The sequence below is a fragment of the Ambystoma mexicanum genome, chromosome 7q, assembly GCF_040938575.1.
Source record: "Ambystoma mexicanum isolate Mex_15411 chromosome 7q, UKY_AmexF1_1, whole genome shotgun sequence".
NCBI classification, from domain to species: Eukaryota; Metazoa; Chordata; class Amphibia; order Caudata; family Ambystomatidae; genus Ambystoma; species Ambystoma mexicanum.
The window spans coordinates 403,887,392-404,031,570 of record NC_090941.1 but is presented as its reverse complement, the minus strand read 5'-3'; positions in this window follow the sequence as shown (position 1 = coordinate 404,031,570).

Sequence of the window (144,179 nt, the reverse complement as noted above, 5' to 3'; positions counted from 1 at the left end):
TCATCCACCTCCAACTCCCTCAGGGTTAGTCGCTTCCACAAGCAGCGAGTTGGTGGTAGATCTCTTTCTTGTGCTGGGGAATCCCTCTGGAACAGCCTCCCTGCCTCTCTGAAACTTGAGGAGAACCATCTCCGGTTTCGGAAGCACATCAAGACCTTCCTCTTTGCCTCCGCTTTCTCTCCATCTCTTTTCTGGATGAATCTGAAATTGCACTTGTTACCTGGCTACTCTCTGATCTCGGGCCCAGGTCCCCTCCCCACCAGTTGCACACCTGCACTGCCCCTTTGGCAACCCTTGCATTCGGGGGCTGTTTCTGTATCCGTACAGCCCCTACTAGCACTTGACACCTAATGTCTGCACTTACCCTTGCACTTGCCACCAGCTGGCCACACTTTTATTTATTGTGTTATTACTTTACTGTTATCCTATGTACTGCACTGCCCCCTCCCCTTCCCCCCTGCACTTTTCCCCTTCCACCCTCCCCTGCACTTGCGCGATCTCAATGTCACCTGGCCTAGTAGGATCGTTGTCTCTGTCTTCCCTCTATTTCCTCTCCCTTGCCTCGTTGCGCCTTGAAACACTTTTGTATAGGTGTGATATACATGCCATATCAGATCATGTCAATCTGACCAGACGCTGCATCTTTCAACTGACATGGTGAGAGTAGACGAGTGATACTCCCCACACCTCCACAAGGGCCAGTGTCAGCAGGCGTTTGGTGCTTCCTTGGCAAATTGACTGTTCACCAATAAGGTTTTGCAGGGGGACTTTGTAACAGATCTTATCCCAGACTGCTTCAACTTTGCTATCATTGTTCAGTCGATAGATATTCGACTTTATGAATTTCTGCTAACCTGTAATTCATTGTTTAATAGAGTTCCAGCAATTGTAAAATCTCTAACCATCTAGCTGTATACCTCCATGTATTATTTTATTTTCTAGAACTACTGTGCAACCCGTTTCTCTTGTTTTGTGCATTATTAGTGCACTGGACCCACTTGTGCCAGTTACGACTTCTGATAGCACCTAGTCCTTAAATACTGCGAGCTCAATCAGTTCAAGACAGTTTCCCAAGTGTTTCATCCTTTGCAAGGAAAATGTCTGTCTATTCCTTAACTTAAGACGTACACTAATTTATCAAATAGTTACTAACCAGATTATTGGTCTTGAATAATTGGAAAACAGCTGTCACTGGCTTCTTAAACCTAGTGCCACTAACTTCTTGAGATTACTTATAAACAAAGCATATTATTAACACAACATATGTTTTGAATTCATAACTTCCAAACTGGATGCATTTGAAGCATGATCATTCCTCAGGAAATAATTTTTTTATTGAGAGTTTGAGAGTTTTAAAGCAGAAAGGAACAGCAAAAGACGTTCCCTGTATTCAATATTGAGGCTTTTCGACCACCTTCCATTTGTCATGACATGTTCTAAAAAAAACTCATAAAAGGCTCTTAAAATTTCTATAAATCTATCACTAAATCAGATTGCAATGAAAACATGATAGATGTATGCCAAGTCTAAATTGTCAAATGTGCTTGATTATCTGAACTGAGAAGTGATTTAAACTCTATGACCACACAATTTTATGATATCTCGCAGTTGACAAATGTTGTCAACCTCTTATAAAACCAATCTTTTTCTTATCAGTTAACTTTATGATAAACTATTCAAAGTGCATGTTCTATATTTTGGTCTACATCTTAGGATGGACATTGATTAGTGAAACAGGATGGCTATCCCATTTCTTTGGGTATGTTTCATTTTTGTGCTACACCGTGATAACTGATAGGTTAATTTTCATTGGTAGTGGCTTCTTTTTTTCTACACTGTTGTGTGCCTTCAGTAGAATCACCAAGAGACTAGATTCAATTGTTCTGTGGAACTCACCAACTAAACTACCTGACCTGGTGCTTTGTCTTTTCTGAAATCATTTCAGTGGTCCTCTAATATCCATGAGAGAGGGATCGCTATGCATGACATTTGCCACATATTGCCTCACCATAGATATTGCCGGAAACTTGAAGAATTCTCTAATTGTGACAGCATTTCTTTTTTTTTTTACCATTATAGTCTTTTTTGTTTTTCTGAAATGCACAATAATGTGATGTTTAAAATGTCTAATATGTAAACATTGGCAAAACAAGTAGAATAGCAGTGGATTTGAATTGAAGTATAATTTCTTCTTAAATAATTGTTGAGTTTATTTTCATTTAGAGCGCTGGGGATTACCAACAGTTTTTTTGCTGTTAATTTACTGATTTTTTCACTTCATCACACATTTTCACTTCATCACACAGCCCATCCCTTGTGGTTTTGCAAGAGTACAACAGGTCCACAAATTCACGTGTGCCTTCTTTATACTTAATGTATGCCCCTGAAAATAGCCATATTTCTTGATAATTCTTTTAGACTGTGAAATGTCTCCAACAATTTTAATAGTGAACTGCAAAAAATTATTAGGAATTGTACCAAATTAGTCAAAGGTAATGTTGGCAGTATGGTGTGACAGAAGAAAGATTCAGACATGAAAACATACTTTATTACAAGAATTTTATTTAAAACAAACTAAACACCTTATTGACCATATTGCTAATATGGAAGTTCCCTACGTAAACTTATGGTGCTTGTCAATATTAATCAAAATAATAAATCTTATTACCTGTCCAAATCCTGCCTTCTAAACTGCCCCTACGACTTAAAGAAAACAACTTAAAAGAGAAAGTGGGCATATTGGTTTGCCTTCAATGTTTTTTATTCTGCTGTCTCCCAGCATTCCCAGGAATCTCTCCTAGTTTCAGGTTCTACAATTATTTACAAGTCACCTGACTCCATCAGTTTGTGTACATCTTGGCTAAGTTCCAAGTGAAGAAAAGGTTTTCCTCATAGATATGTCATAAAATCGCAAGTTCCAACAAAAGTTAATCATCTTAGTAATGATAAATGCAGTGATATTTCTTTAATCCTCTTCCACCAACTATGTTGGTCTTTCCCTACAAGAATCCACTCTTGTTTGGTTCTGGTTTCTCCTTGGGATGATTCCTTAGTTGTTTTATAGGGCCCTCCTGGATCCCTTGGTTGTCATGTTCCTAGTTTCTCCCTTGTTTCATAGGGGTTTGGATATCCCCCGCTTATATCTCTTGGTTCTTATGTGTGGTGTTGAGCCGTTTGTCTGCTTTCAAGACTCAGGTTTATAAGGCTCCCATAACCCCTTTGTTTATATATGTCTATCTCCCTCTCTGGACCTGGTTGCCCCTTATATGATATGATATGATGATATGATTGGTTATTTATAATGCACTTAATACCAAGAGGTTTCTAAGCGCGAACCCGGGGATCGAAACTGTGTTGCTCCGTGTCATCTTGTTCCCAAGGCGAACACGTTGCCACTGAGCTATCCTCCCAAGACTACCTCCAGATTCATCACAACAGGTGATTTTGAATATGATGGGTGACTTCCAGTTCTCTGATGTTCTACAGTGGTCTATAGTGATTATGGACAACATTTCAGATCTTTAAAAAAACAGGTTCTGGATTGTTATTGTAATTTATATTCAATCAAAATAATTTTTTATTAGGATATACTCCACAGATGACCTTTATATACTAACAAATGCTGCACTACAAAGAGCAGCTCAATTGCAGAGTTCCAATTTAGAAAATCTTACCCTTCTTAATTTATAACTGAGTTAAAGTCTACTCCATGAATCACAATTCCCAATTATGCAACATTGATTATGCTCATTAGTAGTTTATTTTAATGCAACTTTGTACTTGCTAGGGTTTCCACTGAATGCAAAAGAATGTAGGCTGATAGTGCTTAGCAGTCAGGTTCTTGCCACAAGTTTGAAAAAGCGCATACAGCACAAGGCATTGCCTCTGAAGGTAGTAAACAGTGTTCATTTCTGACTCAAAGGTGTCTTCAAACACACATTAAATGGAACTCTATCTTACATTTCTATCAAACACAGGAATATCCTATGGGGGTCATTACAGGTTTGCTGGTAATTCTGTGACCTGATATCCTTGTATTACCAGTGTTCGTAGATTCTGATACAGTTGAACATGTTTGAATCTCATTTTTGGATTCTATCTCTGAGCAGGATTGGATAGCTTAGAGAGCACAAAACAGAAACAGAAAAAATACACACAAATGTATTCCAATCTCAAAGAATACCAAGATGAGATTAAACTCAGAAAGTTCAGGAAATACTTTAGAGACGACCAAGATTACAGAGAAAATAGGGTATTCACCTTACAGAGTAAATATAATGATAAAGACAAAGGGTCGTCTAGAGTAACCACAACAGTATCCTCACCTGGCAGCTCAGAGATAGAATCCGAAAATGAGACTCAAACATGTTCAACTGTATCAGAATCTATTCCAGTGAACACCAATGAAATGTCTATCAGGCATAGGAAAGGTTTTTTAGAATAAGTAAAAAGATACAAGAGAGGCCATCAACAAACCAATTCCAAACAAGTAAGATGTTGAATACCACTCGTACACGGTAAATCAATACCAACAACATCATCAGAGGAAGAAGAGGAGGAAGACAGGGTAAGAAACGTAGATCCAAATCTAACACAAAGAATGACAAGATCAGGCTCTCAAAAACAACCATTAAAAAAACCCAAACAGAACTTAATAATAAACCCTTTCGGACAAAGTTCTAACAACAGCTGAGGAATCCAATCTTAACAGAGGTTTCTCCTTTGCCCCTAATATCAAAGCCAATCTAATTGATTTTCAAATCGACCTTTACAAGTTTATCAGAAAACTAAAATAAAATAAAATCCATCACAAAGTTCCAATATTTATAACACCAAAGCATATCACACCAGCTAGTAATCTACCAATATCAGATGTAGAAAGCACACACCTTTTCTTATCTCTAGAAAATGATGGTGAGAAAACACAGGATCAAATTTGTAAGGAATTAATTTTACATCACAGCAATATTTAAATGGAGGAACTTAATCCCAGGTCCAAATTAAGTCCCCAAGTGATCACAGAAAGTGTTATAGAGACCTTTCATAAAGACCTCATTGGAGACATCCATCGCTACATGGACAAAACTAAATCTAAATTTGACTACAGAAGACACAATCTTGATTATGAAGAATGCTTAGCTTTAAAGACTTTAGCAAATACTGAGACTATAGTGATAAAAAAGGCAGACAAAGGGGGCGCGGTCGTGATTCTCAACAGAGATGATTATATTCAAATGGGCAATGTACATCTAGCCACACCATGATGTTACAAAAAATGTACATCTAATCCTACTAAGACAGTGCTGAAATAAATGACAACACTGTTTTCCAAATGGCATAATAAATTATTGATAATGGATGAAGAGAGAGCATTCTTTAACATAACGGAACCCATCATGCCAACAATATTCTTCCTTCCTAAAATTCACAAAACATTTCACAGATTACCAGAAGTTAGATCGATAGTCAGCGGTATTGGCTCGGCCACTGAAGGCTTGTCAACCTACATTGACACTCTAATAAACCAACAAGTAAGATTTTAGCTTCTTACATCAGAGATTTGACTCATGTTTTGAAAATTCTAACATCTATCATTTGGCAACCAGATTATGTACTAGCTACCTTAGATGTGAAATAATGTTATACTTCAATAGATCATATGTTGGCCATACAAGTGATTGGTTTCACACATTCACATTTCTCGGCATCCAACAGACATCACAGCCTGCATTTCAAAAACAAATATTGGATGTATGTTAGGGAATTTGAAAAATAAATAAGAACATCCTCTACAGGATTAATCAACAAACATATTAACAGTATACAAATCTTCATAAACATTATTCACCTCCTGAGGATCCACGTATAGTGGTGAAACACGTGTAGAGGTTTCTCTTGACAAATTTACAGAATGTTCCTGCTGAACAATGTACACTTTGATTTTGGATGAACACTAGAGGTTTCTCTTGATACATTTACAGAATTTTCTGTTGAACAAATTACACTTTGACTTTGGATGAAAACTATGCATTGATTACCATGAAATACAGCAAGAAATAAACAAAAATTGAAAATTAAAATGTTCATCCTTCCTTAGCGCATGAAACCTAAAGATCAACTTGCTATCCAACAGACATCATATTGAAATCGTAAAAGAATTTCTTTGGTTTACTTTGAATAACAACTATTTTCGATTTGATCAAAACTATTACCTTCAAACCAAGGGTGTAGCGATGGGTGGGGAATATGCCCAATCACTAGCCAATATTTTAATAGAATGGTATGAGCAGATTCATGCCTTATCTAATTCGGAGTTTACATATCAAATTATTATGTGAAAAAGAATTCACAGGACACAGTGATCCAGCACACATAGAATTTCTAGACCTAAAATTATACATCAAAGATGACAAAATAGCGAGTAGGGCATTAAGGAAACCAAATGAAGTCAACTCCACCCTTTTTGCCTCTAGTTGTCACAAAAAATCAATTATCCATAAGATCCCCACAGGGAATTTTTTTCTTGTGCCCACAGAAATTGCAGTGACAACAAAGATTTGGATTCAGAATGTAACTTTCTCAGCAAGAGGTTTCAGGAGAGAGGATACAGCAACGAATGTATCACCAAAGTGTACAGCAAAATCAAAAATATTAACAGAAATTATATGTTGAAACATAAAACTTCAGAGAAGTATAAAGTACAACGCACGGTGATTCTAGTAACCAAATTTGCAGAACATACTAATCAGGCATTCAAAATTGTTAACAAGCATTGGCATGTTTGAAAGATGTACAATGATTTAAATGAGTGCATAGAAAAAAAACCTTCATTCATATATACTTGGGCATTTACTATTAAGAGTAAATTGAGCCTTTCTTTTCTCAAACCCATAGGCACGCAGATTTTGGGAACCTGCACATGGATGAGGCCACATACTGAAGGGTTTTACAAATATGGCAATTGCAGCATGTGTAAGCATGCACATCTGGACACAAATAAATATATACATTATGATGGTACAGAAGTTCAAATTACAGACCTTATCAATTGCAGATCAAAATATGTTGTTTATGCAATTATTTGTGTATGTCACCATATTTATGTGGGCAGTACAATACGCGAGTTGCATATTCGTGTTAGAGAACACTTATATAGCCTTAATTCACAAGAAATAAGTCAGTTTATTGCCAAGAACAGCATCACATGGACAATAAAGATAACATGTGTTATTGTATTATGCAAAATGCAAACTGGGGAGATCAGAAACTCATGTTAAGACAAGTAGAATCCAAGATGATATGTCAATTACGCTGCTAAAGAAATGGATTAAATCGGGAACATGAGTTGAATTATTTTTTATTATAATGTATGACTTAGTTTTTGAACTATGAGCTGTGGAAGCACATAGGAACACTTAAGAGAAGATGTACATGAGGAGAGCAAGTTTATGAGACTTTTGTTAAATATGATCATATGTACCAAGTCTAATTTGAGATCAGGTGCTCACCCAGACCGAGTCACTGATAATCAACAGAAATTTTGATTGGTCTAATTATCGGACATAACAGAATGTTTGACACGTAAATCCAGAAATTGGATCACCTTACACAATTGATGCTCATACATACATATCTCAATAATAGCAACAGAAACATATCTAAAATTGTAGAATTGTAAAGTAACCCTATGAAAAAAGGTATTAAACAGAAAGGGCATGATGGATACAATAAATCGAAGATATGGCTTATATGTGCGTAAACAAAACAAGAACTAGGCCTATAGCAATATTAACTAGAATACTTAAAGGACAACAACATTAATTAAGACAGGCTAAAGGAGCTGAGGGATAATAATGACATCCCTTTGACTTAGCTGGGTCAGATGATACCATAAGGCCAATTTTAATAAAGCGTATTCTAAAATGGTACACTGCAAGGTGATTGTACCTTAATCAATCAAATGTAATGCTAATTTATAAAATGTTGTAAATACTATTATTTGTGAGTAAAGATATCCAAGAATATATAATAATAACGCTTATAAATCAATAACATTGCAAATATCATAGCCATGGAAGAAAGACTTGCTGGCATGGATGTTATGTGCATTGTTACTTCAACTAATAGCCTTCAGACTACATAAAGGGATGCATAATGGCGATCATGGAGGATTGCCATGTGGTAACGCTGTAAACCAACCAGGAAAACACTCCGGTTTGGGAGAACTACAATTTAATCTTGTAAGTAGTATATAAATACTTAGATATAGGGATTAGATTATCACAATTCCCTGTACCTATGCTATGCTAAGAGCGATACCATAATGACTAACCAGCTACATTTTGGCCAAATTTAGATGCTGATAACAATCATCAACAAATCTGAGGCTAGCTAGAGAGAATAAGTTACAACAATTGAAGAGCATATATCTAACTTGGAATGAAGGGTGAGATCAAATTAATTTTCAATATAACGAACTGTAAATTGGTCTCATATCTTCACAAACAACTATATTGACTAATTGATTATATATGTTTAGGAACTCGAGAGTCCATTTATAAGAGAGTAGATGAGGAACATATCCTTGGTGAGTTCTAATTAAGAATTATCATAAAATACTAACACACCAGGGCTTAGCTATCACCAATGAGGTGTGGGACTTGATGATCTACATGAAACAATAAATGAATGTGAACATGAACCGCAAAGCATGCGATTTGGTAAGATGCACGAAGGGGAGATTTTCTCATCAAATTCATTCATTACCACATGTATAAAATAGACATTGGTGTGGGTGAGCCACTTATCTTCAATTGATTAATTCAGAAGATTTTATGAAGATAAATTGTTTGGCAAATAGATATTGACTGGTGAAAGTATACAGAGATTGAAATTGATAAGCAAAATGTTCTTGATGAAACACATGATTCTATAGTTGACAATAGAGAAACGATATTAGTTAACTAAACATGTTCTTTATATTTTCTTTTTATTATTTTATTGTATTACTTTACCCTGTTTGCGTTCTTCAAACTCGTCTCAATCAATGTGATTTATCGAAACTGGAATAATTGTATTTATTGATGGTAAATGACTGTATCTTGGAATATTCCCAATTATCAATATGAACTGGGTGTCCCGTCAAAGTTTTGAAAACATTGTTTTGAGATACAATAATTTCAAAACAAAGGATGGAGAAAAAAATGTGATTGCATTTTTTTTAATGTACATGTTTTTTTTGGGTTCGTATGTTAAAATTAGTGGTTTTTCTAAAAAAAACTGGTATTTTGGAAGGGGAACCCCTAAAAAAAATTGCCTTCGAAAATGTTTTTTTCGATCCTTTTGTATTTCGACACTATGGGCCTCATTACGACCCGGGCGGTAAGGGATTACCGGTTAGGGCAGCGGTGCCAGTAATCCTTTAAGGCCCTATTCCGAGGTCCCTTTGCGGGTCCTCCCTTAACGGCTGGTAAAACCAGCAATTAAGGACGGGACCCGCAAAAGGGACTTTAGAGGTAATGACGGTACCGCAATTTGCAGTACCGTTATTACCGACTTCCCCATTCCCATTGAGCCCTATAGGGGCTAAAATGGAATGGGGAAGGGCCATGGTGAATGGGGAATTACTCACCCCGCCGACCTTGGAATGGGGCGGTAATTGCTCCATTCACCATGGCGGAATCGGTAAGGTTTTGGAGGCAACCATGGCGTTAATAGCGCCACGGTTACCTCCAGGGTTGTAATGAGGCCCTATGACGGTCGAACAATTGACTATAAACCTATGAACTGAATTATGTAATCAGATTGTAATACAATGATGCCTTGAACATGATCACAGGTCGAAACACGTGTTGGCAAGGGCAAGAAGCAAGCAATAAATCCTTATTGAAGAACAATGTTGTTTGTTAGTAATCATTGTATGAACTATTTAGTGGATCACTAGTAAGGACAAGCGCAAAACCTGCAACGTGTATTCAATGTACCTATATGTTAAGAGGGGTTAATGCTCTACTTTTCATAGGTTTGCAGCTGTCCCTTTCAGGTATACAGGACTTAAATTTGAAATAGAAACCTAAGCACGTCTACTGTCCAGTTTACCTTATATTACCTTTCCTTCTCAGTAACAGGCTCTTTTTTTCTTTATCTTTGGGCTGCCAACATGGTTTGAGCCCAATACTCATAAAGTGGTACATAAGTAAAAATACATAGGCCAAGGGTTGGCCACAGAGGCACAGCACGGGTATTCCTTTTCATCTATGACACAATACATCAAGTGCACAGTATTTTGCATCTGGCTCAAACTTTTTTCCTGCCCATCCAGTAACTCTACCGGGCACACAAGTTTCTGATGAAGGCATGCATGTATTTCCTGATACAGAGGAGTGATTCTCTTGGCATTTGCAGCTGGCCCTGGTGTATTATTGCATAACAGCACATTCAGAACTGACTCTGAAAAGTATCGCTTTTTAGGCATTGCAAATCTCAAAATGTATTTTGCAAAAATTAGTTAAGTCCTATGTTGTACAAATGTATTGGTGGGGACAGGGGCACCTGATTGGGGTTGCCGCCTGAATGTTGCCACCAAAAGCATTGCTCGTTTATTGATCAAGCACTGCAGTGAGTAGGGGGCTGCTACACATTTTAAGGATCTCAGTGAAATGGCAGTGACAACAGATGAACCTTTGTTGAGAAATGGCGTGCACAGGAACACAGGTACCAATAACACGTGTACAGAGGTACATAACAATAATCCGAGAAAACATTCTCATGCACCACCATCTCATATGTTGTAGACTTCTGAAGGTATGTCACTCATTGCTCACTTACACTCTTGACAAATAATAACTTTTTGGGGAGTTTACCTATCCTGTAACAAATAACAGCAGAGGGTGCGCATGAGGCTGTCTCAGGCAGATGAGCTTTCTGCAAGTGGTGGAGGGAAATATATACTTTCTCCTTGCTCTTGTCTATGTTGTGGACGATGATCAGTTTTGAAAAGCTTCCCATATTTTCATTTCTGTAATGGCATTGTGCTTGAGTAATGCTCAGTTTACACGCTGGCAGATACTCTGCCTGTAGAACCTTTCCCAGTCACAGATTTACTTACTAGGCAATTGCAAGAAGTCCTAGTTTTAGTAAATTAAGGTCACACCAGTGCTTAATTTGTGGGGGTGTTTGCCAGGTCTGAGCCCTGGCACTTATTGTCTCAGACACAGTTTGATTATGATGTGGCGTTTTGTCAACTTTATTATTGTAACTGCCAGTCACAAAATAAACCCGTATAGAATCAGAGCAACGTGTAAATTACGATTGTGTTTAAAGACACAATTACACGTGCCTCATGTCACCACACGAGTATGTTGATTGCATTTGTAAATCACACTTCTGCCGTAGTGAGTACATCCATCAAGCACAATAAGCACTGAGAGTTACAGCTTTAACCCCATATGAGTTGACGCCACGAGGCACAGCTGTGGGTGGTGGCAATAGTGGACGGGGAGCTGCCCATCCTGACGTGTCATGTGCGTGTTTGAAAATATCTCAGCCCCATCACTTTTTTACAAATTAAGCACTGCGTCACACACCCTAGAATTGAATCCAGTGCAGAAGGCACTGCATATTGTACAATATTTATCACAAAAGAATCCACCATTTTTAAAATGCACTTTCCACTGTTCTATGGCCGACTAGCTTATGATTAATTTAGAATAATTGCAAACGACATACTACAAAGTAAGTACACCAGACGTAAAATGTTAATAGGCGTTATGTGGAGTGTTAATATTGTGTAAATGTCTAAGCATTAACAACAAGACAGAAACCACCTTCTAGCAGTTTAAATAGTAATTCCTTCCATCTAGCAAGGCCGACCACATAGGCATGTGTAAAAGCAGGCTTAATAATTGCGCGTTATGTCAGCAAGCCCATCACAGAGGGCCCTGGGGCACTCGAGGCAAGAATAAAACCACAAGGGTTGGAGACCTGTCAAAGACTGTACCACGATTGGCAAAGCAAGCGGGACGTGAATGAACAAAAGCAGTCCTCAGGAGTTTTCTGCTCAATTCATTACTTGCTGTTTTCATCATGCACTCGATTTTTGGATCCGCTATTATTTTTGAACAAACATTGCATTCTAAAAAAAAAGAAAAAGAAATAGCCTCTGCTGTCTCGGGGGCAGCAACAATAAGCTACAAATGCTATACACATTATAAACAAAGTAATGTAACACTGGAAGAGGCACACTGTTAGGCATTCAAATATCTTTCCATAGCAGTGTACACAGGGAAACAATCAAATAGAATGACCAAAACATGAGAACAGACCATGAGTGATGACTGACAGAGGTAAACACACCATTCATTTAGGCAACCTAAGCCACGTGTGCCCAATAGTCGAAATCTGCAGGTGGCCTGTTAAACATCTTTGCATTAGAGTTGTATACAAATTAATTAGCATCAAATATAGATTCCCTTCAATGCAAATCTGTGGGCAAAAATAAGAATGCCCTAAACGAAAGTCTAAGACATGACTACGGCTGGACCAGTTTGCCAGCAACTCTTCCTGATTAATGGAAGTGTTTTATAATGGTTTTATAATGGCGCAATGCCATAAGAAAACGTTCTGTGAATTATGCCCATAGTGTCTCTACTTGCTGAGGGTAAGAAGAAAGAGTTGTGGTAAATGTGGTTGCCCCATTAACAACATTGCCTTTCTACTGGAATTTTATCTTATATTTAGACAATTTACAATGTTCACCTTTCCATGTCCACCTCCAAACTATCTGTAAAAATGTTTATAAAAAATCTTCGGGCTAAAGCTAAATATGGCACTACGGTGAAAAATATTTTGCTATTGAAAAAATACAGTCGCAATAGTGAGGCCATTTTTGGAGGAACTGTAGGATTTCCACCACACAACACATGATAGCATGTAAGAAAAAAAAGAACAATGTTGTTGCTGATTACGTAAAAGTTGCACACAGTCGTTTAAGCCCCAGTTAAAAAGCAGGTGGGTGGTGGGAGGTCATCTGCCAGTTTATACTGATGAAATCTCCACCTCTACCAGCACCAGCAGGGGTCATTAAACCATCATCATGACAGACAAGCTTGTTAGAAGGTGGTAGCATAGTCTGTGATCTCTGACAGTTTGGACTGGCGTGAGCCCCTTCCCAACCATGGCCTTCTTATCGAGGCCAGAGTGAATCTGTGCGCTTCCTCTAGGGGTTTTGAAGGTGGGCATGGGTTTGAGAAACCTTGGTCTACATGGAGAATCCAATGGATTCACCCCAAACTCTTCTGTTCCTCCAGCGATTGCGGGAGATACCACCCTTAACCATTGCCAAACACATTGACAATAATTATGAAAAAGACAAGGCAGCATCAGTTGTCATGTCAACTGTCACGCCTTGAAACACTTGTGTATAGGCTCATTATAAATGCCATATCATGTCATATCATATCATAGCAGCACAATATTTCTTTTTGATTGAGCAGAGAAAATATTTGGCCATTGTAAAACATTTACAAAAACGGACACATTCCAATAGCATAATTGGTGACCTTCAGGCCGGTATCCGTAAGAACAGGGGGCTGTAGACTAGTGTTTCAAGCTCTTCTTCCTGATCCAGAAGTACACTGTGATGCAGAAAATGAAGCTGTAAACTTGTGTTTCTAGATCTAAGGACAGCCTTTGATTGGGTCTCCTGGAACATCCTATGGCGCATATTAATAGCTCGAAATGCCACCCACAGTTGGTTTCGATGATCCAATCATTACATTCAGTGAATCAGGCTGTGGTCTGCTTTGGCCTTGGTGGTGAATTAACGCCCCCTTATGATGTCAACAAGGGCATGAAATAGGTGTGTGTGTGTTGGCTCCCCTGCCTTTTAGTGTGCATGTTTAGGAGATTATCGATGCACTTTGAGGGGGTGCATGGATTGTCCGAGGATGGCTGCAGAGAAATATCCAGCTTTATTTTATGCCGACAATGCGGTTATCCTGGCGAGTTCCCCCCAAATGCCTGAAAACCACCCTGAATGTCTTTCTGAGCAAATGTAATGAATTACAGTTACATTTGAATGCAGATAAGACATTCAGGCCGCAATTTGCTAAACATTGCTCTTTTCAATTTAAAGCAAATGACACGAAATTGGAACAGGTAAAGTATTTTGATTACAGAGGTGTCAGGTTTCAAGAGAATGGGGGGTGGTCTGGCCAGATTGAAAAATCAAGTTTGATCATAGAAACGTGTAGCCCGGCTGCAAAATCATGTTTAAATAGGCATGGTAGTGACTCCATTTACCTTGCTCTTTATTTGTATTAAAAAACAGGCATTCCCTGTATCGCCCTGTGGTGCAGAGATTTGGGGTTGTAGGAACATTGGCTCATTAGACTCCCTGGAACACAAGTTCCTGAAACAACTGTTATTACTCCCTGAGTGTCCCATCTTCATTAGTTCATCTGGGGCTTGATGTTCTCCCTGTGGGTGAGCAGGTCACCCTTTAACCAGCTCTGTATTGGATCTGATAATTGCGAACACAGGGCCTAGGAAAATATCCAGAGGCCCTGATCCATCTCATGAGTTCCGGTGGGTGACAAAAGCAGTAGATGGGTCTCATAGTTTAAGAAACCTTTTTTGCCTTGAAAGAGAGAGGTTTTTGGGAATCCCTCCTAAGACTAGATGTTATGGCACATACCAGGATGAAAAAAGATGCTTCTATTCGATCAAAGGAACACCTGGTGGAGAAAACTATATTACTCAAACTGGGGCCAGATTACCTTCCACATATAATGGGACATGGGTACGAAATTTATCTCGATTTAATTAATCCCCTTTGAAAGGTCATTGTTTGTTCCCTTCAGGCTGGGGATATTGTCCTTAGCATCTTTCACAAGAACATGGAGCAGTATTGGTAAAGGGGAGTGCCTGCTGTGTGGCGCAAAGAGTGAAACAGTGACACATTGTTTTATTGACATGTGCTCTGTCCTTTAATTTAAGACCATTACCTGAGACTGGTTATAAGGGCGGATGGGATTTGCTCTACAGGTGATGCTTTGAATTTTCTTAGATATTCCTTGATGCCCTATGTTGTCTTTGCAATGGCACGTTATATACACAGGGCTTGGATACAAGGAATGAGGGCCCTGAAACAGATGCTCCATGAGAGCGTGGTGTAGGAAGGCACATGCCCTCATGATGTCTGTGCCCCTTTATAGATAACTAGTCCAGATTATGCCAGCTCCTCGAGGCTGCAAGCATGCTCTCCTCGTATCTTGCTTTTGGCACAATTGTAAATATTGAATTCCAGGGTTTCTGTTTGTAATGATGAGATGATGCCCTTTTAGGATTGTGAGTTTGTTTTCTTCCCTCTTATTGATAAATGGGGAAATGAGTTTTAGAAACTGTTGAATAACAGATTTTAGTCTTTGTTCATCTATGTATTTATTTTGACATTAGTATCTATTGGTTATACCTTTACCTTTTGCATGCCCTGTGGAAATGAAAATGTGTTTTTTTAATGTGTTTACACTTGAAGCTTATTATGCCGAATAAAGGTTATTTGACTGACTAATTTCTTTACTAAACTCTGCATATCACGATAAAGGGGTAATTATATCCAGCATAAATCGATGTTATGGTCAGCAAGGGTGTTGCTAGGTCTGGAAAAGATCCAGGGCTACGCTAATGTCGGGACTGCAAGGAATTGGGGCTAGCTAGCCTTTTGGTTGTATCCCCAAAGCTTCTATCCAGGGGTACAACCAAAAGACCCGGGGCTATAGCCCTCTCAGCCCCCCCTAGCAACGCATCACCCACAATCATGCATAACATTAAAGTGATTGGAACTATCACCACAAATGGAGAACGAATGGCTACTCAAATATACATAGGCAAACATGTATGCACATATATGGAAACCTGAAAGGGTAGGCAGAGAGGGCATATTATCAGACCAAACATTGAAGAATGAAGTGTTGCTGTCTATATTTAAAACATTTATAAAACAATTTCACAACCACCCACAAGCACACACCCACTCTCACACACACAAACACACACACACACACCATCATGCATTGATATGCACACTCTTATCCACAGTGAGACTTAAGAGGGCAGTTTAGTCAAACACATGCATTCATGTTAATGTTCCTTTTGGTAGGCCAAGGTAGAGTAAAGCTTGCCTTTGGCAATCATGCCAACTTACATGCTGATATACATGCGTGTAGACTCGTTTGCTCCTTTTCACAGCTCTGCATGTTGATGTTACTTGTAATTTCCCAGTTAGTGCTCACCAGCCTATTGAGGGATTGCTCTAATAATGCACAGCCTGACTTATGTTGTATTGTGTATGGATCGCCAGTGTTTATTCCCGCCAATAATCTCCTACTTTTCTGGAGGAGATTCCGATGGCCCTGACAAATCTCATAGGAATTGGAGTTGAACTTACATTGGGTGAGATGTGGAACATAAGCTGCAGTGATCTTGCTGCAACCTGATCTTGTAGAACAAGGATCCATCTGTGGCATTGTAAGGACCTCCTCTTCAATGTTTACAAACACAATGGTGCTAACTAGTGCTATTTTTCTTATCCTACATATCAGTGGGAGGGAAGGGGCAGGGGGAAATAAGTGATTGTAGAGCCAACAAACGCCCAATCAGCCCACAGCCATTGGTGCAGTTCTGGAGGTGTGTGTAGCATTCATTGCTGCTGAGCGGATTGTGGCACACATGACTGTGGTGGTTGACGCTGCGCACCACTAATTGTCCCATTATAGTTCATGAATGGGATTGTCACTTCTGATCTTGGTGTCACCCTCCAATGTTTCCAACGGAGATATCCATGAGTGCATTTATTTGGCTTCAAATAATTAAACTTTGACACTAGTCTGGCCAGTGAACTTGTGCCTGACTACACATCTGCTGCTTGATTACAACCCCAGTCAAGGCCTCTTCCACTGATCCACCTTTTTCTCACCCAGCGGTGCACAATAGGACTCAGACCCAAGACTTCTTTCCGTATGGGGTCTTAGCCAGCTTTCACTTCATGTGCTCATATTGCGCTTATAAATCGGGATGTTGAACAACGAATATTTGTTCTTATGCCTCAGATAACAGTGGCCAAAGGGTGGTCCTATCATTGACCGTAACACAATCCTCCATTTTCCTCCACTGTTGTAGCTCTAGGCAGAGCAGACATTCTAACTTGCATTTTAGGCCAATCAGAGGCACACCAGCTTCTCCTACATTTAGCAAAATCTTGACACGTCCATTACTAGTCATACAGACAAAGCACACCTATTTAAGCTTCTCCTCACAATTCAGGATTTTCATCCCCATAATATTTTAGGGCCTGACTGAACATTTTCACTTATTCCACAATCGTTTTAATACATGAAGTGAAATACTGATTATCCTATTCATTGGTTAAAGTTACTCACTAGGCATATGTTCCACACCGTAGTCATGAGATTTTCCCCTTCCTTACTTAAGAAACTGTGGATTTGTCAGATATATTATTTACCTGACTCATATAAGTAATGCAAGACTATGCATCATTTCACCAAATTTGCCTCTCCAGAAAGACTATAACAATTTTAAATAAGAGAAACGTAAAAGTAAAATGTGCATATTTTTCTCTGAATGCACCGGATTATTTCAAGGCCACTTAATAATTCGGCTTTATATTTGTTGCTGTATAGTTTCTGAGAATAAGCACAGTCAGCAGATTAACGATGCATTGATTAACATGTTAACTGAAACATTCAAGAAACACATATTAACTAAATGAGGCATTGTTCACCAAAAAATGCCCTGTATAATAGGTGTCCCTAAATATATTTCTGAATAATGTACTATTATCTTGTCTCAGAGTTCTTCTGCATTGTATAGAAACTGTAATATAGGGGCTCCCACTATCTCTGATCATACTGTAGTTAAACTCAGGATAAACAATATTAGTTGTAGCAACAAACAAATAGAGTTCCAATACACAACATCGATTGAGCTATAAATGGAATTGAAATCCTTATTATACATTGAGACTGCAATGATCCAGCTAGAAGCACTAATCTCATTGATTTGTTGCATATATTTATTTCTCAACCAATTGAGATGTGGTTCTGAAGGATGATTGCATGCAAATCATCTGAAAATGACTTCGTTGTTCCGGATCTAAAGAGCTGTATAAAATATAACATAAAAAGGTGATGTCATGTTGTGCGGAATCAATTGCAATCTGATGAAAAATCTAGAAAGTGAAGTTATATGAAGGGGTAAAACGAAGGGCAGAATGTTGGTAACATGATTTAGGAATAAACAAATGACCCATGTATACAATTAAAATATTGTAAAGACTAAAATATCCAACTTTGGATCACATCAATAAAGTAATGATCTTTGACACATGTTTATTACAAGAACCTCAAAACTAATCAATGATTAATTTCAACCATAGTGGGTAGCGAAGAGTTTGGAACAATTGATGGATTGGTGAACATTCAGTTGCTGTGCACATTTTCTCACTTGGACATGAAAGACATTGTCAGTCACCATTTACCTTGTCTCTTGACCAGGAGTAGTCAACCTGTCACTAGCGGTGTTGGTCCCAAAGCCTTCTCAAGCCTACTATGAGGAGGCAGGAATGAGACACAGACACAGAGGATTCATAGTTTTGGCTATAAACTTTAATTTCAAAATCAAAAGGGTTGGGGAAATGTCTTACTATCCCTATCCTGAGAAGTATTTCCCTACCTAAACCAAAATTTAAGGGGTCTGTCCGTTGCTAAAATAGCCAATGTAAAAGTAAGTCCTCTGTCTGAAATCCTATTCTGACCCTCACACCCTAAAAATAAACTCTATGGTGGAAAGGATATTATCTCTGGATCTCAAGGTGCACAAATGTTAAATTCAATGAAAAGATATAACTCCAACCAAAAGTTCCAAGTGGACAATGTTCACAGTGCCTGGAAATGGCTGCCTTCCCCAGGTTCCTGTTACCAATATCCAAGTTTCTTGTAGCCCAAGAGGATGGCTTCTCCCTCTTGGTGCACACCGTTCTCAGGGAATAGTTCCATTCCCCAGGAACATTTTTGCAGCTTTGTTCAAAACAAAGTATACTTTTCACGATTCTAGGGCATGTGACTTCCTAAGGATCCGCCTGTAATTTAACACACTTGATTTGGACTGGAATATTCTTCTGTCAGGACTTCTTTATGGCCTTCTACATATTTATCTTTACCTGGTAAACTCTCTTGCCAGGACTTCTATACCATAACTTTATTATATTTCTCTTCACCTGGTGTACTCTGCTGCCAGGACTTTCATTTGATATCTTTGATACAATTCTCATTTACCCATGAAATAATGCCATCGCATTGTGGGCGTATCATTTCTTGAATTGTTCTCTCCTTCATATAGAGGGTTTTTCAAGTTCATTCACCTTGTGTCGGTTTTTTTCTTTCAGTGTCTTTAAGATGTGGGTTCAATGAACCATTTTTGGAATAGCTTATGGGTCTTTTAACTTCTTCACATACTTCACTTTGCTCACTCGTGGTGTAGCTTTTAGATTTATTAGCTTCTTCACATATTTCACTTTGCTTACGGATAGCTGCTTCGAAGCAGAACACACTTTGAGGCAACCCTGTTACTCTCCCCTCTTCCCTGGGCTTAGTGGGTGTTCCAAGTGTCTCTTGCACCTCTCTGCTTCTGTTTGCATCGGATTGTGGGCTTGCAATGCGACCTGTCATCTGTGGCATCTCTGCTGTGCCGGTCTTCTGTTTCTGTTGCCTTTCCCTCTCGGGCAGCATGTCCTCTGCACTCCAGTTTCTTCTTTTGCTGGGCGGATTAACTTCGGCAGCATTTCCTGCAGAGTCTTCTCTCCCAATGTTTCAGCTGGTGCTCATGCAGGTAACTGCGCAGCTCAGTCTGCAGCTCTCTCTCTCTTTGCTTTCCGGTGTGTGGGTTTTAAACCTCCCCATCTGATTAAAGAGTTTCCAAAGGCTAGACCTCAGTGTAGACTTTCCAGCCTTAGTTATCTTTGCTGCTCTTTTTCTCTTCCTCATCTCAGTAGTTGAGGGATGATTATTTATGTGTTGAGGAATCTGCTATGGGATTCATTCAGAAGTAATCATTATTGCTCACTGTCTCTTCCTCATCTCAGTAATTAATGTTTTGCTCTGGCCATCATGTCAAGGAATATTAATACTGGATTCAGTACATGGATGTGGATGAGTGCCTGAGGAATGGGGGAAACATGACATCCTGCCTTCTACATGAGGGTCACCTCCCCCAGGTGGTCCTCCCTCATATAGCCGCCCCCAGGGTCAAGATCAAGTAGTGGCTGCTGTCTCTTGGCCACATAAGGAGAGACTGTCTCAGGGAAAGGAGCAATGACATCATTAGATTCGTCACATTAGTAAGAGCCAGATGTTTGGCTTGGATCAAGTGTCTTTGTGAAAGAAGAGCCCAAGTGGAGCTGAGCCAAGCATCACCTCATCCTCTGTTACATTCACAAAGTACATTAAAGTGACAATGCTACCAGTGACAGTTAAAACAACTGCATCATGCAGTCCTCTTCTTGCACAGCTTTAGTTATCTCTTGCCAGGAACGGCATGTTGGTGCTCAACTAAAGATGCAATGCGAGAATATTTGGTCTGAAACCTGCAAACTTGCAGACTGTGCAACCAGAAAACCAGGCTTCCGCACTTGACCAATCTATGCAATCTAGGGTAAATCATTCTATTTAATGGTTCATATTTCCTTTGGTAGTCACAATTTGGATCACCTAGTGATTCTGCTAATTGCATACTTCAAAACCTCTAAATAAAACACATTTGCATTGCGTGCATTAAACTACAGTGCTCCATCCAAAGACAATGCAAATATTTTTATGTTATAACAGGCACACAACAAGCGGAAAATCCATTATCTAAAATATCAATTTTCTTGCTCATTGCTCTGTCACTTATGAGCCATGTTTCTCTCTTAATGGAAAAGTGAAACATAGGATCTACTAGACTGTTTGTTGGGCAAGAGAACTTGCCATGGCCATTTTCTTTTACTCCATACAGTGCCGACCAGTGGAATATATTGTATTCTCCCCCAGACAATGGGCAGTGGCCATGGGTTCTCCATGTACTACCCAGTTTATGAATGAGGCAGTGCGAGGTCAGACTGGCCCTTGGCAAAGGGGATATTTGACTGGGCATGAGGCTTTCACCTGCCACAAAGGCAAATGGAAGGTTTTGCCGCAGCATATTTGATCGAAGGAGAACTCATCAAATCACATTTTTTTTAGATCATTTCATAGAAAATGTATGTGGTGGAATCGTTTCAGTAATTCAAATGGTTGGGCGTGCAAAGGGGCAGCTGGATGTGTTCTCCTCCGCATACATTTGCAATGAAATGTCCGATTCAAAAAACAAAATTAGATGAAATCTCACTCGACCAAATAACTGAGCAAACCACATAGAACCCCACAAGCCCTTTCGTTTTTGTCTTAAATCTCTCAGCATCCAGAAAGTGTGGGTGTTGCCTTTTTCTCCCACTTGTGCCTACTAAAAGACCGAAGAGAGCTCCTCTAGGGTTTAAGCCCGATGGAAGCTGTGCACAATAACCAGCTCCAAGTCAGTGTGTAACTGACCTTTTGACACAGTTTTGTTGTTATGTGTTTAAGTCTTGAAAATATATTTGCAGAACAGAAGGGATTGGTTAGGCTGCCATTACTTTGCATTTTGGTATGTGTAGAGTTATATTCTAGAGAGCGAAACAAAAACTTTAATCATTCTTTTTGCTTCCTATAACGTTTTTATATATTTGTCATGTTGATTGGATTTGAGAATTGTGTGATTTTAAGTCATATTTATGAATCAGCATCATTTGACATCCTTAAAACGGTTTACACATTTATATCAGAAAAACAGGGCAGAGCCAGCCTCAACATTTTGTGGAATGGCAGGGGGCGGGAGGAGCTGGAGGACAGTTATAAAATGTGGACCACTAGTGGGGTAATGTGTGAACACCCAAAACCCCTCCAAATGCCTGCTTGCCCACCAACAGGTTGTGGCTTTGCTTTGTGCACTCTGCCCTGTGCAAGCCTGGTACATGAGCTGTCTCTCTGCTTCCAACTGTCCAAAAAACATTGAGGGAAAATAATGAAGCATAGGGGTCAGTGTTGATCAGTTACTTTTGCTAGAAAGAAACACAGCTCCTTCTCGAAGCGATGTGAGGTGATGGCAGACCCCAGCATGGCAAGCAAATCTCACCAGGAGCTGGATGTGTTGCACCTAGCTGCACTAGGTGCATTCATCCTTTGCATTGACTATCTAACCCCTTCCTCTGAGACCAGAGGTATGAATTTCTATTGCCCCTTCCTTCAACCCATTAGATCCATATTTCAGTAATGAGTTTTACAGAGATGCTAATCATTGATATGTTTGAGCCATCCAAAAGATTAGCAGAGCTGTTAAGCCAGCTTTATCATTAGGGGTATTTTGATCTAGGGAGTGTGAAGACATCATCAAGCAAGAAACAGACAACAGATTCAAAATTCAAACAAAAAGAACTTTATTAACTCAAATGTCAGGATGGTGTAAGGCCTAACTTTCCCTATACAAAGGTGGGATTTCCCTCACCTAAATAATCTATGGATAGTCTGAGTCAGTAAGTTCAATTTAAAAGTCTGTCTGTGTCCGAAACATATAATTGCCCTCACAACTAAAGCTAAACAATGTGTAGGGATGTAAGCAAACAATATAACAGTGTTCAAACTAAAGTTTGGAGCTATTTCCAGCTCCGGGCTTCTCTTGGCTCCCTACCCCAAGTTCAAACAGTTCAAAAAAGAAGGGTCTTGGGTTCCCTTCCACAAGTTCAACACAGTTCCACTAAATGGTCTTGGGTGTCCCCTACCTCAGGTTTAACACAGTTCTCACCAAGGTCTCGGGGTTCCCTTCCCCAAGTTCAACACAGTTAACAAAGTGGTGTCGGGGTTCCCTTCCCCAAGTTCAACACAGTTCCACAAAACGGTCTTGGTGTTCCCTACCCCAAGTTCAACAGAGTTCTAAAGGCTTCAAATTCACAGTTAAATCTAATTGTGTAATTTACCTTTTCTTCCCATCACTTGAACAACTTTTAGGCCAACCAGCTTCATCCTCTTGACTCCTCTTGGGTTACTCCAAGGAAGGGTTCCTCTGTCTAGGCACAGTTGTCTGACCACACGGTCCAACCATCACAGGTCACCCAACCAATAGCCCTGGGTGCTTTACCACAGTTCATACTTTCTCATAGGACTACCTTTGCAACACAGATTTCCTTTCTGCATCTGTGTTATAAGTCTACTTATTCTCCTGATGTACTTCAATGGCCTCTTTCCATTATCAAAATAGGACTCTCACACACTTTCCTTTGTAGTAGTTCTTCTAATTACCACCTTGCTTTCACAATATTCAATATGGTTTTGCTTTCTGCACTTTTCACTTTGTCAGTGTTATTTCTTTAACTTCATCTCGTTTGCAAAGGCACATTATGTCCTGTTTCATTCATGGGATCTTATCATATAATTTCTTCAATTCAGCATTCAAACTTATTGCATGCCTATGAGCTTGTTTGGTATTCAATGGTTCCTCTTTGGTATTCTGGACCGCTCCTTATTATTCAAAACCTATTTTGTGCTTGCCAAATTGTTTGGTATTCAATAGTTTAGTTTCGGATCTCCAGACCCCTTTATCGTGCATTCCTTCTTGTCCGGCATTAAGCGTCACCCACACCATGCCCCTGAAGAGCCCTGGCCAGAGTGAACCTTTCCTGTCACTCACTGGTGTGCGGGTGCTCCAATGGGCACACTGGTTTCCTTTGCGGGTTCTTGTTCACCCCAGAGGAGCTCCAGCGAGCAGAGCTTGTTCTCTCTGGATTATCCTGCAGTGGTGAGCGGCTTCTCTGTGTTCCTCACTCCCAACGGGGAACAAACAGCAATGGGCTTCACTCAGCTCCAGACCCTCTCGCTGCCCGCAATGGCCTCAGCATCTGCCTGGCTTCCCTTCTCTCTGAGCTCTTTTCAGCGGCCCATATGTTGCCTGCTCCACCTTGGATGGCTGCTATTTTCGGCCCAGCTGCCTCCCTCCTCTGCTACTTCTCCCTCTTTTTAAACACCTGCAACCATTTAACAGGTTTCAGGTGTGAACACTCAGTTTCACTTGCCTGACCATAGTTATTGGGACATGCCTGACCCTCACAACACTCTTCAGGCCTCTTCCTCGTCCCAGTACCAAAGTAGTGAGATGAGCTGTTAGTGTTCACTGTTCTTAGTCACCTCTTCCTCATCTCAGTTTTATCAAGGTTTAAATGAGGGGAAATGAGGGAAGATGGTTTATAAAAGCCTATAAATGAAGGGGGAGAGTAAAGTTGATTCTCACTAGAAAAGGGGGGATACCATGTATCACCCTTAAACCTCCTCCTCTTCACCCTCTTTCTGATGTTTCATGAATGACAATATCTTCTGGTGTTATCCTTGCCAGAGGGAAAGGGGTAGTAATATCACATGAATGCATCTGCGATTAAGGGTTCATCATGGAATGGAAATGGGGGATACCACATCTCACCTAAGGGCACCCCCTTACCATTCCCCAAATATCCCCTACCAAGGTGATTCTCCCTCACATCTCCATCCACGGGTTGGAATCCAAGAGTGATGGCCCTTTCCATGTCCACCTGAGCAGCGGATAATGTATGCCTCACATACCCTTACCCTATACATTTGGCCTCCCGCACAAGGGACATTTGTTGCTTGTTGTTTAGGGGTTTGGTAATTGTGCCCTTTTCTGGATTTGAAGCCCAGTCCCATACAGGTGTGGTAGGTATAAATGATTCAGCGTGCCAGGTTTTAATTGGGGAACATGATGTTCTGCATGGTTTTCCATCTTACAACAATTCTGGAAAGTTAGGTAAGTCTGTGCCTATAAGTGTTTCTCCTGGAAGACCTCATATTACTGCTGAGGGAAAGGTAGTGGTGGTCTCTTGGACATGGATGGGGACGGCTACCATAGGATATTTTTCTTGGTCTGCATGAACACATGTGATCTTTACTAAGGAAGCGCCAAATAATTTTTCGGAGGGTATATGATATGCCCTTATGGCCATTTGTTTGCTCCCAGAATCTATGATGTCTTTGACCGGGATCCCTTTGACAAGGATAGGTTCATAAATGGATCTGGATAGGGATCCCCTAAAAACAGTAACCCTGAGTCTCTAGCGGTTCATATGAGTGTCGGTCTTCTCACTCTTCACCGAGCGTACACCCAATTTCCATTGGTTCCTCTCTTTTATTCTGAGGAAAATTTCTGGCTAGATTCCCTGGTTCTTTACAGGAAAAACCCATTGGGGTCATAGATTTTGTTGGTTCATTATTTTCCCTCCTTATCTCTTCTTTGGGCTTGATATCTAATCTCCTTTCTAATTTCCCTCTCTCCCCACAAGTGAGCTCTCTGGGTCGATTAGAACATTCGGTTCTTTCTTCTGGGAAGAAATTTGGACAAATAGGCATCTTGTTTTCTTTCTTTCCTTCCGTCCGATGTAACATATGGAAATGTTTGTTAGCATCTGCGAAGTTCCGAGCGGTCTCAATGGCTAGAGAAAGGGTGGGTTTATTTAGTTGTAATACAGCTCTTTGGAGTGTGGGAGGTAGGGAATTAATACATTGTTGCGATACTTAGAGCGTTCAATACTTCCGGCAAGGTCTTCTTTCCCAACCATAATGATAAAGTATTCTTAACTCGCTCTCCTAGTTCTACTTGTGTTTTGCCAGGGTTTCATTTCAGGTTTCTTTATTTTTGTCAGTAGAAGTTGCTAGTTTGATCTACCCATTGCAAGAGCCCTTATTTTATGTCATTAAAAGAGGCTGTCACAGTAAGATTCCATAACTGGTAGGAGGTATTCAATTCCCCTTTAAGTAGGGGATTTAGGTAGTGCAATTTGAGTTCCTCCCCCTATCCGAGCTGATTGGCTAACCTCTCGAAGTTTAAAACAAAAAAAAATCTTCTCCCTCTTTGTATTGTTGAAGTACTCCTTGGGAAATATTTGGTGTTTCTTGAGCGGCAGTCAGCCTTTTTATCCCTGTTTGAGAGAGTTGTTCAGCTTGGATCAGGTGTGGGCTAGTTGGGCTGACACTTCCCCTAAATGTGTTACTCTGCCGGCAGAGGACATGCTTTAACTTTAACTATGTTCAGAATCTGACATGGAGAGAAAATCCAGGTCTTCAGTGGTATCAGATTTGATCTCAGAACCCTCTAGACTGGTATCTATTGGAGCCCTTTTTCTGGATTCCTCCTTTACAGGCTCTAAGAAAGGAAAAAGGAAAGAGGTAGAAGAATATGCCTGTTCCAGTCTTCTGGGACCCAAACCTTCAGGTCAAATAAAGGTTTGGGCTTTTATAAAGATAACAAGATTTGGTCCCCATGCTTCAAGAAGTAGGTGTTCAAGGGAAGGTTATCAAGAAGGATCTCAGAATGATAAAATAAATCCTGACACTTTTTACAGGGATATGTAGTTGGAGGGAAATTAATGTCTTTAGCCTTGAAACTCAATCTTGATCCTGAACCTTTACAATTGTATCCTTCCCAGAGGTTTGTTGAATTACTAACCACATAGGGGTCCCTCAGTTTGTATCAATTGAGTGCATCCAACTACTGACACCATTTGTGAAGGCATCATGAAGCAAGACACAGACAACAGATTCAAGGTCCAAACAAAAAGGACTTTATTAACTCAGATGTCAGGACCAAGGCCCAACTTGCCCTATACTAAGGTGGGATTTCCCTACCTAAATAAACTAAGGATAGTCTGAATCAATAAGCTCAACTTTAAAGTATGTCTGTGTCCAAAACCTATACCTGCCCTACAATGAAAGCTAAACAATGTGTATGGATGTCAGCTACCAAAATAACAGTGTTCAAACTAAAGTTCTGAGCTTCTTCCAGATCTAAGCTTTCTCTTGGCTACCCTCCCCAAGTTCAAACAATTCCAACAAGTAGTGTCTCAGGTGTTCCCTTTCCCAAGTTCAATACAGTTCCACAAAGTCATCTTGGAGTTCCCTTCCCCAAGTTCAACGCAGTTCCTCAAAAATGTCTTGGGGTTCCCTTCCCCAAGGTTAACACAGTTCGAAATAATGGTCTTGGGGTACCCTTCCCAAGTTTAACACAACTAGACAGAATGGTCTTGGGGTTCCCTTCCCCAAGTTCAACACAGTTAAACTGTTCCAACAAAAGGATCTCAGGGTTCCCTTCCCCAAGTTCAACACTTAAGGCTTCAAATTCACAGTTAAGTCCACTTGGGTAATTTGCCTTTTTTTCATCACTTGAACAACTTTTAGGCCAACCAGATTCAACCTATTGACTCCACTTGGGTTACTCCAAGGAAGGGTTCCTCAGTCTCTGCGCAGTTGTCGAACCACACCCATCACAGGTCACACAACCGATAACCCTTGGTGCTTTACCACAGTTCATACTTTCTCATAGGACTTCCTTGGCAACACGTTTCCTTTCTGCATCTGTGTTATACGTCTACTTATTCTCCTGACGTACGCCAATGGCGCATTGCCTTTATCAACATAGGACTCTCACACACTTTCCTTTGTGGTATTTCTTCTAATTACCACCCTGCTTTCAAAATATCCAATATGGTTTTGCTTTCTGCAGTTTTCACTTTGTTTGCCAGTGCTGTTTCTTTAACTATGTATCCTTCGCAAAGGCACAGCATGTTCTGTTTCATTCATGCAATCTTATCATATAATTTCTTCAATTCAGCATTCAAACTTCTGACAGGCTTAAGAGCTTCTTTGGTATTCAATAGTTCTTCTTTGGTCTTCCTACCCATTCCTTTTTATTTAAAACTTGTGTTGTGCTTGGCAAATTGTTCGGTATGTAATAGTATACTTATTCCAGTCTCCAGACCCATTTATCGTGCTTTCCTTCTTGTTTGGCACTGACTGTCACCCACACCATGCCCCTGGAGCACCCCGGCTTGAATCAAACTTCCCCTTCAATCACCGTTGTGCGGCCGCTCCTCTGCATGCACTGGTTTCCTTTGCGGGTTCTCGTCCTCTCCTCTCGCACTCCTGAGGAGCTCCTGTGAGCAGCGCTGACTCTCTCTGTTCTCTCCTGCAGCAGTCGGCGGCTTCTCCGTGTTCCCCACTCCCAACAGGGAACATGCAGAAATGGGCTTCACTCAGCCTCAGACCCTCTTGTGGCCCGCAATGACCTTGGCGTCTGCCTGGCTTCACTTCTCTCTGTGTCCTTTTCACAGGCCCATGTGTTGCCTGCTCCATCTCGGATGGCTGCTCTTTTCAGCTCAGCTACCTCCCTCCCCTACTACATCTCCCTCTTTTTATACACCTGCACCCATTTAATAGGTTGCAGGTGTGAACACTCAGTTTCACTTGCCTGACCATAGTTATTGGTACATGCCAAACCCTCATAACATTTCTCAGGCCTCTTCCTCGTCCCAGTACCAGAGTGGTGAAACGAGCTGTTAGTGCTCACTGTTCTTAGTTGCATCTTCCTAGTTTCAGTACTATTAAGGTTGAAATGAGGGGAAATGAGGAAAGATGGTTTACAACAGCCTATAAAGGCAGGGGGAGGGTAAAGTTGGTTCTCACTAGAAAAGGGGGGATACCATGTCTCACCCTTGAACCTCCTCCTTCTTCACCTTCTTTCGGGTGTTTATCGAATGACAATATCTTCTGGTGTTATCCTGGCCAGAGAGAAAGGGGTAGCAATATCCCATAAATGAGTCTGCAATTAAGGATTCATCATGGAATGGAAATGGGGGATACTGCGTCTCACCTAAGGACTTCCCCCTACAATTCCCTGAATCTCCCCTGAGCAGGTGATCCACCCTTGCATCTGCACCCCCAGGGTTGGGATCCAAGAGTGATGGCACTTCCTTGGCCACCTGAGCAGAGGATAATGGGGAGAAAGAAATGAGGACACCCTCAGGTTCCTCACAGCAGGTATATGTCCTCTGCCACTGTACATTTGCTGCTACTGTCTGTTAATGATTGTTTAAACACTCTCTACTTTCAAAGGTGAATAACTGTACTGTCTCTTGATATAGCAACCCTTTTTTGTCTGAGCCCAGTGCTTAGTGTCACTGCAAAGCAGGCTTACGCCCTCCCAGAGAGTGTCTGGCTTCGCATCTGTGGCTAGAGATGATAAATATGTTGTAGGTCAAGTGTATTAAGTGAATACTGGGAACAAAACAAATCTAGTGGAAAGTGTGTGCTCCTGGACAAATCCTTTAATTTCACCTTCCCGTGTTTGCCAAAATTGTGATGCCAGGTATAGGGTTCCTGTTATGGGAACAGAGAGGCAAGACATCAGGTATGGCTTTGTTTTGTGGGAGGCAGAGAGGAGGATATCAGATCTTGGGATTTTGTTTCGGTTGAGGAGTCAGACAACAAGGAATGCATCTATTGCTGGCTCCGCTCGCATTTGGCTCTTAAAGTCAACCCAGGCCCAATGGATCAGCTCTGGCAAGACCCTACCCACAAATTCCTTGGCTTCCCCACTTCTACCTGTCAACTCAATCCATTTTTGTCTACTATTCCCATCCACTTCAGCCTGCACTGTCAGTAGTGATGTAACATCACAGTTTAAGCCAAAATGTCTGGAGGGTGACATGTTGGCAACCCCTCCTCTAGAATGTGCAAGGCAAATTCTATATGTGATTCTGAGATTGAGCGGCAGTCAGTGAATGGCAGTAATCCTAACAATGATCTACAGGGTTGCAATACTTGCTGCATGTTTGTAAGAGGATTTTCCTGTTACATGTCTTAAAATCGCTGCAAAAATGCCCGTGAATACAAATTATCACAGCAAAAATGCAGTGGTTGTTTGCGCCACAATCATGTAAAGGATGCAGGGGACACCCCCGGAACCACTGGACCCATTATACCATTTAAAAGGAGCGGGGAACACCCCTCCAATTTCCGCTCCCCTTAAATGGTATAATGGGGTACACCATTACAGGGTCAAACCACCGTTTTTTTTTTACCAGAGACGTTTTTGCCGCAATTTTATTCCCTGATACCAATTATCCATGAGAAATTCATAATGAGGAGGATGCAATGTCTTCATTCCAATTCCAGTGATTGGGATTGATGCACCAGATCTTGGGGATCCTTACTGTAAAGTGAATAGCATATGAGGGAATGGGACTGAGGTGAAATTTAATTCATAGCTCAAGATTGATAGGAATATCAACAAGTTAAGGTTGATGTTATATATTTAGGGTTCATGTTATCATTCTCGATGCTGTAAACATGATGCCTCATTTCATCAGTGGTGGTAAAGCTATATAAAAATAACACCTGTTTTAGTACCCACCAGGTTACCGCAGAGCAGGTATTTATAACCAGTGATATTCTAAAGGGATACTGCCAACAGGAAATACCACCTGATTGCAAGGTGGAATACTGCAATCTAATTTCAAAATGTTTACTTGCAACCAAGCGGTGGAGGTACACATTGAAAAAAAGTGCTCTGACGTGTTTTCAAAAGGTTTGCCCCTGTATAGAAATACAGTTTGGGTGTTTCTCTTCAATACAGGGAAACAGTATGTTCTATGAGGCACTTATGCATGTTTATTTTCACATTTGAACACTCAAGCATGTGCACACTCATACACATGCATATTTCCACACTTACACAGTTGTATGCTTACATTGGTACACTCTCAAATTAACATTCCAGATAAACCTTTGTCCTGCTGTCCAAAGTGATTTCCCTGGTATTTTTAGCGCAATGTATGAATTGTTCATCCTAGTTAAAGAGTTTTCCCACCGTAAGAATTGGTTGCACTAGTTTGGCTGTTTGTCTATGATGTTGTGCTCCTTGGCCTCTTGGATTAACTTTTGCCCCACTGTGTGGGTTGTTTGCCCAGCTTTGGATACTACCTCGCTGTGTCTTGCTGCATGGCACTGTGAGGGTTACTCGCTCTGGTTCAGTTTATTAATTAGTTTGGTTGTTGCCCCACTGTGCCTTGCTCCTCACCATCCTAGATCAATTGTTTGCCCACAGTATAAATTGTTTGCCCCAACATTAACACTCTCTTTCTCATGCCCGTACATGCTCTAGGAAAACAACTATGCCATGGCCAAAAAGCAATTTAAAATTCCCTCCTAAAAAATCAAACAAAATAATTTGACACCTCTACAAACAACGTATATGCTATTGCCCTAACTATTGCACCATAGGAGTGGGGGCACAGATTTAATGTTTAGGTCTCTCTCTCCCTCTCTCTCTCGCTCAATGGGGAGTGCACAAATCAATGTTATGTTTCTCTCAGATGACATTGGCCCAAATAGAGTGGAGTTGCTTGATGAACCACTCTCAGTTCTACACGTGAGCACCATCATGTGCAAAACATCATTGCCAAATCTAAGCAATGCATACTACACTGTTGCCACATGATAGTGTGATGAATCTAGTGAGATCGTCACTGAAACCCTGGTGTGGGCCTCTTCTTATGGGGCCTGGTGAAGGCAGCCACTACCTGATCCTGAACCTGGGGGCAGTATTATGTGGGAGGATCACATGGGAGCGGACTCAAATCAGGGGGAATTGGTGACCTCTTTGACTCATGATTCCCTTATTCTTCCTAAAGCATTGATGGCATATTGACAATGGAGAAAACCAATGTACCTACCATGCAATGCATTTTGGACTTAGAGATTGATAATTCCCGTAGTGCTGGGATGAGGAAGAAGGATTCAGAGTAAGTAAGGATCAGAAGTGCTATTGACCAGAATGTACAGTAATTTTGCTATAGAACAAGACAACTGAGCTGGACATTTAAAGTTAGGAAAAAGTTGCAACTGGAGAGAGACGCGGAAGGTGTATCCAAGGCAGAAGCAGTCAGGACTGCTGCGATTGCCGCTAAAGCAGAAGGGAATCAAGCTGATGCCGAAGGTAGAAGTTGCAGAGTGTGCGCAGCAGGAAGCCCAGCTGATGTTGATGCGAGAAGTGAAGGTGTGCACCCAACCAGAGTGAGCACAGCAGGAAACGACATCGGGAAGAGAAGACTAGCCGAAAGGGAGACGTGCTCTCATCCCGACATGTGGTGTTTCAGTGTGCGAGAGGACATATGGGATCAACAGAGTGGGTGGAGCTCTGGAGAAGGGCCAAGCAGTCTGCTGGAGGTACGTGAGAGCTGGCAGCACAACAGGAGGTCCACTGCAGCAGCAAACATGGAAGCAGAGACCCCAAAGAAGACCAGTGAGTTTGCCCAAAGCAAAAACCGACTCCTGGGCACTCCGAGCAGGACATTTATTAATGAATAATATTTTAAGATAAAGAGGCAAGAAGGGTGCCAACAGCCAAGAGGCTATAAAGAAGTAATAAAGAGGCGACAAGGGTGCAACTCCCCTTTCATGGAACGCCAACTGATGGAAATCTGCAACCCGCATTGCCAACAGCCAAGAGTCTGTCAAAAGAAGTAGCCACTGTTCAGCCCTCCTCACAAATGATACTGTTGTGGGGAATCTTGAAGCAAACATTGCCACTTAGACCAATTGTAGTTATAGGAGATTGTTTTGGCAGGTGAGTAAACCAGGAAAGGGATCATAGTAGTTAGTCCTGGCAGGCGTATGTACCAGGAAAGAAGAAGATATTTTGAAACAGTGTGCTTGTGACAAAAAGGCATGGTGGAAAGAACTTTTTAACTCTACTAAAATTATGACAAACTGTTACATTACCAGAAGTAGTTGCTGTGCTATCCTGAAAAAAGCATTTAGTGGGATGAATAAGTGTGATATGCTCGTGATTGCTTTAAATCCTGAAGAAAACCATTGCCTTTGTTTATGAACTTTTGTTTTGGGAGAAATACATTGGCCTTATCAAGAATGATATTGTGGAAGATACCAATTGCTTTGAATCTGAACCAGTGTTTTGTGAAAAAGACATTTTGTATTGGACTGAACACAACTTAAATTGAATCAGGACTTTTCCAAAGGTATTCCTGAATTAATCCAGGGCAAGAGAGTCCAACCCTGGTGACAAGGAACACTTATAATGGTTTGTCAAACTGAAGATAGCTAAATATTCCTTGTTTGCATAAGTGGGCTTCTATCACATGCTTTTTCATTTAATAAATGTCAAACATTGAGACAACAATATCTTTGGCCCGTCTTGCATACCAATACGAATTGGGGAACTCTTAAATTTGAGAAACTTAGTAAAAGAACCTCTGATCCCAACATTGCTACTGAGCAATCTATCGGATTTTATATATATATAGATAGTAGTAGAAGCAAATAATTTCAACCCAGAGACAGAGCATTGATATCCACAGACTTAGTTCTTGTTCCCGCCGGCACATACATGAGACTCGCCTCTATGTCAGGCCTGGCCCAGTGATATGGCTAATACGTATTGTCTGGTGTGATCCATCACCTGCCTTTGCCTGCTGTGAGCCTGCTCTCTTTGATCCCAGACCAGGGCAGATGAGGAGGCAGATTTTGAGGGCCCTCCTCTTATTGAGGTGGATAACAATCACAACGATGATGTGGATGAAGGTCCATCAGGTTTCCAGAACTCCATGGGGAAGCCTATGTTTGGAACGTAGCTTGTCATATGCTGACAAGGAGTCCCAAGATGCACTCCTAAGGCATATGGCTATCCCAATTTGGATTTCAATTCATTTGTCAGGACAAGTCATCTAAACTAGTTGTCTCGAAGTACGATACTGCAGCAAGGCGTTCTGTGTTATTGTAAGGTCTATTCAATCTGAAGTTATTTCTCAGTGGCCCATGTGGGCATTACCTTTTCTTAATGAGTACGTAAATAGGAAAATGAAGAAACAAAAATCTTTTCCAATTCAATTAATGTTTTTTACAAAATATAGTAAAAGGGAAGCAAATATTCAAAAGAAATTACAATCTTAACAGAAAAACAACAATGTATAAACTCAATACATGTTCACCATTTGTACAATGTGTACAATGTGTCACATTACATAGTTGTGTTTCTAATATCACACTACTTAGTTACATATAGTCCTGTACACAATTGTTCAAGATGTGTAAGTTTTTGCACATATGGTAGGCTGTTTCAAAAGGTGTTCAGAAATGCCAACGCATTTCGGAAATAATCCTTCTTCAGGGCTAGTACAGCCTAATCTGATTCATGTACTTCATCTTTCCATGCCACGATGTGCACCTAAAGGCAACACATGCAGACAGCATTTTGGGGTGATTGTCAACCAATAATTATGACTCAAAGTAGTTAAGTGTAAATATAATAGGACCAACCTTAAGCCCTCTTGTGAGAGCTGTATTCCAACTTCATACAGCGGTGAGATAGGTCTGGAAAATAGTTGCTCAGGGTTCTGCAGCACCTATAGATAGATCGAGTCCTGGGCGGGCTGCTCAGATTGGAGTCCCGTAATATGTGAATGGACAGAAGGGCCCTCCTGTGAATCATGTGTATTCCAGGTCCAAGAACAAACAGCGTTGTCCAGACCTACAGAATATACAATGAGATTCTTAAACTATTGTGCAGTTATCCCTATACTGTACTAGAATGTACATTAGCGTCAATGTGTAGATCATGATGTTAGTTGTGCGGTTAGCAGATATAATGTAAAAAGGTTGCCGTAGTTTCTCCCGTGGTTAATGCACCCATGCTGCATGCCTAAATTGCACTGTTGAAAGTGTGACCAATCTACACTCTATCAAAATTATCTGACTGTTCATATCGGTGTCCATTATTCATGTTATATTTCAAACCGATCGTTCGTTCGATCGTTCATGCAGTGATATAAATACTCAATGGATCTAGTGATAATGCATTCTCATTAGGGCCCACAAGCAAGGACCACAACAGAATATCAATGGTTTTCTAAAGACTTAACCAAAAACAGCAACACACCCGCCGTTCACCGTCTCATCGCAGTGCGAGGCGCGGCTAGTTCTGTAATGATATTGCTTTCGGGCGACGCCCGTGCGAGAGCGCCCCATTGCCCGGGAGCCATCTTGGTGTGGGCATTAGTGCATAACCATGGTGACGCGTTCCAAAACATTGTGTAGATACTGCAGTATCATAGATTTTACTGGGTCCCGCAGCGAGTACGCTTTAGGATATAAGTCATAGAACATAATCCTCATGACTGAGCAATAAGGAGGTAATGTGTGTAAGATTTGTCAAAGTTACTGGTGGACAGGCTGAGGGGCACACCACCGAAAAAAGTCATCTGGGTGCCCCTCCCCTGTCCAGATTCAGTATACACTATGTATTGGCGGTAACTAAGACCTCTTGTGGTACAGTGAAGCAGGTCTAATGTATGTATAAGGGTGATCCCTTGTTCAAAAAAGTAAAAAGGTGAAATTATGAAAAAACGTTTTCATGTTTGATGGTCCTAAGAAATACCTTGTTCAATATCATAACATTGTACTCACATTCAAAAAGGACAAATTCTTGGTATTGTCAAGGACAACAATTATCAACAATGAAAAACCATAGCAAACAATTACCAACAGCGTGTTGCAATATGATACCTCATTCCTTCCACCAGTTTCACGCTCCAATTGGTTAGTGGATCGATGGGTTGATCGTAAGCATAAAAACATGAAACATTCAAACAAAACACATCAAGTCCGTTTCACAGTTCATTCCCCTGGGCTATATCGAGTCTAGTACGTCAATCCATAAGACCTCTCTTTGTAAAAATTTCATGCCAATGTGACCTCCTCTACTCCCCAAAATCACTTTTTCTAAGATGACACATTTTAACTGGACTATTGTGTGTCTCGCCTCAAGAAAGTGTGATGTCACAGAGATTTCAAATTTCTTGTGCGTGTGTTGGACTTATGTTCCGTCCATCGGAGCTTGGCTTTCCTTGTAGTGATGCCTACATAGTAGAGTCCACAGGGGTATTTGAATGCATAAACCACATTTGTGGAGTCACAGGTACAGGAATGCTTAAGTGAGATAGTTTTGCCTGAATGAAGGTGTGTGATGGTGTTGCCTCGAATGATGTTGCTGAAGTCTTGGTAGTTGTGGCACGGTTGTGTCCTTTTGAGTTTGTTATTGATTCCGGGGGCTGCATCTCTGCTTTTATGAGGCTATTTCGCAGGGCTTTGCTGTTGCGATAAGCAAAGGTTGGTGGTTCTCTGTATAATGGTTGCAGTATTTTATCCATCTGCAGCATGGGCCAGTTTTTCTTGATTATACTCTTAATTTTACGGCTCTGTAATGAATGTGCAGTAACATATACAAGTTGCTGCCCCTCTTTGGGAGGCTTTGGTGTGAGTAAAGTGTCCCTTTCTATAGTTTCCACTCTCGTTGCGATTTCTGAGATGAGGGTTGGATTGTATCCCCGTTTGTGGAACTCCGTACGTAATGTACCTAACTGTGTTCTGTATTCCTCTTGTTCCGAGATATTCGTCTATACCGTAAAAACGGACACAAGGGTATGCTCTCAATCGTGTGCTTTGAGTGGAAGCTTGTAGCCAGTAATAAGCTATTCCGGTCAGTAGCTTTAGTGTAAATCCTTGTGGCTAAATTATTGTTCTTGACGTACACTTCAACATCTAGAAAATTGATCTTAATTCTACTGGTTGTGTTGGTGAATTTAATCCTCGGGTGCATGTTGTCCATGCCTTCAAAGAAGTTCTGTAGCTCATCCTGTGGTCCTGACCAGATTCCTAACACATTGTCTATGTATCTGACAAATCCTGATAGGTGTGTCCATCTAGGTGATGTCAGGACATGTTCATGCTCCAGGTAGAACATGTAGGCGTTGGCATATGCTGGGGACATTGCCGCTCCCATACTGGTTCCGGATAGTTGTAAGTAGTATTTATCTTGGAATCTGAAAAAAATCTTCATTAGAACAAGTTTCAGCAGTGTAAGAACAAAGACTCAATCTCACTTACAATCTGGTGAACATAAGAGCAGCCACTCCACTGCTTCAATGCCCGCCTCATGTGCAATGTTAGTATATAGTGTGGTGACATCCATTGTGAAGAGGATGTCTCTGCCTTCAACAAAGTGGGTGTCCTTGAGCATACTCAAGAAGTGCATTGTATCTTTCACATAGGTCTCTGTCTTCTGTATAAGCGGTTGTAGTATTTTGTCCAGATATGTCGCTAGAGGTTCCAGTATGGTGCCTCTGGCTGCAATGATGGGCCACCCAGGGGGTTTCACAAGTCTCTTGTGAATTTTTGGCAGGCTATATAAAACAGGAGTGATAGGATGTTTATTTTCAAGGAACTTGCGTGTCTTATCCGAGATATCTTCTCTGTCCACTGCTTCATCCAGCACTTCTAGGATCAATGTTTTGATCTGGTCTGTTGGATTAAATTGAATTTCTTTGTACGTCTCAAGATCTGCCAGTTGTTGCTCTATCTCTTCGAGATAATCATTCTTATCCATTAAGACAAGCCTATGGGCCTCATCACGAGTTGGGCGGTAACGCCGGCGCTAATAGCACTGGCACTATCTGCCCTACCGCCAAACCCACCGGCGCTATCAGCGCCGGATCACGGGTTTGGGTGATTTGGAAATCCCCATTCCCCATTCAGCCAAATCGGGAATGCCCCATTCCCCATTGGGCTCAATGGGGAAATTTTGCGCTCATACCGCTGGCGGATTTCCCCCCGGCAGCATGAGCACGAATTTTCGGCGGATTTCCCCCCAGCTCAGACCTGGGGAGAAATCCGCCGAAGCCCTGATTGGGCGGAACCTTAAATCTGGTGGTAACAGCGCTACTGCTGGATTTAAGAGTTACTGCCAAACTCGTGATGAGGCCCTATGTTTGGTCCATCTTCTTTGACCCATCCTACTTCCAGAGAGTGGGCCCCTCTACTGGAAGTATGGAAATATACACATTAAGCTTTTAGGAATACGCTTTACTCTGTACCTGGGAGTGCTGTCCGTACACAGGTTTATTTTAAAAAAGGTAAATTTTTTCATCCATACATGGTAGGGAATTATGAAAATCAGTAGACCTAGCATGGCTTACCTATCATGTGAGAATCCTTAACATTTCAGGCACCTTATCATAGATGTTTAACCGGACAGAAGAAGCCAAAGGCGGGGGTGATCATCCGAATCCAGTTTCCATAAGAAGCTGGGCACAAAGTTGGGTGATGCTAACAAGACTGTCCCCCATGACCCCATGAGAGACGAAGTGGCATTTTGTTAAAGATTGACAGCAAACTTGGGGGTCTGGAAGAATCTTTAGATGCTGGAGCAAGTGGGGCAATTTTGGGGGGTGGCATTCAGATTTTCTCAAGACCCCACAGCTTTTGGATTCTAGCTGGATTTCACAGGTCCTCCCTAGGTCATGAGTTGATTACTGTGTCAAGAGAAGGACATTTTTTGATTTTACAGGAGATACAGTTTCTTTCAAAGAACAGCACTATAAGTAGCCCATCTTTTCTGAATGTAGCCAGGTGCAAGGGTGAGTGCCTCCCTTACCCGAGGCCAGGGACGGCCCACCTCGGAACAACCACCCCACACTCCCAGTCCAGCTGGATAGGGAGGGGGGCTGAATCGGTAGATCAAATTGCTGTTAAACAGGATGGGCTATGTCCTGAGTCCTTACCTTACTCCTACATTAGACACAAACACCAAGAGGAATTGTTTAGGGATCCCCACAGGGACCCCTCTTTATTTATAAAAACATTTAAACCTTTTGTTAAACATTACTTTTCAAATGCTTCTAACTCACTTCTAAATTCCCCCTGGCTGTCTCAATAGGGTCCTGTGCGATCAGCACAACTTTCCTTGGAGGTGTCACAGGGAGACCCTTAGACCGGAATTGACAAACAGACCCCCCACAAAACAACTGGTACCATCCACTGATGCGTGAGGCACGAGTTTGTCCCATGTGGGTGGTCCCACCCCTTAAGCGGAATCAAGCAGGCCGCCCCTTCCCTCACTTACCTCATGGCAGGGTACACTCCTTTCTAATGTCTATATAACATTCCCCCTAATTATTTCCCCCTCCTTAATATTCCTACTTCACTTTTCTAATCATTCTAAATATTTACACTACCCTACTTAACTCTACTATGCTCTGCACATTATTATAACTATTAACATACATTTATATATAAACATACGTATAAAATAAACAAGACATACATACGATATATCACAAAACATTTTGCACAGGGGTGATTTCTGCAGCCAACCACCCCTTTTTAGTATCTTCATTGGGTCTGGCTGTGTTGATTGAAAGTTAGGTCCACCTCCAGGTGGTATAAGGGGCCTCTCTATCTGTTCTCTAGTTTTTGGGTGACCCCTCCACCAGGTAGGGGAACCAAGTGTCCCCCGCATGGTCTGCCCCTCTCAATTGTCCTTGGGTGGCCCCCTGCCCTGGTGGGGGTTGCCCACATAACTGCAATTCCACGCTAAAACATGTTGACTTCATGCGGCATCCCAGTTGAGATGGGAACACCACTGTGCTCACCACCATGCCTGCAGCAATCTCACAGGTCTCCTCCCTTGTGCTGTGACTGGGCACTGATCTTCATCATGGCTGCACCGCTGCAGCAGCACAGGACTTTTCTTGACCCATGCTGCTATGATGGGGACTTTGCCAGCCTCTCGCTCTTGAACCGGATGGAGCAGACGTTTTTTTTGGGCATGCCTCAGCAGTCATTTGGCAGGCAGACACAGGGCATGGCCAGCTTTATTGCTTTGTTTGGGCTATACCTTTTATGTGGCCTGTACTGAGCAGCTCCTAGATCTTCTCCGGGGTTAGCACCGCACATGCCCTTACTGTTCATGGGCCCATCCTGTCTGGCAACCCAGGTGGGCCGACAGCTGCCATGGCCCTGTGTGTGCCCAGGCTGCTCTGGGACCTCAGCTTGGGCCCATGACAACAACGCCAGGTCGCCCAGCACATGCAGCACGGCGCAGCACAAGTCTTAGGCACTGCAGGGTCCCTGGAGGCTATGGACCCCCAGGGAGTTGTTTTTATTCTCTCTTTCTCTGCCTCTCTCTTATTGTTTTGTAACCTCCTTTTTCTTCCATTAACATGGGATTCCTCCCGTGCCCAGCCCATTCTTTGGCATGAGAGTTCTGACCCTTTATTTTCTTTTTCATTTTCTTTTCTCTTCAATCTTCTATTGAGCCCCATGGTTGGCTGGATGGAATAGTCCATAGTCATAACCACACACAAACACACTATATAAAATAAAGTATTTTAATTACAACTCAGTTGTCTGTGTATTTAAACATGGCCAGTTCAAGAGAGGAGTTTCTAGTTCACCTCAGGTTGACATTTAATCTTTTTTCACAAATTAGGATTTGCTTTCAATAGGGCAAAATCAGAAACGGTCCCTTCTCAGGTTATTCATTTACTAGATTGTGTGATTTTGTGAAAGCCTGTACGAATTCTACTTTGTGTTTTCCCCAGGCCAAATTTCAACTTATATAAAAGGAGCTTTTCAGTGCTTTTTCCGTCCTGATTATATATGTCAGATTCCTGATAGGCCTTCTGTTTTCCTCTATTCTGGGAGTTTTAGGGTTGCATCCTTTTGGGGCCTCGCAATGCGAGAGTTGCTACCGAAGATGCAAGCTCCTCTCCAGCGGCCACAACCTGTGGGGTTCCTCAGGGGTCCTGCCTTTCCCACACACTGTTGAATTTCTCTATTAGGCCCCTCCCTATGCTCCTGGATGACATGGGCATCCAATATACCAACTACGTGGGTGATACTCCGTTCATGCTGGAGCTCTCAGGTATTTATACACATGACTTGCTGGCAATTAACACATCTATGAAGCCATCCACTCCTAGATGGCCGTAAACTCACTTGCCTTAAACACAGACAAATCAGAACTCCTGATTCTTGCCTCAGGGCCTAGGCTAAAAAAAAGTACCACTAACTCTCAGAGTTTCAGTATCAGAGGTAACAAAATCACAGTGGCAAAAACCGCAAAGACGCTGGGCGTCGTTCTCGATGCTGAGCTCACAATGAAACATCAAGTTGCACAAACTCGAGCCTCTTGTGGTTACATTAACAAACTACTTAAACACATCCATCCCTACATCTCCCTCAGCTATAGATCCCTGCTGCCCTCGGCGTTGGTGAACTCCCATTTGGACTACTGCAACAGCCTGCTGCTTGGCACCTCCCAAGCTAATATTACAGCTTTCTGAGCGATCCAAAATGCTGATGTTCTTGCAATACATGGCTTGACTGGTCGAGACCATATCACCAGCACCAGAAGAGACCTTAACTGGCTCCCCATAAAACATTTGATCCCTCACAGGCTTCTAAAACATTTCATCACTCACAAGCTTCTAACACTGTCCCACAAATGGTGAAATCTTGAGACACCCAGTTACCTCACAGACCACCTAAGGGCTCACCAGTCCACATGCACCCTATGGTCCCAAGACCAGTCCATTTGGCGTTACCAAATTTGATGTCCAGGGATCTTTAGCCTGGAATACTCTCCCCTTGGGAATGAGAACGAAGTCAGTCAAAGAATTAAAAAAGATTACCAAGTCCCACCTGTTTACCCTCAACCCAGTTTAATTCCTCCATTGGCTGAGCTGACTCTTCCCCATTAAGCCACCCTGCTTTGTTGTCTGTTTCTGTTACTCGTGTGCCCTGCGGCCTACGGGCATGTTGTGCATTATAAAAGTTAAAATAAATCAATAAATGTTTCCAGCTTCCCTCCATCACTGTGCTTAGACAGGCACGACTCCACCTCACTGATGAGGCCCAACAAGGCTGACACATGTGTCTGGGGTTGCTGTTGGTACTCTTGTTCAGAGGAGAATTGCCTAACATTTTGGTGCTGTACTGCCCAAGTGGGTGGGACCAGACTGATATGCAAATTGATAGTTCTCCTCTGTGAAAAATACAGTGAGCTGAACGAGGTTGTAAACCCTCCTAAGTGGGCACCTTCCCATAGAACAGGTATTTTGGCCTTGGGAATGAGAATGACCAAGTCAGTCAAACAATTAAAAAAATGTATCAAGACCCACCTGTTTACCCTCAAACCAGGCTAATTCACCCCTTGACTGACCTGACTCTCCCCCATTAAGCCACCCAACTTTGTTGTCTGTTTGTTTCTGTTACTCGTGCGCCCTCACACCTACGGGTGTGTGGTGCATTATAAGAATTAAAATAAATAAATAAATACATGTTTCCAGCTTTCCTCCATTACTGGGCCCTTCTGAGACTCAAAATTCAGGCTTTGCAAGGTGGGGTTGGGTGCTCAAGTTAGGTTCCCCTTTCACTTGAGCCAAGGTAAGAAATGCATTTATATTTACAAAACCTAGATGCATGCAATGCCCTCATTCCTTCTGCCTTGATCTAGGATGAGAATCCGACAGACTGGTTGATGTGGAAGGTGCAGTTCTCTTTTGGTTGGAGAAAGATGGTCTCCAAAGGGATCCTCCTTGCACATCAATAATTTTGAGATGCTGGCAGGTTCATGTAATCACTGCGACCACACATAATTGCGACGGCTGAAAATGCTGACTTAAAAAAAAAATCAAGCCCCCTTTACATCACATAGATATGCGGGGGGAGACCCCCCCACAGCCCCTATATTACTATAATATTCCATACGCCCCACATATATATGTGGTGTAAAGGAGGTTTTTAAAAAAAGAAATTGCAATTGTGAGGGCGACATTTTGGGCCATTTGCGTGGCAGCTTTGTAAAGGACCCATACAAGGTGTGTCATTATTCTCCTTCTAGACAATTATTTTGTGATCCGGTACATCCACTGATTGTGTGGCACCATTTTGAATACGTTGTCAAATCTGGAAATTACCTTTTAGAACTTCTGCCTCCAATCCCACATCAAGGTTCAGTCATTTTATCTTCCAGAAAGCCAAATTATTGGCAGACTGGTGTTCAAGATGTATGAGGGGCTCCAACAACTGGAGGCTGGACAGAGCCATTTTCAGGATCTAGAGGCTGGGTGGGCTCACTTCATACTGACCTGTTTGCTCTTCACCTCAAAAAACAGCTTTAAGTCTTTTTCAGATGGAGGCAGGATTCTTCCAGTCCTAGGGGCCAGGGATCCACTAGGCTTTCCCTCCATTTGCAATGATTGCAAAGACCCTTCCTCAGGTTCAAAAGCAGAGATGAGACATTGGTCTAGTAATGCCATGCTGGCACTCTCCGATTTGGTACCCAATAACACTGGCATGGGCTCAGGGTATTCTAATCATGCTTCCGACCTTCAGGTGTCTTCTGTTGAATGATGAATGTCGGCCTCACACGTTGATCTTCGCGGTAGATCTGCGTTTTGTGATGTGGCACCTTTGAGGTATGGATGAACCCAGTCAGTTGTTTCAGTAGCAGCAGAAGAGATCATCTTTTAGGCCTGGGCACCCAGTCCCAGAAAGACTTATGTGATCGCTTTGGGTGTCTGTGTTCACTGGTGTCATGCAAGCACTTGGATCCTGTGCAGGCTGATGTGATTGAGTTGGTAATTTATTTGAATTCTTTGTGTTCTTCTTTGGCTCACCATTCTATTAACCTATACAGATCAGCAATTTCTTCCTTCCATGCTCTAGTTTATGGGTATCGGTGGGAGCTCATCCTTAAATAGGTTGCTGCTTCCGTGAATAAAGATATTCTGCCCCCCTCATCCTAAATATTCCAGTCTTTGGTAACTTCATAGGGACATACCAAGTTTCAAGATTGGCACACAAATGAACCTCGTACCTTGCATGAATTATTGACAAAATTAGTTATTTAATGTGTTATTTAATGTGCCTGATTTCCTTCAGGTGGGTAGGGAATGCACGTGCACTGGATTAGTCAGGTTCTTTCTTCACTAGGGACAGTGTTTGTTTTCACATTTCATGCGGCACTTAGTTGCTTTATATAAAGTTGGCATCCAGAGAACTCTGCTGCCTCGAGAGCGCTCTGGCAAACATTACAATTACATGACAATATCAAGTAAGACAGCATCATAGATGACACAACTAACATAGGGTACTAGACTAGCATAGGATTGGATAGACAGTATAGGTACATATGTCCTGGGAGGCGCTGCTTCGTCCGGATTGGTGGCCCCGTTGGCGGGAGGGTGAACATCACGTGGTCTGGCTGCCAGTGTCCAGGAGGGCTGAGGGTTAGGGCACAATGAGATATGGTGGACACTAACTAAATTAGCATGAAAAAACTACCACTAGACACACACTAAACAATAATCATTAATATACCTTTGAGTACATTTTACAAACCTATAAATTAGATGCAAAATGATTATACCATTATTCATTAGGACTTATATGGGTATCAGGCTTAGGGGTCTTGGTTTGTGTGATAACCTTAATCATAGGGCGAGCCTGTGCGAAACAAAGAGATTGTGGGACACACTCACAGCCACCCAAAAACTGGAATGACCTACCTAAGAATATACGGAATACAACAAACCACCTAGCATTCAGGAAACTCCTCAAATCATGGCACTTCAAAACGTAACCACAATGGAGACGCACTAGAATGCCCAGGCATTAAAACAATGACGAAAATAACTCCAACCTCGACCGCTCTCAAATTGGACAAACACTCAAACCCAAGAACCAACCATTCGACAGAGTATAAGACATCATGGAAAATAGCCACAAAGGAAGGCTGCAGATACTGACCACATACCTAGACCCAGACGAAAGCCCCAAGTGACACTCCCACTCGTACGTACCGGATGAACACATCCAGACCGGCAGACGCATCTAGATAGACGTCGGCCTGCGTCGCATCTGGATAGGATCGATTGAAGGATAACATGCCCCCGCCTAGGAAAAACGTGAATGCTAACATGTGCCACACCTAGAGTTGTGAACACCAGCATGCGTGGCGCTCAGATGGAGTCGTGAGTGTTAGCATACCCACACCTGGACGGGTCTCTAGACACTAACCTGTGCTGCATCTGGATGGGGGTGTGAGGGTTGGCATGACCACACCTGGATGGAGTCCTAAACATTGGCCTGCGCTGCGTCTAAATGGGAATGTGAGGGCCAACAGGTGCCACACTCAGACAGAACTATGAATGTTAGCATGGTAAAGGTCAGGTAACCCACTAACCAATATAAACTCAAACTCTGCATACTTATCTCACTCAAAAAACTCACACAACCATCTCTCGCACAACAAGCCACACGCACTTCACAACACTGCAACAACACATAAGCCGGAACAACAGCACATGCGGACTGACTCCGATCCGATACCCGCACCAAAGCTCAGCACCCGGTGTATACTGAGTTGAAGCTGCCAACAGAACACCACTCCTCTCACTATCCTACTCCATTCTTCACCTTACTAACCCATCCCACCTTTATCGTTTACAGATCCGCCTGAGCGCCTGGGGACCAATTCCGTTGGTGACGGTGCGCGGTACAAATAACTTTAACATTTAACATTTAACATTTGTTAGTTCTAGGATGCAATATATGGTGACAGAGGTCTTGTTATAGTAGGGGGCACTCTGGGGTGGGCTGCACAGCAGGGTCATACTTCTGGTACATCAGGAGAATACCTTAGGAGGTCACAGGGTTATAGTGGCAGTAATTTTCCAACAGCGGGGGTAAGAGGGCACTGGCGGGTTTGTGGAAATGGATGAGCTACAAGGCACGATTCAAGCCAGTTCACACACAGGACAGTGATCTCAGAGGAAGAGTAAGATGTTATATTTGTATATTTGTTTCAATTATCCCTAGCACATCCGTGAGAAAGGGCTTTCAGACAGGGAGAGAAAAGGTGGGGCTATGAGCGCTGTGTTCGTGGCGCTGCAGAGGAGAGAGAAGCCTTATCGTATTATCGAAGTGAGGGCTAGTCCAAAGATGGAGTTGAGGGCACACAAAATAGAAGCCAAGTGTCCCCCGCAATAGCCCCGTTTGATGCTAATGTGAGCATACAGGCAATGGAGGTGTCCCCCGCTATTGCAGGAGCAAGTAGTCCACATTGTGCTGAATGGGCGAAGGGGACCCAAACGACCCCTCACTCCTACACATTTCCCCCTTTCATTACATCTAAAGTAACAAAATAATCGTTTTTATTATTCTCATTCCGATAATCCTCTGCTTCTTGTACTGTCTCATCCCATGCTGGGGTCCCTTTGATTGGCATCCAGGCCCTACAAACACTTCTTAGGCTTTGGCCTCTCCTGGCGTGTTCCTCAGGTGTGCATGTCATGTATATTCCCCCATCCCCATCCAGATCCACCCACACCTCCCTATACCATTGCAATTCACGTGGTTCTTTGATTGTGGTGTGGTATAAGTTATCTACCCTGTCCCCATGCTGGTGATATACAGATGTCAGGTGGTACTTTGGTGGATTTGGCTCCCCTGTCTGTATTTGTGCAACTGTCATAGTTGCTACCGTTGTCAATTTGCCCATTGTTACCATCATCATTGTTGAACTAGGCATAGATTTTGTACAACATCGTATGCCCAACTGACACACACAGAAAAATAGCAAAACAAAAACAATAACTGGAACAAAAATTCTCATCATGACGCTGAACCAGGATGGTATCCAATTGAAAATGTCGTTGAACCAGTTGCTTGGCTCTATTCCTCCTTCCATCTGCATCCTTTCTCCCAGGCTGTGTACTGCCGAGATGACTTGGGAAAGGGTCCCATTATCTGCATCCTCAGAAGGTACAAATGTACAGCATGCGCTCCCCGTTGTTCGGCAAACACTGCCGTCCATTGCTGTAAGAAGGTCCAGGACGTACCGGTTCTGCATTGTCATTAGACAGAGAGAACGAAGTTCCACCTTGATTACATTGAATCCCTCTTCAGTGTCATTGGTTAATTGGATCAGTTCCCAGCGGAAGATTTGCAGCCATTTGGCGTTTGTCCGTGCCTGAAGTTCTGGTATCAGGGTGGAAGCAAAGAAAGTTTCAGCGGAGTTAAAAAGTCTGTACTTGTCAGGAATCTCTGCCAGCAGTTCTGATGATTTGCTCGAGATATAGTTGGATGACCTCTTTTTGCAGGATACTCTGTCTTGTAGCTAACTTTCAGACAGGATGTCATAGGTGATGGGCTCTGTTGTTGCTGGTTGGGGCACTGTCGATATGTCAGCTGACTCTTTCCCCCCTTGGATATGGCTTTCTGGAATCACCATCAGCGCTGAGTGCAGGGTGACCAGGGAGCAAGTGCCCTTCCACGATGATGGCAGATGCAGGTAGGCTTACTTGCCACACACCCAATACATGTCCATGAGTGCTGCCATGCCTTTTTTCATATCCGGGATGATGATTGTTTTGTTGCATTGTTTGTTTGATCCCATTCGTACCTTCGCTTCGCCATGGAAGCAGAGCTCGTGCTCTATCTCTTTTTGAATTTTGATGGGCTTCTCGAGGGCAGTTACCCATGTGAGTTTCGTGATATGCTGGGACCAGACTGGAGTGCATGTCTCTTTGACCCATTGAAATTTCTCCTCAGTAAATCCTCGCAATGCCTCTGCCTTGCACGTGATTGTCTCATCCTGCCATTTGTTATCTGCAAACCGTGTCCTTCTGATAACACAAAATGGTTCTTTGATGCAAATCACTCCTTGTGGTTTACCCTGCAGGTTCTCTCGTTCTGCAGCATTTCTATTGTAACTGTGTGTGACTCAAAGGTGCTCCGAATCTTACACAATACAAGATTAACTAAACATTGGGCATCCAACATGGGTACTTCTTGAGGTATAAGTATTTTGGGTCTGCCTTTAGGCATGCGTTATGAGAGAGCAAACATAGCAGCTCTCGTTCGTGGCTTGTTTTGCTGTTGCACTCATATCTGAGTACCATTTGTTTGATTGGTCTGGGTGGCGGGGGTCTTCAATTTCATCTAATCCCAGGCCATAGTATACATCATATCTTTTCCCTCCTGCCCCCCTTTTCCATCTCCTCCTCCCCCTTCCATGCTGTTTATCATTTTCACTCTCTGGTAATTTATGGGAAAGACGTCTGCCCATGTTGCATCACTTAATTAACTAGCAGCTTGAGAGTTTGGGGTAATTGGGGTATCGGGTTTACAGTGCATTACAGTGTTTAGTGAGGTAGGTTCTGCGGTTGCATGTGAATTAATATATGTCAGATCAGGCTCACCGAACCAGGAATAATCACTGTCATTCTCATTGGTCTCATTATCAGTGCCTGAACCCATAGCAGCAAGTGAAAAAACAGGGGTTTTGGCAGTTCGGTTTTTATGCAACATAGTAAGATTGTTGTTTACAGAGCCATTATGTTTCCACATTGTTGTGACTCCAGCCCATATGAGGGTTGAGCCTTCCCGTATCAGGTTTACCCCACTCCCTCCCTCTTTCATATCCCCAACTATGAAAGAAAACGTCCAGTACAGTGCAGCAAAAAATAACATCACAGAAAATACTATTGCTGAGAATGCTAACCCGCACTCATAGCTGTACCATTTATTTATTCTATCATCTACTCTAACACTATCTACATTTGAATCGTCGTTAGTGAGGGCCCTCCTTTCCGTCATATTTCCACCTGAAGGGGTGATATAAAATTGTTAAGTACATTGCAAAATACTGTTCATCCTTTTTTATATATTTTTATTTTCCATCATTTCTATATACATTTCTCATTTTTCATCTCTTTCTATTTCTATTTCAATACTTCTATGTCACTTCATTAAAAAGATGCACTTATTTATAAACAATTACAATAAAATAAATGATAGGAACGTGCAGAGGAGTAGAATTGTAGAGAGAAAGAGAGAAAGAGAAAGAGAGAGAGAAAGAGAGAGAGAGAGATAGAGAGAGAAAGAGAGAGAGAGAGAGGTGTATACTATAGACTCCTAAATTTAATTCTCTACACATTTTTCTTTATTATACAATGTTCTTTTCTTTTTTATGTTGTGTACTTTTTTACTTAATTTTGCTGTTATGTTACACATCTCTTAATTTTAACCACTTGCAACTTCTTGGCTCTGTTGTTGCTCACTCTGAGGGGTTGTACTATCGTGTGCTCTTCTCACATCTGAGAAATGCACCCAATATTTCAACTCCTTTACCTTCACTGCAGTTGGTGTGCAATAGATAACCTCATATGGTCCGTGAAACCTTGGGGAGTTCCATCTCCTCATGAAGCTTCTCACATATACGTGTTCTCCTGGCATTAACTGGCCTGTTGGGCTGTCCTGTGCTAGTGTTGCTGTATTTGTCTCATTGTTCTGTGAAATGGTGGTGCTATTTGTCTGGCTATGCTATGCACTGCGCGTGCCAATTGGGTAATGTATTCCTTAAATTCATCCCCTAGCACTGTGGCAGTACAACATGCAGCATTATTGAATGATTTAATAGAAGCACTGGCAGAACCATCAGTGATAGCATTGGTAAAGTGCCAAGCACATACAAATAACACAGACACAATCTCACTGAGAACGCGGCAGCGGACACTGCCGCAAAAGAAGCTGCATATTTTAATAGCCCACAACCTTTAGAGTGTATTATAAAACAACCAGTTCAGACATACAAGAAGAAGGATACAGCCATACACTGATTGCACAAATAATTGAACTGAAAAAACGTTAATGAGTAGAGGAACAAGAATTATGGGCAAAAAGAGGTTGTAAGCAATCATCAACAGATGGTAATCAGCATGCTGCTAATTAAAGTGGAGATTTATGCCTAGGGGTGTAACCCACCCAATCACAATGGACCAAATAATCTAGATTGTTGTTACATATGCTAAGTCTGAATATATTGTCCCGCATATCCTTTAGCTGTGGGTAGCGCTTCAATCAGCGCTATTCTGCTGCCTGCGCTGAATAATGTGAGGGGAGGCATCTCTGCACAATCACTTCATACCCTTCTTCTTCCATCCTTACTACTGCTGCCCATACATGCTTCTCACCTGTCTCACTGTATATTGATGCTGATCCATTCACAAAATATATTTCCCCTTCCTCCAATGCATTTTCGCTTGCTTTTGGAATGTCATCTCCCTCTCCTTCATATGTGGCACAATCATGTGCTTGTATTTCCTCAAACGTGCATGGCTCAGTGATGAATGTGGCTGGGTTCACTGTCTTACATCTTACCACATGAATGTTTGGACTCGATATTATGATGTCGTATGCTGTTGCCCTTTGTGTGGTGAGTGTGGATTTTGACCTTTCTAAAATCGCAAACAGTGAGTGTTACGCGTTCACTGAACACCCCATCACTATGGTGGCACTTTTTTCTATAGCGAAGGCTGCTGCTGCGAGAGTTGTTCGCACGCGAAGTGGCCCTGCATTACTGAGTCTAATGTGCTGCTGTGATAGGCCAATGGCTTGTGGCCTAATGATGTCTTTAGTGTTAGAACCGCTGTCATTAATGTACCCTTACAATGTGAGAACAGGTAGAACTCCCGGTCATACTCTGGGTTCGCTAAAACTGGTGCATGTGCTATAAGGTCTTTTAATTTGAAATACTGGTTCATCATTTCTTGTGTCCATTTTAGAGAGATGTTCTCCTTTTGTGCTTCTTTTAAGTCCTGTAATAGTGTGTGTGTGTATGCTGCATAGTCAAGTATCCATGCGCGGCAGTAATTACAAATGTCGAGAAATTTCTGCATGTCTTTCACTGTTTCTGGTATTATCAGGTGGCGTATTGCAGCTGCTCTGTCTGGTATCATTCTTTTGCCATCTTTCAAAATCATTTGCCCTAAATAGAGTACTTCGGCTAGGCAATATTGCAGCTTACCTTTGTCCACTTTGTATCCTTTTGTGGCTAATAAATTTAGCAATGATATCAAATCAGCCCTATACAGCTCTTCACTTTTGCAGCAGATGAGCAAGTCATCCACATACTGTATTATTGTGCTCTCTACGTCCAGATTACCAAGATCTTCATGCAATATTCTATTGAAAATGCTGGGGCTCTCACAGTACCCTTGTGGTAATCTGCAATGCTCATATCTGTTACCCCCTAATGTGAATGCTGTGAGATATCGACTGTTCTGATCGAGTGGCACGGAGAAGAAGGCATTCTTCAAATCCACTACGGTAAAACAGATAGCATCTTTAGGTATGCTACATAAGATTGATACAGGATTTGGCACTAGAGGGAATTCTTTCTGTATGCTGTCATTAAGTTGGCATAGGTCCTGGATCATCCTCCAAGCCCTGCCCCTTGCCTTTTTAATTGGGAAGATTGCTGTGTTACACAGAGAATTTGATGGTACTACAATACATTGTTCTTATAAAGCGTGTGTTGTTTCTTTTATTCCCTCCTCTGCTTCCCTTGAGAGTGGGTACTGTTTTACCCTGGGCGGTATTGCACCTGGTTTCAATTTTATTTTTATGGGCGTGACCTCTTGTAAGAAACCCTACGTCATGCTGGCCTGTAGTCCATAATTCTGACAGGACCTTTTCCATATCTTACTGAAATATAGTGGGTGGCACATTAACACTAGCCATTACAGGGTTGTGTATTTCTCGATGTTGGATCATGATGTCACAAGATACACTTATTTCCATTATTATTTCCCCTTCAGTATCATTGTCAGTGAACAATTCCTCATCAGTTAAATCACGTAGAGGTATGTTTGGGTCTATGCACAACACTGTTCTCCACTCGCACCCATTTGTGTCCAGTCCTATCACTGCAATATGTTTGCTTGACACCTGTACCCCTTCCAAATCAATAGACAAAATCATACCGGGTACTGCCTCTGAATTTACAATTGGGCGGAGGATCAAATCAGAAGGCACTTTCCATTCTTTGTGCGTTATCTCAGGCACCACTCTAGAAAGCACCCGCATTCCATAAATGAACATGTCCATATCTATGGGCCCCCCCCTCACGGCAATTTCATTAGTCATCGTACTTATCATCAACATTGCTCTTACTGGGCATACCCATGGGTTGGAACACACTATCCCCCCTTCAGTAAATGATATTGTCATATTCAACTTGCTCATGAGGTCCCTTCCCAACAAATGTATTGGCGAGTCTTCATGATATAGTAGAGGTGCTCGCACTCTCTTGCCCCCCACCGTTATGTCAAGATCCTTTGTGTAAGGAACATTTAAAATCGCCCCAGAAAACCCTTGTGTTTCCAAATGATTTCCTGAGAGCGGGAACCGGCCTTCAATGAGGCACGATTTTTCAGCTCCTGAGACCACCATAAAGATGAATTGTTTGTTGCCTATCTCCGGCCCCACTAGTGGTTCCTCTTCTGCATGTAGGGTAGTTGATAGGACTGTACATGCAAGCACTTGGTTGGTGTGATAACCTTAGTCATAGAGCGGGCCTGTGCGCATCAAAGAGATTGTGGGACACACTAACATTTGTTAGTTCTAGGGTGCAATATATGATGACAGAGGTCTTGTTTTAGTAGGGGGCACTCTGGGGTCGGCTGCACAGCAGGGCCATACTTCTGGTACATAAAGAGAATACCTTAGGAGGGCACAGGGTTATAATGGCAGTCATTTTCCAACAGGGGGGGGAAGAGGGCACTGGCGGGTGTGTGGAGATGGATGAGCTACAAGGCACGATTCAAGCTGGTTCACACAAAGGACAGTGATCTCAGGGGAAGAGTAATATGTTACATTTGTATATTTGTTTCAATTATCCCAGGCGCATCTGTGAGAAAGGGCTTTCAGACAGAGTGAGAAAAGGTGGGGCTATGAGCGTTGTGTGCGCGGCACTGCAGAGGGGAGAGAAGCCTTCTCATATTATCGAAGTGAGACCTAGTCCAAAGATGGAGTTGAGGGCACACACAATGGAAGCCAAGTGTCCCCCGCAATAGCCCTGTTTGATGCTAATGTTAGCATACAGGCAATGGAGGCGCCCCTCGCTATTGCACAAGCAAGTGGTCCACATTGTGCTGAATGGGTGAGGGGGGCCCAAACGAACCCTCACTCCCACACAATGGCTACCAGTGAGATTGAATTTCCAGCGTTTCCATAGGACTGTATATGAGCAACACATTGAAGGCCTAAGGATGTCGACAGACCTATTGTTTATCTCTTTGAGGAAACCCTTTCTCCCTATTTTCTCCCTGAACCTGGCTTGGTGGGATTAGTGGCTGATGGTCTGAATAGGTGTTGATATTTCTATATTTGGGGCCCATTCAGTTAGATGAGCCATTGAATCCAAGGCCCTTTTGTCTGGTTGTGGCTAGAGGACATTATCAGAGCCACGAATGTGTCTAGGGAACAGCTGCTCTATACGATTTATTGTAAGCTAGTGATGCAACCGGCACATGTGTTGTTAGCAAGGCTTTGAATTTGCATAATAGCAAGCCTACATGCCATGACTTAAAATGAGGTAGAGGGGCTCCCAGACCTCTTTGTATATATTTATACAGGATCTTGGGATTTCACCCTAAGTTACCCAGGGTGCTCCAAACATAGAGCCCTTGGTCACTGTGCTTAGAGAGGCACAGCTCTACCTCACTGATGAGGCCCAACAAGGCCAAAACATGTGTCTGGGTTTGCCGGTGGTACCTTTGTTCAAAGGAGAATTGCCTAGCATTTCGGTGCTAAACTGACCAAGTTGGTGGGACCAGACCAATATGCAAATGATTAGTTCTCTTCTGTCAATGGTACATTGAGCTAAACATAGTTGTAGACCCTCCTGAGTGTGCACTTTCCCGCAGAATAGGTTATATGGCTGTGTTTGTTCTCAGTAGAGGGGCACCCAGACCTTGTATATGTTTAGGGACATGGGGTTTCACTATAAGTTACTGAGGGTAATCCAGATGTGGACCCTTAGCACACTGTGCTTAGACAGGCACAGCTCCACCTCACTGATGAGGCACAACAAGGCAGAACACATGTCTGGGGGTGCTGTTGGTACTCTTCTTCAGAAGAGAATTGCCTAACATTTTGGTGCTGGAATGCCCTAGTGGGGGGGACCAGACCGATATACAAATTGATATTTCTCCTCTGTGAAAGGTACAGTGAGCTGAACGAGGTTGTAAACCCTCCCAAGTGGGCACCTTCCCATAGAACAGGTTATTTGGACATTTTCGTACTCGATAGAGGGGCTCCCAAACCTCTTTGTTAGAATGTCAATTGCTCCTTGTTTACGAAGGATAGTCATGATTGTCTGAATAACACAGAGGCAAGTATTATCTCTCCCTTCCAATTTTCCCCCTACTTCTTGTATTTTAGGACCTCCCACTGAAGGTTATTCAGGGCAGCAGTTATTTTAGCTTGAAGGTTTCTATCCACGATGTTGGTGGTGTCTGGTGGTTTTTTGATCCCCTGCTCCTTTTGGCTTGACTGGTGGAGTGATTGTGGCAACGTTGAAATTAGGAAATAGGAAATAGCACAGAAAGAGGACGACTTTATGTAGTTATGGACTGTGGCATTGGTGTAGGGGATCATGTAAACTCATATAGGCATTATGGGTCTTGGTGTCTAGTAAAAACTTGGAGAATTGTGTGTTAGTTCTGCTGTACATTTCTGCAGAAAACAAAGAAAAGAATGCCTAATATCTGCTTATGGGCCATTAAAAGAATCTCGACTCTCCATCACAAACTAAGAGCAATCAACATTGTCTGTGTTCCTCAGCCTGAGAATTATGAATAACTGTGCCTCCCCCTCTTCATATTTCAAGTAGGAGGATAAAAGATCCACATCCACCAATGCATTCAGATTATTTCTCTCACCCTGCACATTGATAGCACTACATTAGATTCCTATCCTTGCATCCCTGCCATTTTTCTCAACAAAAAACGAGTTTCTCCTAAACACAAAAAAATACAAGTTTGTTTGTCTAAAAAAGGAAAGAAAATTAAGCTTTCTCAAATGTAATATTAAAGGTTTCCCTAACAAGTGAAACTGGTTCCCCAAATAAACTAGCTTCAAAAGCATATGTTTTACCCAAATTAAGGAACAAAGGTTTCAAATTTAAATCTGAACACAAAAGAAAAGGATTTCTAACGAAAGAAAAATTGCCTTCCAAATAAGCTGACCGGATGCCTGGCGCCTAGACTAACAGCAAAGCTTTCCCAGCTAACCACAAAATTATTTAAAATCCCAAATAACACACACAGTTTCCACAGAAAGAAAATCCTGCAGAACCCCTCAAAATGTACCTCTTTCTCCAACTCTTGGTGTGGATTTGCCTGCCTCACCTTCATGCAGGCAAGCTCAACTCAACACAGGAAACAAGATGCTGCCGGTACTTTATATTGACTACCCAACTTGTTTTCTGCCTAAGAACTGCCCCAATCCCTGTGGGAAATCTGATGTCACTATGACATGCTTGGCAGACTCCTCTCATGATACCTGAATCTGTGTACAGAATTCCCAATCTCTCCCAAACCTGTGAGAGCAATTCAGATGGCCCAATTCCTCCGTAGGTCTGAGTAGATTTACCTGAATATGGAAAGTGATGCAGCAGGGAATCAGAGTGGGCTTTTGGGAGATCCAGCCAGGCTTAAACGATGAGGAATTCGACCATCTGCATGGGAGTGCGCTCACCTAGGTTTTTATTTTGATAAATGAAAATGAAGGATGCGAGATCAACCTCTGAGAAATGTGTGAGCCCATTCCGGGCATATTTCATCTGCTTCCCGCACGAAACGCATAGTCACGTGTACTCTGGAAAGACACAGCTTATAGGTGCCGTCTTCCCCTGAATGTGACAGCCATCAAAGCATCTCAAGAAGGGAAAAGGCACACCTTTCTCCAGAAATGGACGGTCTATTTTAAATATCAAAGGCTCCATGGATCTGCACTCCTATGGTGGTAGTTCGGCTGGTGGCAGTGCATACTAATGAGAGAAATTGAGGCAAGCCTAGAGGAGAGGCTTGGTTGCTGAAAAGACAACATGAAGACAGGGCTAACACCCCGTTGGTATGCAATGTGTCGACTTGAAGATAGTTCCCACCTCTCTGTATGAAAGGCAGTGAATGGCCTTTCTGGGTCCATCAGTTGCCGCAGGTGTCCATCCAGAGCGGACACCTTTCAGAGAGATGAAGGTTGTGATTTGAGGGGGACAGGAAGTCTGCTTCCATCACAAACTTCAAGGGAGACCTGCGCTTTAATCAAGAGTCACAGAAGGCTCAGTTACCAGAGAGACACTTTGATCTACAACAAACATGAAGATGGTTGGAACTTAGGTATGTGCTGTCACCACTTGTCTGTCCTGTTTCAGAGAACTCTGGTCCTGACCTCATGCATAACATAGATTGCTGGTGGGGCCCAGGATTGGTTCATTTAGGTGGGCTTAGCCTACTCCAATCACTGGGATCCATTTGGCTTTAATAGAGGGCTGAACCCCTCACTTGACAGGATCATGCAACGACTTCAAAAGGAGTAAGAAGGATTAATTTGGATCGAGGCTGAGGGTACAGTCTACCTTACATCTTCCGCCAGATAAGGAAGGCCAGGAGTTCCAAGAGGAAAGCAAGATTGCTCAGCTAAACATCTCCCAGGGAACAGAAGAAGATATCGGACTCAGAGTACCCATCCAGCAGCCTCTGCTAGGTTCTGCCAGCATGCTTTCTAGGTGGGAAGTGCCAGAGAGTATCTGAACTAAGGACAAGGCTGTTGCCTGCAAACAATCTCCTAAGCTTTGGGCTGTCCGCCTTGAAAGGATGACATGAGCCCTGCGAAGAAGCTAGGAGGAGTGCCACACAAGCATCATCTAGTGTCCATCTTTTAAGGACATTTTTGAGACAGTCGAATCCTCGAACCGCATCCCGCAGCACCACTGACTGTTGTCATGCCGCAGTCACCAGAGCCGTCCGAGCTGCCATGACCAGCATTCCAGATCCACCAACCAGCACAGAGACAACGATTCTTGGCCTAGAGTCGCAGCACCGGCCAGCCTGTTGACTTCTGTTGAGCCTTGCTTGCCAAACCGCCTGCTGCCTGATACCCACAGCTGTTAACCGCCACTAACTCTGTCTCAAGGGATGTGAAGCGCCCTGGAACCGCCTGATGCTGTTGAGCACCAATTACTTCTTCAGCACCAGGTACATAGTGGTTCTGCCCTCCTGGTCCTTCTCCGAAGACCGCTAAAGACAGTTACGACCCTTTGCCTCCTTGGTGCTGGTACCAAATAACCTTGATCAGTAATACTGATTACTTTCAAACTACCTTCCTGTCAGTATCCATAGTGCATCCCTTTCCTTCGTGAAACTGTCTGTCCTCTATGTTCCTTTACAGGGTGCAAGACCAGTCTTTGTGTCAGGCAGAACAGGCAGCTGCCTGACGTGTCAGAGAGATGAAGGTTGTGATTTGAGGGTGACAGGAAGTCTGCTTCCATCACAAACTTCAAGGGAGACCTGCGCTTTAATCAAGAGTCACAGAAGGCTCAGTTACCAGAGAGACACTTTGATCTACAACAAACATGAAGATGGTTGGAACTTAGGTATGTGCTGTCACCACTTGTCTGTCCTGTTTCAGAGAACTCTGGTCCTGACCTCATGCATAACATAGATTGCTGGTGGGGCCCAGGATTGGTTCATTTAGGTGGGCTTAGCCTACTCCAATCACTGGGATCCATTTGGCTTTAATAGAGGGCTGAACCCCTCACTTGACAGGATCATGCAACGACTTCAAAAGGAGTAAGAAGGATTAATTTGGATCGAGGCTGAGGGTACAGTCTACCTTACATCTTCCGCCAGATAAGGAAGGCCAGGAGTTCCAAGAGGAAAGCAAGATTGCTCAGCTAAACATCTCCCAGGGAACAGAAGAAGATATCGGACTCAGAGTACCCATCCAGCAGCCTCTGCTAGGTTCTGCCAGCATGCTTTCTAGGTGGGAAGTGCCAGAGAGTATCTGAACTAAGGACAAGGCTGTTGCCTGCAAACAATCTCCTAAGCTTTGGGCTGTCCGCCTTGAAAGGATGACATGAGCCCTGCGAAGAAGCTAGGAGGAGTGCCACACAAGCATCATCTAGTGTCCATCTTTTAAGGACATTTTTGAGACAGTCGAATCCTCGAACCGCATCCCGCAGCACCACTGACTGTTGTCATGCCGCAGTCACCAGAGCCGTCCGAGCTGCCATGACCAGCATTCCAGATCCACCAACCAGCACAGAGACAACGATTCTTGGCATAGAGTCGCAGCACCGGCCAGCCTGCTGACTTCTGTTGAGCCTTGCTTGCCAAACCGCCTGCTGCCTGATACCCACAGCTGTTAACCGCCACTAACTCTGTCTCAAGGGATGTGAAGCGCCCTGGAACCGCCTCGATGCTGTTGAGCACCAATTACTTCTTCAGCACCAGGTACATAGTGGTTCTGCCCTCCTGGTCCTTCTCCGAAGACCGCTAAAGACAGTTACGACCCTTTGCCTCCTTGGTGCTGGTACCAAATAACCTTGATCAGTAATACTGATTACTTTCAAACTACCTTCCTGTCAGTATCCATAGTGCATCCCTTTCCTTCGTGAAACTGTCTGTCCTCTATGTTCCTTTACAGGGTGCAAGACCAGTCTTTGTGTCAGGCAGAACAGGCAGCTGCCTGACGTGTCAGAGCCTCTAGGGGGCGCTGCACCAGTAGTCCACCGAGAGTCCGCATCTCAGTGAAAAATTATGTTTCACTGACTTGTGTACTGTTGCATACGTTTTTATTCATTTACACTGAAAGCCGGGCGCCAGTCAGACCCGGTCCAGGCCAGTCTGGGTGGCAAGCATATGCAGGCAGACAGCATTTTCTGCATTCCATCTGCTTGCGGTGCTCCTGCAAAGCCAGGCCACACCAGTCACGTTGATTATTTTAATGTATTATTGTTATTTGCAAGCTCTAAGCAGTTTCAGGTCAGGGCAGCAAATAGCAACATTTTTTGCTTACTTCCCAAATGGCGCAAGGCCCCACGCCTGGGCGCTCGTGCCCTACTTCAGCGCATGCGCTGCACAGTACACCGACATGGCAGGGGTTGATTGATTGGGCAGCCTGCTGTGACCCTCTTTATCAGTTGCCGCAGAAATTGCCGAGGAATCATCGGGATCAAGGGCCCATCCAGCCAGGCAGGATGTAGGCTGCGACAGGTGCCCAGCCAGGTGGAGCCCAAGACCAGAATCCACCCTGACCCTTATGCCGGCTGCCAGGAGCCTGCCACTGCTAAAATAGGCATTGGTTGGTCAGTGTTGGTAAGGTAAGTGGAACTAAGAAGACCAAATATGAAATCACCTGCCTGCTGGCCAGAGAGTGGAGGGGGGTTTCAGAAGAAGAGAGGCAGTGTCCGTTGCTTGGAGCCTGTCTGCCTGCGTTCACCTGGTCCCAGCACACCCTGCCCCTGCCCCTCCCGAGTTAGGAAGGGCGAAAAGGTGAGAGGCGCGAGCGTGCTGTCACATACCCGTGGCTGATGCAGCACCTTCAAGAATGGGCGGCTTGAAGGGGCCTTGTGCACAGCATTGCCCGATTCACGAAGAATGCACTCTCAGTTTTAGATGATAATAATATAAACTCTTTCCTTAGGACGACCTGCAAATGACATGTTCCACTTTGTCAACATATTCTTTTTTTCAATGACCAATAAATTGACACGTTTCAATTTGGGACCTACTGAGAATTATTGCGTCGTCTGTCACAATGAAGTATTCCAGCCATATAAAATTGTCCGGTGACCATAATATGAAAACATTTTAGTCCACCTGAAAAATGTTTCCACCATGACAAACTTATTCTCATCCTGCTGAGAAGCGCTCGAGCCATCATTTTAACATGTTTGCATTGGAGAAATATCCAAGTCTCTGAGACCTCCTTGGCATTCTGGTGAGTGCACGGAGCACCCGCCACTCGGTGACCCTGTGTGTGATGCGCTGCAAGGCACCGATGAAAGATGCAGTGCGAGCGCTGCCAATAACGGTTAAAGGTGACACTCGCTTCTGGAAGACGAGGCAATTTCAAATTATTATTTCAATTAAATAGTCCTAATACCAGAGATGCTGTTGCTGGTGTTTTAATGGGGGGTGCTTTAGAATTCATTGTATTAATGTACAGAGCCTCGATATGTCTCTGCTGCAGGGTCTTAACGGTCTGAGCTATTCTTGCAGAATATGCTTGCATCGGATATTGCGAAACACTTAATACAAGGTGAAACATCCTTGAAGGGCAACAAACATTCCCAATCTCCAGGATAATAGGCAAATAGAGAGATGGAGAAATGTTAATGCTGGGTGATGTGAGGGTGCTTTTGAATTGTCGGAGTTCACACTGGCAGGCTACTGACATTTGGGATGTCAATATGAAAAACGTATTTGATTGAAATAGACAGACTAAGCACATAATGAAATGCACACCCAAATGAACATCTACAACAATTAAGAGGATGGGAACTATTAGCTTACAAAGTTGCACTCTTTGCGACACACTGGTAACTTTGAGGCCCATATTTACAGAAGAAGCATAATCCAAACCACTTGCCTTATGGAAAAAGATGTAATTTCCTGTAGAGGTATACACATTATTTAATTGAATCTTCAGGCTGGGGGTGAATAATGCGATGAATACCTTATCCTACGATGACAAAGAGTAAAGGCAGATACTGTATAGTAAGGAATGGAGGGAGTTCATCCACTGTAAACCGGTATGACCAGTGTGCAATTAATATGATACACAAACATGCAAATTAGGGGTTAGAAGGTTATTTCATATGCACTATCAGCGGTGATAGGACAGAGGGCCATTTCAAAGTGAAACATAGAAATAGGAATCAATGGGCTGCCGACTTGTATGAAGTACATTTGTGGAATTTCCTAATTGAATTCCGAAAATGAATGAGCCACGTGCTAAACAATGTTATAAGTACACCAAAATGCTGGTGTATTAATATGTAGATCAGAAAAATATCAGTACAAACTCCAAACGTGCCCTCTTTTCCTGTGACCTTGTTAAGTGATACAGAAAACAATATAAGACATTTGATGTGCAATGCAAGTAAATAGTTTAGCATATGCACAGTCGGGTACTCCTGTAAGACTATTGCTGGATCTAAAAGAAAACAGATGCTAATTAATGGCTACGACATGGGGGCTGTGTAAATGTGTGCGGCCTGGTCTGAGTATCTGAAAGTGTTACAGAACTCTGAAGCGTATATGTAACAATACATGGGGAAGAACATTAAGGAGGCAGATTGCTGAGGTATAGGCTCTCCAGGAATAGCAAACATAGGGCCTCATCACGACTTTGGCGGTACCGCCGGTGGTATTAGCCCTTCCGCCGAACTCCCCTGCGCTAATAGCTCTCGATCACGAGTTTGGCGGTAAAGTAATTCCCCATTGAGCCCATTCGGGAATGCCCCATTGCCCATTGGGCTCAATGGGGAATTTTCGCTCTCTTACTGCCGGTGGATTTCAGCTCAGAGCTGGGGCGAAATCCGCCAAAGCCCTGATTCGGAGGACTCTTAAATCTAGCGGTAATAGCACGACTGCCGGATTTAAGGGTTACCGCCGAAGTCGTGATGAGGCCCATAGTCTGAATTTATATTTAATAAGTAGCACAAGTAATTTGGAATGATTATTGGTGAGCCGCGTTGGCCGGTACTATTCATGATGTGCAACCACACAGCTGCACGTTGAACATCAGGGTGATCTATGTGTACAGGGATTGTTGTGGAGTTGGAAGATACCCCCAGGTATGACAGGCAGGGTCGCACTGCCCCTTTCGGTCTTTTTGGGCTGGTTTTCCGGCAGCCACCTCTGGGCCGGTTTTTTTAATTAAAACAAATGTCTTTTTTTTTTTTTAATTGGCATGCCGGGCCGGCGGCCCCGGCCTAGTGTGTGTGCGGCGCCGAGCCGCGCCGTGTGGAGCTCGCGTCACGAGTTTTCGCGGCCGGCGGGAAGTCAGATGGGGGAGGGGCAGGGAAGGGGGGGTTGAGCCGCCTGGGATCAGGGCTGGGCTGCGCAGCAGGGCATGGCAGGGAGCCAGGAGGGGGAGGCGCCGCACGCTGGCGGCACTGTCTGAGTCTGCAGCACAATCATCATAGCAGCAAGGTAACTCTAGATGTTACATTGCTTTGATGATTGCATCTGCATCATGAATGTATCATAATTTATGATGCATGCAGATGCAGATGCAAGCATGTGCATAATTCATTCACGCCACAGTGTCGGTGGGCCTGGACCACCAGGCCGGTGGGCAGCGGCCATGCCGCCACTGCAGGGGGCGGGTGCGCCTACCCGGCGTGCCGTGTGTGTGCTCGCCGGCTCAAGAGCCTCTGGCCTGCGGCAGCCAGAGAGAACGTTACTTGTTTGATCTGTGTGAGGGAGGCAGGCTGAAGCAATTGCAAAGCAATCGTAACACCTGCCTCCCTCCGAGTCCTGACCCTGGGGGTGCAGCCTGCAGGGCTGAGGGCTCCGCGGCGCTGAGCTGGGGCCGGCACTGTCAGAACACAACACAGTGACACATTTCACACTTGCTTTCAACTTTGCAGGAAGTAAGTAACACTTCTTTGCAAAGTTGAAAGCAACTGTCTTCAACTTGTTCCTGCGGGCTGGGCTGGGCCCCGGGGCTGCCAGAGCCGTGGACGAGGAATAACCCAATGAAAATTCAGCTGGGCAGGCTGCCCCTGCCCACCCAATATTCCCGCCAATGTATTATGCTGCTAGCCCCAGTGCAAGCACACACCAGTGGACCACTTGGAGGCCGACAGTGCCAGTGCCGCACAGGAGGACTGGACCCACCAGGCAGCACTGAGGCGGCCAGCAGTGCAGACAGTGCCCAGTGCCAGTGCCTGTCACAGACAGTAGCCAGCCAACAACCAGCCAGTCAGTCAGTCTTTGAGCCTGAGGTAAGGAGTGTGACTAGTGTACTATTCTCGTAGCCAACAGAGCCAGAACAACTTCGGATTGTTTTCTTGGACCTATTAAGGCGGAGGGTGGGAGGCAGAAGTTGTTAGGAAGGGTCTGATGCTTAAAACACATATAGATTCCGAGGTGCATTGGAAAGGCTGGATGGGGCTCAGTGATGAAATAAATGAAAGGGCGAGGGATGTGGTGTTTTGGCGGATCTCTGTGCCAGCCGAGACGCTGGCCTAGCACCATGGATGTGCCCTGGCAATACTGGCTGGGTCCCAGTACCTGGATTTTGGGGGTGTTGCAGATGACAATGGGGGCGCATTGGCAGTGCCCTGCGTGCGTGATGCCCACCGCTGAAACAGAATGGGGCTGTTTGCCAGGATGGGGGTGCACTGACAGAGCTGTTTTGAAACCTTTATCAATCTTAGACTTGATTTTGCAGAAATTCCTAATTCTCTATTAAATAAAGGAAAACGTTTGTTTTGGGGAGTGCGGGGGGTGGGAGGGTGAGGGGGGTAGGGTGTCCTCATCATTGTTGCCTCTGTTAAAGTCATGGAAAAGGGCCGTTTCGAACCAGAATGGCAAGAAAGAAAGTGTAACGATTGCATAATCCCTCGCAGTCCCGGCTAATGAATGAGGACAGCTCGGCTTGTTAACAGGGACGTGGTGGGCCTGGGGACTGGGGGGTGCGGGGTTTCTTACGTCCACGGACCCGGAAGGTGTAACATATATAATGAAGCGGGGTCTGCCTTTAGGCGCCAGCTGTCAGAAGCGATCTGATGAGACGTAAAGGGGATTACACGGCTGGCAGGAAGGGGGGAGGGTCTGGACCTCAGGGAGCAGCATGTCAGATCTTTGGATAGTGTGAAAGTGTACAGGGAGTTGCGGGTCACGCCTAGTTCTCCTTCCTAGGAGCGCGTGCTCAGTCGTGCCCCCGCAAGTCAGGGAATGAGGGCATTTATAGAATTGCCTCTAGCTGTTGGTCATCTCACTGGATTTCCTGTTGACCTTAATAATGCTGCATAAGCAGGGTGGGGGAAAATAGGGGAGTTCTCTTTTTTGTGCTTAAATAGGAACCTATTAGCCAAACAACCCATTGAGTTTGCTTGTGAGCGCTATATCTTCATATGTTTTACCCATGTTAACACCGCTCTCCAAAAAGTGAAAAGGTGCTTATGAGTCTGGGTACTTTTTGAAGAACCTTGTTCCCCCTCTGGGCATCCTTTGGGGACCCCTAGGGGGGGCCAGCACCACAGTTTGAAGACCACAGGGGTAGAGGCGCAAAATGACAGCAGAAGGTGACTTCTGACCTCTCCCTTCCCTGACTGTTGAGGACGGCTGGCCTCTCTTCCTATATATATATCTCCATATATGGAATAACCCATTTCCGCTGTGTCACATATGCCACATCACCACCCAGCAGCCATCACTGGAAGTTCACCTCCAGTTCAGAACCATATGAGCAATGCATTGTGGGTATGTGAATCTGCTCAAATGCAAGCCCTTTGCTCCAGAACATTGTCTTAGTCTTATAGGGAGTTTTCGTTTTATCCATAACATTTTTACCCCAAAACAGACAGCTCCCAAGGATGCAGATAACATCACCCTTATTAGGTATCAGTGCAGTATAGTTTGACATCCTTTTGGTGTGACCATTGGGGTATGTTTGGCAAACACCAGCAAAGTTATGGTGGCTTTAAAAAGGTGCCCCTTCAGTTCGTCCGCTAACCATTTTTATTAAGCATACAGACATGCAGTCTGCGATAATTAGCCCGATGTAGCCATCTGCAAGCAAAGGGCATTCAGTTAACTATAACTCTGAGGGCACAGCCCCATCACAGCAAAGGTCATTCTGGGACTCATAGTCCACACTTTTGGCTTCTGTACTAAAGAAGTGAATGCGGTCATAGTATAGTGATTGGGGAAGCGACAATGCCTGTGGTGGCATTAGTATTGAGTGACACATAATGCATTCTGGGATTTGTAGTCCTGCCCCGGTATCAATTCTGAGTGGTACAGAGGATGTGTTTGATCTTCCTGTATGCATTGAATAGCAGTGATGTAATCCTCTGTGTCTCTGTGCTTTGTAAAAGATTAAGCAGTCTGGCATATGTTTTCAGTACCTAGGCTTGTGATGGCAACATGTGGCATTTTATGGGAGAATCAGAGCTGATCAACCACTCCTAAAGGTTCCCATCTGCAGATGTACCCCTGCTAAGGAGGAAGAAGGTTCTCAGTGTCAGACCTCACCTTATGGAACCACCTTCAAAGTACACTTGTCAAGCCACCCCTTTATAAAATTCAGGAAACCCCAAAAGACCTGGCTATTCAACCAAGATTGGTGAACTGGCGCGCAAGACTTAAGTCTCTTCACTTAACCTTTTCCTCTCCCCCACTTTCCCCTTTACCTCGCTGTTACTGCATTCTTTCTTTTAGTGCTATTAAAAACACACTTAGTGGTGTGCGCTGTACAAGGAAATAAACATAACACACATGGTATATGCTATAAGTAACATACACCATACAAGGCTGTTTTTGGCATATGAGTGCCACCTAGGTATAGTATACCTGGCATACAAGTCTAGACCTGGGCATACGTTGACGACTAATAGATGCATTTTGCTGCACCTGGGCATGTGAGGCTTCCCCCATCGTATAATGGAAGGGTCTCAACATAGGAGGCTGCAGCTACAATATTATAGCATTACTTATCCACGTGAGGCTACCACTGCGCTGTAGTGAGTATATGACACTGCAGGAGTCATTAAAAATAAGCCATACCTTTTGGCTGCTCATTTTCACATAAATCCTATTTCCACGCTGTTGCGCACCCCTGTGTGTGGGCGGAGCCCTTCACCTGGCCTAGTAGAGTGGGGCATACACCGCTCAATGCATGGAACTGGCTCAAGTTAGGGTACTTTAGGCTTGGTGTAAGGCGCTTTATACATCAATAAATACAAATACAAAAGTTGGTGTGGAAGGAAACTGTAAAGGTTTTACATGGGATTCCAGAATCCACTTAATTCCCAGGACTCCTGATGAAACAGTGCATCGTGTATGCCCTTCAAACAAAAGAATAGCTCAAGGACAGGAAGGCTGTGCGGCGGAAATTACACTGCAAAAACTGGCTTTCCCTTCAAATATCTGTGAAGAAAAGCAGGAGGCCCGCTTTAATCGAATGCTTGGAGCTGTTCATGGTGATAAGGCATCTTTACATGCACATTAACTGGCGAAAATTAAACATTCCGCATTCATTGTTACTTTCAGGTGTGAGTGAGCAAATATGTTGCTTTGGAAGTTTGTCTAAAAGGGTACTATACTATTCTGCATTCCCACCACCTCATCCCACCCTTCCCACCCTTGAAACAGCCAGTATTCTGTTTCCTCCAAAGTTGAATTTAAAGTTCTTATTTGGCAACAGGGAGGCGGCAATGGTCATTTTTTGGTCAACCTTGATAGGCAATGTTCTCTCTTGGCCATGATTGGGCAGGAGAGGTTTTATTTCTCCACGGCTGAACTGCACAATTCACAGCAATTGGGCAGTGGAGGGTCTTTAACTACGGTTGAAATCGGGCTGGTCTTCATGGCCACGTCGTATTTTCCCTGTTGAGCCATGGAGGTTCTTGTTTGGACACGGTTGAAGTTATCACTTTTCTGTCCAACAATGACCTGTGGGGGTCTCTTATGGATAGGTTCAACTGCAAGATACTTTTTTGGCCAAGGTTAAAGTGTTCTTATTTCATCTAGGTTGAACTGTAGTAGTTCTTGTTTGTCCACAGTAGAACTGTGAGGATGCTTGTGCGTCCACAGTAGAACTGTGAGGATGCGTGTGCGCCCACTGTAGAACTGTAAGAATGCTTATGCATCCACAGTAGCACTGTGAGGATGCGTGTGCGTCCACAGTAGAACTGTGAGGATGCTTGTGCGTCCACAGTAGAACTGTGAGGATGCGTGTGCATCCACAGTAGAACTGTGAGGATGCATGTGCGTCCACAGTAGAACTGTGAGGATGCTTGTGCGTCCACAGTAGAACTGTGAGGATGTGTGTGCATCCACAGTTGGTTTTATCTCTTTTGTTTTTTTTTTTTTTTTTTTTTTTTTTTTTTAAACTTTCTTTATTGATGGTCACAAAGGTACATCGGCATCACATTACATAAAAAAAGGAAAAGGAAAAAAGGAGCCTGCATGTATGACAATGAGTGCGTTCAACCATAGTTCTATGTACACTGTTACAATGGCATGTCATCATTCTCAATCGTGTTACACAAATAGACCCTGAAGGGGCCCCATATGTCCTTGGGCCTGCATATTGTAGGTCGGGTAATAACAAATTGTTCCTCTGTCTCATTTACATGCGTTACCTCTTTCAAAAAATGATTCATACTAGGCGGGGCGGGACTCTTCCATTTCTGGAGTATGCATTTCTTGGCAATGGCACAGATAATATTAAATAATCTACGTATTTTTTCAGAACATTTGCCAATATCGCCAAATAAGTATTTCTGAGGAGTCATAACCGGGGGAACTTGTGTTATTTCCTCCAGTAATTCCGCCACTTCTCCCCAGAACCCCGCCACCACCGGACATCTCCAATACATATGGAAGGCATCAGCCTGAGGTGAATCGCATTTAGGGCAGGAATCGGAGGCCCCCGGCACAAACCTAGCAACCTTGGAGGGTGTATAATGTAACCTATTTAGGATCTTAAATTGAATCAGTCTCAAACCAGAGTTAAGCGAGACGTTTTTAGTAAGCATGCAATACCTTGCCCATTTGTCCTCCTCAATTGGTGTCTGTAGGTCTGCCTCCCACCTCTCCCTGACGCGGCTAAGTGTAGGCGTATGGGCCTGAACCATGGTGTATAACCTGGAGATCCCCAAGCCTTTGGTAGTTGTTACTAACTGTATACACGGATGACCAACCGGTTCATCCGGAAACATCGGCCATCGCTTAATAAATGCAGACCTCATACGGTAGTATTGGAGAGTTTTAAGTGGTCCATCTCCCAGTGCCCTCAGGAACAACTTCAAATCCGCAAACTTTCCCTCCACAAACATATCACCTACTTTCATCTCCCCATCAGGGTCCCACGATTCTCGTATACCAGTATCATGCGTGGGAGGCAAGCCCGGAAAGTTCCAAAGAGGGACCTCTGGGTTATAGGGTGTCTCAATCTTCAGCCTTTTGAATATCGCCTCCCATGCCCCTACAGTGGAGCTCACAGGGTTATAATCACAAGTATCTCTATACTTGGTGTCGAAAAGGACAGATTGTATATTTGTGGGGTGTGTGGTACGTTTCTCTATCCATGCATGTGGTGTGCTTTCTGGGGACTCGTACCAGTGTTTTGCAAACTGAGCCTGGGAAACATAATAGTACAGCTCAAAGTCAGGGGCAGCTATGCCCCCCATGGAATATGGTTCCGTCATTTTTTCCCAGCTTATTCTAGCCGTTTTTCCGCCCCAGACAAATGTGACAGCCATAGTACGGAGTTTGGTGAAAAAGATTCTGCCTGGCCATATGGGGATGTTGACAAAAAGGTACAGTAACTTGGGAAGGATCACCATTTTAAGGACCGCGACTCTACCTGCCAGCGAGAGAGGGAGGCGCCCCCACATCTGGAGTTTCGCGCCTACGTTACGCAGTACAGTCTCATGATTGTCGGTGTACAACGTGTGTTTGTCTCTAGATACCAGAACCCCCAAGTATCTGATGTGGTGCTCTGACCATCTAAGCCCTCCAGTGGTGGGGGGCCTAACAGTGGCCGGGGTAAGTGGAAAGATCTCAGACTTGGTTTTGTTTATGGTGTACCCGGAGTATGCTGCAAACTCCTGTATCTCTTCCATTATAGGTGTCAAATTCACCTCGGGTTCTTTGATATATAGTAATGTATCATCCGCATAGAGTGAAACCAGCTGGGTGGACCCCTTCATCAAAATCCCTCGGTGTGAATGTCTCAGTCTGACTGCGGCCGCCATTGGTTCAATGGTTAAGGCAAACAGAAGGGGCGAGAATGGGCATCCCTGTCTGGTACCCCTGCCCAAAAGGAACATATCAGAGATGGTTTTATTGGTTAATACTCGTGCACCAGGTTTAGTATATAGTAACCGAACATAGTTTATAAAATTGGGGCCCATCCCGAACGCCTCAAGAACCGCAAGAAGGTAGACCCACGAGACAGAGTCGAATGCCTTTTCTGCATCGAGGGCTATAGCCACCGCGCTTTTACCCGGATCTATCTGTGCCATAATGCCAAAAAGTCTGCGCAGATTCAGGGCGGTGGACCTCGTGGGAATAAACCCATTCTGATCAGGGTGGACAAGGGTGGGAACAGCTGGGAGAAGTCGGTTCGCTAGGACTTTCGCAAATATTTTTGCATCTGTGTTTATAAGTGACAGGGGTCTATATGACGAAACGTCCTGTGGTGGTCGTCCTGGCTTGGGGAGGACCGTTATTACAGCTTCCCTCATGGTTGGAGGAAGGATTTTATTTTCAAGAGCCTCCTCCCACACCTGTATTAATATAGGGACAAGTTCCTCGCGGAACTCTTTGTAAAATTCGGCCCCAATTCCATCCGACCCAGGGGCCCTGCCTGACGAAAGCCCCTTGATTGCTTCCGTGACCTCGTCTGGGGTTATCGGTAGGTCCATGGTGAGGCGTTCCTCCTCAGTGAGCTTAGGGAGTGAGAGGGCCTCTAAATATGACCTAATTTCCGGGAGTGACTTCAAATCTTTGTTTGAATAGAGGTGTTTATAGAAGTTTGAAAATTCCCCATTTATCTCTGCGTCAGTGAGGCGTACATCGCCTTGTGCTGTATGAATACTGGTGATCAGGGTGGGTTGTCTACCCTGCTTAAGTAAATTGGAAAGGGTTCTACCCGCCTTATTTCCCTCCCCATATCTGCGAGCTCGTATGGGTGCTGCGATATATTGCACCTCTCTGCCGGCCAATTTGTTAAACTCTAGCAGGTGTACTTGTATGTCTCCCAATATGTCTTTATTTTGGGTACGTGTGAATTCAGCTTCCAACCTATCTAGTTTGGACTCAACCTCAGTTAACTCGGTTCTCACCCTTTTAAGCATACCAGCAGACCTGGATATCAACACTCCCCTCAACCAAACCTTAAAGGATTCCCATACTGTTGAAATCTTATCAACCGATCCCACATTGTTCACCAGATACTCCACAATTTCAACATGCAATGTCTCAATTTCCCCGGGGTCTGAGAGCATTCCACCGGGCATCCTCCACCTTCTGGCGGGTGCGGGAACATTCTGGAGCAATAGGTTCAACAACACTGGGGAATGGTCTGTCATAGTGCGTGGAAGAATCTCACATCCCTTCAGCGCCGTCATCATTGATGAAGAGAGCAGCCAGTAATCAATTCTAGATTCAGAGTCGTGGACTGAAGAGTAAAATGTGTATCGTTTACCATCAGGATGTAGCTCCCTCCAAGAATCCACTAACAGTAGTTGAGACAGGATGTGTGTGAGAGTCTGGGCGGCTTTGCTGGGAGCTCTAACAGCCTTAGAGGCCCTGTCTAGGCTAGGGTCAAGGACCAGATTAAAATCTCCACCCCAGATTATCTTTGAAGTTTCAAGCGAAACAATTATCTGATAGAGTTCCAGGTAAAATGCAGGGTCGTCGACATTGGGCCCATACGTGTTGACTAGAAGAAGGCGCAGGGAGGAGATTGCCCCCCAAACCAAAACATACCTCCCCAGCTGGTCCACCCTGTGGCCCTCCGGCCTAAACCCCAGTCCTGGATGTATGAGTGTGATGACCCCCCTGGACTGAGACGAATAGTCTGTGTAGTATCTAAGGGATCCCCATCTAGGCAATATGCGCATATTATCGGTCCCCACCATGTGAGTTTCCTGTAACATCAGTATCTGGGGATTGTGTCTGGTGATGTAGTTATCAATCTTTTTCACTTTCATATGATTATTTAGCCCCCGAACATTCCATGTTAAAAGTTTAACCTTCAGACCCTCGCCTGGACATTATAAGGAAGCGTCTGTCATTGCCATGAGCAGGAGTTCTATAGTATTCATACACTTTGCTCGGTACCGGTACAAGTGTGACCACATTTTTCCGTTTCAAATCATAGATACCAACTTTGTGCCACAGTAGGGCTGATCCAGTCCTGTAACGTCCAATCCCAACTCCCCTTCCCACCCCCCCACCCTCATTGTCACCCCCAACTTGACAATGGATCAAACCAAACTCGTGGAACCTTCCGAGGGTAGCCATGTTGCTTCACATGGCCGCCGACTGGGTCCCAGCCTCCACCTGCTCGTAGTGTCTGGACCAATAAGTGTTACTCATCTTCTTAATTACATCCCTCGAGCCCCTTATGTTATATCTGCATTTGTCACATGCAATCATAATCCCCCTTCAGTCCGCCGGTCTGGGCCTGTTGTTTTGCGCCGGCCTGCCCCCCTTGGGAGGTAGAGGTATAGAGGTTTCGATGTAGTGTGTAGCCTCAGCCGGGGATTCAAAAAAATGCGCCCTGCCTGCATGCTGGATCCGCATCTTGGCAGGAAATATGAGAGCATATGGGATTTGACGGTTTCGCAGGAGCTTTTTAACGGGCTCGTAGGATCTCCTGTCTGCCTGCACCCCGGCAGAGAAGTCAGGATATATATGAATGCGATTTTCCTCGAATTGAAGTGTTCCTTTCTCTCTTGCTCTGCGTAGGATTGTGTCCCTATCTCTGTAGTTCAGGAGTTTTGCAATAATAGTGCGTGGCGGGGCACCCGGTTTAGGAGCCGGGGCCAAAGTGCGATGCGCCCTTTCGACCAGAAAGTGATCTGAAAATGCCTCTCGCCCAAATAATGTTGTCAGTAGCTCCTCCAATTGTCGCTCCATCTGGCTTTTCCCAAAGGATTCAGAAACCCCCACCACACGGATGTTGTTCCTCCTTGATCTAGATTCGAGATCCTCGCACTTGTTTTGCAGTTTGGCCAAGTCTCCTTTGATCTGGGCGATATCTCGGGTGTGGTGTGTGATGGTATCTTCATTGGAACTTATTCTGTTTTCAACCTCTGTGACACGTGAACTTTCCTTCTCCACTCTGGCCTTAAGTGAGCCCATGGTGGAGACAATGTCATCCAATTTCGTATTAATAGAAAGGAAGCCACTCTGAACTATTTTTGTTAATTTATCAACGTGATCGCCAGGTTCAGGGTTCGAGGTCACCTCAGTGGAAGAATGGAGCTCCTCAACCGTAGCAGTGTTTTGACTTCCCGTGTATGCGTCCATCGGGCCCCTCTTCTTGCCTGCCGGGGTTTTGGAGCCCCTTGCCGCCTTGGATGGTTCCCCCATAATAATATCCGCTATATTGGCTGTGTCGATGGAGTGGTCTCACCCTCGTGCTGTGTGTATGAAACGGGACGGGATGAGGTGATTCACCCCCGACTCCTGAGGGAAGCCACCCAATATGTCTGAAGGACCGTCCCCAAACCCGCTGTGGAACGGCGGTGCCAACTCGTGATCCTGTAGGTGTATGTTAACCCCTCCGGCCCCCGAAAGTTATTTCACCGGGAGATGGCTGCGAGCCGAAAATGTAGGAGCGCCGGGTGGGTCCACCTCACCTTATTCGGATGTGAGCCGCTCCCGGGGGACCTCCGTCAGGCGGGCTATGGCGTATGCAATTCCCTCCTTCAGCCGGGAACCCGCCAAAATGATCAGCCCGGCCGCTGGACCCACCGGAGCTCCAAGCGCGGCGTCGCTCTAGGATGGGTGTCCAACCGGTCGCGGGGTCAAGTCTTCCAGGACCGCTCCCCCAGCAGCAAGCTCAGCAGCGCGATCCCAGCACGGAGAGCGGGCGCCGGAATGGGCCTCAGGCTCCTCCCCCACGCGGCCTCTCCGAGCGCCAAAGCCGCGGCTCTCAAGTGAACCGCCCTGGTATCCGACTCCGGGCCTCGACCGCCGCAGGGGCCGGTTAATGTTCGGGCCGGAACAGCTCCGACCTCCCCGGTCACCGGCAAACAGGAGTTGCAGGGGATGGTCTCGAGTACTTGGGCCAGCGATGCCTGTGTCCTGGGTACGCTAGGCAGGTCCAAGACGGATTTATTCCAACAGGATTTGTCAGTGGAGCGGGAGCTCAGCAATCAGGCGGCCATTTGCAGCGTGCGCAACAGCGCCCCCTTGGTTTTATCTCTTTTGTGATAAGAGATAGTTAGCTGTGGAAGTTATTGGTTGCCCAGTGACGAGCTGCAGAGGTCTTGGGTGGCTAGGATAAACTGCAAGGTTCCGGGTTCATCACAGTTGAACGGGGTTCTTGTTGCCCCACATTGGACTGCAGAGGCTCCTATATGTACAGCATTTACTAGTTCTTGATCCTAGTGGTTGTTTGGCCACAGCTGTACTTTCGTGATTCTTGTTTGGTCAACATTGCACTGCAGTTGTTCTAGTTTGTTTCTGGTTAAATACAAACCATCTTCTTTGGTCACAGTTGAACTCTGGTGGTTGCTCAGTTGATCTGCAGAGGTTCTCGTTTGGCCACGAATGAGCTGCCGTGATTGTTGTTTGGCCAACTTTGAACTGCAGTGTTTCTTCTTTCTATACGGCTGAAATGTGAACAGTCTTATTTGGTTACAGGTGAACTGTGGTCAGGGGTGCTGCTAGGTCTGGAAAAGATCCTAGGCTATGCTAATGTCAGGACTCGGGGCTAGCTAGCCTTGTGGCTGTAGCCCCTGAGTTCTATACAGGGCTAGAACCAAAAGACCCCGGGCTATACCCCCCACTCCTAGCCCCCACTAGCGACGCCTCTGACTGTGGTGGTTTCTGTTTTGCAACATATAAACTGCATTGATTCTTATTTGGCAAACTGTTGGACTGTGGTGGTTCCTGCTTGTTCTTGGTTAAATGTGAACAGTCTTCTTTAGACTATGGTGGTCCTTGTTTGATCACAGTGGAGCGGCAGTATTGTTTATCTGGCCAACTTTGAACTGTGGTGGTATTTGTTTGGCCACATTTGTTTATGTCGTGATTCTTGTTTGGCCAATTTTAAACCGTGATGTTGAACTGCGGTGACTCTTGCTTGGTAGTTCTTGCTCGGCCAACATTTAACGGCTGTGAAATGCGAACAGTCTTCCTTTGTCACATCCAGACTTCGGTAGTTCTTGTTTGGCTCCAGATTGGCTTTTCCCTGGTGCTGAGCGCGAGCAGTCGTCTTTAGTCACAGTTTAAATGCAAGGGTATTTGTTTGCCCGGTATTGAGCTGCGAGGTTAAACTCTTGTTTGCCTAATGATGAACTGGGAAATTTTCTGGGGGAGCGTGAACTATGATACTACATTTTAGGCCGCGGTTGCACCTTGGCGTTTCTTCCCCAACACCTTTCTTAAGCGGTGTCCAAAAAACTGGGATGCCTTTTTTCATCCAGGCCAAGTTTTAAGACAGTTGCAAATACTTTTTCTTGTAATTGTAAAGAACATATCAGTAGTATTCACAGACATTTGTGGGACTTGATTTATGTACAAACGAGCACAGTGCACCAACATATAATTAGAGAAACTGCTCAACAAATCAAGTGATTGTAATTATAGGCCTCTGTAAACGACCTAAATTAAGTCTGCAGGTTTGCTTATTTGTGGCAAGTTGGGACACCCTGGTGACAACTAACCTAAGCTAAGTGCCGCACTACCTCATGTGTGTTTATTATGTTGTTGTGCCTTTGTATACTGCTATAGTGATATTGTATATGTGTGTAGAGTCAGAAGCAGAGGCGTGTGTTTCTATGAGTGTAACAGATAGCTGGAAGCATGCGCAGTGATCAAAACCTTACCCTAACATCCCCAACCTATCCATAACCTCTCCCTAAACCTCATTCCGGTTTCCCTACCCCCCCTCATATCCAACCATTGTTACCCTACCCTCCTTCCCTGCTGGGGTTGCAGAGCCCTGTATAAGCATTGACTTGCAGCAGGTCCCAAAACCGCAGTGGGGGTGGTTGGTTCATGCCACTCCTGCGCCTCGAAGCTGTGGACGGACCCTGTCACAGAACTGTATGCAAAGTAATGTTATTTTATGAGTTGTGTTGTAATGTAACAGACACATGAACCCTCCATACGTAGCATTTTCTAACCTCTCCCTAAACCTCATTCCGATTTCCCTCCCCCCCTCCCCTCTTATCTAACCATCGTCACCCTAACCCTCCTTCCCTGCTGGGGTTGCAGAGCCCTGTATAAGCATTGACTTGCAGCAGGTCCCAAAACTGCAGTGGGGGTGGTTGGTTCATGCCACTCCTGCGCCTCAGAGCTGTGGACGGACCCTGTCACAGAACGGTATGCAAAGGGCCTCATTACGACCCAGGCGGTAAGTTACCACCTGGGCCGTGACTTTACCACCATGGCGTAAACTACGTTTACGCCATGGTGGTTGGCGGACTTACCGCCCCATTCCGGCCTTGGCGGGGCGGTAAGTCCCCAATCCCCATTTACCCTTCCCCATTCCCATTTTTGCCCCATAGGGCATAATGGGAGTGGGGAAGGCGTTAATTACGCCACCGTAAATTACGGTGGCGTAATTAACTCCATGGTCCCTTAGCGCCATGGATTTTAACACCTGCTAAAAGCAGGTGTTAAATCCGCCATGGCGCTAAGGGACCTCGTACTCAGGCGGTAAGGGTCGGCGCTGTTTACGCTGCCGTAAACCCCTTACCGCCTGGGTCGTAATGAGGCCCAAAGTAATGTTATTTTATGAGTTGTGTTGTAATGTAACAGACACATGAACCCTCAATATGTAGCATTTTCTGTAAAAGTCATGAATTGACGCGATTCACGGGTGATGGTTTGAGTTGAGGGCCACTTTTTTTGAGGCGAAGGGTGGGCCACTTTTTTGAGGCGAGTGGTGGGCCACGTTTTTGAGGCGAGGGGTGGGCCACTTTTATTTTGTTGTCTGAGCCTATTTCTTGTCCCAGTCCGACCCTGATGACAGGGGCACATATAACAACACAGTGATATCCAAGTGTACTTCTGGTGAACTAACCCATCATGTCAGTCAATGTAGGGTAATGCGATCTGCTCCAGATTTAGTGTTGCACCAGTGGTTTGAACTACTTATAAGAGTTTTGATGTAGTATTAAGTTGGAGGCACCGGCTTCCAGATTTACGCTAATGCAGCTAAGTGCCCAAAGCACTTTGGGCCATGGTCAGCAGTTCATGGGTGCCAGGTTAGGCAGTGGTGGTTTCAGGGTCAAGCGGTGGTCACTGGGGTCTTATCAAGATGTTCCCTGTTCTCAGCCTCCAAGTACCGGCATGCACTCTGGTCTCTTAGTGTCCTCTCTCATGAGCTTGGGCTTCTGCTGCTTCTCTGGTCTAGTTTAACACTAACAGGAGACCATGGTCACAGGGGCCTCTCCTCCCAGTGAGAAGGACGGAGCCCCCAGGTGTCACTACTCTAACAGGGCTTAAGCAAGACTCAAGTCATTTCATCACATGCATAAGCCATGTGCTCTGTCAGGGGGCGCCGACTGAAATCATACATTTACACACAGCCCAGTCAGCTTTTAAATAGCTAAGAGATGACGTGATGCCCAGTACCTATAACACATGTTGGGTGAGTGCTGAGAAGAGTGTGTGCATCACCCGGCAGTATCAGAGTACCGACTAGCAGAGGAAAGTGCAATATCATGACCTAACTCCCGAGCACTGCCAAAGGAAATGGCAGACTGGAACAAAACACAGTCCCTGTATAATATATCATTTAGCCTCTCTTCCTGTTTCGTCTATTTTGCCTCATTTGTCCTATTTTACCTTCTACAGCTCTCTCTGCATTGGGCATGCGTGTTGTCCTATTGGTCTCTTTTACCTTCTATTGCAGCCAGCTATGTGTGCCCATGAGCATTATCTATAAATTGCTCCATTTTGTGCTTGTTTTACATTCCTCCATCTCACCCTGGAGTTTCTTAGCCTCGCATAACACGCCCCAGATTGACGTGGCCCTCGTTGGGTTAATGCTTTGCTCAGGGCATGCCTTTGTTTCTGCTGTCCAATTTTTAAGGGGAAATGTACAGTTTCCGTTTAAAATTTCTTAATGTGAAGGGAAAAAACACTGCTTTCAGCTAGGGTCTTTAAACAATAAAACAATCAAAACTAACGGTCAATGCATTATAGAGTTCTGTGTGGCAGCTAAACTATTCACTACACATGCCAGATTAATGATTTCTAAAATTCCAAATGGCTATTTTTAACTTAGAAACATATTGTAAGTATGAGAGGTTCCCCCAGCGCGTCCCTCCACACGTATGTATGTAGCGTACAAAGTCAGTCTCTGAGAAGTGAACCATGAATAAATATCAAGCACCCCAGACCTAACTCAGCCAGCATCCTTCCTACCCATGACTAAAACCCTTGGATAGCCTAGGAATGTCGTTTGAGAATATGGAGAAGAAAGCAAGATGCCATGCCCAGAGGCGTTGCTAGGGGGGGGGGCTAAGGGGGCTGTAGCCCCTGATCTTTTGGTTGTAGCCCCGGATAGAATCTCAGGAGGTTTTCCAGACCTAGCAACACCCCTGGCCATGCCCACGTTCAGAATAATAGGCACTACTCTTTGGCACATACAGTGCTGATGGTTTTCTTTTAATTTCGTAAAGATTAAATGACAGAGCACATTAAATGAATTTTGAAAACTGCAAATCCATGTTTGTTCTAATCTCTTAACTGAGAAAGTACAAAAATAAGCGTACCGCTAGCGAGCGTGACAGAAAAGCTGTGGGGGGTTCCAACGATGGGTGGGGGGGCTCCAACAGTGCTTCCCACGTGGGTGCAATCTGGTGTAAGACCGGCCCTGGCAGGGTGGGTTGTATTTGTAGTGTTCTAGGACTGTCTGTTGTAGTAATAATGAAGTAGAAATTTTTATACAGCCTTGACTGTACAGTCCCTTTTATCATTGGGTAATAATTGTATTTTCACTGTGTTGCAACTAACCAACGATCCACGACCTTGCGAAGATTAGCCTACCGTTCCGTTCACGTTACCAAAATTGGACAAGGAGGTCTTATAATTCACTTGTATTCCAATCTGTTCGGATCCTGTCTGGGGTACTAGAGGTATGGGGTTGAATGATGGTTTTGAAACCGATATTCATCCCTGGACCACTAGTGCCCCGGATGTTGATTCGTCACATAAACTTCGTAGGTACACCAGACTAATGTCTACATTTTATAAATTAAGCTACAGTTTAAAAACGCATACGCTCTTCTTACAACTATTGCCGAGGCTATTGACCCAGTAAGAAACTGTAATTTCTATTTTAGGTGTTTTGCATTGTGCAAAGGTTCATAGAAATACAAGTTTTGCCCAATCTAAATGTGTTGTGCTTCCTCACTAAACCAGGACAAAAGAATAGACAGACATGTGTTTGCCTGTTTCCTGCTCCTCTGAAATGAATGAAGCCCAAAATATAATGGGATGCCATATTTTTTCAAATACCTTGTGCAAAATTAAGTGGTGTAATATCTACCTGTCAAAAGTAAAATATTACATCTCATGGCAAGCTAAAGTGTTAAGCTCTGAAACAGATATATCTAGTAACATAGTGCTTGGACATAATTGTACTGATCTTGGCTCGCTGCTTGCTCTGTATTGCTTTGTCCAAACCCGCTCTCTGAAATGAACCCCAAGGTCCATTTTATTTTTTACCCATGACTCCTATAGTGAGAAAATCAACGGAATAATTCTATTTAATGCTTAATGTGAATCAAATTGACTAAGCTCAATGAACCAATTCAAAGAAAATCGTCAAAATAAATGTAAATTGAAATTACACTTTAATTGATACTTAAGTGAAGACTGATGTCAATTATCCAAGTTACTGGGCATTGAATTGATCACATTAATGTCCACTCTGATACTCTGTGTCCCCTTCATGGCTGGTTACTTTTACTGAAGGGAAAAATTCGAAATGAGCAGACTTCAGAGTATTTTTAGGTTGGTGAAACATGACATCATGTGCATACACTTGAACATTTTAAATAATAACTATAATTATCAGAGTCTATTAAAAATGCTCTTCTCTTCATTAACAAGTTGCATTTTGTAATAAAAATATCAGGCATTAAAAACACTGAAAATGTGGCACTGTGACTCATGCATCAAGTTAAGGCAACTTGCATTGAAACCTGTAGTTAGGGGTTTCATATTCGCTATTGATATTTTATCTATTTATAGTGTGCTTTATTATTTTGTATATAACACACGTGTGCGAGCGACAATGCAAGGCACGGTTGTTATGGTTCTGTCTCCCATAATAGCATGTTGGGCCGGAGTGTGATAAACTGCATATGGGCAAGGGCCACACAATTGGCGTCATTCCAAGTATGACAGCGCGGTCAAAATGTGGCACTAGCAGAAATACTTTCGCAGCAGAGCCATATTAGTAATTTGGACGTGGTGTAAAGAACACACTTAATGCATTTGACCAGAGTTGTCCACCACATTATCTCCAAATAATTGAGGATTTACTGCAGGTGGGATTAAGGTCCTCTAAATCCCCAAAAACTGTGGAATGATACAGCCAACCTTTCACTAGTGATCTGGCACATTTACAGCGATTATGAGTAGCAGTAGCGGAATTTAGACATGGAGGTATTTCCTTTGGAAATACCAACAAAATACTGCTGCACAGCGCTTCATCTGTTCTTGATCCGTATTTCCTGACATTGAAAACTAAACCCATTGAATACATACAATGCAATGCAAAATCCTGCAATAACTACACTTAAAGAGATGCGAACTTCAAACTGCATGATCACCATTTTGAAAATGTGGGAATCTCATGAGTTAATTAGGCCTGTTTTGTGCCACAGAAATACATATCATTCAATAGCACCAATAGACCTTTGGGCCAACAAGGAAGAACGCAATTGGGACGAAAAAAGCATTGCACTACATTAATGGAGAACGTGTGTGTGAGGCTGAGAGGTGGGGGAACGTTTTTATGCTAAAGGAAATTTTGTTTTATTGCATTGCACAATATTATATCACGCGCACAGCTCGAAGCACCAAAAAGATTTTTTTGGTTTTGGGCCGACAGTGCTGGAATAGAGCTTTTTCATAGGTTGGTGGAAATCCATACATTATATCTTTAAATATGAGTGAGGCTCCCTATGGCCGCACAACTATATACCCTATGATGCTTTGAGGCAGCAGAGACGTCTAAAAAAAGGAACTCTTGTCATTTTTCTCCCGTGTATTTGAGAAATCATTGAGAGCATTGAGAACATTAAAATATCTGCAATTATATAACAAGGTGAGGCAAGGGTTTATTTGACCAACAGAATAATGAGGGAAGGGTAGATGAGGATGATTTTGGGAAATGTGATTTTCTTTTAAAGGCCTAGAAATGTTTTTTTTATTGAAATGTTCCTAGTGATCGTAAGAAATCCTCGCAACTATTTTCGAACTTCATTTTTGTGCTACTGGTGGTTGCCTGCTTCGCTGCTGTGGTTGCTGTCTAGGTTGTATCTGCTGCGCTCTCTGCTGTGGTTCGTTATAGCATTGTTCATTCTGTCCACTCCCACCCATAGGTAACCCATAGGGACTGCCTGGGTGTGGGTGGCCATACTGCTGTTCATTTCCCATGGGAGGTTGCCCTTGTTAATATCCCAAATGTCCCCACTTTCCACAATTCCAACATGATCCTTGCGGCCCTTCCTTATTCCTTGTCCCCCAAATCCTCTATTTCCCATTCCTTCAATTCCTCCTCTCTGTCCCCTGTACCCACCTCATCCTCTTGCGGGTCTGTCCTGCCATTGGGGCCCTTCATACTGATATCTCCGTCCCATTGCTCCTGTCCGTTTGCGGAAGAAGATGCTGCCATCCTCACTGGTGTATTTCCTGACCCCTTATCTCCTTCCCCTGCCTGTCAGTGGATGTTGCTGAGTTCATTGCTGCGACCTTCACTAATTTATACTGTACTAACTTTGCTTCATCTGCCAACCTTCTCTGTGCTATTTCCTTTTCTCTTGCTTTGATCCTCCTACAATGGTGTACAATTATACTCTGAATCTCTGGCCAGCCCTTGGCTTCTATCCCAGCTATTTTATCCAAGGCCTTCTGTACCTCTTTCGGATGCCCTTTTTTAATTATAAAGTAGAACAAGGCAGTGGATTGGTCCCACATCGTGCCCGTTTTCTCATCTACACAGGTCTTGCACCCGGAGAATGAATTGTGTAGGCTCTTCCTCCTCTCTAATAGTGCACTGCATTACTAAATGTAAATCTGGAGTGTCTGGGAAGGTTCTCCGCAATGCATCCCATACTTGTGCCCTTACGTTGTTAAATGACGATCCATCATGGCGGTCACAGTTCATTGTTGCCTCCGGGAAGCCTGCCTTCACCCACACTCTGTCAGCTTGATCACCGAGCGCGGACACTAGTAAACTTTTACATCCCCTATTGCTAATGGCACCCTTGCGGTGTTCTTTTCGAATGCGTGTATCCACTTCCCCACCCCTCCCGAAAGTGGAGGGAGGAGTTTTAACAGATTATTCCTGTCCATCTGTGCCCATGGTATGTAATGTGGCCTTCCTGCCCCCTTATGTATCAGAGGCATCTGTAGTTTTGCCTTACCTCCTTTTTTACTTACCGTTCCTTTCTTTGTCTTACTTACCAACATGTTTCCTATTCTTTGCCTCATCCTTCCCTGTCACCTTGGGAGGCTTCCCTCCCCTTGGTCAAATCTAAATGGTAACTGAGACCCCTCTGCTGCTGCTCCATCTTCGTATTCATCTAGATCACTCCATACCTCATCTATCTCTTCTTCCAACTCTCTTCCTCCCTGTTCTTCCCTTCCTTGGCTATCTGGTGTTTTTGGTCATATTATTCCTATAAGTTTGCCATTTAAATGAAAGAGGAACTCTCCTGATTGCCACTCTTGTTCTTGTCCTATCGGAATAGGTGGCGGTGGCGGTGGGGATGGGGTAGATTCTCCCACTACACTTGGCGGTGGTGTCAAATTTGTTGCTGTCAATGGTGGTACTTCTCGTCCCCATGGCAACATCTGGCCCCTATCGCACAAGGCTCTTAGGCGTGTTATTTCCATTTGGGCATGCGCTAGCTGCCTGTCTAAATCTCCAGTTAACTGTGCTAAATTCACAAGAGGGGCATTAGTTGGTCCGTATAGCCCTCCTGTTTCATAGGGTGGTGGGGCTGGTGTATACCACGGCTTGCTGTATCCCACAGAAGGCCTTGTCAGCAGCGGGTAAAGCCTAGTGAGGTAATTCATTCCTGTTTTTACTGTACATTCCTCCCCTGTTGCACCCTGTCCCCCCTCTGGGCTGTGCTTTTCTCTAAGCATGTCTCCTTGCTTACCTCACTGCTGGGGGTTGTCTCTTCAAACATTCTCCACAAGTCTAATACTTCCCGCCTATTTTCCAATTGCACTACCATATATTTGGCTAGCAAATGAGTTACTACAAGACCTAACACTCTTTTCTAAAAGGACCCTCCCTCCAGCTATATTGGGGTATCCCCTTCTCCTCATTGTTCGTGATATTTCTGTATTTCTTCACTATACAGAGTGAGGTGTTGCCAAATATGTGCTAACGGTGCATTTCCCCATGTCACCTTATCTGGTATTCTTACAGTTATTAGTTCCTTTTCTGAGTATACTTACACAATGCAATATATCAGATAAACACCCTGTCGTGACACCTTTACCTACCTTATGTCACCGTCATTATCATTACAAATATCAATGACCCTTGCACATTTTGGCACGATTACAAAGTGTAACTAGCACTTCTCCTCAAACCTTTTTCAGAGAACACATAGAGACACATGTACTTATCGACAAACCAACACAATGTACTTCAACAACATTGAACATGTAACATGTATTATCTTTATTTTTGGATCACCCCTTTCCTTTTCTCTTGTCCCTTACCACTCACTCTTATCTTCTCATTCACTCTCCACCTGTGAGCCCCCTTAGGCTACCTCTTTGAAGAATTCTGCTCACACGGAAAACAAATATTCTAAATGACTACTCTGAGTCTACTAAATATATGAGTCTCCTACTTTTTTCTCTTTATCTCCACTTGTTCCTGCACTGGTTGAGACAATGCTATGCGGCGCTGCCTTCTACCCCCCTTCGGAGCTAGGATCCCGTATTCCTCCTTATCTCTTTTTCCACAACAACCTAATGGCCATATAAAGGATAGATAAGAAAAAAGCCTTGCAGTTTCATTCGCACAGACCCTAACCTCGCTTTCCAATTTTCCCGTTCCCACGGCTTTGTTACCCTTATCTTTTTGAACCCTTATTTTTATTTTCCTTTCCCCTGAGAGTCTTGCAACCAGTACTCACATGTTCAGCAGGGTGGTCCAAGAGCCTCCGTTCATGGTCTATCCACAATCGGGTCCGCACCCCAAGCAAGCTGTAACCCTCCTTGGCGAGAAGTTAGTTGGGTATTTGCAAAGATGATGGGGTCCCTTGGAACCTTTCGTTGTGTGTGCACACTGGTCAACCACAGAGGCGATGGTTTTGCTGGGGGCGTCCTGGATCTCTCCGCATGGCATAGGGCCTCGGCGCACCGGTCCCGATCACATCACGGGGGTCAACAAATGTAAAGGCTCACTCCCCGACTTACACATGCATGCCCAAAAAATATAAGACACCCCAATGGGGAATGAGACTAAGAGAACAGGTTGCAAGGTTTAGTTGGTTTATAGAAAGTTGGCATCCAGAGAACTCTGCTGCCTCGAGAGCGCTCTGGCAAACATTACACTTACATGACAATATAAAGTACGACAGCTTCATAGATGACGCAACTAACATAGGGTACTAGACTAGGGCAGGATTGGATAGACAGTATAGATACATATGTTCTGGGAGGCACTGCTTCATCCGGATTGGTTGCCTAGTTGGCGAGAGGGTGAACATCACGTGGTCTGGCTGCCAGCATCCAGGAGGGGTGAGGGTTAGGGCACGATGAGTAATGGCAGATACCAACTAAGCTAGCATGAAAAAACTACCACTAGACACACACTAAACAATAATCATTAGTATACTTTGAGTAAATATTACAAACCTATAAATTGCATGCAAAATGACTATACCATTATTCATTAGGACTTATATGGGTATCAGGCTAAGGGGTCTTGGTTGCTGTGATAACCTTAGTCATAGGGCGGGCCTGTGCGCATCAAAGAGATTGTGGGACACACTGACATTTGTTAATTCTAGGGTGCAATATATGGTGACAGAGGTCTTGTTTTAGTAGGGGGCACTCTGGGGTAGGCTTCACAGCAGGGTCATACTTCTGGTACATCAAGAGAATACCTTAGGAGGGCAGAATGTTATAATGGCAGTAATTTTCCAACAGCAGGAGTAAGAGGGGGTAAGAAGGCAGTGGCGGGTTTGTGGAGATGGATCAGCTACAAGGCATGATTCAAGCCGGTTCACACAAAGGACAGTGATCTCAGAGGAAGAGAAAGATGTTACATTTGTATATTTGTTTCAATTATCCCAGGCGCATCCGTGAGAAAGGGCTTTCAGACAGAGTGAGAAAAGGTGGGGCTATGAGCATGGTGTGCGCGGCGCTGCAGAGGGGAGAGAAGCCTTCTCATATTATCAAAGTGAGGCCTAGTCCAAAGAGGGAGTTGAGGGCACACAAAATGGAAGCCAAGTTTCCCCCGCAATAGCCCCGTTTGATACTAATGTTAGCATACAGGCAATAGAGGCGTCCCCCGCTATTGGACGAGCAAGTGGTCCACATTGTGCTGAATGGGTGAGGGGAGCCCAAACGAACCCTCACTCCCACACAATGGGTACCAGTAAGATTGAATTTCCAGTGTTTCCATAGGACTGTATATGAGCAACACATTGAAGGCCTAAGGATGTCGAAAGACCTATTGTTTATCTCTTTGAGGAAGCCCTTTCTCCCTATTTTGTCCCTGAACCTGGCTTGGTGGAATTAGTGGCTGATGCTCTGAATAGGTGTTGATATTTCTATGTTTGGGGCCCATTCGGTTAGATGAGCCATGGAATCCAAGGCCCTTTTGTCTGGTTGTGGCTAGAGGACATTATCAGAGCCACCAATGTGTCTAGGGAACAGCTGCTCTATACAATTTATTGTAAGCTAGTGATGCAACTGGCACATGTGTTGTTAGCAATGCTTTGGATTTGAGTAATAGCAAGCCTACATGCCATGACTTATAATGAGGTAGAGGGGCTCCCCGACCTCTTTGTATATGTTTAGGAACTTGGGGTTTCACCCTAAGTTACCCAGGGTACTCCAGACATAGACCCCTTGGTCACTGTGCTTAGAGAGGTACAGCTCCACCTCACTGATAAGGCCCAACAAGGCCATAACATGTGTCTGGGATTGCTGTTGGTACCCTTGTTCAAAGGAGAATTGCCTAGCATTTCGGTGCTGGACTGCCCAAGTGGGTGGGACCAGATCAATATCCAAATGGGTAGTTTTCCTCTGTCAATCGTACAGTGAGCTAAAACGTAGTCGTAGACCCTCCTGAGTGGGCACTTTCCCATAGAATAGGTTATATGGCTGTGTTTTTTCGCAGAAGAGGGGCACCCAGACCTCTTTGTATATGTTTAGGGACATAGGGTTTCACTATAAGTTACCCAGGGTAATCCAGATGTGGACCTTTAGCTCACTCTGCTTAGACAGACACAGCTCCACCTCACTGATGAGGCAAAACAAGGCTGAAACACGTGCCTGGGTTTGCTGTTGGTACTCTTCTTCAGAAGAGAATTGCCTAACATTTTGGTGCTGGACTGCCCAAGTGGCGGGGACCAGACCGATATACAAATTGAGATTTATCCTCTGTGAAAGGTACAGTGAGCTGAACGAGGTTGTAAACCCTCCCAAGTGGGCACCTTCCCATAGAACAGGTTATTTGGACGTTTTTGTTCTTGATAGAGGGGCTCCTAAACCTCTTTGTTAGAATGCCAATTGCTCCTTGTTTATGAAGGATAGTGTGGATTGTTTGAATGACACAGAGGCAAGTATCATCTCTCTCTTCCAATCTTCACCCTGATTCTTGCATTTTAGAGCCTCCCACTGAAGGTTATTCAGGGCAGCAGTTATTTTAGCTTGAAGGTTTTGATCCAGGATGTTGGTGGTGTCTGCTGGTTTTTTGATCTCCTGCTCGTTTTGGCTTGACTGGTGGAGTGATTGTGGCAATGTTGAAATTCGGAAATAGCACAGAAAGAGGACGACTTTACGTAGTTATGGACTGTGGCATTGGTGTAGGGGATCATGTAATCTCGTATAGGCATTATGGGTCTTGGAGTCCTGTAAAAACCTGGAGAACTGTTTGTTAGTTCTGCTGTACATTTCTGCAAAAAACAAATAAAAGAGTGCCTAATACCTGCTTTTGATCCATTAAAAGAATCTTGACTCTCCATCATAAACTAAGAACAATCAACATTGTTGGTGTTCCTCAGCCTGAGAATTATGAACAACCGTGCCTCCTCCTCTTCAGATTCCAAGTAGGAGGATAAAAGATCCACATCCACCAATGCATTCAGATTATTTCTCTCACCCTGCACATTGATAGCACTACATTAGATTCCTATCCTTGCATCCCTCCCATTTTTCTCAACAAAAAACGAGTTTCTCCTAAACACAAAAAAATACAGGTTTGTTTCTCTAAAAAAGGAAAGAAAATTAAGCTTTCTCAAATGTAATATTAAAGGTTTCCCTAACAAGTGAAACTGGTTCCCCAAATAAACTAGCTTCAAAAGCATATGTTTTACCCAAATTAAGGAACAAAGGATTCAAAAATTGCATAAAATAACAACAAAGCTTTCCCAGCTAACCACAAAATGATTTAAAATCCCAAATAACACACACAGTTTCCACAGAAAGAAAATCCTGCAGAATCCCTCAAAATGTACCTCTTTCTCCAACTCTTGGTGTGGATTTGCCTGCCTCACCTTCATGCAGCCAAGCTCAACTCAACAAAGGAAACAGGATGCTGTTGGTACTTTATATTGACTACCCAACTTGTTTTCTGCCTAACAACTGTCCCAAATCCCTGTCGGAAATCTGATGTCACTATGACATTCTTGGCAGAATCCTCTCATGATACCTGAATCTGTGTACAGAATTCCCAATCTCTCCCAAACCTGCGAGAGCAATTCAGATGGCCCAATTCTTCTGTAGGTCCCAGTAGATTTACCCGAATATGGAAAGTGATGCAGCAGGGAATCCGAGAGGGCTTTTGGGAGAATCAGCCAGGCTTAAACAGTGAGGAATTCAACCATCCACACAGGGAGAGTGTGCTCACCTAGGTTTTTTTTTGATAAATGAAAATGAAGGATGACAGATCAACCTATGAGAAATGTGTGAGCCCATTCCGCGTATATTTCATCTCCTTCCCCCACGAAATGCATAGTCAATGTACTCTGGAAAGACACAGTTTACAGTTGCCGTCTTCCCCTGTCAGGTTCAGCTGGAATGTGACAGCCATCAAGGCATCTCAAGAAGGGGGAAGGCACACCTTCCTCCAGAAATGGGCAGTCTATTTTAAATATCAAAGCTCTATGGATCTGCACTCCTATGGTGGTAGTTTGGCTAGTGGCAGTGCATACTAATGAGAAAAATTGAGGCAAGCTTAGAGGAGAGGCTTGGTTGCTTAACCGACAACATGAAGAAAGGGCTATCACCCCTTTGGTATGCAATGTGTCAACTTGAAGATAGTTCCCACCTCTCTGTATGAAAGATAGGGAATGGCCTGTCTGGGTCCATCAGTTGCCGCAGGTGTCCATCCAGGGTGGACACCTTTCAGAGAGATGAAGGTTGTGATTTGGGGGGGACAGGAAGTCTGCTTCCATCACAAACTTCAAGGGAGACCTGCACTTTAATCAAGAGTCACAGAGGGCTAAGTTAACCAGAGAGACACTTTGATCTACAACAGACATGAAGATGGTTGGGACTTAGGTATGTGTTGTCACCCCTTGTCTGTCCTGTTTCAGAGCACTGTGGTCCTGACCTCATGCATAACATAGATTGTTGGTGGGGCCCAGGATTGGTTCATTAAGGTGGGGTTTGCCTACACCAATCACTGGGGTCCATTTGGCTTTGATAGAGGGCTGAACCCCTCACTTGACAGGATCATGCAACGACTTCAAAAGGAGTAAGAAGGACTCATTTGGACCCGGGCTGAGGGTTCAGTCTACATTACATATTCCGCCAGATAAGGAAGGCCAGGAGTTTCAAGAAGAAAGCAAGATTGCTTAGCTGAACATCTCCCAGGGAACAGAAGAAGATACCGGACTCAGAGTACCCATCCAGCAGCTCCAGAACCGTACCCAGCCAGCACACAGCATGCCCTGCTAGGTTCTGCCAGCATGCTTTCTAGGTGGGAAGTGCCAAAGAGTATCTGAACTAAGGACAAGGCTGTTGCCTGCAAACACTCTCCTAAGCTTTGGGCCGTCCGCCTTGAAAGAATTTCATGAGCACTGCGAAGAAGCTAGGAGGAGTGCCACACAAGCATCATCCAGCGTCCGTCTTTTAAGGACATTTTTGAGACAGTCGAGTCCTCGAACTGCATCTCGCAGCACCGCTGACTGTTGTCATGCCGCAGTCACCAGAGCCGTCCGAGCTGCCATGACCAGCATTCCAGATCCGCCAACCAGCACAGACACAATGATTCTTGGCCTAGAGTCGCTGCACCAGCCAGCCTGCAGACCTCTGTCGAGCCTTGCTTGCCAAACTGCCTGCCGCCTGATACCCACAGCTGTCTCCCGCACTAACTCTGTCTCAAGGGATGTGAAGCGCCTTAGAACCGCCTTGATGCTGCTGAGCACCAAGTACTTGTTAAGCACCAGATACATAGTGGTTCTGCCCCCCTGCTCTTTCTCCGAAGACCGCTAAAGACAGTTACGACCCTTTGCCTCCTTGGTGCTGATACCAAATAACCTTGAATAGTAATACTAATTACTTACAAACTATCTTCCTGTCAGTATCCATAGTGCATCCCTTTCATTCGTGAAACTGTCTGTCCTCTATGTTCCTTTACAGGGTGGGTTGTATTTGTAGTGTGCTAGGACTGTCTGTTGTAGTAATAATGAAGTAGATATTTTTTTACAGCCTTGAATGTACAGCCCCTTTTATCATTGGATAATAATTGTATTTTCACTGTGTTGCAACTAACCAACGATTCACGACCTTGCACAGATAAGCCTACCGTTTCATCCACGTTACCAAAATTGGACAAGGAGGTCTTACAATTCACTTGTATTCCAATCTGTTCGGATCCCGTCTGGTGTACTAGAGGTATGGGGTTGACTGATGGTTTAGAAACTGATATTCATCCCTGGACCACTAGTGCCCCGGATGTTGATTCGTCACATAAACTTCATAGGTACACCAGACTAATGTCTACATTTTATAAATTAAGCTACAGTTGAAAAATGCATACGCTCTTCTTACAACTATTGCCGAGGCTATTGACCCAGGAAGAAACTGTAATTTCTATCTTAGGTGTTTTGCATTGTGTAAAGGTTCATAGAAATACAAGTTTTGCTCACTCTAAATGTGTTGTGCTTCCTCACTAAACCAGGACAAAGGCATAGACAGACATGTGTTTGCCTGTTTCCTGCTACTCTGAAATGAATGACGCCCAAAATATAATGGGATGCCATATTTTTTCAAATATCTTGTGCAAAATTAAGTCGTGTAATTTCTACCTGTCAAAAGTAAAATATTACATCTCATGGCAAGTTAAAGTGTTAAGCTCTGAAACGGATATATCTAGCAACATAGTGCTTGGACACAATTGTACTGATCTTGGCTCGCTGCTTGCTCTTTATTGCTTTGTCCAAACCCGCTCTCTGAAATGAACCCCAAGGTCCATTTTATTTTTTACCCATGACTCCTATAGTGAGAAAATCAACGGAATAATTCTATTTAATGCTTAATGTGAATCAAATTGACTAAGCTCAATGAACCAATTCAAAGAAAATCGTCAAAATAAATATAAATTGAAATTACACTTTAATTGATACTTAAGTGAAGACTGATATCAATTATCCAAGTTACTGGGCATTGAATTGATCACATTAATTTCAACTCTGATACTCTGTGTCCCCTTCATGGCTGGTTACTTTTACTGAAGGGAAAAGTTCGAAATGAGCAGACTTCAGAGTATTTTTAGGTTCGTGAAACATGACATTATGTGCATACACTTGAAAATTATAAATAATAACTATAATTAACAGAGTCTCTATTAAAAGTGCTGTTCTCTTCATTAACAAGTTGCATTTTGTAATAAAAATATCAGGCATTAAAAACACTGAAAATGTGGCACTGTGACTCATGCATCAAGTTAAGGCAACTTGCATTGAAGCCTGTAGTTAGGGGTTTCATATTCGCTATTGATATTTTATCTATTTATAGTGTGCTTTATTATTTTGTATATAACACACGTGTGCGAGCGACAATGCAAGGCACGGTTGTTATGGTTCTGTCTCCCATAATAGCATGTTGGGCCGGAGTGTGATAAGCTGCATATGGGCAAGGGCCACACAATTGGCGTCATTCCAAGTATGACAGCGCGGTCAAAATATGGAACTAGCAGAAATACTTTCGCAGCAGAGCCATATTAGTAATTTGGACGTGGTGTAAAGAACACACCTAATGCATCTGACCAGAGGTTTGTCCACCACATTATCTCCAAATAATTGAGGATTTACTGCAGGTGGGATTAAGGTCCTCTAAATCCCCAAAAAACTGTGGAATGATACACCCAACCTCTCACTAGTAATCTGGCACATTTACAGCGATTATGAGTAGCAGTAGCGGTATTTAGACATGGAGGTATTTCCTTTGGAAATACCACCAAAATACTGCTGCACAGCGCTTCATCTGTTCTTGATCCGTATTTCCCGACATTGAAAACTAAACCCATTGAATACATACGATGCAATGCAAAATCCTGCAACAACTACACTTACAGAGACACGAACTTCAAACTGCATGATCACCATTTTGAACATTTGTGAATCTCTTGAGTTAATTAGGCCTGCTTTGTGCCACATAAATATATATCATTCAATGGCACCAATAGACCTTTGGGCCAACAAGGAAGAAGGCAATTGGTACGAATAAAGCATTGCTCTATATTAATGGAGAATGTGTGTGTGTGGCTGGGAGGTGGGGGAACGATTTTATGCTAAAGGAAATTGTGTTTTATTGCATTTTTAGTTGGTCTTTCCTTAGAGAAAAATGCACAATATTTGTTCACGTGCACAGCTCGAAGCACCAAAAATAAGTTTTTTGTTTTGGGCTGGAATAGAGCTTTTTCATAGGTTGGTGGAAATCCATACATTATATGTTTAAATATGGGTGAGGCTCCCTATGGCCGCACAACTATATACACTATGGTGCTTTGAGACAGCAGAGACGTCTAGAAAAAAGGAACTCTGCCATTTTTCTCCCGTGTATTTGAGAAATCTTTGTGAGCATTGAGCACCTTAAAATATCTGCAATTATATAACAAGGGGAAGCGCGGGTTTATTTGACCAACAGAATGATGAGGGAAGGGTAGGTAAGGATGATTTCGGGAAATGTGATTTTAATCTAAAGGCCTAGACATATTTTTATTGAAAGGTTCCTATTGATCGTAAGAAATCCTCGCAACTATTTTCGAACTTCAGGACCTCACGAATTCTCACTGATGTCGGCATTCACTGGTTTGTGAGTGGTACTGTGGGATAGATGCAATACTTTGCAGCAGTATTTCCAGTTTTGAGAGAATCTGATGCGGATTCTATAGGGATAGAAAACGTTTTGCATAATTAGTATAAAGTTCGGTAGAGAAATAATATTATGGACAGCAGTTGAAATTTAAAATTTAGAGATTTGTTATGCGGAGGTTTTGCCGAATGTCTTTTTCCTGCGGCTCGTGGGAAGCTTTTTTGAAACGTTTGGTCTTCCTTTTTCCTATTTGCTATGTTACTTGCAATTTTGTGATTACATTTTTCTATTACTTTTGGGGTGTTTTTCTCATTTGTTCAAAGCACTGTGGGTGGAGTAAGAATGTAATAAGGTGCAGAGCAGTGCTTCATTTGTCAGGGTGTTTGCCAGGGCTGAGCCCCTGGACTTCTTCTGAGCACCTGCACTTATTGTCTCAGTCTGAGTACAATTATGATGTGGTAATCTTCCAACTGTTGTAACCGTTGGTCTGTCTTAGTCTCACAACAAGCAACAGTGTGAGCCACATGGATGCTGCTATGCTAGATGTCCAGTTTCATGAATAACAAAGACCTAGAAGGGACATCAAGGGGCGCTTGAGCTGGTCATGCAAGCACACTGCTGCAGTCCACCTATATCACATTGGTGCTGCTGCTCCACTAATCTAATATCTGGCAACACTACTGTAGCTGGTTGAATAGCTCAGGCATTTGTGGCAGGCAGCAGCCAGGCAGCTAGAGTATCAGATTCAGCTCACTAGTTCAGTTGGCATTTGGGGACATACATGTACATGTGCATATGTTGCAGTGTCCATTTTTGTTCTGCCTTTGCTGTGCCTCTCAAGGCGGGGACACTTAGCAGGCACATGCAGATGGCATGTTAAACTGGAAACATCCCCTTTTTCTTTTGGTCTGCAAGCAGCAAGGGGTTCACCATTACGGAAGCATGTGCCATTAGTAGAGTTGAGGGGCACTCAGCACAGAGAGGACAACAACAAGACAATGACCAGACAACAGCACCACAAGAAGGGCAAAAGAAGGGGAATCCATGGGCAAATAAGAGTGCCTTTCCGAGTGCCGACCTAAAGAAATAAATCAGTGATGATTTTATCGCATTTTCCCATCACTTTCTTATATGGAGAAAGAACTTTTGCTTGGTTTTCTGTAGTTAGAAATGTTCCACTTGCCACCTATAGAAAAGTGATAGCGGGTTTATGGTTAAAGAAGCTAACATTTGATGTCTCATTTCAAGACACAATTACTATTGTGTTATTTTGATTGGTGTTTGTAAATCACACATCTGCCATGGGTGGTGCACACATCACCCCCTCAATGAGCCAGTGGTATTTGCAGCTGTAGCCCCAAATAAGATGTCACTGTGAGGAGCAGCAGTGGGTGGGAGCACCAGTGGACGTCGAACAGCAGCCATTGCGCTCTACAGGTGTGCTAGAAAATATTTGGGCCTTGGCACTTATTTATTTACAAATTAAGCACTAGTGCAGAGTACCTGTTCAGCTGAAGGAGAGGAATATCTCAGGAGGATCAGACAGCACAAGTTATGGGGAGTCACTGGAGACTTTCCTTGGTGTGGAGGTGAACAATGATGTGGTGTGGGTATACAACCACACTCCACGCAGGAATCTCCATGCCAAGTTATGGAACAGCATGCCACATCAGAGATGGAGACTGCTAAATACAGATTTTGTGAGAAGCAGATGTATCGGGGCACGAGTAGGCAAGCTGTAAGAGTATGGGAAGGACCTCACTGCTGCAGAATTTGACGGGGCAATGCCTTTGAGCAAGAATATACCTGCAAAAGAAGAAAGTACGTGGAAGGCCTCTCTGCCTTTGGAGGGATGAGGCATCTTTCGCGATTTCACGATTCACAGTGCAATGTATGAAGTGGCTGCAGGGTGTGGTTCCACCTTTGATTAAGTGAATGCAGTTCCTTATGATCCACTTAAAGGAATCCTGTATTGCTAGGGGTGCCCAACCACCTTGGCTGTGGGTGGCAGGAGCTTCCAGGAGTGAAGGGTCTTTCTCCACTAGTAACTTCCACAGCGCCTAGCCACCAGAATATTGCCAACACCATTGCTACAGAGGAGATAGAGTACATGGGGTGCCAGAAAGCTGATCTTGTGGCTGGAATGACAACTGGAAATGCTGTAGCATGATCAGCTAACGTACTAAATGTTATGTCTTCTATTACGCTGATGCAATCCAATAGTGGCTTGTATAAATAATGTTCTCCCAATCAGGAGTACTGTGCCATGTCATGTGACTGTGTGACTTTCAAAGGTACAGTGATCTTTCTTTTCCACATGCAGGGTTCTAGATTGGGCTATTTCCCTTACCAGAGTGTCTACTTCTTGTTCTAATTTCAGCCACTTTCTGTGCAGTTGATATGTACACCAAACCATCTCCCAAGGGTTAAATTGATGCCCAGGTGGACAGCCAGCAGGGAGGTGAAACACTAGGTCCACTGAAAAGCTATTAATCCTATTTTTGTCAACAAGCGCTATTGTAGAAAATCCTTCCGAAGAGAGCTATATTTGAGCTACCTGACTGACTCCCCTTTATATTTCCCCCCTGGACGAAACCATGGCAAACTACACAATGGGCCTCATTACGACCCCCGCGCTAAACCATGGTGCTATTAGCACCATGGGCCATGCCGGGGTCGGGCATGGTGAATGGCGGAATTACCGCCCCATTCCAAGGTTGGCGGGGCGGTAATTCCCCATTCACCATGGGCCCTTCCCCATTCCCATTTTTGCACCGTACATAGCACCAAGGTCCCTTTGCGGCACCCTACTTTAACAGCTGGTAAAACCAGCCGTTAAGGTCGGGTCCCGCAAAGGGACCTCGTAATTAGGCGCTAAGTGTTTAACAGCGCCGCAGTCTTTTACGGCGCCGTTAAACACTTAGCGCCTGGGTCGTAATGAGGCCCAATATCATTCCAAGGTACCCATATCATTTTATTTTATCAAAGTTTGGTGAGGATTCGTCAAACAGTGCCAAAGTTATAAGCCACCCAAAAACTGCCCTTTCTATGAGTTGATCAACTTAACCATTTATTATTATTTATTTATATATTTAAATCAAGAAAACGCCTGCAGGCATTGAGGCACTACAGGCACAAACATACAAACTTAAAATACAACAAAACATACACTATATAAATTCATTTAAATCCATTTAAGAGAAAACAGTAAAAAAGGAAACAGTACAATGATCAAGTCCATTATTCAGTTGAAAATTAAATTCAAAGAACAACCCTACCAATTTCAGCTCTGATGATGCTTTGTAAAGATCAACACAGAGGGCCAAATAAGATGGCAAATGACTTCTGCCGCACCCCAAATATACACTCCTTATCATTCTGAGTGCACCACTGGTCAATCTTAATCCTTTTAATAATCCTAAAATCAGACATTCTTACTACACCCGGATCAGTCTTCTGGCACAGCCATGCAAGCACTTTGTTCCTTAAGGAGTCTGTTGGTTCGGAACCTCCAGAGGTCTCCACATTAGAAATGATAAAGTTCCTGTGATCCATAACAGTCTTCCTAACAGAGTCGTCAGCAATTTGGGGTATAGAGGCTTTGCTAACACGTAGACGTCTAGGGAAACAATGTTTAGGGTTGATTGTATGCTGTTGCAGATGATGAACCAAAACCTGGGCCAGATCTCGTGAGTCAGCCCGTGAAATTAACCTAGGCACTTGTGCTGGCTACTCCTTTACAGTGGATGAATTAGAGGTTGAAGCTTGTGAATTAGGTCAAACTTTCCAACATTCCATAAAATATTCCTTTATGGGCTGTATCATATTTCTCAACTCAGGGCGGGTTTGACAAGAAATATCACTAGTTTCACTCAAATTTATGGCCTTCCCTTCCCCTAAGGATTGATTAAATCCAAGGGGGGGCAAACAACGCAGATCACATGGGGTTGTTTGAGATCTCTGGGATCTAACACTTTGAGAGTTGTTCTTTTCTATATCAGTAGGTTGACAAGATTGGTCTACCTTTTCTGTCCGAAAATATACGCCAATATTGTCTATCACGTCCAACCATGCAAAAACAGTCTGAAAGATTGATACATAAATTCAGTTCCCCAATTATTCTGTCCTTCAATTGTGACCATTGCACAGGATTGATATGATCCAGTTGATAATGAGATTTGTATTTTTGCTCTAACATCTCTGTGGAAAACTGCAGAGAAGACTCCATAGTAACTACCTGAGCACTGTTCAATGTTAATTGTCCAGGGATTGATCCTTCACTATTAACTTCATGAAAATTACTGTATGTACGGGTGATGTAACGTCCAACCCTTGATCACAACAACCAGGATAACATTCTCAGAAAGGCATCCCAGCTCTCCAAAATTAGCGAATGACTCATCAACAATTTCACATTAATTAGTGGTGCGACTGGCAAAAAAACGAGATTGGTTCCATCTTCAAGAGAGCAGGATCTTGTGGCTTGCAATCTCAGCCATTTTAGGGCATTCAAGGCTAGTACTTCAGTTAAAAGGTTACTTTTAGGGAGAGGGGTTATGTCTAAAGCCACCGGTAATATGGGCATTTTCTTGGCTTTAGTTCTGTTGGTATTGATATTGATATTTTTATTGTATTGCGCTCATACACAAGTGTTTCAGAGTGCGACAAGGCAAGGGAGGGGAACAGCAGAGAACAAAACACCGATCTTACTAGGCCCAGTGACATTGAGAATGCACAAGTGCATGGGAGAGGGGGAGGGGAAAACTGCATGGAAGGGGGGAGAAATGGAAAGTGCGAAGCAGAGGAGAAACAGATAAATAACAATAAATAAATAATAAAAGCAACAAACAGTGGTAGTGCAGCCAGCAATTTGCAAGTGTTAGGTTTAAGGCAGCAGACAGGGTAGGTCTGATAAGTGCAGGAAGAAAAAGCGGGGGCCGTATGGGTACAGATACAGACCCCAGTGCAAGGTGTGGCCCAGAGGCAGTGCGGGAGGGTGTCGGGGTGAACAGGTACCTGGGCCGGAGGACAGAGGGTGGTCAAGCGCACAGTGCCAAGAGAGAACAGACCAGCAGGGGATAGGGGGAGCAAAGGCAGAAGAAAAGAGGAAGATCTTGAGGTGCTTCTGGAACCAGAGATGGTTCTCCTCAGGTTTTAGAGTGGCAGGGAGGCTGTTCCAGAGGGAGGCCACAGCCGAAGACAGAGATCTAATCCCAGCTCGGTTCTTTGAAAAACAACTGACCCTGAATGAGTTGGAGGTAGAGGAGTGAAGAGCTCGAGAGGGGAGGTATTTGAGGAGGGATAGCTGAAGGTATTTTGGACCCCAAGCCCCAGAAAGCCTTGTGGACAATGCAGAGGGTTTTGAATTTAATCCTTGCATCCACTGGGAGCCAATGGAGAGACTTCGGAGCTGGAGAGATCCGATCCCAGGGCTTGAGTCCAAGGCAAGCCTTGCAGTCCTGTTCTGGATTAGTTGCAGAGGGCGGAGAGTAGAGGCAGGTAGATTTAGAAAGAGGCTGTTACAATAGTCCAACCTAGAGAGAACCAGAGCTTGGGAACCATGAGCTTCTGGGGGAAGGAGAGGAAAGGCAGAGTATCTCTGAGGAGGTGCAGTAGGAAATTTGACTTTTTAGAGACCTCAGAGGGAGAAAAACAATTTGTCTTACTACGTTTGGGGACACAATGTCACCAATCAAGCAGAACTGCACCGCAACACCTCACACCACCACCACCTGAAACAATCTCTGGGGAGGTTACTGGTGATGAGGATGGGATGGAACATGGCCATAAAAAGGCAACAAATGGGTGGTTTTTCATCTCCAATTTCCGCAAACAGTTCGGGGACAGTGCTGTGATGTTCGCGAACATCTCAGATGTTCGGGGTCATCCATACATATGTTTGCATCACAGTGTTGGTAAAAAGCAGTTTTTGGATGGCGTATCCTTTTGGCGCCACTCAATGAAACTGTATGAAATTGTGTGATGTTATTCTAGACGGGGCCTTGAATGGTTCCATAAAGAATGGTGCAGTTTTGCCAACAGGGATTAAAATTAGAGTGAGGTCCCAAAATATTTGAAAGGCTTATAAATTTGGTGCTGCTTCAAGAATCTGCACACAAGTTTACAAAACGAATTAAGACCTTGATGTTTTTGCAAAGTCTGGTGGGATTTTGTGAAGAGGGGGCAATATTAGAGTGGGGGTTAGAATTTCTAGATGGGTTATAACTTTGTTTCCGTTTGATGAATGTGAACAAAAGATTTTAGAAAGATTATAGACAGAAACTTGAATTCTTATGCAAAGTCTGAATGGATTTTGTGAAATGGGAGCTAAGTAATAGGACTATTTTATGCATGTAAAGTTGGACACTTTTCAAAAAATAAAACATGGATGGATTTGCAGGAAAGTTGTGCAAGAACCGTTGTCAAGGACTTGAAAAAATGGCTTTGCAAATGTGTCTGTGACTTATTTTTTGAAAAGTTTCATGATGAGGTACAAAAAATAGTGATATACCATTGGTGACTGAGGTGTAGCCGGTGGCCATGGGTAATGGCCAGATTGCCAAAGTCACGGCCTGTGGCCAAGGGCAGTGGCCAGATTGTCATGACTCGGATAATCTGGCTACTTACCATGACCACAAGAGACTGAACAATTGGGTTAAAGTGAGCATGGCACGAGGGACTGGCTATGCGATGAAGTTTTTCAAAATTAGGATAGGTTTGAATGGGAGAATACATTCTGCCTGTGGCTAAAATTCTGCCCAAAGTGTTCCACAGGATTGCATATAAACAAATTGCTGTAACTATTGCTGTATAGACTCTGAGACAATACTAATTAGCAGATAATTGCCAAGAACACCAAACCAGGTACCCACGTGGACACCAGGCCACCCCTTGAAATCATTACACACCCTTATTTGTGACCATAGTGGGACAAGATATTGATATTGGATGCTGGACTCATTTCCACAACCTCACAGCAATGACTGGCGCACAATCCACATTCCTTGAGAAAGACTCTAGATTCGAATTACGTGAGTGCGGAGTTCTAACAATAAATAAAGCATCAAGAATGGTTTTGAAGACTGTTTTATTACAACAAAAGTTACTTATTGATTAACCCAGTGCTGAGGTAAACAGGGCTCACTCTCCTATTCCAAACCTAACACTTGAAGAAACAAGGGCACCTTTACAAAAGAATCCCATCACCAGCAGCAGGGGTGATGTGTTTAAAGTACTAGATGAAGTGCAGTGATCTACCCATTCTACCACCCTGTAATTATTTGACAATCGTGTACTCTGAGTTGTTTATTGGGGTATGCAGTATGGCCAAACCCTAGGTTTGAATGGGAAGAAATATTTTGCTTGCGGTTACAGCGTGAAGTGCTGTACTAAATGACAACAAACCTGCGCGAGGAGCGTCAGCAAGGACCTGAAAGGATGCTTTTGGAAATCTATCCTGTGTTTTATTTTTTTGAAAGTGTGTAAATCACACTAAAACTAAAACAAATAATGATATACGTTTGGTGCATGGACAATGGCACTTACCCTCGGCAAGGACAAATGCTTACTTTGATTTACTTTTTGAGGCATCCGGCATGGCCAAAGCTGTAGGTTTAAATGGGAAAAAGAAATCGGCTTGCGAATGCAGCCCGGAGTGCTGGACGGGATTGAAGCAAAGTTGCAGGCATGCAGCATGGCTGAAACTGTGGGTTTAAATGGGGAGAAAAATGTTTTGCTTGCAGCTGCAGCCCCGGGTGCTGGATGGGATTGCGGCAAAGTTGTGTGAGGAGCATTCGCAAGGGCCTGAAAGGATGCTTTTGGAAATCTATCTTGTGTTTTACTTTTTGTTGATGTCATTAATGACATTTGTGATGTCATCTTTCATGCCCTGGGTGTTAGTCTTAGCAGTGCACGGTGGTGGTATGAGTTATGGTTGCTTAGCTTACGATAACTGGTGAATTTCTGAGGTTTTTTGGTTTTACTTGTAACCATAAAATCCCTTTAACAATGTTTTTTAATTATATATATATATTACAGGGCCTGCGGTAGCGGCCCTGTAGTTATGGTTCAGTTGCTCAACCCATGGGAAGAGTACTTTTTTGGTAGTTTATAACTTTGCCCCCCCTGGACGAATCCTTGCCAAACTTTGTAAAAAAACGTATATAGTCCCGTCAGAATTGTTCCGGGAAGTTTGGTGAGGTTTCGTCAAGGGGGGGGGAGCAAAGTTGTAGGGGAAGTCCTACATATTTTTTTCCATAGACGCAAAGGAGAAAAAAAAATTTGCTCACGTCTATAGCCCAAACCGTAGGACGGATTTTCACCAAATTTGAGGCAGGAGCGGCGGCTTGGTCCCGAAAGCGTGCTTTTGTAAATTCAGTGTAAATCTGTCCAGTATTTCTTTTTTAAACGTCCAAGAGGTAGCTAAAACAAAATGAATAATATCTGGTTTCGGTCCGCGTACTCACTTTCCTGCTTGGTCTGCAGACGGACATCTGATTTGCCTAGAGGTCAACATGATGTACCCACTGATTGGATGGTGAAAAGCGTGAAGTTCGTCAGATTTTTGGAGACGCCCACCATATTGGATTCGTGGACAGCTGTCCACGAACATTGCAGGAAAAAAATATAAACAAACAACATTGCACTTGTCAAACTTATCAAACAATCTCTGCTGAGGTGAGGGGAGATGAGGATGGGGTTGGATATGGCCCTAAGAAGCCAAACAATTGGTGGTTTTCATCCCCGAAGTCTGCGAACCGTCCAGATGTTCGGGTACAGTCTTGTCTGATGTTCGCCAACACTTCAGATGTTGGGAGACATCTATGCCTATTTCTGCATTACAGGGTTGGGGAAAAGCAATTTTTGGAGGGCTTATAACCTTGACGCCACTCAATGGAACTGCATGAAATTTGGGGATTATATTCTAGTCCTGATTCTGAATGGTTTTGGAAAGTGTGGAGATGTTTCTTCAAGAGGCAACAAAATTAGATGCAAAATATTGTAAAGGCTTATAAATGTGGTGCCATTTGATGAATCTACACAGAAGTTTGCCAAACAATTTTAGATCTAGATATGAATGGTTTGGCAACATTTGGATGGATTCTGTCAAGAGGGGCAAAATTAGAGGGGAGGTCCCAAAACATTGTAAAGGCTTATAAATGTGGTGCTAATTGATGAATCTACACAAATGTTTGCAAAACGATTTTAGATGTCGATATATATGTTTTTGTAAAGTTTGGTGAGATTTTGTAAAGAGGGGGCTAAATTAGAGGGGGACCACACCATTTTTAGATGGCTTATAAGTTTCTTGCTATATGACAAATGTGGACAAACGTTTTCAGAAAGATTATAGACCCAACCCTAAATGTTTGTGTAAAGTCTGAATGGATTTTATCAAGTGGGGGCTAAGTTATATGACTATTTTATGTACATACATTTTGACACTTTTGAAAATATAAAACATAGCCGAATTTCCAATTTCAAACTAGTGTAAGGAGCATTGCCAAGGACCTTAAAGCATGGTTTTGAAAATGTGCCTGTGTTTTATTTTTTGACAAGTGTCATAATGTCGGTACAAAAAATTGTGATATACCTTAGGTGACTGAGGTGTAGACTGTGGCCATGGGAAGTGGCCAGATTTGCAGGGTCATGGCATAAGGTCATGATCCAGACAATCCGGCTACTGGGGACGACAAATGGGGTTAAAGTGGCCATGTACACCTGGGACTGGGTATGTGGTAAAGTTATTCGAAAGTGGGATGGGTTTGAAAGGGGAAAAAATGTGCTTGTGGTATTATGGTCATAGGGTTATTTCTTCGCCTTCTGCAGGCTGCTATGGAAAGGGAAGAGGGGCCCTATATGGAGTCCCACCTTCCCTTTCCATTATGGCCATCTTGGAAAAGGGTTTGCCTTCCTACAGTGTGACGTCTGCAGCTGATAACTTGGGCTGCTGGGCTGTTATCCCTCGTTGCAGTCCCTGGGATGGGGGATGAACACCACACTATTCCCATTTGCATAACACAAAATTCTAATGGGAACATTGGAAAATCTTATAGAGTCTATGTGCTTTACTGAGAAATGTAAAGTAGATGGGGTCTGTAAGATTTTTTGTTTTAGTTCTATTTTTTACCTCTGAAAGGTGGTTCCTAAAGGAATCTTTCATTTGTTGTTTTTTTATGTATTTTTTTTGCAGGAGAGTTTAGATTGTAAGGTGGGATATAAATGATGGAAGAGGCACCAAGCACTATTATGGAGGGGCAGGTGGACAGTGGAAGATATTGCACGTGTGTCACTTCTAAGGTTGGGGGCAGTGTTTCTTATGCTCCTTGATTACAGCTTCAAAACACTTTGAAATTGCTTCCCTCTGCAGAGTGGTGTGTTGCAGTATATACAGAGGATTGTTGTCATTGAAAGATATGGATCAACAGCCTCTATTATTGCTTGCAAGGTAGCTGGTGGGATTTTGCGTCCCACAGAAGTAGGCTTTGTGGTTACAGTATTGGTTGAGGAAGATGAGGTGGAGAAAGACAGCCTACTACTTGCTAAGAAAGGAAAAACATTTCTGAGAGAAATGCAGTAGTTGGATTTGGTGTGGCGGCTCATAGAAGTGGTCATGTAGGAGTAATGTCCAGGTATTCCGCGACTGAGCACAACTTTGCACACAGTGCATTTCACTTTGGTAGCTTTAGCCTTTGTTACCTTCCCAACAGTGGTAAAGAACTGCCATACCCATGATTCTCTCTGGGTGCTAGAGGTAGGCACTTCCTCTAGCTCATATTCTTGGTCCTCTTCATTGTCTTGGAAGTACTGCACTTTTTTGGTTGTGTAGGTTTTCCAGCTAGTGGTGGTGGTGGCTTTTGGGGACAAGGGATGGCAATAGCTGATGCCATTTTTAAGATAAATAATAGTTTTGCGAACATTCTTCCAAGTATGTACTGTGTACTAGATTGTAAATAGATACTGAGTAACAATAGGTGTAGGAGCTGTGCAAGGGTAAATTATGAGGTTGAATGTTTATAAGATCATTAGAAAATGCAGTTCCAAACTGTCCTCGAAGCACGTACCCGATCGCGAAGTGCAGACGTGTTCGCGGACCCGTCATCATATGGCGCACAAGCGCATGGTCACGTGGCACTGTTTGGAAGGTCTGTGATGAAGCCAGATGTTCGCGGATGTCAACGGACATAAAAACTGTGGAAAAAGTTACAAATATGGGAACTTGCAAGGTTACAGTTTAGTTAAGTTCATTCATTAGAAGAGAGCACAATCAATCAATCTTTCTTGGACATTTTCTCAAATATGCTGAATCCATTGAATGACTGAAACATGGGGCACAAAAACGAACATCACTTGAAAAAGCTCTATCTGATGCAAAGCAAAAATCAATATCAAGAGCTTCTGAAACACAACAACAAACAGCAGCATGACTTGCTGACAGGAGGACAACAGCTACATCCTCCAGGGCACATGAGACACTACTCGATCAGGACATGGGCAGCGCGGCTACTCCAGCTAGTATATATATATATATATCGAAAAAAAGAAGAACAGGGGAAAAAAGCTAATCAAAATTTTTTGGGCGGCACTCTTCTCCCAAGTTAAAATGCACCAGATGCAAAGAAGGATCTCCATCACACGTCCTTTATTTTGCAAGAAAACTCGGTGGACAAGCAGTTTCAGGAGAGAACAAACAATTACGCGTTTCACCCTTCCGGGCTTCGTCGGATCGTAAACATAAAAGACAGGTATCTCTTTTTAACATTTCTCTGATGTTATAGTCCCTCTTCACTTTCATGTAGAAAATGTGTTTGCGCTAAACCTGGTTTACATGGGTGCCATATTGGAAATGCTTTTTTACAACATGCATTATCAACTTATTCGCACACTTTGTGCTTACATGATTCCATCAATTTAGGTATTTTGTTTCTTTGAAAAAACCCAACGTGACTGATGTTAAAATGAAAAATATGAAAAATATAAATAATCTTTGTTTGAATCCACAAATGCATGTAATATTCTTGGAACACCACATCTTTTTGAAATTTTAAATGTTTAGGATTATGATCCTTAATGACAATTTATTATCAACCATTCCTGCATGGAGAATGCCTTGACGTTATTGGAGTATCCAATATCTGCATAAAATGCTTAGTGTTCATATTGTATTGGCAATTTGGCCATGCTTTGTCCATGTCCCTCCGTTGTTATTTGCTGGTAAATTATGTTTACCATAAAGTGCATAGTGCTTTATTATGACCATAAAGTGCATGGTGCTCAAGGTGCAAGGTGCTAGAAATTAGAAGCAATGTTATTATTTTACAATATGTTACACAGTTGTTAATTGCTCTGCTTCAATGGTATACATACATACAATACAGAGATTGAAAATTATGTTAAATTGGTTGGACTAACATGTTAGCCTGGCTTCTCAGTAGTCTTTGTATAAGAGAAAATGCTGTTACCCGTATTTACCTCAATAAAGTGCATAGTGCTTACAATTTATGTGGCATACAATTAGTATATAACATTCACTAATAAATTCCTCTAAAAGCCATTAATGGCAAAAACTCCATGAATTCGATTAAATTTCATCTTTACAATTCAGAACTAGTGTTCAAAACATTTGATCAATCTCATTATGTAACTATTCAATTCTTAGGATTCAATGATTATGTTCTTTAAAAGTGCTTTCTTTACTTTTTTACTCATCACATTTCCAGGATCTGTGCAATAGAAAAATGCAAAGGTATCTGAGGCACGGACTGATAAATGTAAAAATAGAGACCTGTGATTACTGCATACAGTACAGTGTTTTTAGGAAATCTCCTTAAAATTAAAAACGTATATATTGCAGAGTTATATTCAAAGATGAATACTTGTTTAAAACCAAATATCTAATTCAAGAAAGGATATTATGAATACATATTGACAAATATGGGAAGACATTTGTGAACACAGCTTATTCCTAGATTGTTCTATTCTCCCACAAAAGTATACAGTTCTTCGTCTTTGTTGTGGCCTCCCGGGTTCTTGGTGTGGTAATCAACAATGTATTTGCATTCAGTTTGTCGCAATTTTCTTTCCCGATTGCCACCTCTCGGATGTGGGGATATTTTGTCTATTCCAAAATATTTTAAGGAAGATATATCCCCATTGTGCTTTTCTTCAAAATGTTTTGCGGGAGGATAGGATGGATCTTTGTTTTTAATGGCTCGGAGGTGTTGCAGCACGCGGAGTTTAACTTCCAACTTTGTGCTTCCGATGTACTAGAGGTTACATTCACATGTAATTACGTATACAATGTAAGATGTTGAACAGGTAATGTATTTAGTTATTGTTACATTTCTCTGTGTCCGAGGATGTATATAATGTTTAAGAGAAATCCCATGTTTGCAAGCTTTGCACTTGGTACATTTGTAGAACCCCATTTGGTTGCTTGCTAACCACTGTGTTGTAGATTGTACAGGGGTTACAAAGAGACTTGGAGACAGTTCTGATTGTAATGACTTGGCTTTTCTGAATGTCACACTTGCATTTGGCTGAATGTATTTTTTAATGTCCAGATCTCTCTGTAATAGTGACCAATGTTTGCCCATAATTTTCTGGATTTCTCTGGCCCCGTTGTTATACGTTGTGATAAACCTTATATTATCAGATTTAGTGTCCTGTGATTTCAATTGACTTTTCCCTTTGTTTTTTCTTAAGATATCCCCTCTGGTTTGTTTAACACATTGGTTGAATGCGCTATTGATTGTTGACTTCTTATAGCCTCTTGCTACAAAGTTAGCCGCTGTTCTGATTGCATTTTCTTCAAATGTTTTACTCTCACTGCAATTCCTTTTCATTCGCAGAAATTCACCGTGTGGTATACTGTTTTTTAGGCATCTTGGATGTGCACTATCTGCATGGAGTAATGAGTTGGTACTTGTTGGTTTTTGGTATGTTTCCCTAGTAATCACTCCATCTTTGATCTTGATTTTGATGTCCAGAAATACCACTTCTGTTGAATTGTGATGTTCAGTGAATTTGAGATTTCTGTCCTGTGCATTCAAGGTATTGAAAAAACACATCCATTCTGTTTCACTGCCCTCCCATATTATGAACAAATCGTCGATGTAGCGACGCCATGGGGCCACCTTGTTGGTATGTAGATGCATTGTTTCATCAGCCAGCAAATTTGCCTCCCAGTTGCCCATAAAAAGGTTTGCATATGTCGTTGCTACTGCAGTACCCATAGCAGTACCGCATAGCTGCTTGTAATGTTGCATACATAAAGGCATTATGTGTAAGACAATAATGGAGCATGTCCAGTAACATCTGGGAGTGATCCCTGAAACTTAAAGATCTGGTGGATAAATATCTTCTGGCAGGTTCCATGCCTTCTTGATGTTCAATACAAGTGTGCAATGAAACAACATCCAAGGTTATGAGCAAGTATCCTGGCTTCCATGGTATTTGGTCAATCTTCTGGAGAAAATCTGACGTATCCTTGATATAGGAGGGCAAGGTTTGGACAAACGGAAAAAAAAAAATGGTCCAGATATTTGGATGTGTTTTCAAGCAGGGAGTCAATTGATGCGACTATCGGTCTGCCCGGTGGTTTTCTCATACACTTGTGGATTTTCGGAATAAACTGTATAATTGGTAGAATAGGAAAATATTTTGATAAGAATGTCATTTCTTGTGGGGTAAGTAAGCCCATTGTTTGCCAATTTGACAGTTTCAAGTCATACTCTATTTTATACATTTTATATGGATCCGCAGGTAGCTTTTCATAGTTGTTGACTTGTTAAAGTTGACGCATGGCCTCCCGTTTGGAATCACTTGAATATAAGATTACAATATTTCCTCCATTATCGGACGAGAGAATGACCATTGATTTATCTTGTTTCAAGTTGTTTATTGCTGCCCGTTCTCCTAAGGTTACATTATGGTTCAATTTGTAATTAGCGGAGGCCAATTCTTTTAAATCATCTATGATTAAGTCCTCAAAAAGATCTATATATGCTATGTTGTTATTTGGAGGAATACATTTAGATTTTTTTCTTAAATGACTAGGTGCCGGCATGTTAGTGGGTAGATCCTCCGGTATGTTAGTACTCCATTCCAACTCATGCAAAACTGGTCTTGCCACGAGTTCATTCTCTTCCTGTAGTGATGTTAATGTGCATAATGTAGGTATATCTCTGATGGATAGTTCGGACGGTACTTCAATTCCCACAGTACTGGATCTTTCAGTATAATTTGTGTTGGCAAAGAATTTGGCCAGTCTGATTTTTCTGATGAACAAGTGCACGTCCACTCTGCATTGGGCATAATCGAAGTTAGATGTTGGACAGAATGACAGCCCCTTTGCCAAGACTTTGATTTCTACATCAGTTAGTGTCTTCTCCGATAAGTTAATGACTTGTGAGTTTTGGGTTGTCATTATTGTTTCTGTTTTTTGGCCTTGCCAGGGCATATCGGCCGGGTTTCTGACTGTCCTCTTTTTTTTGGGTTGGCCTCTGCTCCCCCGTCTGTTCTTCCTCTTGTGTGCCTTGGCTGATTCCTGCCTTGCGTATTCTTCCCTACTTGATGTAGGAGTTTCATTTCCTCTCATCTTCCTTTCTGAGTCCACATCTGAGATCACCGGCATTGGATTTTTCTTTTGACTCTGTATTCCCTTTCTAACTGAATAATATTCTTTAGAAAAGGTATATATTCTTCCACTGGCATCATCTTTTTTGTCACGAAGAAACTTCCTCTGCTTTCTCTCTTTTATTTCTTCTTCATATTTGCTGACATTTTTGTCCATTTGTATTTTTAAATCTTTCGCTGTTTTAGACTCTGCTCCTGTGTAAACCTTTGCCTCAAGGGCCTCGATTTCATTTAGGGCTTTCAATCTGTCACTTTTGGCGTATTTTACTAAGGTTGTTAACATTTTAAATGAACGTCTTCATAGGTTGGAATTGTTAGAATTCTTAGGCCTCTTGGAATCCGTTTGTTGTCAATATAATTTTGTAGAGATTTTATTTCCCACCATTTGTTTGTTTCTTTTTTATGTAGTTTTTCCAAAGTTACCATGGATTGCTGTAATGTGTTAGTTTGCCCACTTTGTACTTGTATAATTTTCTTGATATTGATATTTTCACTAAACAAAGCGGAAGCTTCCGCATCCCTGCTTTGCTCCTTGTCCACCATTGTTCCTGTTTATTTCTTATTTGTAAAAAATCTGGTTGCAAGCAATGTACGGTTTTACTTTTTCACAACGTGCGAAAGTCCTAGATTCATTAAGGGGCAATATGCTTTGGTATTGGCCCTGAGTCTTGTGTCATTGCTTTTAAAATGTAGATGGGAGTTTCATGCTGCAGCATCAGAGTTTCCAAAAGAAATATATATATATCAGTGAAAAAAACTTTGTTAAAGGGATGCATCAATGACATTTGTGATGTCATCTTTGATGTCCTGGGTGTTAGTCTTAGCAGTGCACGGTGGTGGCGCGAGTTATGGTTGCTTAGCTTACCATAACTGGTGAATTTCAAGGGTTTTTCGGTTTTACTTGGAACCATAACGTCCCTTTAACAAAGTTTTTTCACTGAATTTCATACGTTTTTAGTAGTGCAACTTAACCATAACGTCCCTTTAACAAAGTTTTTTCACTGAATTTCATAGTTTTTTAGTAGCACAACTTAACAATAATGACTTTGACTTTATATACATGTCATATGGAACTGACTAGATCTCTTCTTATGAACTTGATGTCCGCAAACTTATTTAATGTTCGCGGACATGTTCAGAGAACAGTACCACTACCTAAAAACTGTGGGGGGTGGTGGGGTATGTTTGATTGTTATATCATAATATAGGAACATTTAACAAATTCAAAAAGCAGCACACAAACACATTATATATATTAATACATAAGAAATGTAACCCATATATGTAACACACTAACCATTGATTTAAATACAATATGTTCTGAAATGGAATATACCACAAGAGATAAATTGGCTTCCAAAATAATTACCTCACAGAGACAACAGAACTGAGAACAAGACCAGACCCACTGAATACATAGGACTTATCTTACCAGAAATAGTAAGTGTACTTCATTGTACTCATATATTTATAAACTTTCTGTATTAGATTAAAAAATATATTATCATTTTTTTTTTCTCACAGAAATGTCTAGTACTCTGGAATGGCTAGAGGACAATTTCCCACATGAAGAAATGTCACAAGATAGTGAAACTAATGGTAAACACTTTATAATATAAACCATTTATTTATTATTTGTTTTATATACATTTAACATATATATTATTTTTTTGTACAGAGCATACCAAAATAGAAAAAACTTCATAAAACCCTGTTATGGATAACAGTCTTCACAATATAGAAGAAAAAATGGATGTATTGTTGGCTAATTTTAATAATTTAAAAACTTTTGTAGAAAATCATTTCAAACCAAAAACCTCGTACCATTGCCCCACATGTACTTGTCCCTCCGCACCATATCCCAGTCAATTATCCCCAAACCCTCTCCATAATCCAAAACGTTTTGATGAGATTTCCATCCCTTCTTCACCTAATACCAATCATGTTGAAACCCCAAATTCTCCTGTTTTTGTTTCTGTTTCTGCCTCACCTTCTCTGACATAAATTATTAATATATGTTAAATAAAGTTTAATTTTTATATTGTATTGTGAATAGTTTCCGTTTTTTTTTTAAAAAACAATAAAAGTGTCCGCGGACAGTGCGAGTGTTCTGAAATGTTCGTACATAAACGAAAATGGAGGTGTCCTGAAGAACACCACACCTGTTCGTACTGTTCGCTAGCAAGTTGAAACTGTTCTAAGAACACACGTGGTGTCCTGAAATTTTCGTAAAGAAACAAAAATTAAAGTGTTCTAAAGAACACTATATCTGTCCGTAATGTTCACTATCAACTTAAAACTGTCCTAAGAACACAATTGGTGTCCTGAAATGTTCGTAAATAAACGAAAATGATGTGTCCTGAACAACAGTACAACTGTTCATAGTGTTCGCTAGCAACATGAAACTGTACTAAGAACACACGAGGTGTCCTGAATTGTTCGTAAACAAACAAAAATTAAAGTGTCCTAAAGAACACTATACCTGTCCGGTACTGTTCGCTAGCAAGTTCAAACTGTTCTAAGAACGCTGTGGTGTCCTGAAATGTTCGTACTTTAAAGAAAATGGAGGTGTCCTGAAGAACACTATACCTGTTCGTAGTGTTCCCTACCCAATTGAAACTATTCTAAGAACACAATTGGTGTCTTAAAATGTTCGTACATAAACTAAATTACACATGTCCTGAAGAACACTATATCTGTCCTTACTGTTCGCTACCAAGTTTAAACTGTTCTAAGAACACATGCGGTGTCCTGAAATGTTCGTTTCACGTGTGACGCACTTTTAATTACTTCAGAACCCGAACAATGTCCGTAGGACATCAATGCGCATGCGCTAACCAATCTCTGTGCACTTGGTGTCCTGCGGACAGGCGCTTCCTTCGCGGACTAGTTCGCGAACGGATCATATGACCGCGCCCACGCTCATCGTGTGTCCTGAAATGTGGACACTGTTCGTGTCCCCGAACAATTTAAAAGTACATTTTCAGTTAATCCATAATATTTTTCAATAAAATATCACCATGGCACAAGTCCCACATAGCAATCTTGAGTTTCTATATACCTTTTGAAACTTTCCGATCCTTTTTTTGTGTTCGATCTGTCCGCAGACAGTGCGCATGTCCGCGAACTGCGCACAAGCACCCCTATAAAAGACCACGCCCAAGAGCTTATTCCCATTGTGTTTCGGGCTATTCTTCAGAACACAGTGATTTTTGCTGCCACCTGCAGACTACACCATCATCGAGATGGCATCCTTGGCTGCTGAACTGCCACTTGGTGCTGCACCTGCTTCAGCACCACCCCCACCCCCTCCACCACCACCACCTCCCCAAGGGCCTGAAGAGGGGAACAGGAGTGAGGATGCGGAGGAGGAAGAAGAGGATGATGAGAATGAGGTAGTGGAAAACCCTACTACCCGCACTAGGCGTGAGTCTTGGGTGTGGCGGTTATTTACCATTCATGGTAATGTTCCTAAGGCTCGTGCAAACCATGTTACCTGCAATGAGTGCAAAATGATACTCAGTCGCGGGAAGCACGGTAAGTACAGCTTTAGGACCACTACTATGAAGCGACACCTGAGGTCATTTCACTCTGGGGCTATTCGCAGGGTTATACCTTGCGAAGAACGTAGCAGGTTGATTTCCTCTACTTCATCCTCTGTTTCTGATCCTGTCACCACAAGGACCACCTCTGTGGGACAGCGTCTTCCTCAAGCTGCCTCACAGGCCATACAGAATGCTGATGACCCTTACCTTTCGAGGGTCACAGTTGTATGTATGTACTGTGACACAGTACTCTGCAGGGGGGAGCGACTTCGGAGTGCTTTTGAGACTATCGTCTCAGAGCACGAGAAGACCTGCTCACTTCCCAAATAAAATCCACTCTACATCTTCCTCTCTCAGCTCGCCCTTTCTTATCCCTGTGGTTGGTGCCCCCCCCTTTACCCTCCTCTCCTAGTGTGTCCTGTCTGAAAAACCAAAAAAAATACAAAATTACAAAAATCAAAAAAAAATAAGGCTCTTTTCAGAGCCGCCTTTCCCAGTTAAAAAATAGAAGTGAAAATAAATGAAGCAGGGCTCTTTGTATTTTTTAGATGTCCGCGGACAGTTCACGAACATTAAAAAAATTGGGTTGCTACTCCATCACAAACGTTGTAATTTTCTCTGGAAAGAAATGGTGGCTCTGAAAAGAGCCTCTGGGTGGTGTTTGTAAGTCAAAAATTGTAAATGCTAAACATCTACTTCAAACTCGTTGTTGTAATTCCAAAAAAGGTCGCAATGCATTTTGTACATTTCTCAGAAAAATTTGATTGCCAGCATAAGTAAGATGGACTCCATCTCTGCGAAAAATGTATGTACTACAAAACATAATATTTTCATTGTGAAAATAAGACATGCCAAAATCTCTTAGAAAGGCACAAATAGCCTTATTAACATTGTGCCTTGCTTTTTCTGAGAAAATCTCTCCTGGCACAACACACCCACCAAACTTTCCTGACCAATCCCTTTCAGTGCTTATTCTCATTTGCATGACTTCTGAACCCAAAAATCCCCGGATGTAACTCCCGATGTCCGCAAACTACCGCCATGTCCGCGGACATATTGTAACATGAACAGCCCTTCTACCATTTCCACTACACTCTCTCTGCCATTCCCTCATTGGATGTACCTCAAAAATCACATGACCATGCACCAATCACATTCAAGACCTCTACATCTAACTGCATCATCATAGATCAGCACTGCAAATGTACTCTGAATCTCTCTGAGTACAAGTGTCATATCATTGGCAAGCACCATCTACCAGAAATACTGTACAAGTCTTCAAGATTATATGCATGAACACAAACTTCAGGTATGCATATTTTCTGTATAGTAGATGAACACATTTTCAAACATACTTTTACCTTGTAAAATCTGTAAAATGAATTTACTGTACTTTTTTCAATTTCCTAAAATCAATTATCACTTATAAACCTTTATACTATTTACTTTCTTTATACACACACACTCAAATTATGTTAAACTAACATTTTTTAAATGAAATATATAGACTACATATATTCAAACAAAATTGCATGCAAACACAATCTATGTTTAAACCTTTATAAAAATACTTATACAATTTCATATTTTTTGTTTTTATTTATTTATTTATTTACTTAATTACTTTAAATTAGACATGACATTGAGGCGCTATTACCTAGAACAGTTTACTTACAGAAATAGTGGTATTCACTAATATATTATAAATTTCACAAGACATAGTAAAGATATTTTTTTTTTGCTACAGTAGGTCATTCAATACAATGGGCCTCATTACGACCCTGGCGGTAAGGGGTTTACGCCAGCGTTAGCTGCGCCGACCCCTTACCGCCAATTACGAGGTCCCTTAGCGCCATGGCGCTTTTAACACCTGCTTTTAGCAGGTGTTAAAATTCATGGCGCTAAGGGACCATGGAGTTAATTACGCCACCGTAATTAACGGTGGCGTAATTAACGCCTTCCCCACTCCCATTATGCCCTATGGGGCAAAAATGGGAATGGGGAAGGGTAAATGGGGATTGGGGACTTACCGCCCCGCCGACCTCGGAATGGGGCGGTAAGTCCGCCAACCACCATGGCGTAAACGTAGTTTACGCCATGGTGGTAAAGTCACGGCCCAGGCGGTAACTTACCGCCTGGGTCGTAATGAGGCCCAATATGTTCATTAAGAACATATCATATGTAATGAACTGATGCAATGTATCTTATGTAAATAAATTAGTTTAATGGTTTTACAGAAGGCACTGAGGATTTCAATTAAAACAATCAATATCTAAATTAAAAACAGTGCTATATACAAACAAAGTTACTAATTTGAAGCTTTTACAATTGCAGTGAAGACCAGTTTCCTGAAAAGAAGCAGCCAAATTCGAAGAAGAAAGAAAAACTAAGAAGTTACCTGTTGATTTAAAAAAAAAGTAAGTAAAATATCACCATAATATTTGTATTATTAATCAAATATACTATAACATTAATACGAGCTATTTTGTTTTCTAAAAATAGAGATTTTGTACCATTTTGTCCAAAAATTTCCATGTCTTAAACAGCGATTTACAGCCAGAATGGCCCACAAATTTCTATTTTTGGACACACAAATTACCCAACTGAACCACTACAACTTTCATATTATAGAACAAACAACTGTTTTAATTGTATACATTAGATTTACTATTTGTACTTTTCCACACCACTAGCTTACTTTTTTTTTGTCATCTGAACCCCAGTTTAGTAACACATAAATTCAAGAATACCTATCCCTTCTAGTTTTAGTTCCCAATGCACAATCACACACCATTACATACATCTTTATCATCTTACGCAAACACGCATGCACACAGCATACATACATTCCAGAACACCCCAACCCATATCTTCTTTTTTTTTTCAACAGACCCTAAAGAATGCCTACCAAAAGTCAAGCCCGTAGAAAGCAACGCAAAAGTAGAGCAAATGAAAATAAAGCTGTCCAACATAAGCATCCATCTCTAGCAGAATTTGTAAAAAAAGTTGAAACAAAGCAGCTAATACAATCATTTAGTGAAACACAAGAAGTTTCCTCTATCAAACAACAACTTCGCTTCCTCTATCAAAATGTAAAACAAACCAAAAAACAATTAACAGAAAATCAGCTATCAGTACAGACAAAACTACTTCTTCAAATTTTAATATAGTGCAAAGTAAGCATACCAAGAAAAGTATTTTAGCCAAAATATACCGTCACAAAGTCCTTCAAAATCTTATAAAAACAGGAGAGAAATCAGGTTCAAAGCTTAAAACCTATCGTAGGAAATTAATCTTAGAAGCATTGATGGACAGTGCAATTCTTCTCAAAAGAAATGTATTTATTTTACTGTGAAACAAAATGAAACCACTAACAAAACTACTAACTAAATTACAAAAAAGACTTCTCAATAAGCGAAATGTCAACAGAAAGAACTTCTTAAGTATCTGCAGAGGTGAATGGAATCACACTACGAGCACAGAACCATATGTTAATGAAGAAGCGTACAAATAAAAGCAAACAAATACAATTGCCATAAATAGCAGTGGTCGAGGTTATGAAAAAGTGAATAATACCATAATGGAACAGGAAGTACTCCTTACAAAAATATGCCCTGAAAACTTAGAATTACCCCTCCATTCAACTGAATCAGAACGTCTAGTGTACAAATGGCCATGCACGTCAATATGTAACATTCCCAAACAATGTTTCAAATCTTTACGCCAATTCCTCAATAAATATGTAAAAAGCAAAGACAAAATCAAAATTAAATTACTGCAAAATATAGATACCTGTCCAGTTCGCAAGTACACAGGACTACAAGGACATTCATTGGCCTGCATTACAGGACCTACTTGTAAAACCACTTTCCATGATATCAAAAGGATATCAACACATCATTCAACTATAAGAAATCTAGTCTATAAACTGTACTATGCTAAAAGTCCTGCTTTAGCACTAGCAAAGTTAAATGACATCCTTCTACATGGTACAGCAAAAGACCTACTTGAAGAAATTCACTATATCCAGAAAAATATTTTGGAAGTGAAAGCCATTTACAGAATGAAATAGCTTTAAACCAATTAAGCAACAATTCTACACATGGCAACCTTTTGCTAACCACATACAAAAAAGAAATACTAAAATTTAAAAGTACATCAGCTGAAGTACCAAACCATGTATGTGTATGTTGCCGTAGAATTTTTTATAAAAGTAACACAAAAACTGTGGACCTATCATACAAAATAGAAGACAATGAAGATTCTAAATGGTTTGAATTAGCTCTCTACCTTGTAGCAGAAAACAAATATGAAATAACTGAGCCCTTAATACTTTGCAGTTATTGCACTACAAAACTTGACAACAACCAAACTCCTTCACGGTCTATCACAAATAATTTGGAATTATACCCAGTACCAAAACCTCTACAACAACTTAATTTATATGAGAGCATCATAATTCAAACAGTACACCCATTTCAAGCAATAATACGCCTTCAAACAAAAACAGCAAAATTACCTCCCTCTGAATTGGTAAAAGGCATTCGTGGAAAAGTAGTTTATTTACCATTAAATCTAAAAGAAAATGTGCATACTCTAGGAGTGCAACGTCCAATGCAGCAATCTTTAATTATATTAGTAAATGGAGTACCTACAAAAGACAAAAAAATATGGCAACAGCTGGTAGATTTATATAAAGTTAGACAAGCCTTCCAATATCTTAAAGAGAATAATGAATATTACAAAGAAATTAATATTGAAGAAAACTTGAAAGATACAACTGAAATAATTCAAGAAACACAAGAAGCTGGTCAATTTGAGCTACTAGATCCTGCTACAATATCAAATACTTTAGACCATTATACAATTCATCCTTTGCACTGTAATGACACCGTACAAGATGTACTGGAAAATTACCAAATGCGTCAAACAAAAGGATCGCCAATCTGTATATGGGAAAAAAGTATAGAAGCATGTGCTTTTCCTCTACTCTTTCCTACTGGCAAAGGAGGAAGGTATGATGATAGACCTATTCAAATAACAGCTTCAGAATACCGCTCATTACGGATGTATTCTGAAGATCCCAGATTTAGACAAAATGTGGAATACATATTCCACCTACTCTTTGAATGTGAACTAGCAACTTTATGTTACGGAGTTGCACACATATTAAAATCAGGAACACACTTTCAAAATATGACAGCTACACAATTATTAGAGAAAGTGCAACAAAAGGATGAGGTTTTACAATCAAATATTACAAATCTATTAGCAAATATGCGTGGTACTAAAGAGTACTGGTTTTGACGTCATGGAGATGTACGTTGTATGATCAGAAACCTTGGCCCACCCACTTGGTTTGTTACATTAAGTTGTGCAGAATATGCATGGGAAGATTTACATGATTTCCTACGCATATCAAATAAAAACAAAACAAACATAGATATTCCAACACCTGGAGAACTTTGTTCTTTGGATCCTGTTAATGTTTCAAGATATTTTCACCATCGCTTCATTGCTATGCTACATTTTATTTGTAATAAAACTGTTCCTCCCCTTGGAGAAGTGCAACACTTCTTTTGGAGAAAAGAATACCAAGCCAGAGGAGCACCACATATCCACATGCTTTTATGGATTAAAGATGCTCCTAAATTTGGTCAAGACAGTGATGCCACTGTTTTAAAGTTTATGGAAAAATATGTCACTTGTGAAAGTCCATCAGAAGCCACAAATAGTGATCTTCATGCACAAATTTTACAATTTCAAAGACACAAATGTGGAAAATATTGTCGCCGCAAATACAAAAACAAAGGCAAATGCTACACCAAATGCCGATTTGGTTTCCTTAGACCAGTTACAAATACAGGTCAAGTAAACAACTTCATGTCTTCAGTTAGACATAGTGTTAAAGGTAAGTCACCTAAAAATACATATTACATAAAAAGAAAAGAAGAAGAAAAATATATCAATGATTATAATGCAATCATTGCCCACTTATGGAATGCAAACATAGATGTGCAGTACATTGCAGACAATTCTACTGCAGTTGCACGATATGTCACAGCATACTTAACTAAAGCAGAAAAGACAGAGCTCCAAGACCTCTGGAATGACCTGTCATCAGATAAAACAGTATCCCAGAAATTATACAGCTTGGGCATAAAAATACTCACCCATAGAGAATGTGGATCTTATGAAGCAGCTGATCATTTAACTGGTACTTCATTGTATGGTAAATCTGAAAATATAGTATGGCTAAGTCTTGGTCCAGCTAAATCTAGAAAAAGAGTTCTAAAATCATATGAAGATATAGAAACAATAGCCAAACATGATCCCAACAGCCAAGACATTTTAAAAAACAATTTATTGGACACATACTACCCAAACAGAAGTAATACTTTAGAAAACATGTGTCTATACCAAATAGCCCAAAACTACACATACAAAAATAATATGAAACCTGATGAAAAAAAAAGGTAAATATAGAGTGACAGACCGTGAAGGCAGCTTAGTTAAACTCACTAAACCAAATTTAATTAATCATATCAAATTTTCATTGAAGACTCCTCAACATAAAGAAGTATATTACATGTCCCTGCTACAACTCTTCAAACCATGGAGAAAAGACGAACAATTACTAGATAACTATGACTCATATGAGGATGCTTTCAAAGCAAATGAAGGCACTATAACTGATGTAAACTTTACCCAGTACAAAACAATGTTGCACAATGAACAGCAACATGAAGAAGAACTCCAAGCCCAACTAGATAAGGATACTCCTGACAGTAGTCAACCTTCTGTAACAGGAAGCCAAGAACCACTGGGAGAACCACTAATAACAAATGAGAAACAGAATTAGCTATGATAGAAGTAGAAAACACCATGTGTCAGTATGAAGATAAGGAAGACTTAACTATACCACAATCAAAACTAAACAATGAGCAAAGTAGCATTTTTCAAGAAGTAACAAAACAAATTGCACATGGTGTAAAACATGAAAATAAAGAATGTTCCTGCCATAATTATAAACCTATACTACTGTACGTCAGTGGTGAAGCTGGTTCTGGCAAAACATTCCTAATCAAAATCATTAGTAAGTTCCTTCAACAATTGACAAACAACAAACTGTCAGCTGTTGTCACTGCCCCCACAGGTTTAGCTGCCTACAACATAGGTGGTGTTACATTACACCGATTACTACTATTACCAGTAGAACACCAGAACAAATTAGACTATTACAAACTTTCTGCAGAAGCTGCAATGGAATTACGCAGAGTATTGAAACAAATGAAAATGCTACTAATAGATGAAGTGAGCATGGTCTCCAACCTGATGTTAGCTTTGATTCACCTCAGATTACAAGAAGTACTCAAAACAGACTATGAAGAGCTCTTTGCAGGAAAACACATTATTGTTTTTGGAGATCTGCTTCAATTAACACCAGTAAAAGGTGAACCTATTTTTAAAACATTGGGGCACAAACTCTGCATTGGAAATGTCAACCTTTGGCAACATTGCCAATACAGAGAATTAACAGAAAACATTCGCCAATCTGCAGATCTAACTTGTGCCAACATTTTAAAAAGTTTGAGAGTTGGTATACTTTCTAAAGAAGCAGAAGCAACATTGAAAACCCAGCACATTAATGCACTTTATGGCGATAATGCATGTGCTACAGATGTTATGGAACAGTTAGCCCACAAAAATGTCAATTGTATGGCCTTAATGCCAACTCTTGCAAGCTGTCTCAAATTCAATGAAATAATGTTAAGTAAAGAAATGCAACCAATAATGGAAATTAGCGCCACAGACAAACTAGATGTACATGGTATGACACTACCCATGTGTGACCAAGCCACAACAAGACGAAATAATTTAGAAAAATCAATCTCAAACACAGCAGGCTTAGAAAAGATGTTAAAATTATCCTTAAATTGCAGAGTAATGCTTAAACGTAACCTTGACGTGGACCAAGGACTAGTTAATGGAGCACTGGGTACATTTGTTGGCTTTCAAACATACCCATGTGACAACAAAATTCAGTTTGTCAATATACTCTTTGACAATCTTTCAGAATTAAAACGGATAGGACGCTCAACAGCTAGATTCCTTCTCTTCAAAGATATGTATGTACGCAGAGAACAATTTTATCTAACTCTTGCATACGCAGTCACGATTCATAAATCACAAGGTCTTACCCTAGACAAAGCAATGATAGATATTGGTAACACAGTCTTTAAAGAAGGCATGAGCTACGTAGCACTATCACGCTTACGTACACTTGACGGTCTATTTCTAATCAACTTTGATGCAAGTAAAGTAAACACTGATATTCCTTGCATTTTAGAATATAATAGACTTCGCTCACTATACACTCCCCATCTAAACACATAGGGCCTCATTACGACCCTGGCGGTAAGGGGTTTACGCCAGCGTTAGCTGCGCCGACCCCTTACCGCCAATTACGAGGTCCCTTAGCGCCATGGCGCTTTTAACACCTGCTTTTAGCAGGTGTTAAAATCCATGGCGCTAAGGGACCATGGAGTTAATTACGCCACCGTAATTTACGGTGGCGTAATTAACGCCTTCCCCACTCCCATTATGCCCTATGGGGCAAAAATGGGAATGGGGAAGGGTAAATGGGGATTGGGGACTTACCGCCCCGCCGACCTCGGAATGGGGCGGTAAGTCCGCCAACCACCATGGCGTAAACTACGTTTACGCCATGGTGGTAAAGTCACGGCCCAGGCGGTAACTTACCGCCTGGGTCGTAATGAGGCCCATATTCTGTTCCACAAAAACTAAAACGTTGTAAAAGAAAACTAAATCAAACAGAAATGCAACAGGACGTCACTGCAAATCCTCCAAAGAGAGTAAAAGAAACTAATACTTCATCAAGTACCACAAACAAAAAGTAATCAATTAGAGAAAGTAAACCAGGTACTTCTTTAAAGAAGGAAGACACACTCCAAAAAAAGCAGTTAGATACAGAACTACCTGGACCATTTAAATTCTCAAATATAGTTGGTGTAAGTTGCTATGCAAATGTAGCAGTGAATATTCTATTTCAATTACCACCAATTGTTGACAACATTTACTTACACAGTACAGACCCTTTGTGTCTGCAAATGTGAGTACTTCACAGAAATGCAGCAAACAATCCTGACAACACCTATAGTGTTTTTGGAATAAGACGACAATTGGACTACTGTGCTGGAATGGTGAAATTCACTATAAACTCACATGAAGATCCACAAGAATTTCTAATGTACTTACTATTAGTATTGGAAAACTAAAACATACCTATAAATGAAATCTTCCAGATTTCATACATGTGGAAACATACATGCACTCTTTGCAACAATGTGACACAAGAAGAAATTCCCAATGAACGCTTCATATATATAACAATACCAAATTGTGAATCCATTCCATTTCAGCAACTTGTACAAAATGCAAACCATGGTTGATTATGCTCTACCTGCAATTCAGATAATCGCTCCACGTTAGTTATACAAACACATAGTAAATACGTAATACTAATGCTTCTACGTTACAATGCAGATGGTACCAAAAACAACTACAAGCTGACTGGATTCACACATGGTCAAATATCACTTGGTAAGAAAACCTTCACAACAATAGGTATAATCTACCACGCTGGAGCCACAACCAATTCAGGGCACTACACGGCATATATAAAAAAGAAATGTGGATGGTTTGAATGTAATGATAGTACCATTACTCTAAAGCAGAGATTACCAGCAAATCTTACAAACGCTTATTTGATGTTCTTAAAACCAAAATTTGATAAATAAACTGTATTTAAACCTTTAAGTAAATTTGTGTTAAAAAAATATAAACTGTTAGAATACTCCAAAAGCTATCTAACTGCTCAAAGATTCTACAACAACTAATCAGATAAATGAATACCACTAAATTAGACCAAAAAATACACAGTTAGAATACGCCAATTGGTATCTAACTGTCCCAAAATTATAAATTTGTGTTAAAATAATATAAACTGTTAGAATACTCCAAAAGCTATCTAACAGCTCAAAGATTCTACAACAACTAATCAGATAAATGAATACCACTAAATTAGGCCAAGAAATACACAGTTAGCATACGCCAATTGGTATCTAACTGTTCCAAAATTTAACAATATCCAAGTAGATAAATCAAAACCACTAAAATATATTAAAAAAATAGACAGTTAGAATACGCCAATTGGTATCTAACAGCTCCAAAATGTTATAATATCAAAACAAATGAAGAATCTGTTACTGCTCCAAAAAAAATACAACAAAGCAAAGTATAAAGCATTAGCCAGAAACAAAAAGTGAACATTGAAAACAAACAAACAAATAAACTGTAGCATAACAGAAAAAGGTTTTTTTTTAATCCAACATGGATTTTTTTTTTCTCCTACAGACCCAATGATTTTAGCAACAAATACAGAAACTGAGCAAATTGCACAGTACTCTGATTTGTGCTCTACTAAATATGAGGGTAAAAAAAAAAAAAGTATATTGCTTATACAATGTAATAAGTCATTACAAAATACTAATACTAACATGCTATTTTCTTTTATCACAGAAATGAAGAAGAAAAACATGGACTCCCATTACTAGACCAAACAGTAAGTATACAATAATAAGGACAACCATAGCAGCATATCACATCCATAGTATCTAATATCTTTGTTCCTTATACATTTGTTTTTCACCCAAAGTTATAAGCAAATATGAATGTGATATGCTGCGGTGGTTGTTGCCAGGGCATAGAGTCTTGTGTGCATGGCCACATGGCCATGCACCCAAGACTCTATGCCCTGGCAACAACCACCGCAGCATATCACATCCATAGAGTCAAACATTTCAACTATGATCTATGGGAAACTTTTAATGTCCACGAACAATGTGAGTGTTCTTAGAACACTTTGAACTTGCCAGCGAACAATACGGACACCGTTTTCAGGACACCCCCTACGAACATTTCAGAACAACGCGATAGTTCTTAGAACACTTCCAACTTAACAACGAACAATACGGACAGCGTCCTAAGGACACCCTCTACGAACATTCCAGGGCACCGGGAGTGTTCTCAAAAACGTCTTCAGAACAACCCCATTTTGTTTATTTGCGAACATTTCAGGACACCGAGGGTTTTCTTAGAACACATTCAACTTGACAGAGAACAATACGGACAGCGTCCTCAGGACACCCCCTACGAACATTTCAGGACACCGGGAGTGTTCTCAAAAACGTCTTCAGAACACCCCCATTTTGTTTATTTGCGAACATTTCAGGACACCGCGGGTGTTCTTAGAACACATTCAACTTGACAGAGAACAATACGGACAGCGTCCTCAGGACACCCCCTTCGAACACTCCCTGGACACCGCGAGTGTTCTTAGAACAGTTTCACTTTGCTTGCGAACAAAACGGACACATATTGAGTCCTTAGAACACCCCCCCGTCAGTTTATTTAGAACATTTCAGAACACCCGTGATGTCCGCAAACAAATCGAACACAAAAAGAACGTCTAACACATAAAAAACACAACTTTCATCCTATCTCATACACTCCCACCCTCCCCAAACACTCCTACACACCAACACACTTACAAAATACACAAAGTAAAGTTTCACCGCGCTGTCCGTGGACGTCCGCGAATCCAAGTTGGTGGGCGCTACCGAAAAATCTGATGCGCTTCACGCTCCACGCCGTCCAATCAGCGAACACGTTGCATGTCCTCGAACATCACGCAAGACGATTGGCCAATCAGGACACTGTCCGCGGAGCGAACAGGGAAGTGTGTCCGCGAACCGAACACAGATATCACTAATTTTTTTTTACCTACTTTTTGGTAATTTTAAAAAAAACTACTGGACGGATTTTCACCAAATTTGCAAAAGCACGCTTTCGGGACCAAGCCGCTGTTCCTGGTCCAAATTTGGTGGAAATCCGTCCAGCGGTTTGGGCTGTAGGCGCGAGCAAATTTTTTTTCCCATTCAGTCTATGGGAAAAAAAAAAGTGTTGGGACCCCCCTATAACTTTGCCCCCCTGGACGAATCCTCACCAAACTTTGCCAAAAAATTCAGAGTGTCCCAAATACTTTTTTTTGCAAAGTTTGGTGAGGATCCGTCCAGGGAGAGCGAAGTTATAAGCCACCCAAAAAGTGCTCTTCCTATGGAAACAGCAACTTAACCATAACTACATGGCCACTACAGTGGCCATGTAATATATAGGAAAAAACTGGGCAAGGGTGAACTGTGTCCTATTGTGCTGAGGTGTTAAAAGTACGGCATGGTGAGAGGTATGTGGCCACCCTTTACACCACTAAACAATATGAGTAAAGTGAAAAACCCCTCGCACTTTGTGCTTGGCCGATGTGGTTATACAATATCTTTAGAAAGGTTGTCCCAGAGTCTTGGGTCGAATGCTAATCCAGTTTAAAAACAGATATTGTATAATCACATTGGCCAAGTGCGAAGTTTATATATATATATATATATATATATATATATATATATATATATATATATATATTCAGTGAAAAAATGTAGATAGGATAGAGCTAAGATATTCTGATTCATCGCAACAAAGCCCTGGAAATTTGGTGGGTGTCGGAAGTAATGACCAATTTAACTTGTATTCGCCCCCTTGTAGATGCACACATGATGTCATTTTTGATCTCATTGTTGATCCCTTCTATGATTTTGTGTATGTGCTCATGGTCTGAGCAACAGGAGCAACCTGATTTAAGATTAGAGCAGGACACCCCTACTACTTCAAAAGATTTCAAAATTCCTGGAACGAGTCACATCAAACCAAACACGCATTGGCAATGCCAACTGTTTTGGCTTTTGTGAAGATATGGGAAGGGTATTTGCCATAATACTACTAGCTGGCCATTAATGGTAGCAACTTGAATTGGTGCATGTGCCTGGGCATATGATAGCAGTGCCTGGCAATGCCTGTCTAATATCTATACACAAGCCAAACTGTTGGTTTTACAAATGCGTGTTATCATAGGACTTCAGTGAAAGACACGCATACTACCTATAAATCAAGAGGCTAATGGCAGACCTGGTTAAGTCTTTTTTCAATACACCAGTAGCATGTTTACAGCACCCAATAAACCATTAGCTCTCAGAAGAATGCTTCCAGTGCAAAATTTGATATGAATGCTTGTGAAAGTTAGTTAAAAGATATTCCAGCAGCGTGTGTTTTGGGAGCGAAAGGACAGGAAGTGGGTGGGAATGGCCATTAGGATTAGCCTGGCCATGGGCAATCAATGGGTGGATAAATAGCCAAGCACCTAAAAACATTGTTATCAGGTAATAATATCCCCAACAAAAATATTGCCATAAATATGGCCGTTTGGTTCGCCACAGGCGATATTTTTTTTGGGGATATTATTTAGAAGCGGGGATTGCGGGGGTGTCCCCCGCACATTAAAAAGTGATGCGGGGGTTGTGGGGGTGTCCCCCGCAGGGTCCATTGTGAATTTCACCACATAAATATGGCGATATTTTTGTATGCCGATATTTTTGCGGAGAAATTATCACATGGAACCAAAACAGTGTGTTCCTCCTCATATGCTAAAGCACTACCATAGCCAAGACTAAAGATGGAATGTCTGCCAAATTTTGTGCCCAACCTGTTTCTTATTTGGTGCAAATCCGTCCTGCAGTCGTTGTTCTACAAGTGTTCAATGGAGGCACTTTTTTTTGTCTATGTCAAAATATAGGTTATACCAAAAATAGCGTTTTATTTTAGTTTTTATAATAACCTTAGAACTGTTTGGCTATTTTTCCCTTAAATGTCCAGTTTGGAGGTGCCCTTGCCAAATATTTCTTTTGGAAAATGTCATCCAGATCCATCCAATGGATCAAAGGTTTTCAACAACTGAATTTTGAAAAAAAAGTGAATGCAATTCTAAATATAGGGCCACAAAATATTTAGTGAAAAAAACTTTAGTTAAGATGACCCAATTAAATGTAAACATGCTATTTCAGTGGATGTGGGAAGTGATAACAATCTGATAACAATCTGAACCTGGCGTCACCCTCGTAGAGGTCACCCATCATGTCATTTTGAATTTTATTGTTGATCCCTTCTCTGACCTCATGTATGTGGTCATGAGTAGAGCAATGAAGGTGACATTGAGTTGAGATTGTCTGCCAATTTCTCTGGGATTTGTTGCAGTGAATTCAACCTTAACATCTGTCTTAACTAACGTTTTATCACTGAATTTCAAGCGTTTTGATTTGATATGCTCTCCTGCACCCATTGACAAGGACTTTTGGCCATAGCCACTGTCCACACTTCAAAATTATGATAGAAGACTAGGCTTTCTGGTTTTTAGTTGAATCTCATAAATCCTGGAAAAACACCACCAGGAAAAAAAGTGCCTCCTCGGTTTAAACGGAAAACCACCCCTCCCAATGGTGCCTTAATGTGAGCAAGAATGGGAGGAAGTTTGGGGGATGAAGAAATGGCTGGAGAGAGGGATTGGCATGCAAATGGTAAATGCCCCAGTATGCTTGCTTGCTTTCTCCCATGACATCCTCTCCTGTCGCCTGACCTTATTCAAGGATACTGCATAGTCTATGTTAAAATCGTTTTCTTTCTAATAAGAATTATTAAATACAAATATTTGACAGTAGTCAGGGGATATTTTTGAGGAATTGTAGACAAATCTGAGCCATTTTTGTGGCTGACGATTCACGTCGCAAAAACAGCCAACTTTTATCAAAATAGCCCTTGAACACTGACAAATATTTAATTTACAAAAAATGGTTGAACATGGATTTTTCAGTGACTTTCTTTGTGCTCTCAGACCTTCTTCCCCTCTTCCCCTTCAAATGTAGAGTTTGAATAAGACAGGCAGAGACATCACCAAATAATGTATGTTACCTCATTTGTTTTTGTAAGATAAGTATTTGTCAGTGGACTGGTGCTACTATGAGCAATTTTAGCCAATGTTCAGCCTTTTGTATGTGACCATGAATTTGCGCACCCACAAAAATAAACATATTTCAAAATATACCACAATTCCTCAAAATAGGCCGACTAGTTACAAATGCATTTTTTTTTTATCAAACAAGTATGTAACATAGATTTTGCAGCATACATATTTATGCCTCCAATTTGTCTTGGTGGCTTTTCCAATGTATATAATGTTAGAATAAGACATGCACAGGCACTGCAAAATCTCTGTTACATCCTTTTATTTAGGAAAATAAAATATTTGTCAGTGCACAGGCTGTTTTGAGAAATTTTAGACAACTTTAAGCCATTTTTACGACCACACTTTAACTTGGCCCCAAGAATAAAAATGGCCCTGAAATTTGACACACTTGCTCTAATCAACACCCGACCACTGACAAATACTTTTTTCTTTTACAAATAAAAACAATGTAACATTTATCGTAGGTCAGACACAGGAGATGGACAACTAGGCATGGTAAAGCGTTTCACTTTAATGAAGTGAAGAAAATGCCTCACCTGGCTCTATTGCTACGATGAAGGGTCCCTATTCTAGAAAATAAAAAAAGGATGTCTTTTACAAATTAAACCCTGTCCTCTGTTCGGACTTATACTATGGTACTAACTGCCCATACCACTAATAAAGGAAAAAAAACTGAACCTAGAGAAGTGTTCTCACCTTCTTTTGGTTTGTGCTGACTGGCACATGACCCCTTCCTGAAAGTGTCTCTTGAAATGTTCCTTGTGAGTTTCCAAGCTTTTGGCTGCTAGTAAAGTTCACAACCCCACCTTTTAATACAGACAGAAAAAAGGTGAACTGCATCCCTCCGAAAAGTATGGATTAACAGCAACAGTTTAAAAAACAAAGGGGGTAATTCATGGATTATTTATGCTGGAAAAAACGGGATTTGTGCGCCATTCTGCCCGCAAATCCCCATTTGTTAAATAGGGATTTGCGGGCAGAATGGCGTACAAATCCCGTTTTTTACGGCGCAAAGAATCCATGAATCAGGGCAAAATTCTGTACATTGGCTATTTGTATTTGTAAGCTTTTCAAGAGTCCAAATGATGTCTTTTCTGCACTAAAGTGTCTCAGATTCTTGCAGATTATAGTTTTTGAGGGCCCAGAATTGAACTACAGACTCTAATTGAGAGTCTGCTTTACTCTAGTTCTCCACCCTCTCTGAGGGGCATTGGTTCACCTCCCTTTTTGGGGCATTGGCTCTTAGCTGGGTTTTCCCGTGTTTCAGAACCCCCTGGGGCTTTCCATTTTCTTCACCTTTCTAGTAACCTTTCTCAGGGGGGCAGTTTCAGATTCTCCCCATTTTGAACCTTTGTTCACAGGTCGTTGACTCGTTGCTGTTCCTTCTTCTGGCTGGGTGTCACGATTCAAATGCTCCTGTTTACCGCATTGGCAGTGTTTAGGTCTCCTTCCACCGGAGACCTTGGAGCTTGGGACTTGCAGCCCTCAGGGATACTCGGTATTCCACGGGCTCTCCCTACTGGCACCAGGCTGCATCCTAATCTCCAGCTCTGTGCAGCATTGCGCAGGCTGGCTCTCTCCAAGCCATGGCTTGGATTTCCAGTTGCTCCTCCTCCCCCTGTCGGGATCTCAGCCCTTTTTGGCCTCTCCCTATAATGAGAGACACAACACCATTGGTATTGTGGTTCAGGCCTCCAGGAGGGGTTAGCACCACAGCCAAGCACAGCTAAAGGTCCCACTACATCATCATTATTATCAGGCTCCTATATAGGCTAAAAACCCTTAGGACATTGGTGTTAAGGGAGATGGTGCAGACTTGTTCACTGGGGAAAACTTGTCCCTTAAGGCGGGGGTCAGCCCAGTGAGATTCAAGTTGCCCTGCTCCCTAGGCAGTGTTTTTCATAGCGGGTTCACTTCCCTCGTCTTAAAGGGGTTGCTCCACATTGTATTTGCAGTATCTTCATTCATGCTCCCAGGCACTTTGCTTCCTTTCCTGTACACATGTTCAGATAAGTTCATCGCAATTAGTGCCAAGGTTAAAGTGAAATAAGGGAGGATTGAACCGGGGAAACAAAGGCATGAGATAGCAGTTGCCAAGACGCAAGCAATATACTTCCATATTAATTGAAGTTTTAGAAGAGCAAAAACAACCTTTGATGTTCAGATGCAGTACAACAGTAAGCCAAAAGACTCCATGATGATAACTCAAGAGTGTCCCTAGTGGCAACAGAAAACGAGACACACCCACATTACTGTTAGCTAAAAATTCAATAAATAGGGGGTAAATCTATTCCAAACACAACAGTTATCTGCCTTCCCTCAGCCTTCAACTTCGATCAACCAGCTTTCCTGGTCACACATAGTTTATCTTCCCACCACAGGTTTTTGCAGCCTACACAACCCCTAGCTAAGAGGGGGCCCACGATATACAGATTTGTTTATTCACCATATACCTATTGTTCCCCAATTGTCCCAAACACAGTTCCCTAAGAACGCCATGTATGTATGTCTGTGAATGTGTGTTCCAAACTACTATGTCCCCTCAAAGTAGTTTCCCTATCTACGAAGTTAATTTCTCTCGTGCACATATGAAGCTCCCCAATTTCCATCTGTAGGCATTACATGGCACCCACACAACTGTATCATGCTCATATTTTTTCGGAAGACTTGCCATTATGTTGCTACGCGTGTGTGAATCTAAAGTATATCAACTATACACAAAGTGACACTCAGTAACACTTGTCCCATTCCCGTTAACTACACTAGATACATGCTGAATTGCAACATCACACCAACATCACCGTCACCCCAGTCCCCAATAAGGCGCATGCAGCGCAAACCCATCTTTCCCATTGAGACCTTTATCGACCACCGCAACACTCCCCTCTTTAGTTAATATATTAACTAATAACCAAATTCCTTGCACTTTTAAACCATCTTCTTGGTGAAATAAGGCTTTACAAAAATCTCTCATGATAGTCCCACCATTGGCATACTCTTCCACTGTACAAACCCAACTGGTCTCCTAACCACTGCCGCAATCTACCTGCTGTTCCAAACAATCATCCCAATTTGGTGGAGGACATAAGACTGTACCTGGAGTCCCAATCAACCCTGGATCAATTTCTAACTTTGAGTACCCATGTTATATGAAATGGCAGTGGTCCTAATCTTGGACGGGGCCACAGTCATCATGACAGCTGTTTTAGGCATCTGGGCAGAACAGCAGTGTAAGATCATCTGACAGGTACAAAAGATGATGAGCAAAAAGGCAAGAATTGGATCTTCACAGCTATGCTCATCCAAGAAGGCACCCAAGTGAAAAGAGAGTTCAATCAAGGGTCACTTCTAATTCCTGCTTCCTTCACCATCACTGCCCTTAGGTTATGCAAAGTGGCAATTGTCTATGTCAGAGTTCCATTTTCCAAATTATTAAGAGTCACACAGGTGTTGCACTTGCTCCCAATTTCTTTTACACACACCCCCTTCCATGTTGTTAGGAGGTCCAGGATGTACCTGTTTGGCAAAGCTATGAGCCGCAAGGCCAGCAGTTCCTCTATAATTGCACTAAAATCTGACTCTGAAGAATTTACAAACAATAATAATAATGTAGCTTTTATATAGCGCTACAAACCCTCAGGCATCTGAGAAAAACGTTTATAACGGGTAGCCTGTAGCCACTTCGCCATACTTTGAACACCAGGGGCCAAGAGAGAAGAAAAGAACACCTCAGTTCGGTTGAACAGTCAATACTACCCAGGGATGTTCATCAGAGTGTCTGCAGATGCTGACGATATGTAATTGGACTTTCCAGTCCTTCTCAACGATTCCGCTTCTTCATGCTCATGCAAATTAATTGAATTTTCCATGTATGATGACACAAGGGATGCAAGCGGTATGGGGGACACAATGGGCACAGATGTAGTTTTCGATGTTGGGCTGGCAAGTGTCAAATGGCTTTGGGGAACAATAAGAACAGGCATGTGCAGTGTAGTGAGACTGCCCACACCTCGCCAGGCTGGAGGTAATTGTAGATACGCAAACTGTCCACAAGACCAAAACACATTAAGAAGTGCTGATGAACCTCCAGCCAGACCGGCAATGCGAAGCGTGCAACTGCAGTTCCCATTTGTGCCAATAGGCACCTTGCTATCACCTTTAAAACACAGAGAAAAAGATGTGAGCAACTGGAACTTAACAGGTTTCTCTGGCTCCTTGAGCACGCTCAGATATTTCAAGCACTTTTTACAGACATTTCCAGACTCTTCATTGAATTGTGCCACCCCTCATTCATCCAGCTCTGCAACTCTTCACCCCCGGCTCCCATTATTTTTTTTTATTTTTTATTTATCAGTCATTTGTAATGCACACCATACAGCAATTGTGTTTCAAGGCACATCAAGACAGGGGATGGTGGAAGGAGGAAGGTATGAAACAAAACCAGAAAAGTTTTCTTTAAAAGTCTTGAAAAACTCAGAACATACCAGTGCTATATTATGAGAGCAGGGGATAGGGGGAGGAAGGGAAGTGCAGCGAAGGGGTAGAGAAGGAGACATACAAAACGTTCTGACTAGGTCGTGAGATGATTTAGAACGTGCAAGTGCTGAGCCAGAAAAGGGGAGAAGGGGAGGACGAAGTGCAAGAAGGGAACAACGGCGAGCAGTACTAAAAGCAAAACAAAATTAAAGTAAAGATGAGAAGGGGGAGGGAAAAGGTCAAGAGAGAAGGGTAATTCAAGAACAGGGAAAGAGCGTAAAGTGGCTGAGACCTTAGGCAATAATTACCAGAAACAAGAGGACAACAGTGGCATAGGCAACAGAAGTAAAAAGGAAAAACAGAATGCTAGACATCAGGTAACATAGGAAAAACAAGTGACATTGGTCATGGGTAAGGAACACTCACCACAGCTGTAGGATTATAAATGCAGCATGATTGCCAGCAAGCGAAAATAATTAGTTCAATGCCAAGTGAGCAGGTGGGAAGAAGTAAGGATGAAATCCAGCACGGTCACAGGCCGCGAGGCAGCTACAGCACAAGTTAGAAAACAGCTAATAACAGTTTACGCCGAAGATACAATGCTGTGCCCAAGATGTCACAGGCACATGGTAACCCCACACAGCTGCTGGATTACAATGCAGCATGAGCATCAGTGAGGGAAATAATGCCTAGTGAGCCGGCAAAGTCACCCAATGGGGGAGGTGTGGGAGGTCACAACAGGGTCACATGCCGCAAGGTGGCTACAATGCAAATTAAAAAACAACTAATAACATTGTGGGCAAAATACAAAGCCATACCCTAGAAGGCACAGGCACATGGAAAACTGAACGCAGCTGCTAGAGTAAAAATGCTGCATGTACAGAAGTACAAAGGTAGTGAGCAGAATTGAATCGGGCGCTGGAGACTTAGCAAACATGACAAATTCACTTTGATGGACTCTCTGCCTACGTTGTACATCCTTCTGCTCTTTTTGATCTATGCTTGAAAATTCCTTGTCAATATGTAGGACAGAAGCTGTGACTGACTGCCTTTGAAACTGCCCTCGGACCCTGTACAGCGATTGGTGCACCAGGCATTGTGCTTCTATTAACCCTATCTTGTCTGGAATATACAGTCTATGAACACCAGAAGCATGGCGGATAAGAGAGCAAATGTAGCATGATCGTAAAGTTCTCTCTCACCCCACCCTCCTCATATGTTTGTACCAGACATTGGGCCTCATCACGACTTGGGTGTTACCGCCGGCGGTATTACCGCCGGCAGTATTAGCCCTACCACTGAACTCCCCGGAGCTAATAGCGCCGGATCACGAGTTCGGCATTAATGTTAATCCCCATTCCCCATTGAGCCCATTCGGGAATGCCCCATTCCCCATTGGGCTCAATGGGGAATTTTCGTGCTCTTACAGCCGGCGGATTTCCCGCCGGCGGTAATAGCGCATATTTTCGGCGGATTTCCCCCCAGCTCAGAGCTGGGGAGAAATCCGCCGAAGCCCTGATTTGGCAGACCCTTAAATCCGGCAGTAATAGTGCGACCGCCGGATTTAAGGGTTACCGCCAAAGTGGTGATGAGGCCCATTATCTGCTGCAAAGCCATGTGAAACCACTACTGAATCTGAATTTACATTGTCATATCGCTCAGAATCAATAGGTCTTGGTGATCTAAATAATGCTTTATCAGCTCCTACAGTACTAAACAGGTAAAAAATATTCACATTCATATTGTGTGCCACGCCTAAACCAAATAACAAGAAAAGTTATATAAATATAAAATCAAACATCCTAGCATTCATTTTAAGACCAACTTCCTTCTTTGTTTTAATAACAGTCTCTGTTTTTTGTTCACTCCCCCCTTTTCTACTGGAACGAACTGCGAATCCTTAGGGCAGACTTAACTTTGAGCCTGCTCTTGCTCCTGTGCCGGTGGAGTGGCGCTGGTATCCCTTTGTACATCACTGATGGGAATCCAGCTCTTGTTACCCTCCACCTTCACAGCAGTCCGAGTCGTGGAAATCACTCAGTGTGGACCATGGAAACACTGCTCACTTCAGTGTCATATGAAGGACCAAACATAAACCAGGTCCCCGGGGAACAGCTGTGGTTGCGTAGATCTTCAGATTTCTTGATGCTTTCTCCCGTTGACTGCTGATAAAAGAACACAACCTGTGAAGATATAAGTCTGACAAACTTGGTTAAAGCCCTAATGTACTCCCTAAACCTCTCACCATAAATCTGTGCTGACTTGTGTGCATCTGATGCTGTGCCTGCAGGTGAAAGTGGTGTGTGTACTCTGTGACCTGTTACTATTTCATGAGGTGATGCTTCTTCCCTGGCTGATTTCGCAAATAAAATAGGGTGAGTGGCAAGCAGTATAGCCAATTCTTACTTAAATAATTACAGATCTTAGATAACCCAGCTTTAAGAAGCCAGTTCAAACACTCCACGAATCTGTTGGCCTGAGGGCGGTACACTGAACATAACCTGTGCTTGATCCCCAAGAGCGAAGTGATTTCTGAAAATAAGGCATTAAAGAAATGGGTCCCAATGTCAGAATTCAGGACCTTACAAATTCCCCAGCATGGAAATTACTCCCTCACCGAAACATTTGCTGCTGACCTTGTGTCGGGGTGCACGCAGAGACCAAGTGCAAGCCATCGGGAAAATGGGCAAACTAACACAATGAGATAATGAAAATGAATACATCTCTGTTTCATATCTACAAAATATAAATGGCGCTCCAGAAAAGCCCTGAAGGTGGGGGCAATACTCCTCTTACTGTCTTCATGGTGTTTAAAGGATTGAATTCCCTACACACTATACAGTTCCCCACAAATCTTCTACTCAACTCTTCCTGGAGGTTTGGTATAACTGATTCCTGCTGGAGCTCTGCTGCGATTTGTCGATGAGAAGTGTGCGACAGGTAGTGTAGTTGTTATAGAGCCACAATAAGCAGCTTTACAGGCATTACCACCTTTCCCGAAAGCTCCTGTCTCCACAGCAAATCCATGGGTGTGAGGGCAAATTCCCTCTTTGCCGAGAGCACCTTATCATCTTTAAGTGCTGTTTCCTGTATTACCACAATCAGAAGCAAAGGGACTGCAGTGCAAGGGGCTGGCAATTGTATCTGCTGGGACACAGTTTTCATTTTCTGGGACTCTGTGAACAGCAAACATGTGACTCCTTTCGTTGCTCTGTCTGTGACATCATTTCAAAATGCAATTTGGTCAGTACAGTTAGTATGCGCCGCACATGTAACTATTCCTACCTCTGTGGACAGTCTTAACACTTTGATTAGTCTGGAAAGTGCAGCATGCTGGACAGGGGTCCCGTCCGATCTCCTAAACTCTCTTCTCTGCCATCTTGACAAGGCTGAATGTAGAGTGGAGGTTAAAAACACAGAGCCAGAATAAATAGTGGTTGCCTTCCCCTTACTCATTTCCAGTGCCACTAGTTCCGCCGCTTGCAGAGAGTAATGCAGAGCCAACTGTTTCTTTGTTCTGTCCCAATATTCCCTATCCACAAGGCTTCACACGTGTGCCTCTCATCAGTGCCTTGATCATTGTCAAGGAACCATCAACAAAGAGTACCTCACCTCTCTCCAAAACATCCTCCTTAACATTCGTTCTCTATTCCTCTTCTCCTTCATAAGTCACACAGTCATGGACAACGTCATCAGGTTTCATTGGTTCGGCTTAAAAATGCCATGGGACTGACTAGGTGACACCTTACCAGATGTATGGAAGCATTCGATTGAATAACCTCACACCCAGAGGCTCTCTGTGTTGTCAGAGTCAATTTGGGCTTTTCTAAAATCACAAAAAAAGCATTCTCCACATACAATGTCACCATGCAACCCATAGTAATGGTCGAAGAATTTTTGAGTTGCAAAAGTCTCTGCCACTAGCACTTGTTCACACAGGAACTGGCCTTGAATAACTGGGCCTAGGAGTCAACTATAATAAGTCAAGGGTTTATGGCGTAACAATGTTTTCTGGGACAGGACCGCTGTCATCACCTGCCAATCTGAATGTGTAAATAGATAAAATCGCTTTTTGAAATCTGGGGTCGCCAAGACCACAGCATTGCTGATCGCAGCCTTGAGTTCCTGAAAAAAGTCACTATCTCTTCTGACCATTCAATTGGACCTTTCTCCTTCTGCGCTGCCTAAAGTCCATGCAGAAAGGGCCTTGTGTAACTAGCGTAGTCAAAGATCCATGATCTACAATAGTAGATCCCGAGAACTGCTGCATTTGTTTCATAGTAACTGGTTAGGGAGGATTCTGAACTGCAGGGGCTCTCTCAGGCTTTTACCTTTCTTCCTGCAGTCGATATCACCTGCCCCAAACATACTACCTCTGTCTGTCAGTATTATAATTTTTCTTTGTCCACTTTGTACCCATTCTCTGCAAGTAGGGTGAGGATGTTTATGAGTTTCCTCGACACTGCTCTTCTGAAGTGTTACAAACTAGTAAATCATCCACATATTGGATTACTGTAGTGAACACATGTAAATTCCCCAAATCCATTTGAACCACTCCATTGAAAATACTTGGAAAGTCACAGTACCCCTGAGGCACCTTGTGTGCTTGAGTCTTTGCACATGATATGTGAATGCAATAAGGTACTGGGAATAGAGGTGTAAGAGTACTGAGAAAAATGCATTGTTTAAATCAATCACAGTGAAGTGGGTCGACCCAGTAGGGATGTTGCAGAGAATGGTAGCAGGATTTGGTATCACTGGAAACTCTGACTGAACAATATTATTCAGAGGCCGCAAATCCTGAACCATGCCCCAACCGGACCCCGTCACTTTCTTCACGGGGCAGATGGTCATGTTACATGGGGACACAGAAGGTTGTTTTATGCCTTGCTTCAACAATGCCATAATGGTCTCATAAATCCTTCTGTCACCCTCTCTAGACATGGGGTATTGCCTCACATGGTGCAATATCGTACCAGGTTTCAATTTTATTCGCACTGCTCCAACACTTTTTAACAACCCCACTTCATGAGCTTTGCTGGTCCACAAGTGGTCCAGCAACTTCTCCAAATCCTCCTTCCAATATGGCGATGTATTTTTAATGATGAGCATGGTCTGTGGTACTTTCCTTTCCTCTATCACTATCTGGCAAGGCACCCCAGTCTCAAAAAACTTCTCTCCTGTTTCTTCAGCATTCTCAAACAATTGTTTGTGGACATATCCCTTAACGATGGGCTCAGATTGATGCACAAGACTGTACGCCACTCTACGCCTTCCTCATCAGTGCCTGAAAGAACCACCCTGTCCTTCTTGATAACCACTCCTTCTACGATAATCGTAACAATGGGGCCCGGCAATACCTCCTGTGTCTCAGCAGGCCGAAACAAAAATTCAATTGGTACCCGCCATGTCTTATCTCTGATCCCAGGGACCCAACCCAGCACAACCACTACTCCATATAGAAACAAAGATTAATGCACGGCACCCTACCTTGAGATGCTGTCCTTGCAACATGCATGCAAATGCACTGCTTCTCTCATCGGATACACACCTGGAGTCGAACATACTATACCTTCCTGCGTAAAAAATGCGATTGTCATAGTGTGCTTGCTTAGGATGTCTCTGCCTAAGAGATTCATTGAGGTGTCTGTACAATACAACAAGGGAGCAAATACATTTTGTTGACCTACCTCAATAAATAGATCCTCGATGTAATGAACCATCAGGATAGCCCCAGAGCAGCCCTTTGTGTCCATCGTTTTGCCTGATAAGGGGAACTCACTGTCCATAATGAAAGATTTTGTCGCCCCTGTATCGACCATGAATGAAAACGTTTGATTGTATACCTTTACACCTTTCTGGGGTTCCTCTTCCAGGTACGCAGTAACAGACAGGACTGAACACATCAGAGATGCCTGCGGGCTGTCCGAATCCATATACGTAAGAACCTGGGGACCGGAAAGGATTCCCTCCAAAAACACTTGCTCCAGTTTAGTGAGTAACCATTCCTTGGGGTAAATGATTCTTCTCCCATGCCTGTACCTGTGCTGGAATGGTTGGCTAGAACACATAGGTCTGTGCAGCCCCAGGCACCGTGGTTTATATTTGCTGGGCACCTATGTTAAAATACTGTGGCCTGCTTCAACAATCTCGTACCTCTTGTCCAATTCTTCTGCACGATGAACATTGGATCCCCTCCATAATTACTTCCCATTGGGATGTTAAACTGGGGCCCCATTCCTCTGAACCTGCCAAATTACCCACCTCCTCGCGGAAATCTTCCTCTACCCCTCGGAAACCCACTCATTTGCCTTTGACCGGGAGCATACCCGTCATTTCATCCTTCTGTCATATCTGATTCAATGTGTCCCTGCTGTCCCGATTGTCCCTACTGTCCATCCGTGGATCTGGTAATCACTGCTCCTTCTAAACAAATCATTGCTAGTTTTTTTTTTTTTTTTAATGACCTTGACCTCTGTCTTTTGTGCCTGCTCAATACTCTATTTTTCCCTTTTCCTGCCTCCTCTTTCAAAAATGCAGAATGTGTGCCTGAATCTCTGGCCATCCCTTGGCCTCCATTCCTACTACCTTATTGAGATCATGCTGGACTTCTTTGGGAAGTCCCTTTTTTAGCATATGAGAGAAAATAGCCACATTCTTGTCCCACACTTCTCCCGTCTTTGCCCTCCATATCTCCTGAATCAATTGGATATTTGCAGCTTGATCGTCATCCAATTTCACTGTCTTGGCCAGAATCAAATTTATGTCTGGCGTATGGGGATACTTAACCTGCAGGGCCCCCCACACCTGTGCCCGGTAATTATTGAAGTTTGCTCCATCATGGGTGATCATATTCAACTGAACTCCTAGATACCCTAATCACTTCCAAAGATTGTCTGACCATTCCCCTATTAGGGCTGTGAATAAGCCTTTCATGTCCCCTATTGTCAGCATGACACCAGGAGTCTGTTTTTCCAATGCATAAGTTCCCTTCCCCGCCGCTGCAGTGAGCAAAGGGAGTATGTTCATCAAGTTTTTCTTATCCATGTGAGACCATAGGACATATGCCTGTCCTTTCAGGAGCAGTGTAAATGGAGCCACAGACGCTTTTACTGGGTCTCTCCCCACCTTTCTTTTGCTACTCATTACGGCCATACGAGTACCACAGCGCGTCCTATGAACCCATGGTGTGATTTCTCTAGCCACTGTTGCTGGAGCGGGAGGTGGGGCTGTTATACCCTGTTCTCCTTGCTCATCATCTGATTGCCATTTATCCTTGTTGCCTGCCCCATCCTCTGGCCTTTCCATGGGCATGGAACCATACTCTGAACTACCGTAGCATGCCGGTTCCCGTTCTCCTTGCTCAAGTCCAACACCCATAGCAACACTTTCTCCTTCGGGGTCTACGTTGACCTCCTTGATGATTGACTTATCGAGCCTAATGAGGATTTGTGCATGCCTCCATCTTCATTCTTCTATGTCCTTTACCTGCCTATTTGCTTCTTCCTGCACTGCACTTCTCTGCTGTCGTAACAGCACTACCTCTTCCCACTGCTAGCTTCAATGCTTTTCTAAATGTTTCTGCTCCTGTTTTTCCACCACCATACACATCGTATCCTCTATTCTAGCGGTAGAAGGAATGGTGTTCCCTTTTCCACCCATACACAGCCCTTCATCTAACATTTTGGTTGCCGGTCTCACTCTCTCTCGCACCTCCACCCTTAGTCTCTCTGATAACTTAGCAGTCAGGGAGTTATTCTCTTTCCACCTTCCACTTGCGAACTCTGTGCAGTACTGACCATTGAAGGAATTACCTGTCCACTTCCCTTGGCATCCCATCTTTCAGAAACCATAGCTGATGAAGGTGTTACTTGTATCCGTCTCGCAACCACTGGAGTGGCTGCTAGAGGAAATGCAGGTTTGAACTCGGGATTGGTATACCCCTCTTCAGGCAATAAAGGAAAGCATCCATATGGAGCCAGTGCAGAAGGAATCTCTGCACCCTCCTTCCTCTGCCCCTCTTCCTCAATTCTAACAATGTGGGCCTTTCCCCCTTCTCATGCATTCCCCATAACTCTAAAATATGTAAACGTTTTTCTAACTTTGATTCCTTGTGCCTAGTGAGGCATACAGGTTTTCCAAACTTCCCTTATAATATGTCGCCTCATTAGGCCAAGAATTAAGCATTTTACCCTTTGTTTCCTGCAGCCATTCTTGATGGTATTTCACACTCTATACCTTTTACCCAGAAAGTACCTGACACAAGTGATTCAGTGGAGTCTCCATACTCCAAACCAGTCTAAATCTAACAATTTGATTCCAAGAATCAACAATCCAAACCTAGAAGCCTAACCCGCGACACCCATTTTAAAACCGAGAAACTCCTTTTTTCTCCTTCCCAATTTCGTAATCTTCCCCACAATCACTCAACCCATTCGCTTTCACCATGATCACCTCACTTAGCTATTCACTTTTTAATTATAGTTTCCACTCTTACACAAAAAAAGCATATTAAAAAAAAAACACAATGCCGGCCCTGACTCCTCTTTACTTCTTCATGGTCTCTTCTTCATCTCTTTTACATGTTAACTGTAACGTCTTTTTCTGCCAATGGAAAGATACCCTTCACTATTTTGACTAACCAAGAAAAGAAAATAACAAACTAGCTAAAAATATCGGTTCCATAAGCTGAGGGCTCCAACAGCACAGACAAACAAATTGAAGTGTGCCAAGGGTATGCTCCAGAAAGGTACCTACAGGTGGAATTACTATAAGAATTACTATAAGATGCCACCTCGCCCTTAGGTGAGGGCACCAGCCAACCAGACAACCAAACCTATCAGGTATCAGGGCAGACCCCACAAAGGACGGTTAAGATGTCACCTCGCCCGTCTAAAATAACAAACTAAGTAAAATATATATGGAAAAAGACTCACAGCATGAAACAGCTCATTCACTCTTCCAAAACTGCTCACCCTTTCAACCTTCCTAGCCCTGTCTGACTCCACACACACATGCCTACGTTACCCCTAACACAAAACAACAAACCAAAGAGAACACCCTATTTTCCCATTATTACCTTCTTGCTCTACCCGCCAAGGTGCACTCACGTAGAGTGGACTCCGAACCACTCCAACATGGTGCTCCTTCAATTTGCCCATGCACAGCTGGACCGTGGCACCACGCCTTCGGGAGCAGACAGTCATTTAACCGATATGGCACCATGTAGACCTCTCCCTTTGTTATGCAGGAAATACTGGTCCCCTCAGAGAAGCGCTGCAGCCGATTTTTGCAGACAGGAAATCCCCAACATCTCAGAAAGCGTGGGGATTACATTAAGGTCAGCAAATGTGTGGGTGGACCTCTGATCTCCGTACCCAAAATAGGCCCATCGTTTAAGATTGAAGTGCACGTTTGTCCATAAATCAATTATATTGTACAAACAGCCAGGAGGGGCTTCATGACACTGTAGAGTCACACTAACCCATGTCTCTCTAAACCACGCAAACATTTCGCATTATATACATTTTAAAATATTTAAAACAATCCCACATATTTTGTTACAAAGTCATCCGCCCAAACATAATTGGCCAACCCTATACAAAGAAATCTAATTCCCTTCAGTTCCCATGGTCTTATTGGATACATTTATTTAACTACCATCCACTTTCAAGATACATTTACATTAGCTCATATTTACAGCACACACCCTTTTCTGAATCTTTCCATAGTAGGTTGTGACATCATTGCATGGTTACATATTCACACAACAATCATAATTCACTACTAGTTATAACTGGTCAGGGACCTCTAACCACGATAATGATGCACATGGCTTTTCTGAGAATACTTCAACAATATGAGGAAGGAGAGAAACAAACAAGTTCCCTTTGAACTGGTGATATGCATTTTATCTGCCCAGACATGCTGGCATCCTCATTTCAAGCTAAGTTCTAACGACTACCATTTCAGCATGCCTGGCCTTTAGCCACATCCAGGTAATTCCAGAGAACCTGATCGAAACACATAAACCATTTTTCTGCTCTGCCCTTAAGCACCGCTTGCACCGGGTTTATTAATTGTCCCCAAAATAACCCTACCAGGTGACCGGACTTCCCTGCTCACTGAATAATGAGCTCCCATGTACTTAAAAAGATTAAATCTCTTCTCCACACTAGTACCAAGTCGTAAACTCCTTGACTGGCCACAGCTGATGTTATCGCAGCTGCCGAATGCAGTTAGCTGCCTTCCCCAGCTTTCAAACTCAATCAACCAGCTTTCCCGGGTCACACAGAGTTTATCTTGCCACCACAGGTTTCTGCAGGCTGCACAATCCCTACTTACGAGGGGACCCGCGGTATACAGATTTGAATATTCGCCATGTACCCCTTGTTCCCCAACTGTCCCAAACACAGTTCTTGTCATTATGTTGCTACGTGCGTGCAAATCTAAAATATATCAACCATACACAGAACTGACACTCATTGTAGCACTCATTTAATTATCATTAACTACACTAAATGCATGCTAAATTGCAACATTGTGCCAACATCGCCGCACCTCCAATCCCCAATCTGGCGCCCCCATTGCAAACACTTCTTTCCCAATGAGACCTTTATCGACCACCCAACAATAACTAAATATTTCCAGAGTACTGTAGATATAAATGATGTTTATTCATAACAGAAAGAACATTTTAAATAATCCATACAGCATGTCAGACATGATTTACAGAGGCAATTATCTCCCAGAGGGGAACATGTTTTTTTACTCTTGGTAAAAAATCTTATTTCATCAGTATGCCAAATTATTTTCATGCACGGAGAGGTACATATCCTAAAGAAAACAAACTACTGACCAACACATGCTTTTTACTTCTTGTGCATGCTCTATATACAAAGTCTAGTGTATCATATTCAGATGTCAAAAATAGAAGCCAAAAAAGGAAACATTGAAAATATATGCTAAGGAATGTAATACTTCATTACTGATTTGTGTATTCTTTCTATTTTTCTCTTAATATGAAGGCATGTCCATGATATAAAATCCTACCTTTTGTAGTACATACATGTTTTTGAATCTATAATTGCTAAGCATTAAGTTTGTATTTGAAAACATCTATAACAGAAGGTTCCCCGATTATAAAGACCTGTGTACAAAATATTCCCAACATTAAAATGATGGTTTTTTCTTTTGCAACAAAAGGTGTTTGCTATTTTTAACATGTAGAAAACTCACTGTGATGCACTTTGTGTTCCTTTTGAAGATGCTCTTAAGTGTCTCTTCTTCTATATGCATTTTTTTCTACATAAATGGCATAAAAAAGAGAAAAGAATATGGAATATTTTGTAGCCCCGACTAGACTATCTTACTTCTGAAATAAAATAGTAAAATATTCTTATGTATATATTTGGTCATAATTCCTTACCATAGAATCCGTGTGTAGGCATTAAAAGAATGTGGTGCGTAAAGCCACATATTATTGATGCTGCAGAAGGCCTGTGGGCTTGTAGAACGTTTGTTATCACATTTCTGTGTGTGCAGATGCCATTCTGAGACTTATGTATACCTACCCTTCTGTAAGTATGGAAACTAAAAAGAATGTATTTCAGTGTTTACTTGAGTGCAGTATTTAAAGCATATCGATCTCAGTATATAACACAAGTATTTGACTTTTGTAAACGCTATGTGTGGTATGTATATTTCAAATAATCAGTTCATTGCAACTGATATTGAAATGTCATAAAGCTAGCAATTTGATTGCATTAAAGCATACTTATTTATTTTATTTATTGTGTATTTATAATGCGCCTATACAGCAAAAGGTGTTTCAAGGTGCAACAAGACAAACGAGGGGGGGAATGGATAAAGAAAAACAAAAACGGTCCTACTAGGCCTTGTGTCATTCCGATCGTGCAAATGCAGTGACAACAAGTGTGGGGGAGAGGGGAGGGGAGAAGTGCCGGTCAGGGCGGAAAGGGCCCAAGGGTAATGCGAGTGCCAAGGGGAGGCAAGTTGGACAAGTGCCAGGGGAATGCAGAGTACAGGGGAAGGAAGTCCACATGCTAAGTGCGAGGGATGGGGCTGGAAGGGCTCAATGGGGTGCAGGTCCAGTCATGCTAGTACAGTGTACTACCTTTCTGCTTCTATGAAGGCAAAAAAGGGGACCTCATTCCAATTTGTTAACGAAAGTGTTATATTTGAAAAACGTTTATCTGTTCCAAATATAAATGATTATCCAATCTGAATGTTGGCATATCGATCCCAGTATAATACAAGTATTTGCCCATTGTAAACACTATGGGGATCATTACGAGTGCAGCGGTAAGGGGTTAACGGTGTCGGTAAGGATGCCGGTGCTGTTAACCCCTTAGCGCCGCATTACGAGGTCCCTTAGCGGGTCCCGCTAAGGACGGCTGGTTTTATGAGTTTAACGGGCTCGCTATTAACGGGCCCGTTATTAGCTCCCTCCTCATTCCCATTGAGCCCTATGGGGGCTCGAATGGGGATGGGTATTTTGAATGGGGACTTACCGGGTCCTCCAAGGTTGGAATGACCCGGTAAGTACCCATTCATGGCTACCTCCAAATTCGTAATGACCCCCTATGTGATGGTATTTATATTTCACATAATCAGTTAATTGCAACTGATATTGAAAGATCATAATTTAAGCTAGCAATTTGATTTCATTAACACATATATGCGTGATCAAAGATACCTTATTATGATAGGGTTTGCAGATTTTTCATAACTGCGATTGAGACATTCCGGGATGTACTAATGCAGTGCCCCATTCTTAGTCTGCAGTACCAAAAATGATGCCAAGAGTTTTTTTTTCATACATAATATATATATATACAAGATAATCATTTCTGGAACATGTTGATAGGGGACATTTCTCTGGTAATTACCTGTGCAGCATACCATATTTGAGAAGGCTAGAAGGGAACCATAAGATATAACCCATTGGCCCCACTTATCAACCTACACTTGCTAAGCATTTTGGACCTAATGAATAATAAGTGTCTACATTAATAATACATTTTAATATTTGAATGTGATTAGGATTTTAATTGATCATTTTAAGAGGAATCATTGAATTGTTGATGAAATGATATTTGTAACATTTGGAATATTTATTCATTTTAAAGGATGAAGTAACAGGACTATAGCTATCTTGTAATATGTGAATAGACTCTGCTCTTTCTCCTTATTCTTTTTTTCTAAACTGTGCTTTAGGTTATTATGTATTAACCAAATGTACAATACATTTAAAAAAAAGAGTTACAAAAAACATAAGTGAACCAACCTTTCCGCTTCTATGAAAACAAAAAAGTAGTCTTCATTTCAATGTGTTAACAATAGTGTTATATTTGAAGAATGTTTATCCTTTCCAAAAATAAATCATTATGCACTCTGAATGTTGTTGTAGGGGTAACATATATGCTTCAAAAATACAAAAAACATAGCAGGCACACCTCTCTAGAAAGAACATGGCATGATAACCTGTGCAGTGTTTTTTACCCACTTTGAGAGTCTGCAGCCATTGCTTTTTTCTCACTGTACTTTTCACAAAGGAGGAATAACCATTTGCATATCAGTCTTTGTCCAGCCCACAAGGGCAGTCCAGCACCGAAATGCCAGGCAAACCTTTGAACAAGAAAGCCAACAGCAACCCCATACACCTGTTTCAGCCTTGTGGGGCCTCATCAGTGAGGTGGAGCTATGGCTCTCTGAGCACAGTGAGCAAGGGGTCCACATCTGGGTTTCCCCAAGTAACTTAGGCTAACCAACCCCAAGTTCCTTGCAAAAATACACAAAAGGTAGCATGCGCCCCTCTCTAGGAAGAATATGGCATGATTACCTGTTCAGTGGTTTTTACCCACTTTGAGAGCCCTGAGCCATCGCTTTGTGCTCACTGTACTTTTCACAAAGGAGGAATATCCATTTGCATATTAGTCTTTGTCCAGCCCACAAGGGCAGTCCAGCACTGAAATGCCAGGCAAACCTCCTTTGAACAAGAGTACCAACAGCAACCCCAGACATGTGTTTTGGTCTGGTTGGACTTCATCAGTAGGGTGAAGCTGTGCCTCTCTAGGAATAGTGAGCAAGCGGACCACGTCTGGATTCCCCTAGTAAATTGGGGCGAGACCCAAAGTTACTTAAATTA